The sequence below is a fragment of the Halichoerus grypus genome, chromosome 9 (assembly GCF_964656455.1).
Source record: "Halichoerus grypus chromosome 9, mHalGry1.hap1.1, whole genome shotgun sequence".
NCBI classification, from domain to species: Eukaryota; Metazoa; Chordata; class Mammalia; order Carnivora; family Phocidae; genus Halichoerus; species Halichoerus grypus.
Window position 1 is genome coordinate 104,845,532 of NC_135720.1, and position 135,662 is coordinate 104,981,193.

At 53.4% G+C, this 135,662-nt stretch overlaps 9 protein-coding genes, 2 long non-coding RNA genes and 1 other non-coding gene across 15 annotated transcripts in view; 6 read left to right on the forward strand and 6 right to left on the reverse strand.

Annotated features, from left to right (window-relative positions):
• The first annotated feature begins 9,699 nt into the window (after window positions 1-9,699).
• On the forward strand, window positions 9,700-21,981 carry AARS2 (alanyl-tRNA synthetase 2, mitochondrial). The gene is made up of 22 exons (XM_036082752.2): window positions 9,700-9,970; window positions 10,771-10,962; window positions 11,504-11,649; window positions 11,870-12,037; window positions 12,789-12,933; window positions 15,106-15,251; window positions 15,475-15,583; window positions 15,941-15,979; window positions 16,080-16,191; window positions 16,667-16,800; window positions 17,239-17,383; window positions 17,623-17,795; window positions 17,916-18,029; window positions 18,119-18,259; window positions 18,895-19,032; window positions 19,174-19,283; window positions 19,438-19,546; window positions 19,825-19,947; window positions 20,183-20,293; window positions 20,827-20,910; window positions 21,025-21,135; window positions 21,530-21,981. The coding sequence occupies exons 1-22, from the start codon at window positions 9,728-9,730 to the stop codon at window positions 21,692-21,694; spliced, it is 2,958 nt and encodes a 985-aa protein (XP_035938645.1). The 5' UTR covers window positions 9,700-9,727; the 3' UTR covers window positions 21,695-21,981.
• Window positions 21,982-31,802: 9,821 nt separating this feature from the next.
• On the forward strand, window positions 31,803-39,012 carry DRC5 (dynein regulatory complex subunit 5). Its single transcript, XM_036082755.2, has 4 exons — window positions 31,803-32,156; window positions 33,154-33,722; window positions 35,771-36,220; window positions 38,763-39,012. Exons 1-4 carry the CDS (start codon window positions 31,880-31,882, stop codon window positions 38,970-38,972), a joined length of 1,506 nt encoding a protein of 501 aa, XP_035938648.1. The 5' UTR covers window positions 31,803-31,879; the 3' UTR covers window positions 38,973-39,012.
• Window positions 39,013-39,691: 679 nt separating this feature from the next.
• TMEM151B (transmembrane protein 151B) lies at window positions 39,692-47,862 on the reverse strand. The gene is made up of 3 exons (XM_036082754.2): window positions 47,683-47,862; window positions 45,056-45,496; window positions 39,692-43,851 (listed from the first exon to the last, which is right to left on the reverse strand). The coding sequence occupies exons 1-3, from the start codon at window positions 47,806-47,808 to the stop codon at window positions 42,724-42,726; spliced, it is 1,695 nt and encodes a 564-aa protein (XP_035938647.1). The 5' UTR covers window positions 47,809-47,862; the 3' UTR covers window positions 39,692-42,723.
• A 165-nt stretch (window positions 47,863-48,027) lies between these two features.
• LOC118529808 (uncharacterized) lies at window positions 48,028-51,053 on the reverse strand. The gene is made up of 3 exons (XR_004914314.2): window positions 50,918-51,053; window positions 50,410-50,555; window positions 48,028-48,386 (listed from the first exon to the last, which is right to left on the reverse strand). It is a non-coding gene; the product is annotated as an uncharacterized LOC118529808 (long non-coding RNA).
• A 2,427-nt stretch (window positions 51,054-53,480) lies between these two features.
• Window positions 53,481-60,544, forward strand: NFKBIE (NFKB inhibitor epsilon). The gene is made up of 6 exons (XM_036082759.2): window positions 53,481-54,090; window positions 56,522-56,624; window positions 57,313-57,535; window positions 58,537-58,625; window positions 58,795-59,034; window positions 59,952-60,544. Exons 1-6 carry the CDS (start codon window positions 53,726-53,728, stop codon window positions 60,015-60,017), a joined length of 1,086 nt encoding a protein of 361 aa, XP_035938652.2. The 5' UTR covers window positions 53,481-53,725; the 3' UTR covers window positions 60,018-60,544.
• Window positions 60,545-60,698: 154 nt separating this feature from the next.
• SLC35B2 (solute carrier family 35 member B2) lies at window positions 60,699-65,167 on the forward strand. 3 transcript variants are annotated; one of them, XM_078055281.1, is made up of 4 exons: window positions 60,699-61,407; window positions 62,384-62,577; window positions 62,772-62,922; window positions 63,620-65,167. In XM_078055281.1, exons 1-4 carry the CDS (start codon window positions 61,336-61,338, stop codon window positions 64,556-64,558), a joined length of 1,356 nt encoding a protein of 451 aa, XP_077911407.1. In that variant the 5' UTR covers window positions 60,699-61,335; the 3' UTR covers window positions 64,559-65,167. The 3 variants fall into 3 exon arrangements, with proteins under 3 accessions (XP_077911407.1, XP_035938649.1, XP_035938650.1); XM_036082756.2 differs by lacking the exon at window positions 60,699-61,407 and adding an exon at window positions 61,730-61,860 and having other exon boundaries at window positions 62,768-62,922; XM_036082757.2 differs by lacking the exons at window positions 60,699-61,407; window positions 62,384-62,577 and adding an exon at window positions 61,744-61,860 and having other exon boundaries at window positions 62,768-62,922.
• Window positions 65,168-65,431: 264 nt separating this feature from the next.
• HSP90AB1 (heat shock protein 90 alpha family class B member 1) lies at window positions 65,432-71,823 on the reverse strand. The gene is made up of 12 exons (XM_036082753.2): window positions 71,666-71,823; window positions 70,066-70,212; window positions 69,557-69,763; window positions 69,291-69,450; window positions 69,002-69,135; window positions 68,578-68,886; window positions 67,994-68,159; window positions 67,202-67,392; window positions 66,941-67,088; window positions 66,538-66,806; window positions 65,920-66,253; window positions 65,432-65,804 (listed from the first exon to the last, which is right to left on the reverse strand). Exons 2-12 carry the CDS (start codon window positions 70,210-70,212, stop codon window positions 65,695-65,697), a joined length of 2,175 nt encoding a protein of 724 aa, XP_035938646.1. The 5' UTR covers window positions 71,666-71,823; the 3' UTR covers window positions 65,432-65,694.
• Window positions 71,824-71,911: 88 nt separating this feature from the next.
• Window positions 71,912-75,750, forward strand: LOC118529807 (uncharacterized). Its single transcript, XR_013441252.1, has 2 exons — window positions 71,912-72,205; window positions 72,986-75,750. It is a non-coding gene; the product is annotated as an uncharacterized LOC118529807 (long non-coding RNA).
• A 7,322-nt stretch (window positions 75,751-83,072) lies between these two features.
• Window positions 83,073-93,175, reverse strand: SLC29A1 (solute carrier family 29 member 1 (Augustine blood group)). Of its 2 annotated transcripts, none has more exons than XM_036082761.2 (14): window positions 93,051-93,175; window positions 90,761-90,870; window positions 89,535-89,617; window positions 87,466-87,547; window positions 87,156-87,358; window positions 86,926-87,065; window positions 86,486-86,620; window positions 86,264-86,361; window positions 86,033-86,111; window positions 85,465-85,562; window positions 85,147-85,255; window positions 84,813-84,898; window positions 84,159-84,358; window positions 83,073-83,794 (listed from the first exon to the last, which is right to left on the reverse strand). In XM_036082761.2, the coding sequence occupies exons 3-14, from the start codon at window positions 89,561-89,563 to the stop codon at window positions 83,683-83,685; spliced, it is 1,371 nt and encodes a 456-aa protein (XP_035938654.1). In that variant the 5' UTR covers window positions 89,564-89,617; window positions 90,761-90,870; window positions 93,051-93,175; the 3' UTR covers window positions 83,073-83,682. The 2 variants fall into 2 exon arrangements, with proteins under 2 accessions (XP_035938654.1, XP_035938653.2); XM_036082760.2 differs by lacking the exon at window positions 93,051-93,175 and adding an exon at window positions 92,732-92,881.
• Window positions 93,176-97,821: 4,646 nt separating this feature from the next.
• Window positions 97,822-98,197, reverse strand: MYMX (myomixer, myoblast fusion factor). The gene has a single exon (XM_078054413.1). It carries the CDS (start codon window positions 98,146-98,148, stop codon window positions 97,834-97,836), a length of 315 nt encoding a protein of 104 aa, XP_077910539.1. The 5' UTR covers window positions 98,149-98,197; the 3' UTR covers window positions 97,822-97,833.
• Window positions 98,198-107,144: 8,947 nt separating this feature from the next.
• Window positions 107,145-107,248, forward strand: LOC118529819 (U6 spliceosomal RNA). The gene has a single exon (XR_004914322.2). It is a non-coding gene; the product is annotated as a U6 spliceosomal RNA (small nuclear RNA).
• Window positions 107,249-128,273: 21,025 nt separating this feature from the next.
• The window catches only part of CAPN11 (calpain 11), a 12,982-nt gene continuing 5,593 nt past the window's right edge, over window positions 128,274-135,662 (reverse strand). The window contains exons 6-21 of the mRNA XM_036082766.1: window positions 134,524-134,607; window positions 134,342-134,427; window positions 134,076-134,150; window positions 133,730-133,890; window positions 133,405-133,580; window positions 132,030-132,041; window positions 131,513-131,724; window positions 131,182-131,221; window positions 131,015-131,083; window positions 130,875-130,932; window positions 130,670-130,734; window positions 130,333-130,401; window positions 129,794-129,872; window positions 129,583-129,699; window positions 128,829-128,887; window positions 128,274-128,732 (exon numbers count right to left, since the gene is read on the reverse strand). Of these exons, the coding sequence (XP_035938659.1) occupies window positions 128,706-128,732; window positions 128,829-128,887; window positions 129,583-129,699; window positions 129,794-129,872; window positions 130,333-130,401; window positions 130,670-130,734; window positions 130,875-130,932; window positions 131,015-131,083; window positions 131,182-131,221; window positions 131,513-131,724; window positions 132,030-132,041; window positions 133,405-133,580; window positions 133,730-133,890; window positions 134,076-134,150; window positions 134,342-134,427; window positions 134,524-134,607 (1,389 nt within the window). The 3' untranslated portion in view covers window positions 128,274-128,705. The remainder of the gene's footprint in view (window positions 128,733-128,828; window positions 128,888-129,582; window positions 129,700-129,793; window positions 129,873-130,332; window positions 130,402-130,669; window positions 130,735-130,874; window positions 130,933-131,014; window positions 131,084-131,181; window positions 131,222-131,512; window positions 131,725-132,029; window positions 132,042-133,404; window positions 133,581-133,729; window positions 133,891-134,075; window positions 134,151-134,341; window positions 134,428-134,523; window positions 134,608-135,662) is intronic.

The following is a 135,662-nucleotide window of genomic DNA, read 5'->3' on the forward strand; positions in this document are numbered from 1 at the left end:
TAAATAAAATCTTTAAAAAAAAGAAGAAGAAGAAGAATGCGGCCTTATAAACGTACCTTGTTGGAAAAAGGAGGACCTTGCAGCCCTCCTGAATGAGTTTCCGGGATCCCCCAAAGTCTTTGTATCACACTTAAAGAACTGTGGCTCTAAGGATTTTAATATATATCCTTAACTATCCAGAGTCCACCTAGGGTGAATATTATTCTGCTCCTTATAAAATGTAAGAACTTTGCAACTGTATCGTTCCACTGCCACGCGCATCCTTTATGTTATAACCATATGTATGACATATGTATTACATAACATAATGGACAGGAGCAATAAATGGAATGATACAATTACAAAATTATTTTGCTTTAAATGGCTAAATGTTTTTTTAAATAAATTGAAGAAAAAAGATAGGCTTTTTATCCATAGTTATCAATCCCGGTGTTCTTCCTTTACCTAAAGACTCAACTTCCCATCAGGGAGTATTCCCCTTCAGCCAGAAGAATTTCCTTGTGGTGCTGTCTAATGATGATAAGCTCTCCTCCTTTTTATCTGAAATTGTATTTTGTCTTCATTCTTCAAATATACTATCTCTTTAACATGACTTTTAAATGTTACAGGCTAAGAGTCTCTTGTCCCTTTTCTCCACCTTAAAAAAAACAAAGCTTCCCGGGACGACTGGGTGGCTCATTCAGTTAGGCATCTGCCTTTGGCTGGGGTCATGATCTCAGGGTCCTGGGATCAGGCTCAGGCCAGCGTGGGGCTCCCTGCTCAGCGGGAAGCCTACTTCTTCCTCTCCCTCTGCCTCTCCCCCTGCATGTGCACATGCTCTCTCTCTCTCTCTCTCTCTTCTCAAATAAATAGGATCTTTAAAAAATAACAACAACAACAACAAGCTTCCAAAGGAAGAAGAGAGGAAGGAGTCACATATATATATCATGTTTTTGTTTAAGGTTTGTGTTTCAAGATTGGGCAAATAATGCCAACTAAAGCTATTGGTTGAGATGAGCACCTGTACAGATAGGGTTTGGAACTCGAATACTGAACAAAGTATAGGCCTTCATCCAGTTCCCCGCAAACACCTTACTCGTGTCTGCCCCCCTCCCTCCATCACACTCAGATAGCAGAACCCCAGCCCTAATTATGCCCAATGATCCATCTGCTCTGGCCTTGCACCTGAGCAGCTAAGCATAGATGGAGAAAATCCCACTGTGTTGACCAGTCTCAGTTTAAATCCATGACCTCAAATCTTTCTCTTTTTTTTTTAAGATTTGTTTATTTATTTGTGAGAGAGAGTGCGCACTCCCAAGCATGCTTGAGGGGAGGGGAAGAGGGAGAAAGAATCCTCAAGCAGACTCCCCTGCTGAGCGTGGAACCCCATGCGAGGCTCAACTGCAGGACCCTGAAATCATGACCTGATCCGAAACCAAGAGCCGGACGCTCAACTAACTGAGCCACCCAGACGCCCCCAAATCTTTCTGTTTTTATTAAGGTATAATTGACATGTGACATTGTGTTAGCTTCAGGTGTACAACATAATGATTCCAGTATTTGTATACATTGAGATATTTATATACATGATCACCACAATAAATCTAGTCACCATCGGGGCACCTGGGTGGCTCAGTCGTTAAGCGTCTGCCTTCGGCTCAGGTCATGATCCCAGGGTCCTGGGATCGAGCCCCGCATCGGGCTCCCTGCTCCGCGGGAAGCCTGCTTCTCCCTCTCCCACTCCCCCTGCTTGTGTTCCCTCTCTCGCCGTGTCTCTCTCTGTCAAATAAATAAATAAAATATTAAAAAAAAAAAAAAAAATCTAGTCACCATCTGTGACCCTACAGGGTCACAAAAAAGTTATTTTTACCTTAAATCTTATATATGGGCAGCCATTACTGTCAGCTAATCTACTACACTTTCCTAAATCTCCTTCAAGGAGATTTTCAAGGCAGGGGCACCTGGGTGGCTCAGTGGGTTAAGCGTCTGCCTTTGGCTCAGGTCATGATCTCGGGGTCCTGGGATGGAGCCCCGCATCGAGCCCTTCATCGAGCCCCACGTCTGACCCTCCCTGCCCCCACCCCTGCTGGTGTGTACTCTCTCTCTCCCTCTCTCAAATAAATGAAATCTTTTTTTTAAAAAAAGAATCAAATGCATGTTTGTTTTTTTAAAGGAGCTTTTTTTCAAGGCAGCAATTTCATCTCTTCACTCACTACATGTTCACTAAGGAAGGAGACGCAGGAAGATGAGTCTTCCCTCGCTTTCCCAGCCCTACCTCCACCGACCTACTGGCATTGGTACCCAGACCTCTGTTCCTGAGTATAATAGAAGGAGTGTCACAGCTCCTGGCTGTGGCCTATCTCTCCCCTTTGTACTGAAGTTTTCAATCTCTTCAAATACTTAAAAACTTTGCTGCTGCAATAATCCTCTCATTCTTTGGCTTTATCAGTTTCTTCTCTCTACTGGGTCATACCCATCTGCACACAAACAAGCCTTAATGTGGCTGTTCTTACAAAGAAAGAAACGTGGTCTCTTGAGCCCACAGCCACTTCCAGCCTCTACTTTTTTTTCCTGCTTCTCCTCCCTGCCAATTTCCTCCAGAATTGCCTGTATTTCCTGGGTCCGCCTTCTCACCCCGCCCCTCTCACCGCCTTGGCCTTTCCTTCCCACCAGCCCACTGAACCTTCTCCAGTCTCGCTCAGTCTGCTGGTCAGGTCTCCATTGCCCAACCCTCAGCAGCACTCGGTACAACTGGCCACTCCCTCCTTCTCGAACATCATCTCCTCTGTTTGAGGCTTTGGTGTGGCCACCCTCTTTCTCGTTTTCCTCCTGACCCCCAGTGTCTTCCCAAGCTTCCCTGCAGGACTCTCCTCTTCCAGCTCCCCAGGATGCAGCTGAGGACGGACGCTCTCTGCTTCTCCTTCATCTTGCTCTTCCATCAGGTGATCTTATCTCATCCAGGACCACCGATGTACTAGTGACTCCCAAATCTATAGCTGCAGCTCTGACTTGCCTCTGCACTCCAGACTTTTATACCCATCGGGTGACATCTCCACTAAGATGTCTGAACTTAAACTTAATATGTCCAAAGCAAACTCTTGTTTTCCCTTCCACAGACTGGCTCCTTCTGCAAGCTTCCCCATGCCAGTGAATGGCACCCACCACGCGCCCAGTTCCTCAGGTCATAAACTTAGAACTGAGTCTCTTCCCCCCTTCCGTGCATCCCCTCCATTAGCATATATAGCTGTCTCCACATATAGCCTGAATCCAAGCACTTCTTGTCTCTGCTGCTTCAGTCTTGTCCAGCACCTCTCTCCTGAAAAACAACATCCTAATAGGCATTCCTGCCTCCCCCTCCTGCTCTCATAGTCCATCCTCTCACAATGGAATGCTCTTTCAAAACCTTAAATCAGGTCATGTCTCTCCTGTGCTTAAAACCTTCTAATGGAGGGGCGCCTGGGTGGCTCAGTTGGTTAAGTGTCTGACTCTTGATTTCACCTCAGGTCATGATCTCAGGGTGAGATGGAGTCCTGCATCAGACTCCGCGCTGGGTGTGGAGCCTGCTTCAGATTCTCTCTCTCCCTCTCCCTCTCCCCCTCCCTCCTCCCCTCCCCTGCTCACTCTCTCTTAAAAAAAACAAAACAAAACAAAAAACCCTCTAATGGAACATTTTATCTGTAAATAGATATTCTTCCCATTTCTGTCCTCCATAAAAACCTAGAAACAATTACCAACCCAGTAGCAATGAGCATCCCTAGCAGCCAGTTTATAGTTTGGAAATATTATTTCCCACTAAAAGTAACCAGGACTTTTGGAAACAACAGTTTCAAGTCTAAGGCAAGAAATGTACAATGGGAGCCAGAAATATCTTGTCATAACAGAAAGCAAGAAACCTATCAATGACTACCAGGGTCATGACAAAAGGACTTGGAAGTCAAATCAAAGGGGTTCCCACCGAGGAAAGATGGAACAATCTGAGTTTTAACAGAGATAATAATTGCAAAGGAACGAAACCATCAAATATGCTGCAGTTCATGAGTTCATTATTATACTGAAAAATATAATAACAGGTCACCTTTGAAGGGTGATGGGAAATAAATTCATTATCTTAAACACTGATAACTCAATGGGGAAAAATCAAGCACCTATCCTGCCTTTTCTACATTAACTGTACCACTGGTGAAAAAAAAGATTAGAGGAAGCATCTCTTTTTAGAAAGATTCCAACTAATAAATGAAAAAGAGATGATAGAACGTGAATATCACCATGTTGCTCCGTTCAGTGAATTAACAGATATAGACATCCTGTATATGTCACTCTGAAGATCATAGACAGATAACCAGACATCAATGTGCCTTCTGGTGAAAGAGTGTACCACGTAGAGTCTCGCCAAAGGGATCCAAACCTGTGTCTGATTACCATTCTGGATCCATGTGCTAATTTGATTAAAATAAGAGAGGGCAGAAGAACATGTTAAACAAGTTGAACATTGAATATGCAGTCCGCAAAAACAGACTGTGAAAAATTCTACGCACTGGAAGAAAAAGGAGATTAGGAGGGAATCCACAGATAAAAAAGACTGAAAATGCATTTCAAGTAAGCTTTTTAAAATACATCTAAGGATGTGATACATCTAAGGGGTGATAAAACTATAAAGACACCCCAAATCGTGATTACTGTGAAAGTCGGGGTAGTGGTCACCTTTGGAAGGAGGAAGGTGGTTGGGGAGGGGGGGAGTCTAGAGAGGGCTCCTGGGGTTGCTGCAAAGTTCTATTTTGAGATCTGGATTGTGGATACAAAGATGTATGCCTTCTAATAATTAAGCTATGCATTTGGTTTGATTGACTTTTCTACATCTGTGTTTTATTATGTGATTTAGGGGAAAAAAATATTAAAAAGAAAAACCACCTCTAACACAGGGGTTGGCCTTTTTTTTTTTTCCCAAAGGGCCAGATAGAAAATATTTTATTTAGATCTTCCTGGCCTAGAGGCAATTCGAAAATAGGTAGGTACTTATATATAACCATTTAAAATGTAATCATTTTAAAAATGCATAAGGACAAACGCGGGCATTGAGACCCTGAGGGTCCACTAATTGCTGAATTCCCGATCCCGGGAGGCTTCCATCCGTGGAGTCCCGCCACCCGTGCCCCCATGCCCTCGCTCGGTTCCGCTCGGCTCCCATCCCCCGCCGCAGCGCCCCTCAATCTCCACGTCTCTTAGCAACAGGAGGACGCAGACGCCACCCTCGCGTGGACCCGAGCTGGAGCGGGTGAGAGCGAGCACGCATGCGCACGAGGGGCTCCTGCTCCACCCGCTCGCTGAGAGAGATAGGGGGAGAGCCCAGGAGCACCCAAACCCTACGACCTCGCCCCAAGCAAAAGTCTGTGTCCCGATTCTTCCCACGAGTCCTCTACCACAGTCTTGTCACTCAAGGTATGGTCTAGTAGGCTAGGAGCAGCAACAGCTTCACCTGGGAGCCTGCTAGGTATACAGAATTTCGAGCTGACCCAGACCTACTGAATCAGTGTCTGCATTTTTAACAAGATCCCAGGAAGTCCCTGTGCATACTGAAGTTTGACAAATGTTGCTTTCACGGGGCGCCTGGGTGGCTCAGTCGTTAAGCATCTGCCTTCGGCTCAGGTCATGATCCCAGGGTCCTGGGATCGAGCCCCGCATCGGGCTCCCAGCTCAGCGGGAAGCCTGCTTCTCCCTCTCCTACTCCCCCTGCTTGTGTTCCCTCTCTCGCTGTGTCTCTCTCTGTCAAATAAATAAATAAAATCTTAAAAAAAAAAATGTTGCTTTCACAATCCAGATAAGGCAAAGCTATAAATAAATAAATAAAACTAGGAATACCTCTTATAGGTTGAACTTTTAACCTCGACACTAAAATACAGCTTTTATGATAAGGAAGTTCCCAAAGCTGAGTTCCCTATGCTCAGTAAGGGTAAAAATTCCCTTGTGTCTTCTCTGACCATCAGTCCCGGACAGAATGCATCACTGACCTCAGGTTCCTGCTCTCAAAGCCAATGGGGAAATCAGGAAGGACCATTTCCATTCCCAGAGTAAGGGCATTGCTTCTCATGAATAAGGTGAAAAGAGAAGGCACAAAGAATGGGTGCCTTGGACCTGCCAAGAGAAGTAAGTCAAACAACACAAGGGCAATCCCAGACCCAGGGAAGGCAGTGTCCAAACCCAGCTGAACAACTCCCAGGAAACAGACTCAATTTGTATCTTAAACCCCAAAATGAAATTCTTTTTAAGATTTTTTTTTTAAGATTTTATTTATTTATTTACTTGAAAGAGAGACATAACGAGAGAAGGAACATGAGCAGGGGGAGTGGGAGAGGGAGAAGCAGGCCTCCCGCCAAGCAGGGAGCCCAATGCAGGGCTCGATCCCAGGACCCCAAGATCATGACCCGAGCCGAAGGCAGACACCCAATGACTGAGCCACCCAGGCGCCCCTCTTTTTAAGATTTTTATTTATTTTTTTGAGAGAGAGAACACAAACGGGGAGGGGCAGAGGGAGAGGGAGAAGCAGACTCCCCACTGAGCAGGGAGCCCGATGAGGGGCTCGATCCCAGGGCCCCAAGATCACGACCTGAGCCAAAGGCAGATGCTTAACGACTGAGCCACCCAGGTGCCCCCCAAAATGAAATTCTTACAAGTACAAAGGCATAAGTACTTCGGAGAGCATTTCCCAGGTCAGTAACTTCCCAGTGTGGTAAGTTCTCTCCACACATATCTATCTTGAGAAACTGCAGACCTTAAGCTTCACTTCCTCATCCGAGGACAGTGGCAAATCAGAACAAATACATCACAATCCTAAAAGAACCACTTGGCTTCCCTGGGGGAAAAAAGAGACTGACTTACCAGAGAATACCACATTTAAAGAAAAGAAAATGATCATCTTTTAATGGCAGGGACAAATAGTAAGATGGAGGAAAAACCCTTCTTCAAACAGAGAACTCAAGAAATGAATTTCTAAAAGTCCACAACACAAGCTATAACATGGATGAACCTTGAAAACATTATGCTAACTAAGCCAGGTACAAAGGACCATATATTGTGTGATTCCATTTATATGAAATGTTCAGAATAGGCAAATCTACAAAGACAGAAAGTAGATTAGTAGTTGTCTAGGGATGAGAGGGCTGGGGGTAGTTAACGGCTTAAAGGGTATGAGGTTTCTTTTGGGGTGATGAAAGTGTTGTGAAAGTGATTATGGTAACAGATAAGGACTCTGTGAATGTACTGAAAGTCACTAAATTGTACATGTAAAATGGTGAATTGTAGGATATGTGAATTATATTTCAATAAAGCTGTTTGGAAAAAAAATCCATGGCTCCACACTATTTCCATGTTAGTCTAAAAATAAAAAGTTCCTGGGGTGCCTAGGTGGCTGTTGGTTAAGTGTCCGACTTGGTTTTGGCTCCAGGCGTGATCTCAGGGTCATGAGATCAAGCTCTGAGTCAGGCTCTGCGCTCAGCACGGAGTCAGCTTGAGATTCTTTCCCTCTCCCTCCCACTCTCCCTCTGCTCCTCCCCCTGCCTTGCTCATGCTCTCTTTAAAATAAATAAACAAAATCTTTAAAAACACGGAGTTCCTACTATAATATAAAAAGTTTCTGGAAAAAAATATGAAAAAGAAAGTTGACATCAGTATTGGTTAGAGGCCCCAGCTAGGTTTCTCTAGCAAAACACTCCCATCTCAGTTTGGGGAAGAATTTCACAGTCTTGTCTCAAGATCATCAATCTCACAGAAATCCCCATCTGGCTTTGGGTTCCTGTTCCAAAAACATTGGAAAAACCATAACAGGCAAAACACACTTTCAAAACAACTCTTTTAATTTCCATGGGCAAGGGAAGAAACAGAGGATCACGGGATAGATGCTATGTGCTCTGTCAGAATACAAAGTTGACAATTCACTATTGCTATAGAAACTCAAGTCCAAAAAAGAACACACATTTCCCAAGGAAAACATGTTTCAAAAGTCCCTAAATAACATAACTCATCAAGAGTGACCAAAAGAGCCCACGTGGATGGGTGAGGCCTTGTAGGTGAACACACTGATTCCAGATCTGCTGCCCCTTTTGGGCTTTAACCTTGGCAATGTCTCTCCTTAACCTGCTTAAGTTTCCCAACCCAAGAGCAGAGGTTATCACGAGAAGCCCCATGAGGACCTTGGCTGTACCCACAAGGGCCTGTGTTGGCATCACGGTCACAGCTGTTACCATGGAGAAAAAGACAGAAGCAGGACGTGGAGCAGGTATCTGTCTTACCCTAATGTAAAGCACACAAAAGCCTAGGGCACCGGGAAGCTGAGAGAGAAATCTCTGCAGCTGTTGGTCAGGAGCTTCATCTTGCCTTGACAACCTGGATTCTCTCTAATCCCCAGGCAAATTAAAAGACCAAATGTTATTAAGCAATTAATAATGGAGCAGATGCTCTTTGGCTTCAGTCTCCACTAGACTCCTAAAGGGCCTGCTTCGGTCCCTAAGAAAAAAACAGTCATTCCCAATGCCAAGGGCAAAGGGCATTGGCAAGTGTCTAGAACAGTGCCTGGCACATGGTTGATAATCGATCCATATTTTTTTAAAAAGATTTTATTTATTTAAGAGAGAGAGGGAGAGAGAAGGAGCAGGGGGAGGGGGAGGGAGAAGCAGACTCCCCACTGAGCAGGGACCCCCCCCCACACACACACACACAGGACTCCATCGCAGGACCGCGGGGATCACGACCTGAGCGGAAGGCAGATGCTTAATCAACTGAGCCACCCAGGTGCCCCTCAATATATATTTATTGAATGCTTCTTGAATGAATGCTGATATTACCTCTCTTGGCACTCTGTGTTCTTCCCTCAGCCTGGAAACACACACACACACACACACACGCACACACCCATGAAGTTGAATCCATGCCTGCTTACTGCAACTCCAATTGTAACCCTGCAAAAGTAATAAACATAACAATTACTACTACAATATAGATTTCTGGAGAGTAAGGATTTTTGTTAAAGTTGTGACTAATGCATACCTTAAGGGCCTAAAACAATGCCTGGCACTAGTAGGCTCTACATGAATATTTGTGTGTTTTGGTGTTTTTTTAAAGATTTTATTTATTTGGGCGCCTGGGTGGCTCAGTCGTTAAGCGTCTGCCTTCGGCTCAGGTCATGATCCGGCGGTCGTGGGATCGAGGCCCGCATCGGGCTCCCTGCTGCGAGGGAAGCCTGCTTCTCTCTCTCCCGCCCCCCTGCTTGTGTTCCGTCTCTATCAAATAAATAAAATCTTTTTGTTTTGTTTAAATCCTTTTGTTTTGTTTTTAAAGATTTATTTGACAGAGAGAGACACAGCGAGAGAGGGAATGCAAGCAGGGGGGTGGGAGAGAGAGAAGCAGGCTTCCCTCGCAGCAGGGAGCCCGATGCGGGCCTCGATCCCACGACCGCCGGATCATGACCTGAGCCGAAGGCAGACGCTTAACGACTGAGCCACCCAGGCGCCCCCTAAGTGAATATTTGTTTAACGATGAAAGAATTAAGGGCCTACTACGTGCCAGGCAGCTGTGCTAGGCCAGCAGGCCTACTGCTGCTGAAGTCCCCTCTTCCCGCTCACTCTACCGGGACGATAAAGGCTGTCTTCAGTCCTCCTACCGCCAGGGTCCGCTGTAGGAAGCGCGCGGCTGCCTTTCCACGTCACCTTCAATCCCCGCGGTGCCCTTTGACCCCGTGAAGTCACTGCCCCGAGTTAAGATGGCGGTATCGATGGCAGCTGCCGCCGGGCGACTGAGGCGGGCCATTCGAAGGTCGCCCCCCTGGGGGAGCCCCAGCCGTCGGCCTCTCTCATCGGAGCCCCCTCCAGCCCAGGCCACGGCCGTGCGCGACGCCTTCCTGAACTTCTTTCGGGACCGCCATGGCCACCGGCTAGTGCCGTCCGCTTCCGTGCGGCCCCGCGGCGACCCCAGTTTGCTTTTCGTCAATGCGGGCATGAACCAGGTGGGGGCTGAACCCCCCAGATCGGGGGCGGAGTTTATGATTTTTTGCCGAGAGAAAGGCGCCGCGGGATTGGGCAAAAGAAGCGAGGGGCGGGGCTCATGGCCTCTGGGGGAAAGGGCAGTTCGTGGGTAGGCCAAGTGTTTGCGGGCACAAGTTCAGGCTTGGGGAAGGCTGCACTTGGGAACTTAAGGGTTTGGATTGAGTTTTAGGTCCAGGAATGGAGGGTGTGGAGTTTTATGGGGGCAGAGTGGTGGAGGAAGTCTTACTTCATTTATTCATGCTTTAAATAACTAATTGATTAAATAAATGTTTATTGACCACTTAGTATGTGCTACACTGTGTTCTCTAAGCTTTTGACTTTGAGCACCACTTACCCTCTAGATTTGTCTTCATCTGTAAAATGGACGAGGAGGGGGGAGTAGATTAACTTTAGAGGCTGTTAAATGCTGACTTTGTGAGACATGCCCTGTGGTCTCGGATTTATACCAGAGGTTATTGAGTGTGGTTTGAAGAAGCTGAAATGGAGGATGAAGTCATTCAGTGCCCTGTTTCCAGTCACCAACACATTCCTCCTCCTTTTACCTTGCCTAATTTACTAGCAGAGGGTCTCTGTTTCATGATTTATTTACCCCTTGTCTGCTCCACACACACCAGAGATAGGTGCCCCCACGCTCCCAGATTGCCCCGTTGGCCATGCACAGCACTCTCAGGGGCACAGTCAGCCTTCAGTCTGAACACCCCACTCCCCACCTCTCCCTTCTACTGAGGGAATGAGAACTGGGACCTTCATGTGTTTCCAGTTCAAGCCAATCTTCCTGGGCACTGTGAATCCACGAAGCGAGATGGCAGGCTTCCGACGGGTGGCCAACAGCCAGAAATGTGTGAGGGCTGGAGGACGCCACAGCGACCTGGAGGATGTGGGCCGAGACCTTTCCCATCATACCTTCTTCGAGATGCTCGGCAACTGGGCTTTTGGGGGTGAATATTTTAAGGTGAGTCTCCAGGAAGCCCTGGAGTTAGGAAAGGGTCAGTGGTCCACCAAGAAGGGGCTCAAGATTAGTCCTGTCTCCATTCCTAGTGTCTGCATAGACAGGACTCATACTGGACACAGAGGCGAAGTGCTAGGTGAACAGGTATGGCAGGAATGTGTTTTACTTCCCTAATTGCATTGTAAGCTCCTTGAGGGCCAGGACTGTGCTTCTTGCCTAATGGCTAATCAGTAATTGTATGAATAAATGGGCAGGCAGAAACACTAAAATGCAGGAGTTAGAAATCAGCCCAGGTTAGGGTGGAAAGACAATTTCATGGAGAGGATGGGACTTGAAAGAAAGGATTTAGAAGAGGGGGAGGAGCTTCCTGGGCAGGAGAAAAAAACTGAAGCAGAAATGGTAATGGTTTGTTCTGGAAACGACGTGGGCAGTGGAATTTTGTCTTAAGTTGAGGGCTGAAACTCGTGTGGTTTGATTGGTGCTTCAGTGGGGCCCTCTTCTCACCCATTTTCCTCCTCCCACCCCATGTGGGTTTCCCCTGCAGGAGGAGGCTTGCAGCATGGCCTGGGAACTGCTGACTCAGGTCTATGGGATCCCTCAGGACAGGCTCTGGGTCTCCTACTTTGGTGGTGACCCCAAGGCAGGATTGGACCCAGACCTGGAGAGCAGGGACATCTGGCTCCGCTTAGGGTAAGTCTGCCTCAGCCCATTATGTCCATTTCTGGAGGGCAAGAGGACTGGCAAATAGAGAGTACCAGCATCAGTCCTCAGAATCTCGGCGTATCCTAGGAGACTGGGGTCAGCCCTGTTTCCGCTCTGGCTGAGCTTGATGGAGAGGCTCTCATGGCCGAGAGGGTTCTGGCTCCCAGGCTTGTCTGTCTCCCTACCACTCGCCTGGCTTTCTCCTCAGGGTGCCTGCCAGCCATGTGCTTTCCTTTGGACCCCAAGAGAACTTCTGGGAGATGGGGGACGCTGGCCCTTGTGGGCCCTGTACCGAGATCCACTATGACCTCGCTGGTAGGGTGGGAGCCCCCCAGCTGGTGGAGCTTTGGAATCTGGTCTTCATTCAACACAACAGGTAATAGGGTGCTAAAGCAGGAGGAAAATCCCTGGCCAGAAGTGGAGAAGGTAGCAGTCAGGAGACTTTGATCCATTTCTTATAAAAAACAAACACTTAAATGGTGTTTACTGTGTGCCAGGCACATTTCTAAATACTTTTCACATAATAACTGATTTAACCCTAGTCTATGCTCTTAACAGTTTGTATTTATTTACTTATTTAGAGAGTGTGAGGGCACACAGGAGGGGGGGGGGACAGTACAGAGGGAGAGAGAGAGAATCCCAAGCAGGCCCCATGCTCAGCACGGAACCCAGTGCACGGCCTGATAACACGACCCCGACATCATGCCCGGAGCCGAAACCGAGAGTCAGATGTCCAACCGACTATGCTCATAACAGTTTAAACTAGTCACTGCTGCTCTCAGGCCTTTGCTCTTTTATCACATGATGAAGCTGAGCTTCATGATCTCTAAGATTTTCTTCCAGCCTTGACCTGTCTTTTTCTCAGGGCAAAGAATTCTGTCCCAGAAAGGGGATGTGTGGGTCCAGACAAGGGCCCAAGCAGGGGTGAGGGTGGAGCTCACCCTTTATGAGAGAGTACATACAGGAACCAAGGCCATCACTGTCTGCCTTTGGTGGGGAGGGGTGGATACTGCCTTCTGGTTCCTCCCACTGTCAGCCCCCTCCTCATTCCTCCACTTGCACTTGGGCATCTGCCTCACCCCTGTAATCCTGTGTGGGGCCTCACCTTGCACACCTTCCCTGGCCAGAGAGGCAGATGGAAGCCTGCAGCCCCTGCCCCAGCAGCACGTGGACACAGGAATGGGCCTGGAAAGGCTGGTGGCTGTGCTGCAGGGCGCACGCTCCACCTACGACACTGACCTCTTCTCCCCGCTGCTCAATGCCATACACCAGGTGAGCCTGCCTCTTCCCTTCCAGAAGCTATTGCTTTCCATTTCTGTTGAGAATTCCGCATGTTCCTGCATGTGGAAACAGTGACCAACCGAGGATACCAGGGTCAAACATGAGGCTAGGGTTCATGTTTATTACCTGATATTGCCCCTAACTCCTTCCTTCCTATTGTAGTCTAAGAGATAAATAATAAGTAAACGTATTAAAGAACAAGATGGCAGATTTGAACAAGACTGCAGATTGTGACCAGGCAGTAAACATGGGTGATAGTAACTAGGAGAGGGGGTGGGTACAGAGGAATCTTAGACCAAGTGTTTGGGGAAGGCTTACCAAGCAGATGATCTCTGAGCTGGAACCTGAAAGAGGAGGAGCCAGGCACAGGAAGCTCATTCCAGGTAGAGGGGACAGCAGATACCAAGGCCCTGAGGCAGGAAAGGAACACAAAGGTAAAGAAGAATCACATGGGATGTAGCTGGAGAAGGTGTCCCGGAGATTTTGCTGTGTAACAAACCACCAAACACTTTGTAGTTTAAATAACAACGAGTTATTTAGCGTATGAGTCTGTGGGCTAGCAATGTTGGCTGGGCTTTGTTGGGTCATTCTTTTGGTTTTCTTGAGTTCATTCATACATCTGTAGTCAGCTGCTAGGCAGTTCTACTTCTGAGGATCGGCTGGCTGGCTGGCTGGCTGGGTCCCTGGGAGTGACCGGGCTGTGTCAAGCGGCAGGCTAGCGGGGGCTTGTTCACATCACATCATAGCTCAGCAAGGTTCTAAGAAGGAGAGAAGCACACGAGGCCTCTCGAGGCCTAGGCTCAGAGCAGTGTCATCTCCGCCTCATTCTGTTGGCCAAAGCAAGTCACAAGGCTAGCCCACATTCAGGGGGTGGAGAAATAGATTCTGTCCCTGGATGGGAAGGAGCTGTGGTCACGTTGTAAAGTGGCATGCACACAGAAAAGGAAAGGATTGTGGCCATTTTTGCAAACAGTCTACCATACAAAGGAAGGCAGAAGTCAACCTTGTGGGGCCTTGAAGTCCAAAGTGGGGCTTTTCTAAGTGTGGTGAGAAGTGTTCTGAGATGGGGAGGGCCATGATCTGATTGACACTTTTAAATTTTTTTTTTTTTTTAAAGATTTTATTTATTTGCGAGAGAGAGAATGAGAGACAGGGAGCATGAGAGGGAGGAGGGTCAGAGGGAGAAGCAGACTCCCTGCTGAGCAGGGAGCCTGATGTGGGACTCGATCCTGGGACTCCAGGATCATGACCTGAGCCGAAGGCAGTCGCTTAACCAACTGAGCCACCCAGGCGCCCTGATTGACACTTTTAAAGGCCACTCTTGTTACTGTGTGGAGGATGGGCTGGAGGGAGACCTGAGAAGAAGCTAAGAAACCAGCTGGGAGGCTATTTCATCCAGGGAAGAGACAACAGGGCCTGGCTTAGACTGGTAGCTGTGGAGGTGGAGAAGAGTAATTGATCTGAAAGATCTCACAGACAGAGGAACAGAAGGCCCCATTGATGGATAGGATGGGGAAGGGAAATAAAAGTCAAGGCCTGCTCCCTAGTTTTTGACTCGAGCAGTATGGTGAGTGGCAGGACTGTTCATAGGGAGGGGGAAGCTGGGGGAAGAGACAGGTGTGGAGCTCTAGGTGTGGAGCTGGATGAACCGGGCTCTGCTTTAGAGCACTTACATGTAGGCACAGCTTACACCCTCCCCCCCCCCGCCCCCCATAGAGGCTGGAGGAGTGGGTGTGGGCAGCGGAGAGCGCCTGGGGTCAGATGGGCCAGCCTCAGATCTCAGATCTGCTCCGATGTGTTGCGTGGCCTTGTGGCACTCAGCTAGCTCCTCTGGGCCTCCATTTCCTTTTAAAAGCGAGGCTAGTAATACCTCCCAGAGCAGGCTGTTTTGGATATTAGACAACGCATCCTTCAAGCACCCTCCCCATTCTGATAGCAGAAATTCAGTGCGTGATCACAGCCGCGATCATGGTTAATGCTGAATGTGGCCCCAGGAGGGCAGGGCCTGGCTCCCTTTCATGTTGGAAGCTTCTCCAGCTAGGACGGTCCAGATGTGGTCGGCTTTAGGGGTGGGCCAGATGCTCTAGGGCTGATGAAGAGCACCCCACCTGGGCCATGTCAGGCAGGGCCAGCAGCCATGTCTCCTTGTCTCCCACTTGCCAGGGTTGCGGGGCACCCCCTTACTTGGGCCGGGTAGGAGCGGCAGACGAGGGGCGCACAGACATGGCATACCGTGTGGTGGCCGATCACATCCGCACGCTCAGTGTCTGCATCGCTGATGGCGTCTACCCTGGAATGTCGGGCGCCCCGTGAGTCTGGAAGGGCTACAGAGGGAGGCAGGGGCTGCTGGGGGGTTGCAGGGGAGAGGAAGGAAGGGGATGGAGAGGTGGGTTGGGTTGAGATGGCAGGAGGAATGGGAAAAGGGCAAGGGCTCCGGGATGAGAGCACACACCCTGGACCTTGCCCTCACCACTCTCCATACTGCTGACCAAGGGTGGCTGGGGGTTCATAGCTGGCCTCTGAACCCCCTAGGCTGGTTCTTCGTCGGATCCTCCGTCGAGCTGTGCGGTTCTCTACAGAGGTGTTGCGGGCACCGCCTGGCTTCCTAGGCAGCCTGGTGCCTATAGTGGTGGAGACCCTGGTGAGGGCAGAGCTAACTCTTCTGGGCATCCCTGGGTGCTCGGGAAGCTTGCAGCTGAGCCCAGATAGTGCCCCCAGCCTAGGTTCCCCACCCTAAATGTCCAGCCCAGGTCCTGTGGGGCTGAGAAAGCTGGGATTGCATACAAGAAGCGGGGAGCCCTCAGGAGGTCTCCTTGCCTGGGCGGCTGAGCCTTTGAGTTTGGGACCCCCTTCTGCCTGTATTCCCTGTTTGGGTCCATTCCCCATCCATTGGCCTGAGCTGAGCTCCCAAGGCAGGTGTCCTCAGGGAGGCCCAGGGTGGGGAGGTGCAGAGTGGGTAGGTTGCCTTTCACACTTCTCAGCCCTCTACCTCCCTCAGGGGGACGCTTATCCGGAACTACAGAAGAACTCAGCCCAGGTACTGGCTTCAGATGGGGAGGGAGGAGCCGACGAGGCAGGTGGAGAGCGGCTGTCCTTTGGAGGAGGCCTAGCTCCAGTCCTGCCCTGCCCCTGTTCAGATAACCAACCTGGTGGCAGAGGATGAGGCAGCCTTCCTGGCCTCCCTGCAGCGGGGTCGGCGGATCATCGATCGGACCCTGAGGCGCCTGGGGCCTTCTGAACTGTTCCCTGGTGAGTGAGGTGCCTAGCCGAGGTGTGAGGGCCTCACTTAGCTGAGCCAGGCAGGCCTGTGCCTAGCGTCCACACCCTCCTCCCCCCATGTCCCTCTCCCTGCACTGTCTCCAGCACCCAGACCTCTCTGTAGCTGGACACCACCCTGCTTCTCCCCACTTCCCCACTGCCCAGCTGGCCCTGCCTCCAGTCCCTGCTTTCCAAGGCTGGCTTCATGCCTAGAATGAGCTTCCCTTCGCCTCTGAAATGACAGATGACAAGGGAGTACCCTGGGCTATCCCCAGCTCTGGCCTTAGAGCCTGAAGCCTGACCCCTCTCCTGGACGCACCCGATGTAGGGAGGGGACACGTGTGCTTGGCACCCGGTGGCTTCTGTGTGCTTAGAAAAGCCCTGGCCCTTATTTCTCCCTCATTCCTTCCCCTTCGGTCTATCCTGCCCCTCCCCCCTGAACACCCTTTGTCTTCCTTCCTCAAAGCTGAAGTGGCCTGGTCCTTATCACTGTCTGGGAACCTGGGGCTCCCCCTGGACCTGCTAGAGTTGATGCTGGAGGAGAAAGGGGTGCAGCTGGACTCGGCTGGGCTGGCGCGGCTGGCCCAGGAGGAGGCCCAGGTACAGGCTGGGGCACCCCGGCCCAGGGTTGTGTTGGGACAACCCTCTCCCCAGCCCTGAGTTCCTGGGGGAGGAGCTGCAGCTATTAAGGGCAACAGGAGGCTGAGGTAGGGTCTGTGCCCTCGGCCTGGAGAGAACACTAGTGCAGTGGGCTAAGCCAGAGCAGAAGGGGAGAGGCCAGCGCAGCGTCCTAGAGAGGGGACCTCCAAGGGCAGCAGTGGGTGAGGGGTGGGAGGGAGGCCTGATCCCGAGACCCTGCCTGTTGGGTGGTTCACCGGCCAGCCCAGGGTCTCTAGCAGCCAGCCAAGCCCTGACGGCTTATTCCCGAGGGGAGTGCAGGGTCCACACAGCTGTGTGGCAGGGACAGGGCTCTGGGGAGGCTCAGGTCCCATTGCACCGTCCGCGTGCCCCTTCCATGCGCATGCGCCCATCCCGCAGCACAGGTCACGGCAGGCCGAGCCCGTTCAGGAGCAGGGACTGCAGCTGAACGTCCACGCACTGGGGGAGCTGCAGCGCCGAGGGGTGCCCCCAACTGACGACAGTCCCAAGTACAGCTACTCCCTGCGACCCAGCGGGGGTTATGGTGAGAGGCTGGACCGAGGCTGGTGGCCACAGGTGTACGTGGGGGTGATAGGGAGGGATGTCTGCGATGGGCACTCCCAGCCCTGGGCATTCCCTGGGGTAGCCCCCAGGGGTCGCTGTGGCGCCTGAAAGGGCCCCGTCCTCCCCAGCCCCGTGCCTGCTGGCTTCAAGGAAGGCACAGACCCACACCCCGGGCCCACGGCCCTGCCCAGCACTGATAACCATGCTTCTCCCCGGCAGAGTTCGGCACCTGTGAGGCCCACGTGCTCCAGCTGTATGCGGAGGACGGGACGGCCGTGGCCTCCGTGGGGAAGGGCCAGCGCTGTGGCCTCCTCTTGGACAAAACCAACTTCTATGCTGAACAGGGGGGTCAGGCTTCAGACCGGGGCTACCTGGTGCGGGTGGGCCAGGAGGTGAGCCCCCCACACACACACAATTTCTGCCCATGGCAGGCCTGAGCTGGGAAGGGAGCCGAGGGGAGGGAAAAGCTACAACCGTCACTCCAGTGCCTTGGCCCCCCCGCCCTTCCCCAGGATGTGCTGTTCCCAGTGGCCCGGGCCCAGGTCTGTGGAGGTTTCATCCTACACGAGGCCGTGGCCCCTGAGGGCCTGAAGGTGGGGGACCGGGTGCAGCTACACGTGGATGAGGTAAGGACCGCACCCCTGATACTCGGGATGTCCTGCAGCCTCTGAGCTCTCCCCACGCCCCAGGCTCCTGGGTGACAACAGTGTTTCAGGCCTGGCGTCTAGGCTGTATGGAGAAGCACACGGCCACCCATCTGCTCAGTTGGGCGCTGCGGCAGGCCCTGGGCCCTGGCACGGAGCAGCGAGGTTCCCATCTCAATCCTGAGCGCCTGCGCTTTGACGTGGCCACCCAGGTGAGCGGGGCACAGAGAGGCTTCAAGTGAGGTGGCAGGCTTACAGAGAGGTTGTCAGGTGGCAGGGGGCTTTGGCCAGTCTGAGGACCCGGGCCCCCTGTCACTCAGTCACTGTGAGGCCGTGGGGGGCGTCTTGCCCTCAGGCTCCTTGCACACGGCGGGGTGGGGGGCGGCCAGCCAGCCAGTGTCCAGAGCCCTCCTTCCACCTCCAGCCACCCAGCTTCCTTGTTGCTGCTGTCACCCAAGCCCTTCTTGCTCCAACTGAGCTGCCCTCCCTTCCCTGCCACCCTGGCTCCCTTTCCTCCTCACACATTGGACTCCGTCCTTGCTCCCGCATCCCCCTGTCCCGGGTTTCTCTTCCGGTGGGCCACCCCTTGTTGTGAGCTCCCTTGGTACAGAAGAGCATGTTCGTTTCTTCTAACTTTTCGTGCGTAATGAAAGGCCTGCAGTTGCCAGCAGGCCCCACTAAGGAAAAGAATTGTCTGCTCCACCAAGGTTGAGTGAGCACCGCTATGTGCTAGCCACTGTTTTAGCACCTGAGGGTAGTCCGTGAACACGGACTGCTTCTTACTGCATCAGTTACAGGCATGGGGCTGACCTGTCAGTCTGTCCATCTTCCCCCCCCACCCCACCAGGCTCCACTGACCCCCGAGCAGCTCCGGGCAGTGGAGGGCGCTGTGCAAGACGCCGTGGGGCAGGACGAGCCAGTGTATGTGGAGGACGTGGCCCTGGCACGCACTGCCCGTGTCCCTGGCCTGCGCTCTCTGGATGAGGTGAGTTGGGGAGCCCCCCCCTTGGTGAAGATCACCTGCCCCCTGCCACACACCCACACACACACACCCACACGCACCCACACACACACACACACACACACACACATGCTGGTTAACAGACTTGTCCCCGTACACCCTCAGGTATACCCAGACCCTGTGCGAGTGGTGTCAGTGGGGGTGCCTGTGGCCCGTGCGCTGGACCCAGCCTCCCGGGCTGCACTGCAGACCTCTGTGGAGCTGTGCTGTGGGACGTGAGTCGCTCCTGCCTGCCTGTCCTGACCCGGGGCCCCCGGATCCTCACCCTCCTTTGGTCTCTGGAGCCCCCAGCCCCTGGTTCGGAGCTTCGGCTGCTCTTTCCTACCCCAGCATTCCCACTGACTTCCTTGTCCCTCCCTCTGCCCGCAGGCACCTGCTGCGCACAGGGGCTATAGGGGACCTGGTCATCGTTGGGGAGCGCCAGCTCACCAAGGGCACCACCCGCCTGCTGGCCATCACTGGGGAGCAGGCCCAGCAGGTTGGCGTGCCAGCAGGGTCCGGGAGGCCGCTGGATGGGGGGGCACACAGCTGACACTCTCAGGCTGGGCGACACTAGCAGCAGAAGCAGTGTTCGCACGGGTGTGCGGATGGGGCCGTGCGGCTGCTGGCCCCCAGCGTGATTATCTGCTGCCTTGATTGATCCCGATGGTTCGGTATTTCTAATTTGGCCCCGACTAGCAATAGGCTGAGAGCCCCTGTGCTGGGGAGGCGAAAGTAAGCCGAGCAGCCCCGAGCATCCTGTTCCATCCCCCGCAGGCCCGAGAGGTGGGCCAGAGCCTGGCCCAGGAGGTCGAAGCTGCCACAGAGCGGCTGAGTCGGGGCAGCCAGGATGTGGTGGCGGCTCAGAGACTCTCCAAGGACATGGGACGACTTATTGATGTGAGGGTCACCCCTACCGCGGAGCTGCTCCCCACCCTCTCCTGGTCCTCTTCCCTTCCCTGTGCCTCCCCAGACCCTTCCTGTCACTCCCCAGGCTTCCTGCTGGACTCCAGCTGGCCTCGATGTTTGTCTGCCGGGGGGGGGGGGGGGGGGGGGGGTGATGTCTTCCCCCCCTCCCCCGGCCTCAGAGTCTGTGGCCCAGGGAAGGGCCCGGCTCATAGGCCTCTGGCGGTAGGCGGTGGACACGGCCGTGATGCCCCAGTGGCAGCGGCGGGAACTTCAGGCTGCACTGAAGGCGCTGCAGCGGCGTGCCAACACGGCCGTCCGGAAGCTGGAGCTGGGGCAGGTAAGAGGCGGCTCAGCAGGGGTCAGAGACGCTGCCGCACGCACGCTGAGAAGCCTCCGGGCCTCATAATGGGGGGGGGGGGGCAGCTCCTCCCTCTCCCGCCAGCTGGGCACCGTCACCAGGCCATCCCCCCACTTCCCTCTCTGCCAAACTGTGCCTCTCCTTCACCTCCCAAGTCTGGCTCAGACTCTCCTTCCAGGAAGCCGACCGACTTGATTCGGCCCTTCAGCCCGCATCGCTCCTTGACTGCCGATCTGCCTTCCTCCCACCCCGTTTCGTCCATCTGGGCTCCAGCCTTAGGCCCTCACCTTCAGTGGCCTATTTGTGGGGGCCTGGAGCTGTGGCGAAAGGGAAGAGGTGGTGGGGGGAGAGGACGGACACAGGCCATTCGAGGCAGAACCACTGGCACCTCTGCTCAAAGCCGAAGATCTTGGCTGGGGGCGGGGATTTCTGGACTGGGGCTCAGTGTGGAAGTGGGGGCCAGTTGCCTTTCCGCCTGATGCCCCTGCCGTCCTTCCTGCCCCCCCCCCCAGGCTGCACAGAAAACCCAGGAGCTGCTGCAGCGGCACTCACAGGGGCCCCTGATTGTGGACACAGTTGCTGCCGAGTCCCTCTCAGTGAGCGCTGGGGCTGGGGGGTGGCCCCAGGGTCCGGGAGGAGGAGAGTCCTGAGCGGGAGGCAGCTGGGAATCCAGAGAGTGGCGGGGTCACCATCTGCCCTCCCTTGCGCAGGTGCTGGTGAAGGTGGTGCGGCAGCTGTGTGAGCGGGCGCCTGGCACCTCTGTGCTCCTCCTCAGCCCCCAGCCGCTGGGGCACGTACTGTGTGCCTGTCAGGTGACCCAGGTGAGGGACGGAGGAGAGCCGCCCATCCCGGTCTAGCGCTCTGGTTCCACGCCTTTGATTCCTCCGAGGCAGGGTAGAGGGTATCTATGGGGACACCCCAGAACGGGGATAGGGCCATCTCTTAGCCCTAACCACACCCCCCAACCAGAGAAGGCACCATGAGCTCCCCTAATTACCACCACCCCCCCCCCCAGGCCACACATCCCTTGCAAACAAGTAGCAGACATTCATTAACCTCCATCCACGTTCCCAGCCCAGTGCTCTCCCATCTCCTTACTGATTCCCCTACCATGTGCCCAGCTAATCACCATGATGCCACTCTCGAGGGTAGGTGGAGTGGATGGTGGTGGGCAGGGCTGCCCTGCATTCCTGCCGCTTCTATTTCTGTCCCCAGAGTGCCACGCCAGCCTTCACAGCGGAGGCCTGGGCATTGGCGGTATGCAGCCACATGGGGGGCAAGGCCTGGGGCTCTCAGGTGGTGGCCCAGGGCACCGGAACCACTGCTGACCTGGAAGCTGCCCTCAGTACAGCACGAGCCTATGCCCTCAACCAACTCTGACCCGGCTCACCCAGGGACTTGCATAGACTAAACAGACAGCAGACGGACCCATGACAGGAGCCCTGAAGGAGCCAGCAGAACTTCCCCGGAGGCTGAAGCAAAGCACTGAAGTCTGGAGGCCAAGCAGCTAAGCCCAGGAGGGCTACCTTGGGCCAGGCCCCGTGCGGACATGAGATGGGGCTGCAGGAGGCGGAAGTGGACCCAGAGACATACTCCCCTGTCACTGGATGAATGTGGAGCCACGGACTGTCTTGGCTGTGATTGCTCATTAAAAAGTATTTCACCGAGGGATGGCTGGGAGGCTCAGTCAGTTAAACATCTGCCTTCAGCTCAGGTCATGATCCCAGGGTCCTGGGATGGAGCCCCGCATCAGGCTCCCTGCTCAGCAGAGAGCCTGCTTCTCCCTCTGCCTCTCCTTCTGCCTCTCCCCCTGCTTGTGCTCTCTCTCTCAGTCTGTGTCAAAGAAATAAATAATTTTTTTTTTCTTTAAAAAGAAAAAAAAAGTATTTCACCGAGGCTAGAAAGCTCCAGGAGGTCTTTTGCTTAAAAACGAGCAGCTTTACCCACCCAGCATCCACATCAGAACCATCCTCCTCGCCCCTGGTGCTCAATGGGCTTTCCAAAGCCAGCCTGTTCTCGGTACCCATCAGGGCCTCCCTGGCCACCAAGACCCAGAGCTGCCCTATGAAAGTCATGACAACAGGGCAGATCCTCTCTGGGGCCACTTGTTTCAGTAACTGCAGCTTTTCATAAAGGCCCCGTCGATAAAATGAGCAACAGGTACTGGTCAGTTGCTGAGAATGCGGCAAGAACCAAAGGCCTACAACTTGCTGCACTTGTGGAGCTTGCTGCTAGTGGGGAAATGCGCAATAAAGAGAAGGAAGCGGGTGTAAGGCAGGGATGAGGTCTGCAGAGAAACTGGGACAGGGACCCGGAGGGTGGGTGACTTTGTTGTTTCACGGGGAGGTGGCACCTGAGGGGAGGGTGTGAGCCACGAGGTTATCTGAGGGAGGAATGCCCCAGGCCAGGGCACAGCCAGGGCAGGGGCCCTGCGGGGGAGGTGAGCAGGCACAGGGAGCTAGGAGACTGGCAGGTGATGGGGTCTGGAGAGTGCAGGGGGCCAGAGGCTTAAAGTTGCACAGCACCTGCCCCAAACCTGAGCTGGAGCTAAAGCTGAGAAATGGCAGCTCAGAGTGGGAGGAAGCCGAGAGCCCAAGGGCAGCCCTCCTTCTCTACCAGAATGAATGTGCTCAGCACCCAGCCAGGCTCAGGAGCTCCACCTCTGTTCCCAGATCTCCGTTGCTAGAGGAGGGAAAGGACCTCAGGGAACCCATCTCCAAGTCAAAGGCTCCCTGGTGACCAAGTTCTGGGGCTGTTTAGTTAAAATTATAAGCCCAGAGCGTGGCTTCTGGCATGATTTCTCATTCTAATTGCACCGGTGAAAGGGCTTGCAAGGGAACTAGTCCCTGCCTGCATGGGATGCCGGGAATTCTGCAGGGCCGGACTGCTTGCTCAGCCCTGTGGGCTTACAAAGCTGTACTTCCGGAGCTCGGCAACTGCCACAGTAGCCACATCTCAGCGGTGCTCACTGGAAGCCCAGCTCTTTACCGTGAACACCAGGGGGAAGAGTTGTGGCGGCGCCCCTGTTTTATGATGAGTTAAGCGAGCTTCTAAGATGTTAACTTAGACTTAACATACTAGTAATCGGGAGAGCTGAAAGTAAAGCTAAACTACCTCCATGTGAAACGTCCCACCACCCTGGTCGCCTCTCCCCTCCTGAAGGACAATTGTTCTTCCTAGCCAATCTCCCCAACCCCCCCCCCGCCGCCGAAGTTGGTTGTTCCGGCCCATCAGGAGCATCACCCCCTGTCAGGGCTGAGGCGGGGAGGGGTGACATAACGCTTAGGGCTGTGTGAAGGAGCGCTGTGAAAACCTGGAACCTTCCTGCCTGGTGCCTGACATCAGCCTTGTTTACATCCTGGAGAAAGGTGGAAGGTGCCACTCTGCACGGATGCTGCACCCCACAGCTCTCCTGCAAGGCCCCGGGTCAACAGCAGACCTCAGAGGAGTTCCAGTAACCCCTGCAGGTGCCCGTCCATCTCCTCATCTTCCAGAAGAAACTGCCGATGCTTTTCCTGGACCGTCTTTCCACTCGTCACCCTACACCCCCCGTTTCCACACAAAGGTACCAAGAAGGAACAGCACTCCAGTCCAGGAGCCCTGCCCTGGCTCCCACTCCTCACCTTCCCCCCGGAAAAGCCCATCTATTCCTAAACATGTCCCTCAGAACCAGAGAGCACGCCCCCGCCCCCCCACCACCGCAGAGTTCCTGATCCCCCACACCGCCGCACGCCGCGGAGCTCCGGTGCACACGCGGGTGTACTCGCGCACATGCGCACCGGCCCTCGGCCCCGCCCCCTGGCGACGCGGGGCGTCCATAACGACCGGCGAGGCCGCGCGGGGGCCTGCAGGAAGGTGAGCGCTCCGGCACCTAGAGTGGGTGAGGTGAGCCCCGGAAGAGAGGACGCTCCACCCCGGGTCTCCCTAACTCCCCCTGCCCCCCACTCCCGCCCGGCTGAGTCTGGCTTGGCTCCTTGGCTCCGGGCCGGCCTGTCCCCACAGGAGGCCCCCCACGCCCACCCATTTGAGGCGGGACTCTTGCCTTCTCCCCTAGCTACGGTCACTGTCTGCATACTGGCCCAGAGGCTTAGGGTCTGCGAGTAAAGGGGTGCTGGGGTGGGGGTGGGGGGGCACCGTGAGAAGGAGAAAGGGGAAAGTGGGGCATGGGTAGGTCAGAGCTGTCCTGAGACCCGGAGCCTCAGGCTTCTCAGAAAGGCTGACTCCCATGCCCAGCTCCTGCGGGCTGCAGTCCTTCCTGCAGGTCCAGAAGCTTCGGGACCTCCCTTCCACCCTCCCTCCCACAGTACGGCTGGTTTCCCTTGGTTACCAAGGCACAGCAAGGGCCTCTGCACCCCAGGCAGGTTGGGGGAGAGACTCGCTGGCCTTTGGAGCTGAGCTTCCCTGCTGGGTGTCTGAGCCCAAGGCTGGAGTGAGGGGTGGGGAGCGAATACTCTGGAGTCCTTTTAAAGACAACAGAGCAAAGTGGTCAGGAGTTGGGAGGAGGGCCAGGCCCAGGGGTGTGATTAAGTTTGCTGCTGTCTCACTGGGGCCAATCACCAAGCAAGCTGGGCCGGGCTCTGTCGGAGAACTTTGTTGTCCCTCTTGTGTGATTTCACAAACTGGGAAGTTCCCGAATGGGAATTTGGGAGTGATATGAGCCGAGCTAGGGTCTGATAGGGGCATGAAAGAGATCAGGGGAAGTCAGACAAATGCCCGGGGCCCCTGAGGACATGCGCAGGGAGAGTTCTCCTTGGGGATCCTAAGGTGAAGGAGAAGCTGGCTGAGAAGGTAGGGGAAGCACAGTGGGAGAAGTGGGTGGAGGGTGGAACCCATCTAGCTGAGCCAGCCCCGAGGGTGGTGCCCAGGGGCACAGAGGTGCTTTGGCTCCTCAGCTCAGAGGAAGGCGGGGGGGGGGGGGGGGGGGGGGGGGGGGGAGGGGATGAGGGCCAGAGATGTGATGAGCAGGAAGGGGAGAGTGTGCTCCCCCAGCCTCTTCAACTTTCCCATTCAGGCAGAGGGAGAAGCCTCTGCCCACAGTGGTTAGATTTAACTGGGGACTTGAGAAGTCTGAGACGTCCAAGAGGAGGGAATGTGCTAGATTCAGGCACTGAATCCCAGGTCTGTGAGGAACATCAAGGGCCCAATGCGAGCCATGGGCCAGGAGAGCGCAGCTCTGCAGGATGTTCTCGGGTCCCCAGGAGGCCTCGGGCTGAAGGATACAGGTGATGGCCCAATTCTGTGGAAGGACCCCGTGCTGGGCAGTGATTTAGGGACTGAGGGAGCCTGAGCTGTTTAGGCCAGCATCAAAAGGGTTACCTGGAGATGGCGAGAGCTCATGAGCTGGAGAAAGTGGGAGGCCCACTGGAAAAGTGCTGTGAACAACCAAGTCTGGACAATTTAGGAAGCAACCCCAACAGCTCATTATTTGCCTATGCTTTTGTGCACGGAAGTAATGGACGGATATCAGCTCAAACCTTAGCTTTCCCACTTACTAGCTATGTGATGCTTACTTAGCAAGTTAGTTAGGCTTTCTAAGCCTGTTTCCTCGTTTGTGCAATGGGGATAATAGTGTCATAATAGCAGTGATAGCCCTCAATAATAAATTTGCAGATTTAATAAACGTATGTAGGTGAGGCCTGTAACATCTCATCATAATATCTATCACATATTTTGAATGCTGGCTCTGGGCCCAGCACTACATGAAACGTCTCACACACATCAGCACGGATAATCTTTGGAAGTAGGTACTATTCATTTCCATCCCCATTTTACAGATAAATAAATGGAGGCTTAGTGGGGTGAAATGACTTGCCCAAGGTCTCACAGATGCTCTGGGGCAGAGTGTAGATTGGCCCTCAGGCAGTGTATTTCCTGAGTCCTTAGCCAGCTGCAAAGGCTTTGACAGCCTAACCCTCAATAAATCATAGCTGTTATATAAGCAAGGATCTGGTTCCCAGAACACTTGTCCAGCAGACACAAGCCATCAAAAATGAAGACAAGCTGGCCGAACTAGGGCATGTTGTCCCTTTATATTACCTGTGCTCGGGCACATAGAGAGCGGACTTTAACACCTAACCCTTTGAGTTAGGGCCTGAACGTGATTTCAGGACCCTGGACCCCGGTCCTACGGACACAGAGTGGGGACCTGGTTGGGGGGGAGGACTGGCCTTTCTACAGGGACTGTGGTCCTGTGTTGGGTTAGGGTTGATGGTGGAGACACAGCATGTGAAGCCCAACAGGCCCATGAAACAGGTGCCAGGAGGCAAAAGGTCACAGGACATGTCCCCACTTTCCCCATCCTAGGGTAACTTGTGCCCTTAGGGACACCAGGTGGGGGCACAAAAGGCAGTCACTCCCCATGGCCCTGACCTTCTCTCTGGAATGTCAGAAAAGATTCCTGCCCCAGAGAAGGATCAGGGTCTTCAACATGCTTCCAGTCTTCAAACTCTGGGATTCTCTGTCTGCCCCATAGGTTCCCTAGGGAGACAAAGCTCCAAAAAAGGAAGGTGGCTGCCATTTCTGGGGCTGTCCTCCTTGGGCCCTTGGGAGCTGTCGGGGTGCCCCTGGGCCCCTGGCTAATGGATTCCTATCCATGCCTCAGGCTTCCGGGGAAGATAGTGCCCTCAGCTGCAGACTGGTGATGCTTGGGCCAGACTGAGGCCACCCCGGGAAGTTGGGGGAGTTATCACAGGGCCCCTGACTTGTGGGCCCTCCACATTCAGTGGTGTGTTTTCCTTGCCCCCTTCCTAACTTGGCTTGTTGAATCTGAAATTCATTCACACTCAGCTGTGGATGACCGATAAGAAGGGAGATATATATATGTTAGGGGCCTGAAATTTCCATAGCGGGGAGCCAATGTCTGATTGCTCTCTCGGCCTGGAGAGGCCTTCCCTGACAGGTTCTCGTTGCATAAAGATAGGCCCCCCAGCTTCCCAGGGAGCAGGGATGTGCCTTCTTTCCTGGCGGAGGGTGGAAAATTGTGGGCAGTGCCTGGGGAAGAGCAGTGTACTGTGGGGAGGGGGAGGTGACTGCCCTCAGGCCCTGGGCCCAGCCCTCCTAGCTGTCCGAGGACCAGTCATTTCTCCATCCCTAGAATGGGGCTGAGAAGCCTGCCCTGCCTCCCCTGCAGAGTGGCTGTAAGACCCGAAGGACCCCAAAGCTCTGAAAGGAGCTTGTTAACTGCTACATGCTGAGTAGGTCAGGTTGCTGATCTGTCCTCCAGCGGGAGAGATGAGAGGGGAAGCTGGAGGCCCAGGGCGGCCTGGAGAGGAAGAGGCCCCCGAGTGAGATGCCAGGCCTCTGGCCCTTCTCAGCCACCCCATTGAACTATTTCATCTACTGATTTAGGATTTTTTCCATAATTCCATTCACCAAACTGTGAGCCTGCCCAAATGGTCAGGGCCCTTTGGTCACAAAGGGGCAGAAACCCAACTCAGTTTCCGCAAAAGGGACCTATTAGAAGGCTGCCAAGCAGCTCTCAGAACCAGAGGAACTGCCGAGGAGCCAGGCAGTTCTCGGGGGCCTCGGGGCGTCAGACTGGGGACCAAAGGTACCGGGTGCTCTCTGTCCACCTCTCATTTCTGTTGGTCTCCCCCAGGCTTCATTCCCTCCTGCGGCAGACAGGGCTCCATGTGAAGGGAAACAGCCTCCCGCAGCAGGAGATGAGCATCCTTCAAGGACATCCGTCCTTGTGTCTACCTCCAGCTCTGCGGCTGCTCCAACAAAGCCCAAGAAAGGCCCTGATTGGCTCGCATCAGCCCTGAGCCGGTCACCCTGACCAGTATGGGACACTCCTATTGGCCAGAGTCCGTTCTCGGAAGGGGGCGGGGCAGCTCCGAACACCAGCTACTTCCTGTAAAGGAGAGCTGGCATGGGCCCGGGATTAGGGAGAAAAAGGAGTCAGAAACAGCCCCTGCACCTCAAGTTGCTCACAGTCTAGGGTGGGTGTGGGTGGAGGGTGATCAATCAGATCACCGAAGGGACAGCGGTACAGGGGTCTGATAAAGGGCCGGGGTCAGGTGAACCGCCTGGGCAGGGAGGGACCATGCTTTATAGCATCTTTTTTTTTTTTTTTTAATTCCAGTTAGTTAACAAACGATAGTTATCAGAGGGGAAGTGGGTGGGGTTGGGTTATATAGGTGATGGCGAAAGTGAAAACTGTCAACTCTGACCTTATTATGAGGTTAATGGTTTCACGCTTTAACCTTACAAATGGCATCAGACCCCGTGGTATGGAGGTTTCTGTAAGCCCTGAAGGACGATAGGGACTCTTTTTGATACCCGCCATGTACCTGGAGCGCATCTGCCTCCTCTTTCTGAGGAGGGGGCTCAGGACCCCGGAGCCCACCCTGGGGTGGGTCCTGCAGGGTCATGCCCAGAGGGGGCCACAGCTCTAACCAGCAGCAAGAAAGATGAAGAGCAGACCTCAGGAAGAGTTGTCGGGTCCTAAGACAATGAAGCGCTAGACAGTAGAACCAGCAACGGCCGCCCGGTTCCAGGGGGCGGCCTGCCTGCCCCCAGGTGGGGTGTCCCCAACACGAGGCCTCCCAGGACGAAGGAGAGGGAAGGGCCTACCTGGATGGTGAGGCTGGGCAGCATTGTGAGAAATATCTGGAGAGTCACTCGGCTCCAGGGTAACACCAGCCAGAAACCTGGGGCTCCCCCCGCCAAGCTGGGTCCTGCTCCCTTGGGTGTGGCCCACAGTGTGTCTTGGGATACATCTGGGCCCAAAGGGAATGCCGGAATGTTTTCAGCCAGAACTCTGGAGGGAACTTTTGGTGGGAGCCCCAAGACCCCAGAGACAGAGCTGGGAGGAACAGGGCCGGCCTGTTGTCTCTTTCCTCCTGGTGCCCAGACTGCCAGGCCCCTCCATCCTAATCCAGCCCCAAACACCACCAAAGCCACCTTGCCCTCCGCCTCTCCCCTGGAGATAGGGAAGCGCCTCACTCAAGGATACCATCTCAGGTCAGCACTCAGAGGTAGGGCTCCGAGGTATTCTCTCCCCAGCCCAAGACCCCTGTCCCCCATCCTCCACACCCCCCCACCCCCAGTACTCATTTCAGACATTATCTCAGAGGAATTTCCATAGCCGCCTGCAGAAGGAAGATATCGAAACTGAAACTCAGATAGGTTAAGTAAATTGGCCAAGGTCACATAGAAAATCACTGGCAGGGGCGCCTGGGTGGCTCAGTCGTTAAGCGTCTGCCTTCGGCTCAGGTCATGATCCCAGGGTCCTGGGATCGAGCCCCGCATCGGGCTCCCTGCTCCGCGGGAAGCCTGCTTCTCCCTCTCCCACTCCCCCTGCTTGTATTCCCTCTCTCGCTGTGTCTCTCTCTGTCAAATAAATAAATAAAATCTTTAAAAAAAAAAAAAAAAAAAAAAAAAAAAAAAGAAAATCACTGGCAAAGCCAGAAATGCAAAGTCATCTGGCACCTCTAAGAAGCATCCCCTCCCAGCCACACCCTCTGAGGGGCTATTAGTCAAATGCACCAGCTGGTTCTTCCACAAATCTGGACACAATCGGTTTGTGAATTTGCATTTGATTTGCATAAGGGTGTCACAAATACATAGATGTCTTCCCTACACTGCCTCATGCCCCCCCACCCTGTCTCTTTCTCTCTGCCCCCCACCTCCCCACACACACAGCCAGGCTCTTCCTCCTTGAGATGCCTGGTGGACTGGGGAGTACCATCTGGTCCCCTCCATCTGCCAAGGACACCTTCGCTGGTTCAGAGTGTTCCTTCCCACCGGGCACTACACAGTGCACGAGTCAGGGAGCAAATCCGAGGGGAAACTGCCGGCAGGAGGAGCTGCACGCGGAGCGGCCCCGTTTCAGCCTGCAGCCTCAGGGCGGGGGCACCTGCAGCAGGGAGGCACGAATGGACAAACGCGGAGGAGGGTCCCCAGCCCCAGATACATCCTCTGTCTCCTGTCTCCAGCCCCAGATTTAGCTGCCTTTTCACCTCCCACGCCTTCCCGCTGCCGTCTGGAATGTCGGGAGGCTGGGAGAACTAGGAAGACTGGATAGGGAGATGGGGGGGGGCGGGGAGGAGCGGAGCCAGAGCTCTCAGAGGGCAAGAGGGAAGGTGCCGGCACCCTGGACAGAGCATGGGTCTGGTCCCCTCCCCCCATCTTCATCTCAGCCTACACTATCCAAAACAGAGGCCGTTAGATACACGTGACTATTGAGCCATCCGATTTCGAAGGCTTAGTATGAAAAAGTGTATATAAAATATCTCATTAATTTTTATATTGATTACATATTTCAATGATAATATTGTGGACATACTGGGTTAAACATAAAATTAATTTCACCCATTTCTCTTTATTTTGTTTTAATGTGGATGCTAGAAAATTTTAAACAGTATATGTGGCTTGCATTTTGACAGGTATTGCATTTCTATTTGGCAGTGCTGTTCTCAACTCCATCCTCCTGGTTAGGCAGTTGCTGTTCTGTAAAATACTTAACCCCGGGAGCTGTTTTGAACTAAATGGTTCTTTATTATACCTCCGTCTTTTGGCAATACACACCCCCACACCTCACCCTCAGAGAGGCAGTACAATGTAGGGTTAAGAGTATGAACTTGAGGGGCGCCTGGCTGGCTCAGTGGGTAGAGCATGCAACTCTTGATCTGGGGGTTGTGAGTTCGAGGCCCATGTTGGGTGTAGAGATTATTTAAAATCTAAAAAAAAAAAAAAAAAAGGTATGAACTTGATAGACTGAATTTAAATCCATCCTTGTTATTTATAAGCCGTGTGATGTGGGGCAAGTCAATTAACCTGTGTTTCAGGCTCACATCAGAAAAATGGGGAAAATATGAGTGCCTATCTCAAAAAGGCTTTTGTGAGGATTAAATGAGTTAATATGCATAAAGAACTTTTTAAAAAAATGTGTCCAGGGGTGCCTGGGTGGCACAGTCGGTTGAGCATCCTACTCTTGGTTCCAGCTCAGGTCATGATTTCAGGGTCATGGGATTGAGCCCCACGGCAAGCTCCATGCTCAGTGGGGGGTCTGCTTGAAATTCTCTCTCCCCCCCTGCCCCTCCCCTGCTCATGCTTGCACGCTCTCCCTGTCTCTCTCAAATAAATAAATAAACCTTTTCTTTTAAAGTAAGTAAATAAATAAGTGTCCAACATATATCAATTACTTATCATTGCTGTGTAGCTATTATTATCCAAAATGTGGGCCTGCTTCTTGCTATAGTTGCATGTGTCACAGTATACTGTGCCTCTTTGGATGCATTATTTTATTCACGTCTCCCGTTCCTCTTATAGGTGACTGCCATCCTCATTTCACAGAGGAGGCATATGAAACTATAAGAGATTCAATAACTTGCCCAAGGCCACACAGCTAGCCAATGGGATCTATACCTGGATCAGCTCTACTCCAGAGATGGACCCTTAAGAACCACTCTGTGCTACCTCTCTTGCTAAATGCCCACTCCAAAGTTAAGACCTCCACCCCTCGTCTCCCTCCAGGGCATCAAGGACCTGCCAGTGTGAGAGACTCATCGTCACAAGGCCATCACCAAGGGGCTCCCTGCCCCTAGGCTGCCAGTCCACAGCATGCAGGAAACCCTAGCAACATCGACACTGTCGGCACCGAGCCGATCCTCAATCTCCACGCAGGAAAGGTTCTTCACTGCAGGCCAAACTTCGAGCACAGGCCCCCAGCCCTCAAGGCCCTCAATCATCCCACCCCCCAGCAAGTCCAAGGGCTGGAATTCTGGGACCAAAGTACGTCGGATGCGCAGGATCATAGCTGAGGATCCGGAGTGGTCACTGGCCATCGTGCCCCTCCTCACAGAGCTCTGCATTCAGCACATCGTCAAGAACTTCCAGAGTGAGTCTGTCCCTGCCCTGGGCAGGAGGGAAAGGCCAGGAATGGGGCAGGATGGGTGGGATTTGCCCAGAGGCGAGCCTCAGCGAGGCCTCAGAGGCTGGGTCCTGGCACAGCCCCGGCGCTTCCGCACTGTGTCCTCATCCCTGCTCAACACTGCCCTTCCCCCTTGGGGCCAGAATGGTTTCTCCCACTGCCCCCACTTCCAGGCCCCACCAGGTTCCCACCCACACTGTGCCCTGCGTGCCTATGGCCTCTCCTCACCTTTCCCACTCTCTCCAGCCAAACCCAGCCCAAACCGTGTTTACTGAACACCTCCTCCAGTAAGCCCTCCCTGGTGGACCATCCTCCACTCTCTTGGAGCCTTCCACAGTGTGTATAGGCTCTTGGTTTGTTCTGTACTCTGTGCTCTGTAAATGGTCATCCTTTTCAAAGATGAGTTACCAACCTCTCCTACCAGGCAGGGTGCTCTGAAGACAGGATCGTCATTTTATGTACAGTACCTACTGCCACCCGACCTACAATATTCTCACCTGACTGATTTGTTGTCTGCCTCCTCTCTAAGAGGGAGTGGCTTCCTCTGTCTTGCTCACTCTTATATCCATGGCACTTAGAACAGTGCCTGGTGCACAGGAGGTGCTCAAACATTTTCTTGTTTTGAGATGAATGAATCAAATCATTTGGGAATCTCTGAACTCAGGATTATGTCCTGCATCAGACCAAGTGATAATCGAAGGCTAGACCTGAGATTCTTGCTCAGACTGGGAGCTCCCGGAAACCAGATACTAAGCTGTCCACCTTCAGGCAGGGAACACCCCAAAGCCTGTCTCAGCCTGAGCATCCCTGGGAGTAAAGGCTGTCCCCCCTCTCGGACTGGGGCTCCCTGAGGGCCGGGGAGGGTCTTCCATTTCGTCAGTGCCCCTAGGCAGGCCCGGCACGGGGCACCACCCCATGGGGCCCCCCCACACTGTGACTCCTGCTTTCCTTCCTGTTCCCAAAGACAACCCTATCCTGAAGCAGCTGCTTCCAGAGCACCAGCAGAAGGTGCTGAGCCACTTGTCACCCGAGCTGCCGCTGGCTGTGACCGCCAACCTGATCAACGACGAGAGCTACTGGCGCCGCTGCTGCATGCAGCGCTGGCCCGTGTGCCACGTGGCCAGGCATGGCGGCAGCTGGAAGCGCCTGTTCTTCGAGCGGCACCTGGAGACCCTGATAAAGCACTTCATCCCAGGCACCACGGACCCCGCCGTGCTCCTCGACCTGCTGCCGCTGTGCCGGAGCTACGTGCGCAGGCTGTGCGTGGATCAGCTCCTCCCGCCCGTGCAGCTGCCCGCCCCACCCCGCCCCGGGGAGCTGTCCGACTCGGGCAGCGAGGGGGAGACGGAGGAGCCCGCCACTGACCACTACCAACTGCGCGACCTGGTGGCTGGCCTGAGCCACCTGGAGGAGCTAGACCTGGTGTACGGGGTCAAGGACTGCGGCATGAACTTCGAGGGGAACCTCTTCCTCTTCACCTACCGGGACTGCCACTCCCTGGCGGCCACCATCAAGGCATGCCACACCCTCAAGGTACCCGAGGGCCCAGCCTTCCCCCACCTCCCATCCTCAGCGCCTCTCGGATTCCCTCTCCCCTCCTCTTCCTCCTCCTCCATCCCCATCTTCTCCCTCCCGTTTCCTTCTCACTCACTGACCAAGTGTCCCTTAATGCACCTTGCGCCAAGCTGGATTCTGGGGGTGCAGAGATGAACAAGGCACTGCCTTCCCAGTTCACGAGCCATTTATTCGTCCGAGGATCATCTGCGCTCCAGGCCCTATCCTAGGTGCTGAAGATTCAATAAGGAGCAAAATTAAACCATTTGTGCCCTCTGGAGCGAACAGTCTGGTGGGATAAAAGGCACTCATCAGCAATCATGTAAATGTGAAATTACAACTAGGATAGGCTTGCTAGATTCAGCAAATAAAAATACAAGACATCCAGTTAAATTTGAAACTCAAATACACAATGAGTAATTTTTTGGGTGAAGTATGTCCCAAATATTCTGGTTGGGAGAGGGAAAGCCTGCCAAAAAGTCAGAGAAAGAGGAAAAGGGGGACATGGCCCTGAGTCACAGGGCCAAGGGAGGGGTGCGTTTCAAGAAAAGGGGCAGGCAGCAATGGGGGGTGGTGATGCTGAGGACGAATTTAGCAAACTCGGAGGTCACAGAGCTGGAACTGTCAGTGGAGTGCCAGAAACAGGGACCAGATTCAAGTGGTTTATGGAAAGAGTGGGAAGTGAGGAAACAGGATGGCTGTGATCAGCTTTTTCAAGAACTTGGCTGTGAAGGGGGCGAAGGGGAGATCAGTAATAGATGAAGGGTTTGGGTTTTCTTAAAAAGATATTTGCATGTGTTTAAAACCAATGTAAAGCTCCATCCAATAGCAAGAAAGCGGCCGAGTCCAGGAGAAAGGCACAGGTTCATTGACCAGGGAAGGTTCCTGAGAAGGCAGGAGAGGTAGAATTGAGGACTGAGGTGGGACAGTTGGCTCTGGGCAGAGGAGAGAGTGGGTGTGGTGGGTAGCATGGGTTGCTGTTTGGTATTAGGAAAGTGAAGGGTTCTCATTCAATGGCCGGGAGGCAGGGGGAGACTTGACTGCTGAAAGGAGGCTGTAGGGTGGCCCCCTGAAGTTTGAGGAGGCTGAAGAAGGTTGAAGTCATTGTTTCAGAGGAGGAGGGAGTATGTTGTCCAGAGAAACAGGGCTGAATTGGCACACAGCATTGAGGGTCTATTGGTGGTTCCAGCGATACCAACCAGTCCTGTCATGTGACATTTTTCCATCATGTCAGTTGCTTGGGCACAGATATGCAGAAAACAGAGAGTGGGCTTGATCCAGGATTGGAGCTTTGCTAGATAGGTGCAATGAAATGACAAGAGGGACAAGAGGCTCTAAGTTGGCCAAGAGGGACGTAAAGAAAGCAGGGGACTGAAGGATGGGAAGAGGATGGAGAGGCCTCAAGGAAGAGGGAGGAGTGGAAGGAGCTGGTGAGAAGGGGGAGGGTTAGGGCTCCCATCTCCAGTATTCCCCCACGCTAGTCCTACCCCATTCTTTCATCTTTTCTCTCCATCCTTCCATTTCCCATCTCTCACCCTGGTTCTTACCCTGGCATCTCCTTCCAAGAGTTCCTCTCCTCGCCATGTGGATCTTGGCCAGCTGAAGAGGGCACAGCGAGGGGCTGGGGCATCAAACAGACCTGCATTCAAACCTGCCTCTGGGGTTTGATCACTGTGTGACCCTGGACAAATGACCCATCCACCCTAAGCCTTCCTTTTCTATCTGTAAAGTGCCTGGGATGCTGAGGGTTAGAGATAATGGTTATGATACCCTCTAGCAGCATGCCCAGCATGCAGTAATTTCTCGATAAATGCTAGGCTTTCCTTCTACTGCCTGCCACCAGTTCGGCACCGATCTACCATGTGGGGCAGTTCTGCTCTGCCCAAGGGCCAGTCAGGTGGCCAACAGCAGGTGAGCAGAACCTCAGGCCTCCCTGCAGCCGCCTCCTCTCCCTGCAGAAGGTAGGTAGGCAGGCAGGCAGATTCTCCCTGGCTGCGGGCTGCTGCATACCCTCTACCTGCCCACAGATCTTCAGGCTGACCCGAAGCAAGGTGGACGACGACAAGGCACGCATCCTAATTCGCAGCCTCCTGGATCACCCAGCCCTTGAGGAGCTGGACCTGTCACACAACCTCATCGCGGACCGGGGCGCACGTGCCGCAGCCAAGCTGCTGAGCCACAGCCACTTGCGTGTGCTCAACCTGGCCAACAACCAGGTGCGGGCACCTGGTGCCCAGTCTCTGGCTCACGCCCTAGCACACAACACCAACCTCATTTCCCTCAACCTGCGCCTCAACTGCATTGAGGATGAGGGCGGCCAGGCACTTGCCCACGCCTTGCAGACCAACAAGTGCCTCACAACACTGCACCTCGGTGGCAACGAGCTGTCTGAGCCCACCGCCACGCTCCTCTCCCAGGTGCTCTCCGTCAACACCACGCTCACCAGCATCAACCTGTCCTGCAACCACATCGGGCTGGTAAGCTCTACCTTCTGGGGCCTTGGGGAGGTGGGCATGGAATCCAGCTGCCTTCGGGTGCTTCCAGGGTAATTGTTAAGAGCACAGACTTTACCTGGTTCCAATCCCAGCTCTGCCATTTTGCACTTGGTTAAATTACTTAACCTTTTTGGGTCTCCATGTCCTCATCTGTAGAATGGGGATCATAATAGTATCCACTTCTAAGTAGATACTAGTTGTTACTGGGAGGATGAAATGAGTTGTACTTGTAAAGAAGTTAACATTACATGCACTGGCTAGGACCTCAGTATCGCTAGCTGTTACTGTTATTCAGGGTTATATCCTATGCTATGCACTGATATCCTTCAGTGTTCCTTTATTCCTCACAGTTATCTAGTAGAATGTGTATTCCTTTTTTTTTTTTTTTTTGAAGATTTTATTTTTAAGTAATCTCTACACCAAACATGGGGCTCGAACTCACAACCCTAAGATAAAATGTTGCATGCTCTACCAACTGAGCCAACCAGGTGCCCCTAGTAGAACGTGAATTCTTTCTTTCCTTTTCTTAAGATTTATTTATTTACTTGAGAGAGAGAGAGAGAGAAAGAGAGAGAGATGGGGGAGGGGCAGAGGGAGAGGGAGAAAGAGAGACTCTCAAGCAGACTCCCGGCTGAGCCAAGAACCTGACACAGGGCTCAAACTCATGACCCTGAGATCGTGACCTGAGCTGAAATCAAGAATTGGACACAACCGACTAAGTCACCCAGGCACCCCTAGAGTGTGTATTCTTAACCCCACTTTACAGATGGAAAATTGAGTCTCAGAGAGGCTAGTGAATTGCCCAAGAGCATCCAGTCAGTAGAGAGTGGCAGAGCTGTGATTCAAACTCAGGACTGGTTGAAAACCAGATTTATTTATTTGGGGCGCCTGGATGGCTCAGTCAGTTAAGTGTCTGCCTTCAGCTCAGGTCATGATCCCAGGGTCCTGGGATCAAGCTCCATATCGGGCTCCCTTCTCAGCGGGGAGCCTGCTTCTCCCTCTGTCTCTGCCCCTCCCCCCTGCTCGTGCACACGCCTTGCTCTCTCTCAAATAAATAAAATCTTTTTTATTTATTTGAGAGAGAGAGTGTGTGCGCAAGGGTCAGAAGGCGAGGGAGAGAGAGAATCTCAAGCAGACTCCCCGCTGAGCACGCGGAGCCTGATGCAGGGCTGGATCTCTGGAGCCTGACATCATGACCTGAGCAGAAAACAAGAGTCAGACGCTTAACCCACTGAGCCACCCAGGCGCACCACCTGGGTCCTTTCTGATAGATGATGTCTCTCATTTTCTTGACCAAGTCTCAGAATAAGAAATGCAATTTACATGAACACCTAGTAAACATATACATCAATATAGTATCATTGAAATATACTTTTACTGCTTGTGATACATGCTGATATTTTCCTTTATATTCTATTCTACTTCATTTTTTTAAAAATGCATCTGCAGGGGCGCCTGGGTGGCTCAGTCATTAAGCGTCTGCCTTCGGCTCAGGTCATAATCCCAGGGTCCTGGGATCGAGCCCCGCGTCGGGCTCCCTGCTTGGCGGGAAGCCTGCTTCTCCCTCTCCCACTCCACCTGCTTGTGTTCCTGCTCTCACTCTCTCTCTCTGTCAAATAAATAAATAAAATCTTTAAAAAAAAATGCATCTGCAACCCATTGAACTGGCTTTGCGACACACTCTTGGGTCACAGCCATAGAACACGACCATTCTGTCTCTCACATAAGAGTGTTTCACATCAAGCGTGGCCCACCCAGCCCAGAAGGGGTTGGAGCCGTGAGGACTAGTGAGGAGGACCCTCCATGTCCTCCAGGCGGGGCCTTGCACCCTCTCCCAAGAGAACAGTCTTGCTCAGACACACATACACTGTCTCCACTCGGGGTGCTTTTGGCTATAAGTAACGGAAACCTGAACCAGGAAACAGCTTAAACAAGAGGAATGTTCATTATGTCCCATAATCAGAAGCCCCAGGGTAGGGGGCCTCTGGAGTCGGTAAATTCGCTGGCTCGGTGCTGCCATCTGCTCTGCCCACCCAGCCACATGGCCAGATCCTCTCAGGAGCTTCTCTCACGGTCCCAAGATGGCTGCTACACCTCACACAGGGCCAAGCTCAGAAGCAGAAAAAGGGAGAGCACCCCCTCTCTTGTTCTCTTTTCAGAGTGAGGAGACTCTTCTCAGAATGTCAGAATGTCCTCAGATGTCATTAGCCAGATCTGTCTCACACGCCCATGGCTGAATCGGAGGAGGGGAGTTACCATCACTGTCACAGAACCATGTTTTTCAAACCATGAGCATTGAAAATCCCTTTAGTAAGTCTTGAGCACCATTTTTCTTATAGAATAGAATGGAATAGGATAGGATAGCATAGAACACATTAGTGTGCCTCACGAAGAGGCTAACCGTTGTTTTGCCCGTTCTAGTCACATCTTTGTATAAACGTGTGTATGTGTGTGCACACGCACACGTGTGTGCAATCCCGGGTAGTGATATGAAATGGCCCCTTCCCTTGTACTCCTCTTCCAGGACGGCGGGAAGCAGCTCCTGGAAGGCATGTTGGACAACAAGACCCTCCTGGAGTTTGACTTGCGCCTGTCAGATGTGGCCCAGGAGAGCGAGTACCTCATTGGCCAGGCCCTCTGTGCCAACCGGGAAGCTGCCCGCCAGCGGACCTTGAATCCCGGCCACTTCATGTCACCAATCGTCGCCAAGGGCCCTGAGAACCCTGCACGATAAGGTGGGGGACAGGGCTGGGGCAGTGACGGGACCTGGGTCACTGCCCTAGCCCCATCCCTCATTTCATGCTCGCTCATGCCTGCTGTAGAGTGCCACGCTGGTCTAGAGGGAGGAGAGTGGGAGAGACCACGGATATCCTCGGGGTCAGTGATCAAGGGTGATGCGGATAAAGACGGGGAGGGGACTGGGATGGGGGAGAAAAGGGGTATGAGGTGGGACCCGTCCCCTGTACTCCGGAAGAGGATATTACCATACCCCCTGAAATGACCGACTTCTTCCAGGATTAGGGAAGGCAGAGAAGATTCTGAAAGCCTCCCCAGACTACCCCATGAAGGCCATCCATCTCCCTGACCCCTGCCTCCCAACCATTGTCCTCTCTACTGAACAGGTCCTGGACTTTTTGACCTTCAAACATGTGCGTGCCTGCAGGGCACACACACACCCTCAGTCTCTCTCTCCTCTGGCTACTGCAGAGCTTTGCCCGGCTCTTTCACCCTCACCCCTGCTGATGCTACCTCGCTATTACTTGACTCTGCTAAAGTGATCCCATTCTACAGGCCATTCCGTCCCCTAATTCTCATCCCCCCCCCCCCCACACACACACAACCTGGGAAGGGGGAAACAGAGGTGACAGAAGGGACTCAGACCCACTGCCCCCACCGGGGAGCTTCTGCTGGGAGGAGGAGAGCATGGGGGAGGTGCCACACAGGGGAGGGAAGTCAGTGAGTCATCCGCAACTTTATTATCCACATTTGATTTGTACAATCTTTGCGCTTGGAAATCCACGACAGAAAGGCCACAGTGTGATGCACCCAATTGACAGAGACCTGTCTTCTCCCCAGCCAGGCCCAGCCCACCCCCACAAGCCCTTGTCCTCAGCACACAGGGAGCCTTCCAGGTGCCCTCCGAGAGTCCCCATCACTCTGTGGCTGCCCGCAGGGGTCACATCAACGCCCAGGGCCACAAGAGGACCTAATAGGTCCAGGCTGAGCCCCATCTCCCATCCTCCCCCACCCCGCTGAGGAGTCCAGAGCCTCCAGACCCGTGGTCTTTCCAAAGGATGGGTCATGGGCTGCAGCCACCTCCTAGGGGTGCCTGCTCTCCAGGGACTCCTTCCAACAAGCAGGCGCCACGCCGAGCACCAAAGGGGGCTTGGGAGTGACTGCACTTGTGTGCCTGTCTGGGCAAGCTAGAGTCTGTCTGTGCCTGACACCCTCTGACAGTTCGGGAGTGCAAACATGTAGATGTGAGGGTGTGTGTGAGTGAGTGTGTGTGTGTGTACGTAGTCACAGCTGCTAGCAGAAGTTCTAATTAGAGAAACAAGAACATTCAGTGTAAAGTTTAATTTTAGAGATTAATTTTCTGGTTTTCATTTTCCCTGGCAATCAATAAAGCTACCAAGAAAATAGACCAAAGAATCGCTTTCTCTCTAAGTCTGCGCGTGTGTGGAAGGTGAGGCTGTCTGTGTAAGAAGACCTAGGCAGAAATGGTCAATACAGGCAAAAATAATAGTAGGGGGTCCCCTGTCCCCTCCTCCTAGCTCAGGCTCGGTCTCAGGAATGGGCCTGAGGGAGAAGGAGCTGAGTCCCTCCCTCCTTGGAGCTGGGAAGTAGCCAGGCTGCCTCCATACAAGGGCAGGACATCCCGGTGCCAGCTGGCCAAGAACTGGGGCCTGCGGCCACGGCTCACCACCTGGACCTCACAGATGTCCCCTCCGAGGAAAGAGGGGTGCTCCAACCACCAGGGCCCCTAGGAGCACAGACTCGGGGTCCAGGCAGGCTCAGTGCTGACAGGCAGGTGGCCATGGCTGCCCAGGCCCACGGAAACCTAGTGGGCAGCTATTCCCTCCTGCCCAAGCCTCCCCTTCTCCCGCCTCCTCTGCCTTCCCACTCAGCCATCTCCACAGGAAAGCTCAACCCTGACGGACCATGGGCCGTGGTGTCCCCACAATCTGTACCTCCCAAGTCCCCCACGGAAGGGGGACGGGGCGCCAGAGATGTTGCATAGGTGACCGTCATGCCCTTGGCAGGTGTAGGCCTGGCGAGGCTGGAGGAAGGTGGGAGAGGAGGCTGGAGGGAGATGGGAGAGGAGGCTGGAGGGAGATGGGAGAGGAGGCTGGAGGGAGATGGGAGAGGAGGCTGGAGGAAGATGGGAAAGGAGGCTGGAGGAGGGGAAGGAGGAGCTCATATGGCTCAGGCAGTGAGGAGCATCAGGGGTGAGCGATGTTGGCGGCCCAAGGGTTATCCTCTCCAGCTTGAAATATGAGCTCACTCCCTGGGCACTGAGTCTGCTGGGAAAACTTTAGCCAGGGGAGCTGGGAGGGCAGGGGGTTGTACATAGACATGCACACTGAAGCACATCAGGGTGGGAGTGGGGGGGGAGAAAAGGCCGTGTCAGAGCTTTAGAACAGGACGTGGGACCAGCGCCCTTGGGTGGTGGCAAGGCGCCCTTTTGAAGACCCCGGGGCACGCTGCAGGGCTTCAGCTCATGGGATAGAGGAGGACAGATGGGGTCAGGCAAGATTTAGAGAATTTCTGCCTCTGACCCTGCCAGTGGAATTGAGTATTTCTCCAGTCGGGGCTCGTGAGGACATCCTCAGCCCTGCAGAAGTAATGTGTGGGGACAACAGCTCTTCACACCACCCCCCACGAGTCTGGGGAAGGCAAGGATTGCCCCAGACACCCCCACCTTTGGAGGTCCTTTCCATCTCCCTCCACTGCCCACTCCCACCTGCTAGGAGAGTTCCCCTTTGTCACCCGGGTCTGTCTCCCACTCTTCCCACCCAGGCATTCACCTTGACCAGCTTTAATGAACACGCGGCGGGGGGGTATGGGGGGGCGGTTATCTCACCCCCTCTGAAGGGAGAGCCCTCCCAGAACCCAGGTCAGGAGGCTGCAGAGTTTAGAGACAGGACTGAGGTACATACCCTCCACATTTTGCCTCCCTCCTCCCTGGGCAACTGCTCTTCAGGGCCAGAGGGCAAGAGGGAAGGGAGGAGAGTGACGCGAGCGGTGTGAGCACAGTCCCTCCAGGACCCATACTCCAGGGACCCAGCAAAATAAACAGCAGTGAACGGAGCGGCAAAAAGGAAACCCCGATGTTTTGGGGCCAGCGCCAAGAAGAGGAGAGCAACATTTGCACGGTTTTGAGATGGAGCATCGGGGCTGACATCCGGCCTCAGACCCACTGAATCCACTAGCAGGTTGGAAGTCAGCCCTGCTGTTCACCAAACCACCGCCCCCTCCGTAGAGAGAGGCCCTGGTGGGGCCAGGCAGCGAAGGAAGGAAAGCCCCCTCCGGCCTCTAGACCTCCCCAGCTGCACAGCGAAGGCCTCGCCCTTGCGACGGGCCCCACGCGGTGCCACAGCACAGTCGCCGCTAACAGTCAGAAGATTCATTGAAAGGCTGAACGGGAAATCTCGAGTGTGCGAGTGTGCGTGGAGGAAGGGGCGGTGTCCCCCTAGGAACCGAGGGGCGGGGCTGGAAGAGCCGACCGTGTCCGGGCGGGGTTCCCCGGAGCCGCCCATCCCCTCCCACCCGTCGGTCTCTTTATGTACAGGAAAGGCGGGGGGATCCGAACCCCATCGGGGTCCGTCCCGCGCACCCTCGCCTCCCTGCTCCCCGCGCCGTGCCCAGCACAGCCTCAGTCACCATCACGACTCCCCCCACTACACGCCAGGGGCACGGTCCGACGAGGGGCAGGAGGGAGGACGGTGGGCCTGCCGGGGGGGCAGCGGGGGGGGGGCCGGAGGTCACAGTGAGGTCTCTACGCAGGAGCCGTGGCGGTGCAGCGGCCGGTGGCTGTGGCCCAGACACCCCTCTTGCCGGTGCACGATGAGGACCGGGAAGTAGAGGGCGTCGTGGTAGGGCGGCGGCGGCCCGGCCTCCTCCTCGTCGTCGTCCTCGTCGTCCCCCATGCTGGCCTGGCTCGACAGGCGCGTCTGCTCGGTGGGGCAGCTCGCCTCGTTGACGCTCCCGCTCCGGCTGCGCCACAGGCAGCTGCGTCGGGAGCCGTAGAGGCGGCCGAGCGAGAAGCGGCTGCCCCCGCAGCCCGGGCCGCCGCCGGGCCCCGGGCCGGCCCGCGGGCTGGCGCAGATGCTGAGCGCGCTGCGCGAGAAGATGGACGAGCTGCTGACGGCGCGCTGGCAGTGCTCGCAGCTGCGCCGGTACGGGGCCACGCCCGCCGCGCCCGGGCCGCCCACCCCGCCGTAGCGGCACGCGGGCGCGTAGCCGCCGCCCGCCGCCCCCGCGCAGCGCGCCCCCAGCCCCGCCAGGTCCATGAGCACCGCCTCCGAGTAGCTGGGCACCAGCTGCTGGTTGGAGCGGATGTGCCACTCGAGCTCCGTGCTGTCCACCGTGTTGACCCGCGGCAGGCGGTGCGTCAGCGGGGGCAGCAGCTCGTCGCTGGGGCTCAGGCCGCCGCCCGCGCTGCTCGCCGAGCCCGGGCCCTCCAGGCCGAAGAGCTTCTCCACGTGGTAGTGCGCGTAGGCCGTGCGGTACTCGGCCAGCACGCGCAGCGGCCACGACAGCGTGAGCAGCGCCGCGGCCCAGAAGGCCGACGAGCAGGCGTACCACGGCGGCCGGGCCGGGTCCGGGAAGGCCACCATGAACTCGCGGAAGTCCACGTTCTTGAGGTGCATGCCCTCGCGCGCCTCCATGTAGTCGTCCAGGCCCTCGTTCTCGGCGAAGAAGCGCGCGCGCTGGCACAGGTAGGCGTTCTCGGCCTCCACGCTGGCGAAGCTGAAGCACTTGGTGAAGCGCAGGCGCGTGGCCGGCGCCCCCTCCAGCCCCACCAGCGCCTTGGACACGTCGCGGACGCCGCAGCGCGCGTAGTCGAACTCGGCCTCCGCCACGTGCGTGTTGACGCGCTCATGGTAGACCTGCGGCGCCGGGGAGGGCGGCGGGAGTCGCTTCTGTCGGCTCACCCTCGTCCGCCCCATCGCCGCTCTTGCTGCCCGCTCAAACCCTAAGCCTGCCCCGCTTTAGGGCCCGCTTGGAGCCGGGTAGGATCTTAACATCTGCTTTACAGAGCAACGCAGGCCCTCAGAGGCATCCATTAGAGAGGAGGATGGGCTGGAAGTCGGACCTACCCGGGTGCACGCTAATTTTAATTAAGCCCTGCTTCATCAGGGGGTCAGGCGCTGGCCCTGAACTGCCCGTCGGGCTTGCCCGACCTTTTTGCCCCGTCTCCCAAGTCCCACGCTGCCCCTTCTTCCCTTTTACAAGTGTGTTCCCAGATGGGCCACGGAGGGCCCTGTCGACCGGTCTCTGTCTCTGGTCTCCCTGTTCCCACCTTAGCTCTCACCCAGCCCCCTCCATGATTGTCACAGGCCCCAGGCTTCTGTTTACCCATCCCAGCACTGAGACAGAGATCACTCTCCACTGAGAAAATCTCCTCTTCTTCCAGGGCTCTAATAATGCCTTCTCCTGGCGGGTCCAGGAAACGCTAATTAGCCCCCGCCCCCACCCCCACCTCTGCATGGGGCCTCCCGTGCCTACCTCCACCTCTTTGCCAGCAGACTCCCACCTCTGGGAGCCTTGGACTTGGGATCCAGGGCCCTGGGTTTGAGTCTAGCACTACCACTTAGAAGCTGCAGACCTTGGGCAAGTCATTGAGCTTAGGATTCCTTACCTGTGGAAAAGGACCTGGGAGCAGCCACCTCACTGAACGGGTGAGAGCGTGCTGTGAGAGAGTGCGTGTGAAGCCATCTCCGACCATTAAGCACTAAGCTGAGATCCTGACAGACCCTGGGGCCAGACTGCCTGGGTTCAAATCCCAGCTCCACCACGTACTAGCTGTTTGACTTTGGGCAGGGTACTTAACCTCTCCAGGCCTCAGTTTCCTCATCTGTAAAATGTGGATAGTAGTTACCTAACTCATAGGGTTGTTATGAGGATTAAAGAAATGATTTGGTATTTATGATGTATGTCGGGCAGGGCCTGGCTGCTACGTGTTTGCTGTCATTACTATGGTTGGTACTGCCCTCCTGTTTCAGGGTCCACAAGAGCTCACTGCTGCCTGAGTTCCTCCCCCTGGGGGCAATCAGTCAGGGTCCCAGTGCCCCCCCCCCTCCAGCCCCTCACCTGGGTGGTGGTGTAGGCGTCTCCATTGCGGTATCGGGTGACCTGGCGGGTGCGGCGGACATAGTGGTAGCTGATGGCCTTCCACCAGATACAGGGCGTGGCCTGCTGCATGCGGCCCACGCGCTCCCGCACGCTGCTCACATCAACACGGTGCTGCAGCTCATGGCGGGCTTGGCAGTGCCAACACTCCACCAGGTAGACGGCGTACAGCATGAGCAGGAAGGCCAGGGGGATGTAGACATAGCCGTTGGAGCAGGGGCTGTCGTGGTACATGAGGCTGTTGCCCTGGTAGGCGCTGCTGAAGGTGAGGCGGGTCACCGTGGTTACGTGGCACCAGGCCACGGCCCCCAGACAGCCGTACATGAGCAGCGAGAGTAGCAGGCACTTCCAGTGGGACTCACGGCAGAGGGACTTGGTGAAAGAGGGCTGGATGGGACGCTGCTGCTCACATGGGCGGGGGAAGGTCCGAGATGATTGGGAGTGAGACAGAGTGGCAGAACCCGGCACAGAGATGGATGGAGGGGTGGAAGCCAGCATCAGAGATGACAGGCAGACAGGGTCATGGAGAGAAGAGGTTAAGACCGAGATGGGAGCCGAGGACCAAAGATAAATGCAGAAATGACCCAGAGTGAGGCATGGGGACAGGAGAAGAAAACAGAACACCAATACAGGGAAGTGTGGAGAGAGACAGACACCCCAAAAGGCAGAGAGGGATCAGAGCCAGAGACGGAGGGAGGAGGCCCCGGGTGGCAGAGAAGACACAGATGGATAGGATGGCACCCAGAGAAACAGAGTCCAAAGACAGACATAAAGATGGCCATGAAACAGGAGGTGTGGATGGGGAAGACAAGGGAGGACAGATAGGCATCAGCGAAGGCAGGTCCCCAGCCAGGACTCCTTCCAGGTGTTCCAGGAAAGTGGGGAGGGACCCACTGACATCACCTTCCCACTTAACAGGTGGGACCCTCACATCTTCCTGATTCTTTGAGTCCTGGGTTCTAGAGGAGCCAGTCCTCTTTGACCCATCCACCTCCCTCACAGACAATTAGTCTCATACCTCCTTTGGAGGGGTGGGGGGGTGCCCAGGAAACCCCAAGCTCTGACTCTCCCCACAGTCTGACCCCCAGGCCCCCTGTAAGTCTCCTTCCTGGACCCTAACATCCTTCCCCTGTTCTAAGATGAGAAGAAGAGGACTGACATCTCTGAGTAGAAGGCAGTCCAGGAGGAGACATCCAGAAGGGCAGAGACAAGTGGTTGGGGAGCGGGGCTGTGGGACCACGTTAGTGGGGTAGGGAGGAAGACGTTTGCAGTCCAGTCATTTGTCAAAATGATTCTTGGGGCTCTCTGGGGGCCTGTTAAAGCACTTGGCCCACTCCATCCCACGGTCACCCCAGTAAGTTGTTTACACGTCTAGAGTGGGTGCTCCTGAGGGCAGGGTCTCATTCTCTGCATCCTGGGTGCCCACCATGGTGCTGGCGCCCAGCAGCCACTTAATAGATGAGAATTGAGTTAGATTTCTGGTGGTGGGCTGTGCTTTCCCACTCCTCCTCCCCGCTGTCTAGCTTTAGGAACCCCCCCCAACACACACCTCCCCCCACTGAGATCCTGATTTCCTCCAGTTCCCCAGGCCTGACCTGGAGTCTAGCCACGGGAAGGGAGAAAAGGGTAGAAAGGAAGGGCACAGTCACAGACAGTAGGCCCTGGACCTGGTGTGAAATGCGAGGAAAGATCTGGAAGTGTGGTTGGGTAGGTGGGCTAGGCAATAGCACACAGCATATACAAACAAGATGAGGGTACATGTGCCTTCCCGGGAGCCTTGTCCTTGGGGGGTGTGTAGATGTGCACCTCCGTGGGCCCACCTGAGTGTGCACGTGTCCCATTGACAGCAGATCTGAAAGGGTCTCTACCTGCAGGTCTGTCCCTGCCCATGTGCTTCTGCCCTAGTGCAGTGTGTATGTGTGTGCACGAGTGTGCTTGGGAGATGGGGGGAGGGGAGCAGTGCTACTGGTACCTTCCTCAGTCTCTTTGTTTCCAGGTTCAGAGGACTGAAGAGTAGGGCCCCCAATTAGGGATATGCTTATTTCCAACACTCTGAAGGATTCCTGGGCTCAGGGCCCCCCTGGGAGTGGGGGAGCTTCATGGACATTGGGGGAGAGAGGTGCACTCACACACTCCCAGTGACCCCAGGGGGAATCGCCTCTGTACACATTTGACCTTCTTAGGACCACAGCTCAGGTACCACCCCCATTTCCCCATGGTACTCTCCTGCCTCTGTAGCCCCTACAAGTCGCCCTTCCTGGCCTTCAAGATAGCATCCCCTCCGCCAAACAGGATTCCTGCCACTGTCCCCACCCCATCCGCCCGGGGTCCGCGAGGCTCCGCCCCTAGGCCCCTCCCCCTGCCCAGGACCCCCCCCCGAGCCCCGCCCCCGGCGCAGCCCCTTCCCCGCCACCGCGGACAGCTCCGGCCGCCGGCGGGGGCATCGGCGCGGGACTGCGGCTGCGGCGGCCGACTCGGGGTGCGGGGCGCCGGCCGCGCTGCGGCGGAACCGGCGGGGGCCGCGCGCGGCGGGGGATGGGGGGCCAGGCTGCGGCCGCGCCCGGGGAAGGGGCGCCGCCTGTTCTCACCTCCTCTCGGGCGGGGCCCTCGTCCGCCGCTGCCGCCGCCGCCGTGGGCTCCTCCGGGACCCCGGGGCCGCCACCTCCGCCGCCGCCGCCGGCGCTCTCTCCCGCGGCCGAGCCAGGGGGGGACATGGCGTAGAGGGGGTGCGTCGAGCTCAGGGCTTCCCGGGGGGCTGCCGGGGGCCGAGGGCATCCTGCGCGGGCCCTGGGGAGGGGGCGGGAGGGGGCGGGGCCCTCGCTGCTCCCCACCCCCCGCCGGGGGGAGGGGGCCTGGAAAGGGCACCGGGGGTAGGGGGCTAGGGGCTGGGGGGTGGGGAGGCGGGCTGGGGGGCCGGGCCGGGGGGGCCGGGGCCGGGGGCGGGTGTCACCTTGAGGCCCTCGCGGCGCCGCTCCGCCTCCCGCCCGCTCCCGCCGCCGCCTTTTGTCTGAGCCGAGCTGGAGCCAGCGCGCCCCCCCCTTCCTCCCAGCGCAGGAGCCCCGCCCCCGGCCCCCCAAACTCCGCCTTCCTCAAGCCTACCTAATAGCCACCCCCCAAAGAGGAGAAGCAACAGGGGCTCCCCGCACCCCTTCCCCACTCCCAGCCTTGCTCACCGCACCACCACCCCCCATCCCGGGAAGATCTGTGCAGCAACTCCTTCCGTCCCTTCTCGGTGGAGGGGGCACCAGCGGTTCAACCAACATCCCTCCCCGTCGTTGGTTCCCGCAAGTTCCTGGGGCCGAGGGTGGGGAAAGGAAATTGAGCCTTGGAACCCTAGGGAAGATCCTTATTCCCAGTTGGGTGGTAACGGTTAAGGCGGGAGCCAGCCTTCAGAGGCCAGACCCAAGTGAACAGAGATGGAATCGGGTGAAAGGGAAAGGATTGGAGCTAGATGTGAGAAAGGACTAACAGAGGGCAGAGGGGAGGACATTGGAATGGGGCTTCACAGAGCCATTTTCCTTCCCTAAAGAAACAGTCCCAAAGAAGCAATGAAGCGTGTGCATTGCCCTAGGCTGGAGATCAGGAAACCTAAGTTCCAATTCTTAATCCTGGCTCTGCCATTAAGGGGTTGTGTGACCTTGGGCAAGTGCCTCCCCCTCTTTAAGCCTTAGTTTCCTCATCTGTGCCTTGAAGAAGTTGCCTGGACAGTCTCTAAGCCTCTGCCCTTCTTCTGTGGGTGTAGGAGGCAAAATCATAGACCCCAGGCCAGGCTGAGTGACTGCAAGTAGCCCACCCCTTCCTGCCATCCACCCACACTGCTTCTCCCTGTACTGCCTGGGACCGGCAGAAAGAAAACTGACATGCATTCATTCATTCCTGGATGCATCCATTCAATAAACAGGCATTGGCTACCTTCTGTGTACCCTGTTCAGAAATGAAACATACAATATTCTAAGAGCACAAAGTCTAATGGGGAGGGGGCAATCATTATGATAAAATAGTATAAAGGCTATGCATATTCAATCTGTGTGTACACACTGTGGAATCCTACTGTGTGCCCTGTGCTACATTAGAGTCTTTGACATATAGTAACTGGTCCCCCATTTACCCACAAGGAACCAAGGTATAGGGAGTGTGAATGATTTACTAAAGGTCACCTGCTAGTATTCACAAAGCTAGTCCTAGAATCCAGATCTTTCCCATTCCAAAGGCCATGGGGATATTTGTGGGTAGGAAGTTAGCTTAAGGCAAAGTTTTGGAGAATCTAGTCTTTGGGACGGAGGACGAGCGCACCAATCTGCTGGGATTCTCACCTGAGGCAGAGTAGCCACAGCCTCTGGCCCACCCCGCCCCCCCCACACACCCACTCCTGGTCCTGCCTCCATTTTCCTATTCTCCTCTTTCCAGGCAAAGTGAAGGTGGCCGACTGGCTGCCTCCTGCTTCAGAACCATCCAGCCCGCATGATCCTCCACGGGTCAGTCATTCTGTCCTCCAGACCCGAACAGAGGAGGGGTGTGGTCCTGAAGAGGCAGGCCTCGCCCCCTTTCTCATGGCAGAGGAGGAATCTCACTTGGTGGCTAACTCCAGTGTCTCCCACCCATATTTTGTGGGAAGCCCTGCCTCACATCTAACTCCAACCCCTCTTCTGGTCTCAGCCGGTTCCACCTAGTTCAGTCCTCACTGCAGACAGAGTGCAGAGTTCCTAGCCCTGCCGTTTCCTAACCCAGATAGGAGGATCACACTCCCCATTTAGTTGTTGTAATCTTGCTCCTGTTCCCCACGCTTACTGCCTGCCTGTCTCCACCTCAGGGGGGCTTTGGAGGAGAGCTGGCCCAACTCCTTTTGGCCAATCCCAGAGCTCCCAAGAGATAAAGGACCCCTGACAACCCCCCCCCCCTTCTCCATTCACACACATCACCCTTCCTTGGAAGCTCAGGGGAAAGAGGGGTGAAGGGAGGGGGCGAGGAAGGAGCCAGCTGACCAGCTGGTCACCATGGCAACAGGGCCTGTTTCCTGAAGAAGAGCCTGGCTGGGGTGGGTGGAAGCTGGGAGTGGGGGTACTACAAAGGGAACCAGAAGAAAACAGCGGAGAGAGAAGAGGACTGGAGGGGCCGAGGAAGCAAAGTCAGGGCCCTGACCATGCTGAGGCCCGAGTCAGAGTCCCCAGGTCACCCTTCCAAATGGCACTGTATGGTCCCTCTCCCCGTTCTGAAGTATCCCCAGAAGGGCTTCCTGTCAGAGTGCAGGCAGGGTCTGGAAGCAGCGAGTGACTCAATGCTGACCTCATGTGGCCAGAAAAGGGGCTGCTACACACCTGTTGGGGTTCCGAGCGAGACGCAGGATTGAGTTGGGATAGGTTTTTCCTTAAATTCAGCCTCTGTCTGAAGGAAAGGGTGGTCACTGCATACTCCTGAGTTCTTGTGTCCTTGCGGTGGGTTCAGACGCCCCAACTCCTTAGACCTTCATAAAGGAAACAAAGTTTCATTGAAAATGTTTTTCAGGGGCGCCTGGGTGGCTCAGTCGTTAAGCGTCTGCCTTCGGCTCAGGTCATGATCCCAGGGTCCTGGGATCGAGCCCCACATCAGGCTCCCTGCTCCCCGGGAAGCCTGCTTCTCCCTCTCCCACTCCCCCTGCCTTTGTTCCCTCTCTGGTTGTCTTTCTCTCTGTCAAATAAAACCTTTAAAAATAAATAAATAAATAAATAAACAAATAAATAAATATAAATAAATAAAAAGAAAATGTTTTTCAAAGTTTTGGATTAGGGACAGGAGAACCTGGCCCTGTCCTTCCTGACTGGTTTGATCTTGGGCAGTTCAACTCACGTCTCTGGGTTGCAGCTTCCCAACTTTAAGATGGGGATGTGATAGTGCCAGATCTGAGCCCATGTAGTGTGGGTCTGGAGTTCCTGACTGTATTTTTGCTCTAGCCTTTGAAGATGAGAGAGGAACATGTCAGGGGAGGAAGTTGCGAACATCTGAAATCACACTGACCTCAAGGGAAGGAGATGCCTCAATTTCCTTGGGCTTTCCCCTCGTGGCTTCTCACTGCCTCATGCTCAACACATCCTCTCCACTCTGGTTCTCCACAGGGATGAAGAGCAGTGGGGCATCTCCTCCCATCTGCCCACCACTCTTCTCTCTTGACTCACCCCTCCAAGCACACACACTAGGTACCTCTCTTCTCCCCAGCCCTCTTCCCTTCCCCTCACTCCACTGGGTAGTCCACCCCGCTGTGTGCCCCCACCGCACCCTGTTCTCACTCCTGTCTTAGCACAAGCACTCTATTATCATTGCCAGGGAGATTTTTGAAGGGACCATGGGACATTTTTGAATGGGGGTAGGATTAGTGGTTGTTGGTTATTACCGTTACTATGATACTTGGTTTTGCTTCCAGCAGAAAGACCAATGTCAGGCATATAGGAAAAGCCCCATACATGTTTGTCAAACAGAGGAATAGATGGATGAATAAAATGAGGTTACATGGAGGAGGGCAGTAGAAAAGCTGGTTCGTAGCTGTCTACACTCACTTCAGCTTCCTTCCCCCAATGCCAGAGCTGGAAAAGGGAAATGTTCCCTTGGGGATGATCTTCTAAGGTCATTGATGCCCCTGGGTTGATGGCACTTGGGGTAGAGGATGAATCATGGGGCACAGGTTGGGGATCACTATGTGGGTGGAGTTTGCCTACAACCTCCCTGGGCCCTTTAGGCCCAGGGAAAGCAGGGACAGGGAAGGAGGAAAGATGTGCTGGCACTGGGGCTGTGGCTGTGGTGGGGACCTCAGCAGAGCATGGCCCAGCATGTCTGGGGCCTCCCCATTCTGGCCCCACCATGAGGAACTAAACTTCCCTGACCGCTAGGGGTAACCAGATGTTGTAATTGCCCAGAGCCAGTGTTTCATCCCTGTGAAGAATGACCAGTCTGCTTTTTTAGACAACAAAAAAACATGACCACTCTGCATTTTTTTTTAAGACAACAGCTTGCCTGAGAAAACTCACTTTCAAAACAAAAACAAAAACAAAAAGACCATCCTTGGGGCGCCTGGATGGCTCAGTTGTTAAGCGTCTGCTTTCGGCTCAGGTCGTGATCTCGGGGTCCTGGGATCGAGCCCCACATCGGGCTCCCTGCTCAGCAGGAAGCCTGCTTCTCCCTCTTCCACTCCCCCTGCTTGTGTTCCCTCTCTCCCGTGTCTCTCTGTCTGTTGAATAAATAAATAAAATCTTAAAAAACAAAAAACATCCTTGTGCCCAATTCTATGTGATCTGGGAAGTTGTTGCAGGAGACCCTCTATCCAGGACACAAAGGGAGAACTGGTCCTTTAAAGACAGTAAGTATCCCCTTTCTTTCCCTACCCAAACTCCTGGGCACCGATAGATGAGAAAACCACAGAAATTGAGAGAAATGGGTAGGAGATAGGAAGCAGTGCTCTCCCTGCAAGATGCCCAGCCTGTGCAGACGATTAATAAATATTCCTTTAAAAACAAACGAAAAGGGGCGCCTGGGCGGTTCAGTCGCCTAAGCGGCTGCCTTCGGCTCAAGTCATGATCCCGGGGTCCTGGAATCAAGCCCCCATTTGGGCTCCCTGCTGGATGGGGAGTCTGCTTCTCCCTCTCCCTCTCCCCCTGCTTATGCGTGCTCTCTCTCTCTCTGTGTCAAATAAATAAATAAAAATATTTTAAAAAATAGGGGCGCCTGGGTGGCTCAGTCGTTAAGCGTCTGCCTTCGGCTCAGGTCATGATCCCAGGGTCCTGGGATCGAGCCCCACATCAGGCTCCCTGCTCCGCGGGAAGCCTGCTTCTCCCTCTCCCACTCCCACTGCTTGTGTTCCCTCTCTCGCTGTGTATCTCTCTGTCAAATAAATAAATAAAATCTTTTAAAAAAATATTTAAAAAAATAAAAAATAGGGCGCCTGGGTGGCTCAGATGGTTAAGCATCTGCCTTCGGCTCAGGTCGTGATCCCAGGGTCTTGGAATCGAGTCCCGCATCGGACTCCCTGTTCAGCGGGGAGCCTGCTTCTCCCTCTGCCTCTCTCTCTCTCTCTCTCTCATGAATAAATAAATAAAATCTTAAAAATAAAATAAAAATAAAAACGAATGAATGAATGGACAAAATGAAGAAATGGAAGAAAGGAAGGAAGGAAGGAAAGAAAATGCATGAAATTAATGAATGCAAAGAAGGAACAGAAAAATATGAATGCATGGATGGATGAATGAATGAATGAATGAATGGGTGAATGAATGAATGAATGAGTGGGTGAATTAACGCATGAGTGACTCAGGACCGGGTAACCCCTGACTCGAAGCCAACCCAGAGGGCGGGGTAAGGGGGATTCCGGAGGGCGGGGCCTCGGTCCGGAAGCGCCTGTCGGGGGCGGGGCCTGAGGGGCGGGGCGAGCGAGCGAGTCCGACTGGGCAGTCCAGCTGCCCGGAGTAGCCGCTGCCGTGGAAGCCTCCCCCGCTCCGAGGCTCGCCTGCGCTTCTCGCCGACCCCTGGGGCTCCCGCAGCCCGGGAAGGAGGCCACTCCCGGCCGGGCGCCAGCTCTGCAGGGCGGACCTGCAACCCGGAAAGGCGGCGCGGCGGAGCCCGGAGCCGGATCCTACTCGGACCTGGCCCCCGCGGGCCGGCACCGCTGGCATGTCGGAGGCGCGGAAGGGGCCGGACGAGACAGATGAGAGCCAGTATGACTCGGGCATCGAGTCTCTGCGCTCTCTGCGCTCCCTGCCCGAGCCCACCCCGACCCCAGCCTCTGGGCTCTCGGATGGCGGCGGCCCCCAGCCCTGGACTCATCCTCCGGGAACAGCCGAGGAGCCACAGAAGGAAGACACAGATGGGGAGCGAGCTGACTCCACCTATGGTTCCTCGTCGCTCACCGAGCCCCTGCCCTTGTTGGGGGGCACGGAGACCGAGAACCCAGCCCCACGCTCGCCGCTCGCCGCCGCGGGGGCGCTGAGCCCTCAGCAGCTGGAAGCGCTCACTTACATCTCTGAAGATGGAGACACGTGAGTATGGGGTCTAGGGTGAGACAGGGACCCCTTCCAATTGATGCTAACTCCCGGCCCGCCAGGATCTTCAACAGGCCGGGAACCCACTCTGTGAGGATCCCTCAAGACACCCGCGCTGGAAGGGGCAGTCCCCACTCTCTCTTCCAAACTCCAGACTTCACTCTCAGCCCACTTTTGAGCTCTGGCCAGACCCGGACCAGAGGCCCTGGCATCATCTCTCTGCCCTCCCTTAGGGAGGTGGGCAGAGCTGACAGGGCCCTTACCAGACACCTGGAACCCCAGCTAGCAGCTTGGAAAGCTACCAATGACCCACCCTTGGAAGGGAAAATTCCCCTGACCAGTCCAGGGTTTTTTTGTGTTTTTTTTTTTTTTTTCTCGCTGGGGGAGAGGGCATCCTTGTTTGCTCACTATCTGGGATTCCCAGCCCCTGACCTCAGAATACCCTGTCTCAAGGAACAAAAGGTGCCAATTACAGATTGCCAGTGGGGGTCAGGAAGCAAAGGATGTGGGTACTGCCAGGGTGCAGAGCTGAGGCTAGCCCTAAGAAAGAGGGGGTGAGCCAGGCTGGGGCACTCTTGCCCCAGCAGACAGACAGGCGGCTGGCTGCCCAGCTTACTTCCTTCTCTGCTGCAAAAGGGGAAGTGAGGGCTGGAGTCAGCTTTACCGACACCCTCCACCTCCTGAGCCCCCCAAGTCCCCCTCACTGTCCTGTCTGATCCCTTTACTTTACTCTTCCTCCCCCAGGCCCAGGTGAAGTTTGGTGGGGACTGGGCTGGGGGGCAGGCAGTTGAAGTAAGAAGCAGTTTGTGTGGGAGGGACTGGCCAGCTGAAGATTTGCCCCTTAGGAAGAAGAAACACTGTCAGGTGAGGATTTGGAGGCGAGAAACAGAGTGGAGTGGGCTGGGGTCCCAGATCGGGGATGCTGGAATGAGTGGGGGTGGGGAAGGTAGAGGAGGCCGGAGGTGTCTGTCCTGACCTGCTTTTTGTAGATGGGAGGGTCCTAATCCTGGGTTGCCTTTGACAAAGATAGCCTGTGGACCCGGTGGGTGGGAGAGGAATGACCCCAGGCCTTTTTGTGACCTGCCCAGATCAGCAGCCCTCAGGCCCAGAATCAAGATTTGGGGGGCTCCATGTGGAATACCTATGACTGGCCTTTGACCTAGGGATTGAAGTCTTCTGACACTGCTGTCCTTTGTTAGCCTCTCTCTCTGTGTGCAGCCGTTACCTAGTTAGAGACAGGTGTTGTGTCTAGACTGTGGAGTTGGGGTGGGTGGGTGGAGAAGAGGTGTCAAGACTCCCCAGGAGGTCCCTAGAGGGGAGGGGGCACTCTCTTCCCTCAAGGGTGTCTGGCCTATAGGACTTATGGAAGTGGGAAGAGGAAGTGGGAGGAGGGGAGACAGGGAGAAAGGGAGGTGGCTGCAGGAATGTGACCTAGAGAACAGGCTCTGGCCGAGGGGATTTCCAGAGCGGTTCCTCCCGCCCTCCCTCCGTCACTCTCTCCTGCTGCCCGCCACCAAGCCTGCCCCCCTCCTGCCTGAGCAGCCCCCTCCCCAGCCCAGATATGCCTTTACCCAAACTACCCCTCAGGGCAGTTAATGCCCCAAGGCAGCTGTCCCGGCCTAGACCCTCCAGCTCTGGCTTTCGTTTTCCCCACCTGATGTGGGGAAACCCCAGGACTGGAACTTCCCTTCCCAGCTGCCCCCTCCCACCTTAGCAAGAGGCTAAGGCTCTTTGGCCCCCAAGAGCCGCACGTTTTCTGCACTGCACAGACCTCCCCTTGGAAGTGGAGGCTGAGTGGAGGGCCTCTGGTCAGGCCCCACCCCGTCTGCGCTGTCTGAAGACTGACCCCCTCGATTCCCCTGTGAAGGGCAGCAGAACAGGATGCCTCGCTGGCTCCTGGCTCCTCTTCCAAGAGCTTCTGTTTTCTCTGCCCTGGAATGTGTAACATTGAGTCGCTGCGAGTGGGGGTAACCCCACTCCTGCCCTCTGAGTCCTCCCTGTTGGGGTTGGTGGAGGTGGGGAGCTCGGGCCCGGAAACCACCTCTGTGCTACCCCGGCAGCTTTCAGTTTGGCTTTGAGCTCTAGCCGGCCTGCCAGGGCCCCGGGGCCAGAGGGGAGTGGGGTGTGGGCAGGCCGAACAGGAAGGACCTTGTCCCATCAGCACCCTGCCCACGCTCCCACTCTGCCAAGGCCCTCCTGAAGGCCAGAGATGGGAACTTGGAGCTCGCAGCCCCAGGATCCTGGCTTCCCTCACCAACCCTCACTTCCTGGCCCGAACTCTCACTTCCTACACCTACCTACCCTGTGAATGGCTTCTTAGAGATTGATGTGTTCTTCCTTCTAACCCCAGGACCCCAGGACCCTAGCTCACCGTCTAGGGCCCGAGCCCTGACACTAAATCCCTGTTCCTGCTGCCTCCCCCTCCCAGGCTTGTCCACCTGGCGGTGATTCACGAGGCCCCAGCTGTGCTGCTGTGCTGTCTGGCTTTGCTGCCCCAGGAGGTCCTGGACATTCAGAACAACCTCTACCAGGTGGGTGGGGGGAGAGGGTGGGCTCTGCCCAGGTCCCTACACCTGCCCCATTCCTAGCAGCCACAGTGGGCTGCAAACTCCGGAAACTGGACGCCAGGCACCGGGATAGAAGCTGGTGATACAGACAGGAGTAAGACACAGCCTCTGCCCCCTCATGTCAACACCTAGTTACACAGCACGGTGACAAGAACTGTGATAGAGACACATACCAGCTACTGTGGGACCCAGTGTCTGTGGGGGCAGCCAGGGAAAGCTGAATTCAGGAGGAGGCATCTGCGTGGAGCCTTTTAAAAGAGGAGTACGCCAGGTGGAGGCTGCCTGGTACCTCTGTCTTTCCTCCCTCCAACCTTTCCTTGTCACCTGGCCCCTGGGGATAGCAGAGGTCTCCCCAGAGGGGGAGGGGGTAGACCCCGCCGCCATCTGTCCTTTCTCCAGGGGCTGTGGGGACCTGCAAGAAGAGAGGGGCCCACTTCCCCTCACCCTGCCTCCAGAAATGGGGGTCCCAAGAGCTTCGTGGGCAGTGACAGAGGGAAGGGTTTAGCAGCATTTCCTTGGAAGACCAGGGCCACAGCCTTTCTAAGCTGCCCTCAAAGAAGGTTCTGGCAGCTCGTAATTCCTGGGTCCACCCTAGCACGTTCCCAGAGGGAAGAGCACGCTGGAGTAGCCCCGGGCCCCTTTGTGCCTACAGACAGCACTCCATCTGGCTGTACATCTGGACCAGCCCAGTGCCGTGCGGGCCCTGGTGCTGAAGGGGGCCAGTCGGGTGCTACAGGATCGACACGGGGATACGGCCTTGCATGTGGCCTGTCAGCGCCAGCACCTGGCCTGTGCCCGCTGCCTGCTGGAGGGGCGGCCAGAGCCAGGCCGAGGACCACCCCACTCCCTGGACCTCCAGCTGCAAAACTGGCAAGGTATGGGCGGCCTCAGGGCCCGTGGGATGAGAAGGGGCCGGAGAGGGACCAGTTCCAAGCGCGTAGGTACTCGGTACATCTTTGCTGACTGAATGGATGCATGAATGAATGAATGAATGAATTTGAGAATTTACTGAGAGCCTGCTGTGTGCAAAAGAGAGAGCCAAACCTTGCCCTCGAGGTATTTAGTTTAACAGAGATTAGATGAACTCATTAATTCACGTAACAAAAACGTACTGAGGGCCTCCTATGTGCCAGACATTATTCTGGGAGCCGGACTTGCATCTGTGAACAAAACAGAGAATGATGGAGGCCAGCAGTAAGGCTAAGCAGGGAGTTCTCTAGCAGGTTAGCAAGCAGGAAGTCCTGTGGGAAAAGTAGAGCAGAGCGAGAACTAGAACGGCAGAGTTGCGGGTGGGTGTGATTTTGAAAGAGAATGGCCAGGGAAACCCTCAGGGAGCAGGGACATTTGAGCAGAGACTTGAAGGAGGTGAGGGAGGTCACTTTGAATCTAGGTCTGGAGGCAGAGGGGGTTCCACGCCAGAAAGGAGTCAGCAGAAAGGTTAGGGGAGCCCAGGGCAGGAGGTGGCCCCTGGGGAGGGGCTGGGGCCTGGGGATCCTGGAGAGCTGTGAAGAAGGTGGTTTTGCCACAGGGCGTGAAGGCGGGTAGAGTTTGAGAGAGGTGGGGGGCGGAGGGAGAGAGAGAATGGGGGAGGGGTATGGGGGGGAGGGTGCGCTTGTATGTGGGGTGTCACTCAGCCACCTAACCCCTGAAGCATGAAAGTTTCAATAACATGACTCTGAAAAGGTGGAAACTTTGAGTTCCTTTTCCCTCAGACTTTTGAGGGGGTTTTTTGGGTTTGTGTTATAACAGTCCTGTGATCAGAGGCACTGAGTGGGCAGTAAGTCCCTTGGGGCTGAGGGGCAGGGAGGTCCCTGAAAGCGGGGGAGAGAGAGTTGCTGGATGCAGATGAGCAGCCCCCACCCTCACCCCATCCCAGGTCTGGCCTGTCTCCACATCGCCACCCTGCAGAGGAACCGGCCGCTCATGCAGCTGCTGCTTCAGAACGGAGCTGACATTGACACGCAGGTGAGGGGGCCAGTCGGGACCCAGCCCGGGGCCTGCCCCACCGCCTGATCCAGCCCCGGCTCCCCTGCCCAGCAGTCAGAAGTGGTGGCACTCACCTCCTTATCCAGGGCCCCGGGCCCAGCAGGATGCGGCTTGAGGCCCCTTGGCTGACCTCCTTATTCCCCTCCAGGAGGGCACGAGTGGAAAGACCGCGCTGCACCTGGCTGTGGAGACCCAGGAGCGGGGTCTGGTGCAGTTCCTGCTCCAGGCTGGTGCCCGGGTAGACGCCCGCATGCTCAACGGGTGCACACCCCTGCACCTCGCGGCGGGTCGGGGCCTCAGCAGCATCTCATCCACTCTGTGCGAGGCAGGCGCTGACTCCCTGCTGCGGAACGTGGAGGACGAGACTCCCCAGGACCTGGCTGAGGATGTAAGGGGCACAGGCTCGGCTCTGCTCTGCAGGACCTCCCACACCCATAGCAGAGGCAGGCGCTGTAACAGCTGAAAGGGCCAAGGAGTCGGGATTCCGGGGTGTCATCCACAATCCACGACTCTGCCACTCCCCAACTGTGGGACCTGGGGCAAGCCTCTGCCCCTCCCTCAGCCTGTCTTCTTAGTTGGTCAAGACCAGGGAGCTCAAACTTGGACTCTAACAGGATCAGTGAGGCCAACTAGGTATAAGACAGAGTGGTGGGGCCTGTGGGAGATCAGAGTCTATGCCCAAGGGTCACTCTACTTGGCTTCAGCAGATAGTCGCAGAGGAGGAATGTGGGCCCAGCACTTCCAAGTCTTAGAGTTTTTTAAGAGAAAGGTTAGGGGAGCCCAGGGCAGGAGGTGGCCCCTGGGGAGGGGTGGCCCCTTAAAACCTAGATTTCCTGTACAGTCTTTCCATTTTAAAATGTTCAGTGTAAAAAAGTATTCGGGGGTGCCCAGCTGGCTCAGTCAGTCGAGCATGTGACTCTTGATCTCAGGGTCATGAGTTCAAGCCTCACGTTGGGCCTAGAGCTTACTTAAAAGAATATTCAAAATGTTTCATAAGTACTCCACCCCATTGCCAAAAATCCCTCCAGACCTACGGGCTAGATCATGTCTGGGGTCCTGGTTAGCTCTGCTATCCTGACATTATCTTAGAGAGTGAGGGCTTGTTTAAGGCTTCAGGGCTCTGCCTAGCCCAGAGGGGCCTCTATTTGGGGAATTAGTAGGAAGTAGGAAGATTTGTTCCCCGATGTCCTTCAGCTGTCATTTGGTGGAGGGGAAAAGACCCAATCTGTCTCCCCAGCTCCCTTCCTCCACTGCTGCCTTTTCCCCATGGGCCCTGATCTTGCTTCTCTCCATTCTCTTTCTCAGCCCTTTGCTCTTTTGCCCTTTGATGACCTGAAGATCTCTGGGAAGCCACTGCTGTGTGCCGACTGAAGCCAGGGCAGAGTCTGGGGCCCCGGAGACTCCATCTCTTCCCATATGGAAGCTGGAGCCATAGCTGCTGCAGTTTGGGCCCAGACAATGTGCCCTCCTGGTGTCCTGGGGACTGCTGAGGCCACAGCCTGGGGCCAGCACAGTCCTGAGCTGAGAGGAGGGATCACAAGTGAGAGAAGGCCAGTCTGGAAGGAAGACCTTCCTAGGTGGACGGAGATTCTTGAAGACTCCCAAAGCCCCGGGTATCCTGGGCGAAGCCTGTTTGACTCTAGAAGATGGCGGGGGCTCTTGTTTCTACCCATGTCCAGTCAGCCTGAAACTGCCAACCAGTAGGAAAACATGGACTCTCCCGAGTGAGGAGAGAAACTGAAATCAGCAAGCAGGACCCTGAGGGGTTTCATCTCACTGCTGTTGAGGACTCTTAAACACTGTTGTTTAAAGACTTCACACAGAAGGCCCTGAACTGAGCCTTTGGGGAAGGGGAAGTTTCAATAACATGACACTAAAACAGCAGAGACCTTTAAAAAGTTTCCCCCCAGCGTTGTTTTGTGCATGTGCATGTCCATGTACATTGGGGATTTTTAGGTAGGCCTGCCTTGTGGCTTTATGGTAGAGACAGAGAGAAGGAAATTGCCACCTGAGCAGGGTAGGACCTTGCTAGGGGCGGGGGGGGGGGGGGGTAGGGAGGGGAGTTGGGGGGGTCGCTAACAGTCCTCAGGCCTCTCTGTCCATTACAAACCCTTGCCCTTCTGTGGAAACAGAGGGATAAAGAGGAGGTGAAATGAGAAGATCCCCGCCCCCTGCTGCGGGAGGGGGGTGCTCATCGCTGCCCTGGAGGAGCCCAGAGAGAAGAGTGAGCCTATGGAGGGTAACAAAAGGGAGCTATGGCTTTGTATGTTTTTCCTTTCATTCCACAAGTTTGAAGTCCCTGTTAGGTGAATATGGTCAATATGGGTATGGGGGAATAAACCAACACAGTCTCCGGCCACTTGGATCTTATAGTCTAGTGAATGAGACAGCCATTAAAATCATAAACATCCAAATAAATATGTAATTACAAGTTGCAGTGGATGCTGTGAAGGAAAAGTAAAGTGAGGAGAACCCAAGCTGGTGGAGGGCCTTACTTCGGCTAGTCAGGGGAGGTCTCTGAGGCGTGTGCTCGCAGCCTGGACAGAAGGATGAGTAAGGGATGTGGGGAGAGCGTTCAGGGGCAGGCCTTTGGTGAACTAGAGGACCCGAGGGCAGGCCAGTGGGACTCCGCAGAGGGTGGGTGAGTGGGCGAGGTGGAAGGGCCAGGTCGTGCAGAGCCTCGAAGGTCATGGGTTGTTGGGGGACAGAACTGCAGCTCAGCGGAGAAAGGAAGATCTTCCTGTCAGAAATCGGCAAAGGGGTAACGTAAGAGGAAGTGCTTGGGACGCAGAACCTCAATGTCCCCGTCCCAAGATGGCAGGGGGCACCACTACCTCCCGGGTTGGTTGTGAGGGCTAAGGGCGATGGCGAAGCGGGGTGGGGGTGCGCGGCCTGGGGGCTTCCCGCCTCCCCATCCCCCGCCCCTCGCCCCTCGCCCCTCCCGGGGCAGCACTGCTCCCGGCTCCCGAGCCGCGTCTCCCTCCGGGCCACGCGGGGGCGCTGTGGCCCGCCGGCGGCCCGGGGCGCTGCGTGGTCGCGGCTGGGGGCGGAGGGGCGGCCGCGGGGAGGGGGCGGGAAGAGCGGGGCACTTCCGCTAGCCGGTCGCTCACTGGCCGCTGCTGGAGGCGGCGGCGGAAGCGGAGGGAGCGCGCGGCCCGGGGACCGCATTCCCCGGCCCCCCTCCGCCCCACGCGGCCCGGACCATGGACGCCAGGTGGGGGGCTAGGGGAGCGGCGGGCCCACGTGACCGAGCCCCCGGGCCACGTGACTGCCGCTGCTGGGCACGGAGGGGCCGGGGTGGGGTCCCAGCTGCTGGGCGGCCGACCGCTGGGGCCGGGAGCCGGCAGGGAGAGGGGGGCGCGGCGTGGATTTGTGCTCCTGGCCAGGGTCCGGGAGTGTCGGGCGGAGGAGTTGGGAACCCTGGCGCTCCCGGATCCTGGAGGGCGGGGTGGGAGGAGGGGGCGCCGCCTGTGGCCCGAGCGGCCGGCGAGCGCTGGAGGGAACAGAGGGAACCTGTGTGGTCAGAGGGGCGGGTCCGCCCCGGGGGAGGGAGGGAGCCCTGCCTGGCCCGCGCCGCCCCCGCCCCCCCCTCCCAGGAGAGAGAGAGGCTCTTTGTCCGGGCTGGGCTGCAGCTGAGGGGGGCGGGGAGACTCCGGGCCCTTCTCCAGTGTAGTCCCCTCTGGAGGGCCGAGTGCACTAGGCTCTGCACCCTAATCCTTACGTCCGCTGTCCCGCAGGTGGTGGGCAGTGGTGGTGCTGGCTGCGCTCCCCTCCCTGGGGGCAGGTGGGGAGACCCCCGAAGCCCCTCCAGAGTCATGGACGCAGCTATGGTTCTTCCGTTTTTTGGTGAATGCTGCTGGCTATGCCAGCTTTATGGTACCCGGCTACCTGATGGTGCAGTACTTCAGGCGGAAGAACTACCTGGAGACAGGTGTGTGCGGAAAGGGTGGGTTAGTGTGCTCGGTCCGTTTTATGAGTGCTGAGCAGCAGTCCAGATAGGGATGTGGCTTGGAAAGGGAGGGAGGGAGACCTGCCGGCCTGACAGCAGGGTAGCTGGCTGCTCTGGGGAAGACGAGGTGCTGGAGAGAAGATGAGATCTTGACCTCGTGTGTCTTTTTTAGGCAGGGGTCTCTGCTTCCCCCTGGTGAAAACTTGTGTGTTTGGCAATGAGCCCAAGGCCTCTGACGAGGTTCCTCTGGCTTCCCGGACGGAGCCGGCAGAGACCACTCCCACTTGGCAAGCCCTGAAGCTGCTCTTCTGTGCTGCGGGGCTCCAGGTAGGTAGGCCCACGGGCTCTGCTTCTGTTCCTGGGTTGGGTCCCGGTGGACAGGGACTGCACGGTCCCAACAGTTTCCTGGCCTAGTGTGTTACGTGGCCCCCTCCTCCCAGGGGCACGCTGTACCGTCATCATCTTAGAAGTGGTTGGAGGACGTGCTGTCTTTTCTCTCCTCTTGTCTGTGATGTCTTCTGGGCTGTTACTACACTTTCCCCTGCAATGATGTGTCTTGTGTATGTTAACCCACTGATCGAAGTTTGGGGAAGCCGTTCAGCCTTCCCCCACTCCATGTGAGAAGGAGCTAGGATGCTGAGCTCTTGATACTTTGGAGTGGGCACTGCTAGTTCTGTGCATGCTGAACAGGTGTCCCATCTTTTTACTCCCTGAATTGAGAGTAGATAGGAAGATACCTGGGATGGAGTGAGCTCTAACATAACCTTGTGTGGGGCACACAGGGTCTGGACAGTCCTAAAGCACTTGTCGTTGTGTTTCACACACACTTGATTCTCTCCGAGGTGAATGCAGGCTTGGGAGGGGAGAGGAAACTTCTAGTTACTACAGAGGGACCAAAATATGTACGCCGTCCTTTAAATCATTGAGCCGTCTGAGGAAGAGGGAGGTTGTCTAGATGCTTTTTTGCTCATCTTTCCCTTCCCTTGCTTGTCTTCTCCCTGGGCCTCGCGCCCCACCCCCCCAGGTGTCTTATCTGACTTGGGGAGTGCTGCAGGAAAGAGTGATGACCCGCAGCTACGGGGCTACTGCCACGTCGCCAGGTGAGCGCTTCACAGACTCACAGTTCCTGGTGCTCATGAACCGAGTGCTGGCACTGATCGTCGCCGGCCTCTACTGCGTCCTCTGCAAGCAGCCCCGCCACGGGGCACCCATGTACCGGTACTCCTTTGCCAGCCTGTCAAATGTGCTTAGCAGCTGGTGTCAGTATGAAGCGCTCAAGTTCGTCAGCTTCCCCACCCAGGTGCTGGCCAAGGCCTCGAAGGTGATCCCGGTCATGCTGATGGGCAAGTTGGTGTCTCGGCGCAGCTACGAACACTGGGAATACCTGACAGCCGGCCTCATCTCCATCGGGGTGAGCATGTTTCTGCTGTCCAGCGGCCCCGAGCCCCGCAGCTCCCCCGCCACCACGCTGGCAGGCCTCATCCTGCTGGCAGGCTACATTGCCTTTGACAGCTTCACCTCAAACTGGCAGGACGCCCTGTTTGCCTATAAGATGTCTTCTGTGCAGATGATGTTCGGGGTCAACCTCTTCTCCTGCCTCTTCACCGTGGGCTCCCTGCTAGAGCAGGGGGCCCTCCTGGAGGGAACGCGCTTCATGGGGCGACACAGTGAATTTGCTGCACATGCCCTGCTGCTCTCGGTCTGCTCCGCATGCGGTCAGCTCTTCATCTTCTACACCATCGGGCAGTTTGGGGCTGCCATCTTCACCATCATCATGACCCTCCGCCAGGCCTTCGCCATCCTCCTCTCCTGCCTGCTCTACGGCCACACGGTCACTGTGGTGGGGGGCCTGGGGGTGGCTGTGGTCTTTGCCGCCCTCCTGCTCAGAGTCTATGCCCGGGGCCGTCTAAAGCAACGGGTTAAGAAGGCTGTGCCTGTCGAGTCTCCTGTGCAGAAAGTTTGAGGGGCCCAGGGGGTGAAGTGGAACAAGACCCTCAACATCCCAACTTTCCTCTCCTACTGTAACTTCGGAGGCGGTTGGCTCGAGGGCAGAAGGCAGGGTTTTTCCTCAGTATCTCCAACCAGCTCTGCAAGTTGGGGTTGAGTCCAAGAGGCAGCCTTCCCCTTTGCCTTAAGTCCCCTGTTCTCCAGTAGGGATTCTTCTGAGGACCGTCCTCGGCTTGCAGGGGCGCAGAGAAGGCAGAAGCACCTTCCAAAGCCCCCACCCCCTCACGTTCCCCGAAGTCTTGCCCTGTGGACTCCCCCAACACCTCACCTGTGCTCGTCCCCTACCCTGAGTAGCCCACCCTTGCAGACTCCCTCCCAGAGACCTACAGTTCTTACTCTGGGGAGAAAAGCACAAGTGTTGTAGGCTCCAAGTGCTGCTTTCCCAGGAGTCCGTGAAAGATGGTGCTGTGCTGGAGGAGGGGGATGGGAGAGCCCTGCCCAGTGACACCACCCTCTCTGCTCCTGGATCCCTAGGCTCTGCTCCAAGAGCCAGTTGCAGGTTTTGGTACTTTGGAATTGTAATTTTGCTCTTATAATTTTATTTTATTAAATTAAATTGCTGCAATGGGCTGAAGTCATGTGTTTTGGCTCACTGAGGCGTATGCTTTAGGAAGGCCACTGAAAGGGCATTATACCTGCTAGTTTGAAGCTACCCTTTACTGTCAATGCTGGGTACCCAGATTTTCAAAAGTGCAAAGTGGCTACCGGTGACCCTTTCAGTGTACCAGGAATACCTATCCTCAGAACAACAGCACGTTCAACTTGGGATAGAGAAGCTAAGGAAACTCCAAAGGCAGCATGAGATCCACTTTACAAGGGAGAGCATAACTGTATAAAACTGTAACTTCTTTATTTTGCATACTTTAATCTCAGAACAAAATAAACAAAAAAAACCCCACAATACACATCCAAACCCCGTCAAATATCGGAAGGGATAGGGCTTGAGGGCCTTCTTTCCTGCCTCAAAGACAGGACAAAAAAAGAAAAAAACCACTAGACATCAGCAGAGGGAACCAGGTGAACCGGGGCCACTCAGGGCTGCTGGGGAGCCATGGGGACACTATACAGAGGGCACAAGGTCTGCAGGTAGAACTAATCTACTTCTTCCATGCGAGAGGCATCCTCATCACCCTCGAGGGGGGGGATCTCATCAGGAACAGCAGCACTGGGTTCCTCTGCAGTCACTTCATCTTCATCAATGCCTAGAAGTAGAAAAAATGGCATGTCAACTTTGATCCAAATACCACGAAGTCCAATTTGTCCCTGTGAGACCAGCTCCCCGGTTCCTTGCCTGGCCCTGGTAACAAAGGTACTCACCCAGGCCTAGCTTGATCATGCGGTAGATGCGGTTGGAGTGAGTCTGGGGATCCTCGAGTGAGAAGCCGGAAGAGAGCAGAGCTGTTTCAAACAGCAGCACCACCAGGTCCTTGACTGCCTTGTCGTTCTTGTCCGCCTCGGCCTTCTGCCGCAGCGTTTCCACGATGGGGTGGTCAGGGTTGATCTCCAGGTGCTTCTTGGCCATCATATAGCCCATCGTAGAGTTGTCCCGAAGGGCCTGGGCTTTCATGATCCGCTCCATGTTGGCCGTCCAGCCATAGGTGCTAGTCACAATGCAGCAGGGTGAAGACACTAGCCTGTTGGAGATTGTCACCTGTGGACAGTCACAAAAACTTTCCGTTGATGGTAAGTCAGATTACCATTTCCAGGCTAAAATGACCGTATGTTAAGTTCTCTTCTCTGAAGAAAGAGAGCAGGAATCTTTGTCCACCATTACAGAAATACCAACCTTAAACTGTCTGGTAAAGACAAGGCAAGGAAGCTCTGAACCAATTAGGCTCCTTAAAACTACTCACTGTGTAGCACCTCAAGATTCTGAAGGAAGCAGGCCTCAAAGCACTTGTTTATAAAATACATCCTAGTCCCAGAATTGTTTACCTTCTCAACCTTCTTATCCAAGATTTCTTTCATGAGTTTGCAGAGGTTCTCGAACTTGGCCTTGCTCTCCTCCATTTTCTTCTTCTCCTCTTCATCCTCAGGCAGCTCCAGGCCCTCCTTGGTAACCGAGACCAGACTCTTCCCGTCAAACTCCTTGAGCTGCTGCACGCAGTACTCGTCGATAGGCTCCGTCATATACACTACCTCGAAGCCCCGCTTCCGCACTCGCTCCACAAAAGCGGAGTTGGCAACCTGCTCTTTGCTCTCACCTGTAGGGTTATTGAGTGTGACTCAGGGGTCAGAATGCCCCCCCCTCCTGCCAGTTCCCAGGGATTCCCAAACGCCCTCCCTTCCCTCCTCACACCCCATGAGAGGCTTTGATCAGACCCAGGGTCCAACGCACCAGTGATGTAATAGATGGACTTCTGGGTCTCCTTCATGCGGGACACATATTCTGAAAGAGAAGTCATCTCATCCCCAGACTGGGAAGTGTGGTAACGCAGCAGCTCAGAAAGGCGGCGCCGGTTAGTAGAGTCCTCATGGATTCCAAGCTTCAGGGGTGGAAAGAAAACAATTTTACTTGTAAATAATCTGCTACCCTCTTATGTAAATGAAAAATAACCCTCCGCCATAATTATTAAATAACTGTTTTTTGCGTCTATACCTTTAGGTTTTTAGAGAACGCCTCATAGAATTTCTTATAGTTCTCCTTGTCTTCTGCCAGTTCAGAGAAGAGCTCAAGGCACTTCTTCACAATATTTTTGCGAATGACCTTCAAGATTTTGCTCTGCTGGAGCATTTCTCGGGAGATATTCAAGGGCAGGTCCTCGGAGTCAACCACACCACGGATGAAGTCTGCAATCAACCAGGCAGAAAGCAGAGGTAAACACAGACAGGGCAGGGATGCCTGGGTGGCTCAGCTGCGAAGTGTCTGCCTTCGGCTCAGATCATGATCGGGATTCCCGGGACTGAGTCCCACATCTCTCCCTCTGCCTGCCGCTTCCCTTGCTTGTGTTCACACTCTGACAAAATCTTTTAAAAAATTAAAAAATAGGGGCGCCTGGGTGGCTCAGTTGGTTAAGCGACTGCCTTCGGCTCAGGTCATGATCCTGGAGTCCCTGGATCGAGTCCCGCATCGGGCTCCCTGCTCGGCAGGGAGCCTGCTTCTCCCTCTGACCCTCCCCCCCCATGTGCTCTCTCTCTCCCATTCTGTCTCAAATAAATAAATAAAATCTTTAAAAAAATAAAAAATAAATAAAAAATTAAAAAAAAATAATAATAATAATAAAGTAAGGTTATCTAAATTCAACAGGACCCATTTTCTCACGGAACCTTCACTTGCCATGTTATCTACAATGAAGACTTTTTTCAAAACAAGACCTCACTGTGAGAATGCTGAGTGGGCTTCACAGGAGACTGCACCCAACTAACTACATGAGACCAAGACAACACTCACTGAGATACTCTGGTATCAGTTCATCACAGCTGTCCATGATGAACACACGGCGAACATACAGTTTGATGTTGTTCTTTTTCTTCTTGTTCTCGAAGAGGTCAAAAGGAGCCCGACGGGGGATAAACAGCAATGCCCTGAATTCCAGCTGACCTTCTACAGAGAAATGCTGAAAGAAATCCAAGGTAAACCAGTAGTGTATTTCGAGATAGAAGTGTTTACTCTCAACATCATTTCATTGAATTGCTTAGGACAAGATCTTCCCCAAGGACAGAAGAGATGCCATAGGACAGCTGTTGAGCAAATTAAGCTCTTATACCCTGAATTAAGCTACAATGGGACACCTATGTATAACCCTTAGATCAATGAGAAAACAGTCCCATCCAGAACCTGCCATGGAAACAAAGTGAGGTCACTGGGAAGGATGTCCTTTCTTCACCCTGGAAGGGTCATCAGAAAGTGAATGGATGTGGCTCCGTGGCATTCAGTTCCCACCTACTAGCCAGGTGGGCAAGTTCCACTTATCTACTACCACCACCACCCTTCTGCCTGCTTTTCCTGTTGAGTCAACAAGCAAGGCTTCTCACCTTGACTGCCAAGTGGTCTTCCCAATCATTAGTAAGACTCTTGTAAAACTCTCCATACTCCTCCTGGGTAATGTCATCAGGGTTTCTGGTCCAAATGGGCTTGGTCTTGTTCAGTTCTTCCTGGTCTATGTATTTCTCCTTAATCTTCTTTGTTTTCTTTTTCTTGTCCTTCCCACTATCATCCTCCTCATCTGAGCCCACATCTTCAATCTTGGGCTTCTCCTCATCATCTTTCTCTTCTTCTTCTTTCTCCCCTTTCTCCTCCTCTGCCTCATCATCACTGATTTCTTTCTCTCGTTCCTTCTCCAACTGAGAACACAAAAAAACAATAGTTTCAGAATACGTAACACCAAAAAACTGGGGACCATCCCGTTCTCCTGAGCAGCAGACATCATACATGTCAGGATTACCAGTGCACACTCACATAAAGGGTGATGGGATAACCTATGAACTGCGAATGCTTCTTCACCACTTCTTTGACACGTCTCTCCTCTAAATATTCTGTCTGGTCTTCTTTAAGATGGAGAATCACTTTAGTACCCCGGCCAATGGGCTCACCTAGGAAAAGTCAATCACAATACAGCATAAGGACACAAAACTAAACACAGAACTGTAATGAAAAATAATTACTTGATAAAGAACATGCTTAAGATCTCTATTACAAATTTCCCCAGAATTCTAACCCAGACAACCTAACAAGAAAGTCAACTTACCATGGTCTGCACGTACAGTGAAGGAGCCCCCAGCAGAGGACTCCCAGGCATACTGCTCATCATCATTGTGCTTTGTGATAACCACCACCTTCTCTGCCACCAGGTAGGCAGAATAAAAGCCAACGCCAAACTGTCCAATCATGGAGATGTCTGCACCAGCCTGCCAGAAAGTTTTAAAGTCAAACACAAGTTTAAAAAAACACCACAGCAAACCAAAGAATATCCACAAAAATGAGTGGTGCATGTCTAGCTAAAATACCACATACCTGAAGAGCCTCCATGAATGCTTTAGTTCCGGACTTGGCAATGGTTCCCAAATTATTTATGAGATCGGCTTTGGTCATGCCAATGCCTGTGTCCACTAGAGTCAGGGTGCGTTCCTGGGGGTTGGGGATGATGTCAATTTTCAGCTCTTTACCGCTGTCCAACTTGGAAGGGTCTGTCAGGCTCTCATAGCGAATCTTGTCCAAGGCCTAAAAATACAGATTTCGATTTTACCTTTGTGCTTCCTAAAGCTCATCTCTTCATCCAAAAGAAAACTTTGTTTTTCACTTCCAAGTAGCCTCAAGTTCTGATTACCACCCCAACTGGAGATTTAAGAACCGCATAATTACAGTTACAATATCCCATCTATCCCCATAGAATAAAACGAACTTTTTTAAGAACAGCAGCAGTTTTATCCCCTCCAACAGCAGCCCCACAAAATGCCAAACCACCCTTCTCCTTCTGAGTGCTGAAAACAAATACCACAAATGAAGGTGCCCAAAGCACTCACATCAGAAGCATTACTGATTAACTCCCGAAGGAAAATTTCCTTGTTAGAATAGAAGGTATTGATGATGAGGGACATGAGTTGGGCAATTTCTGCCTGAAAGGCAAAAGTCTCCACCTCCTCCTCTCCATGGTGCACTTCCTCAGGCATCTAAAATAAGAACAGTCAAGACTTACAAAAGAACACCATGGCCCCATATTTAACACTGGTTCACCCCGTCTCAATGAAGACTCAAAGAGATTTAGTTCAAACTGCTTTAAGCTGTGTACTAAACATATTCCTGAAAAACTGTAAAACCTCTTCTTCGAATATTTCAGCCTGTACCCTTAGTAGGAACCCAACTTGGAAAGAAAAACTTAAAAAGCTTCTTTAACACAATATGCAATGTCAAATGTTTTGGAAAGGTATCTTGGAGCCTAACTACTCTAAGTGGTCCATGGGACCCAACAGCCTCAGCATCACTGGGTAGCTTGTTGCAAATGCAGATCCTGGCTCCAACACGAAAAGGGTTCCAGGCATTTGAAGGAGAAAACCACTGACTACAGTTCTATTACCTCTTTTGGTAGGAAAAATAGCCCAAGGAGACCGGTGTCATGTTTAAAGAGAAATTATTTGGAATTGTCTCTCCCACTGGGTTATCTCCCACACCAAGCACATGTGGGATTGCTGCCTCGGGACGTAGGAGAAGGTTACCTCTGAGACCGGTGGATACCCGCCCAAGAAGGTACTAAGACAAAGAACCGATAAAGCAAAAGCTCCATCGTGACCCCCCTCAACATACACGACTACAATATAGTACCAAACCAAACACAACTAAGATGGTGGCCGTAATCCGCTGGGCAGACCCTCGTCACTGCCGGACATGCGTCGGCCAGGGCCACGCGAGGAGGGGGCGCCACCGCGCAGCCTCCCTTCGCCCCAGCATCCGGGCACCAGGGCGGGGCGCCGGGCTCCAGAAGCTTCCAGAACAATCTCAGCTCTTTGGGAGGGGCGGAGGAGAAGAGGGCCCACGAATCTTCCAGAGCCTGCCCCCTCCTTTTCCCTCCCCCCCGACCCGCGACTGCAAGAAAGATCTAGAAGGAGGAAAGAAGCACCGTGGGCCAGAGCCGGCCGTAAACGTTCCTCGCCTTAGAACCTCACAGAAAAAAACCGAGAACACTTGAAAAACGCTTCCCACAGGGCAGATGGCAAAGCCAAGCCAACACCAGGCTGTGCTGAGTCACGTCCAGCGCGCACACCCACCACCCTTGGGGACTCTCCGGCGCCCCGTAGCCGCGTCCGGAAGTGGAGGGGCAAACATGGCAGCGTCCCGGGCCGGCGCGGACACCACGTGCAGCTGCCCACTACCCCAAACCCACTCCGCGGCCCACCTCCCCCACGGTTAGCCGCCGCCCGGGGAAAGCCCCGCCACCCAGACACCGATGAAAAAACAAACCTAACTCGCAAAACCCCTCCCGCCCACCCCCAAACGAAATTTGGAGTCGTCCTATCCCAGGGGCCGCTCCAACACAACAAAATCTAGCCTTTGGGAAGGAAACGAGGAACGAAAGCAACTCAAAAGAGCATTCCAGACAGAAAAATCTGAAGGGAGCTCCGACCTTACCTTAAAGGAGAAGAGCTGCAAGCACTACAGACCACGGTGGGTAGGGACTGCGTCCAGCTACGTCTCCGCAACAAGGCTGCGCGGGGGTGACTCAAGAGAGCGGCTGTGCGCCCCCAGTCGCTCTATATACGGCGAAGCACAGACTAGCTGCCCGCCCCCGAATCCCTCCGCCTTAAAGGAAGATGCCTGTCAGCCCTGCACCTGCCGCTGCCCGCCCACCTTGACGTCATGGTCCAAAATAGGGGAGGGGGCGGGGAAGGGCGGGAGCAGCAGGTCTCAGTCTCCGCCTTAAGAGCACACGCAAGTATTCCTTTTCGTGGCTCCGTCTCCGCACTTCAAGGCATGAGCCCTCTCCAAGAACTAAAGATTGAGAATACTCATATGACAGAAACGGGGGATCTAGGGGCGCGGATGCCACTGACCTTCCTATAAACCTGTGAGGCAAGCGCCTCCAGACCCAAGAGTCGTGCCTTGGAGGAACATCTAAAAAGGCGGAGGGCGGGGATAGAAGCGGCCAACCGCTCCGACCTCGGCTCCCAGGTTCGACTTCTTTGCTACAATCTGCCCTACACACTCCTATAGCCCAATAAGGGGAAGGGGTATTTTTTAGGGAGCGTGCGGAATTCGAGGTCTAACTTCAGGCAGCCCCCGGATCTCGGCCCTCCCTGGGGCAGGGGGAAGAGCTAGGGCTTTGCAGCGGGGCGTGGCTCCGGCTCGGGGGGAAGGGCGCCAGCCTGGGCTGGCAGGGGGACTCTTTGCCTGCGCCCAGCGGAAGGAGCGACGACGGCGGTACTGCGATTACTTCCAGCAGTTTCCAGACCCGCCTTGGCGGCCCCGCCCCTGCTCCGCCCCTTTCCTCCAGGCCCCGCCCCGCCTCCTGCGGCCTGAGCCGTCTCTGCAGCTGCTGTGTTACCCATCCGTCTCTGCCGGGGTCCCCAGGGAGAAGGAGGTGGGCTGTCCCAGTCCTATTTATCCTAGGAAGCCGCGGGCGGGACCCTGTTTTCCACCTGCCAGAGCCAGCTAGCTTGGAACTCCCTCGGGAGTGGGATGGAGCATAAAGGGAATGACTGACTGACCCCCCCCCCCCACCTCTCCCCTATCAACCACACGGCACAGGGCTGTAGGAGCGGTTGTGCCGGCGCCGCCTTCAGAGAGCAGAGACTGGGGACGCGTTCGCCACCGCGGGGGAGGGGGGTACCGTCCCCAACTCCTGCAGTCGCCCACGTGTGTAGATCACTGAGACATGCGTCTCCCCTGCGTGAGCACATCGAGCCATTTCTCAGTCTGGTTTCATTTTTTCCGCCCTTTTCGTTCCTGCAGCTGCCAGACCGGAGGAGGAGAGGGTCTCCTGGGACCCCTGCAGAGTAGCAGGGACTCTTGGAGGTCGCTTGAAGACGCTGGCCAGAGGGTAGCCTGCTGCAGGCTGCCAGAATTTGTTCCTCTTCAGCTGTGGCGCCGGAGGTCCCAAGCCCCCAAACCGTTAGCCTGCCCAAAGGGCTGTGGGACGCCATACTTCGCTTGGCTCTGCCCCTTTTGCGTGCTAACCCTAACCCTAACCCTTGTCTATCCAAGGCCTCATTTAGGAATCCTGTCGGACCCCCAGCTCCTCCGGAAGAGAATGGCCACTTCCTGCTCTGTGACCTTGGAGACGTCCATCAGCTGCCTTCCTGGCCCACAGTGTCCTCCACTGGAATGCTGGGGAGGGGTTCCCCCACCGCCACCGCTACTCCTTCCTTCAACAGCCCTGGTGCCCGGTCTTCCTTCCTTTGTATTTTCTTTATCCATATGTTAAATTCCAGAAAACAAAGGACCCTCCCTTTCTTTATCTTTGCCCCACACTCCAGACCTCATCATCCGGCTGCCACCACCCCAATTTTATTTCTCCTTACTCTTCTATTCCCCTTTCTTATGGTGTGTGAAAAACCTTTGACTGGAAGTTAATGGGCTTGGGAAGGGTGCTGTTTACCAGGAATCTCCCAGGATTCTTTGTTCCTGATCAAAATCTCAAAGGAAGTGTGTCATCCCTCAACATACCCTCTCTCCCTCTGGGCAGAAGGGGTCTAGCAAATTAAAAATCTCCCTAGTTCACAAAGACCACTGACACCATTTCATGGTCCTGTTAAGTGGTGAAAGTGAGTCTCCCCATTCTAGGAACCGGGCAGGAAAGCAAGGCTTCAGTGAGATCAGTCAGCTCAAAGCCTTTGGTGCACCAACCCTTGCTCCTTGCTCCAGAAATGGAGTGGAGATGCTGTCTCTCCCCTCCCAGGACCCAAGTCCAGGGCAGAGCAGAAATCACTCCTTTATTTATTTATTAGATTTTTTTATTTATTCATTCGAGACACAGACAGAGAGAGAGAACATGAGCAGGGGGAGAAGCAGGCCCCCCGCCGAGCAGGGAGCCCAATGTGGGACTTGCCATGTCCCAGGCCCCCGGGCATGACCTGAGCTGAAGGCAGACACTTAACTGACTGAACCACCCAGGCATCCCAGACATCACTCCTGTTGATCAGTATTAGGACCAGAGACCTTTCAGGGGTCTTCTAATGGGAAGATCTCAAATCTTGCACTAGCACAGAAATTCTGCCTTCTCTTCTGGAAGCCTTCTCCCACTCACTGACACTCACTTAAGCCCCCACAGTGAGTGCTTGGGGATGCAAAAATGCATAAACAAGGTGGAGGTTTCAGCCCACAAGGGGCTGCTGCAGGACAAGTGTGAATCATAGCATGTGGGAGAACTATCAGAGACTCCCAGCCCAGCCTGAGCAATGGGGCAGGCTTAGGGCTAAGGCTAGCCAGCCCACGGCACAGGTCTATTCCCAGAAGAGGGAAAAACATGGAGAGGCACAGCCCTGACAGAAGGACCACAGCCTAGGGGCCCCTGAGGGAGGCAGAAGCGCTGAAAGTGACCCTGCAGGCAGGGTTCGGGTCACAGAGGGCCACAAATGCCATGCTAAGACGTCCTGACCTTAACTCAGAGTGAGGGAAGCCACTGAAGGCTATTAAAAACAGCTTAAACCCCCTAGATCTCCAGAAAACTATTTCCGGCAGCACGTGAAATGCTCACTGTTCCCAAGATACCCTTTGTTCCTGACCAGGCCTCAAAGACCCAGCCCAACCTTCTGTTGTTGGAGGGTAGCCAGATGAAGCAAGAACTGACCAACTGTGGCCTGCAGCTGGTGGGCCTGTTGCTTGTTTTTACATGGCTTATGGGGAAGAATGTTTTTTACATTTTTTAAATTGTTGAAAAAAGTCAAGGGAAAGATAATATTTTGCCATGTGGAAAGTACATGAAATTTGAATTTGTGCTCATAGAGCTTTACTGGAACATAGCCCTTCTCATTTGTTTACATGTTGTTTTTGGCTAATTTTATGCTGCAATGGCAGAGTTGATAGTACAGCAGAGACCAGGTAGCTTGCAGAGTCTAAAATATGTGGTCTCTTACCTTTTACAGAGAAGACTTACAGACCCCTGATCTAGCTAAAGCAGAGTGAGGTCTTGGAGCAGAGACTCAGCTGCTGCTCCGACTGGGAATTCTCCTAATGAGGATGCACCACTGGGCTTTCAAGGGGCTCAGGGAAGCTGCCAAGATAAGAGGCAATGGATGAATAAGGCAACCCACAGTAGCAGGACCTCAGGGATTGTATAAGCACGGGGAGTAGCTCTGGATCCTTAACTCCTGGAACAGGCACCTTTCCCAAGCTCAGCGGCTGCCAGAATGGGTCCTGTCTGTTCCGGTTCTACCCGGTTCCATGAGGCTTATTATCGCTGAACTCCATGGGGGATACCCTGCAATGACATCCTCACAGGCCAATGGACTTAATGTTCAGAGATGTTGGACAGTTGAGCCAGTCTGCCTGGCAGCCTGGGCTCCCGCTCTGCCTGAGTTTCCACATGCGGTTGGGACATGAGAAGTTTCTTTCACAACTTTCACTCCCTTCATTGTTAGTACTGTGTTTCTTGTTTTTGTTTTTGATGCAATGGCAATGGCAATTTTCCTTCATTTTAGGTTTCCCGAAGAGTTTGGAAAGCTTCGACTTTTGTTTATTGGTCCCACAGCTTGGTAAACTACCTTATTAATTCTTAATTTGTTTTTTATTTTTATTTTTTTATTTTTTAAAGATTTTATTTATTTGACAGAGAGAGACACAGCGAGAGAGGGAACACAAGCAGGGGGAGTGGTGGAGGGAGAAGCAGGCTTCCCGCGGAGCAGGGAGCCCGATGCAGGGCTCGATCCCAGGACCCTGGGATCATGACCTGAGCCGAAAGGCAGACACTTAACGACTGAGCCACTCAGGCGCCCCTGTTTTTTATTTTTTTTAAGTACAACCCTACCTATCATCTGAGAACAATGACAGTCTGGTTTCTCACTTTCTAATCCTTGTATCTCTTATTTCTTGGTACACTGCACCAGCTAGGACCTGCAAGACAATGATGAGTGGAAACAGTGATTCTGGGGAATCCCTATCTCATTTCTGATCAGAAAAGGAATGCTTTTAATATTTCATCATTGAGCACAATATTTCCTCTTTTTATCCCTAACTTGTTATAAATTTTAATCTGTACGAGTATCAAAATTACTTTTCTGCATCTACGGCGAGACTATTGTTTTTAAAAATTCCTTTATATGCTTAATTAACAGACTTAGTAATATTAAGCAGAATCCATCTATTAATTAATTTGTAAAAGATTTTATTTATTTATTTGAGAGAGAGAGGGGTGCCTGGGTGGCTCAGTCATTAAGCGTCTGCCTTTGGCTCCCATCATTGTCCCAGGGTCCTGGGATCGAGGCCCACATGGAGCTCCCTGCTCAGCGGGAGGCCTGCTTCTCCCTCCCCCACTCCCCCTGCTTGCGTTCCCTCTCTCACTGTGTCTCTCTCTGTCAAATAAATAAATAATAATAAATTATTATTTTTTTTTAAGATTTTATTTTTAAGTAATCTCTACACTGATATGGGGCTTGAACTCACAACCCCAAGATCAAGAGTTGCATGCTCCACCACTGAGCCAGCCAGGTGCCCCTCTTTTTTTTTTTTTTTAATGATATAGGACTATTCAGGTTTTCTACCTCTCCTTGTCAATTTTGTTTAATAATTTTTCTGGGCGTTTCTTGAAAGCTTTATTATGGCATAGTCTTCTCTTTGACTCTTTTCAATCTCTATTCCATCTAAAGTATATCTTCTTTTTCATCCCTAAAATTGTTTTTCATGTCTTATTACTTTTTTCATGAAAAGTTTCACTAGAGATTTGTCTATTTTATTTATATCGATGTTCATTTAAATTTCTGCTAAAATTTTTATTATTTCTACTTTGGGTCAATTCTGTTGTTCTTTTTTTTTTTTTAAGATTTTATTTCTTTGACAGCGAGAGAGGGAACACAAGCAGGGGGCGTGGGAGAGGGAGAAGCAGGCTTCCCATTGAGCAGGGAGCCTGAAGCAGGGCTGGATCCCAGGACCCTGGGATCATGACCTGAGCCGAAGGCAGACGCTTAATGACTGAGCCACCCAGGTGCCCCAGTTCTGCTGTTCTTTTTCTATTTTCTTAGCTTTAAAACCTAGCACATTAAATTTCAGCCTTTCCCCTTTTCTGACATTATGATTTAAGGCTACAAATTTCTCTTCAAGTACTATTTTAGCTATATCCCCATGTTTTAATATATAATATTTTTTGGAAAGATTTTATTTATTTATTTGAAAAAGAGCACAAGCAGGGGGAGCAGCAGGCAGAGGGAGAGGGAGAAGCAGGCAGGCTCCCCACTGAGCAGGGAGCCCAACGTGATGTGGGACTCTATCCCAGGGTCCCAGGATCACAACCTCAGTCAAAGGCAGACGCTTAGCCAACTGAGCCATCCAGGTGCCCCTATAGTATTTTTATTATAATTTAGTTTTAAGGGTTTTCTGATTCTTCTTATGGCATCTTCGTTGATCAGTTTAAAAGTGTTCAAAAGGGGCACCTGGGTGGCTCAGTTGTTTAAGTGTCTGCCTTTGGCTCAGGTCATGATCCCGGAGTCTAGGGATTGAGCACTGTATCAGGCTCCCTGCTCAGTGGGGAGTCTGCTTCTCCCTCTGCCCCTCACCCCACTTGTGCTCTCTCTCGAGCGCGGGCTCTCTCTCTCTCTCAAATAAAGAAAATCTTTTTTAAAAAAGTGTTCAAGGGGCGCCTGGGTGGCTCAGTCGTTAAGCGCCTGCCTTCGGCTCAGGTCATGATCCCAGGGTCCTGGGATCGAGCCCCACATCGGGCTCCCTGCTCAGCGGGAAGCCTGCTTCTCCCTCTCCCACTCCCCCTGCTTCTGTTCCCTCTCTCGCTGTGTCTGTCTGTCAAATAAATAAAATCTTAAAAAAAAAAAAGTGTTCAACATTTCCAATTATTTTTATATTATCTCTTAATTATGTTATAGACATACAATGCAGTGTGTATAATACTGGCTCTTTTGTATTTGAGACTTCTTTTGTAATCTAGGACGTGGTTAATATGTGTAAAGGTTCCATGCATGCTTGAGAAAAATATGTATTAGTTATTGGATAAAAGTCTAAATATATTAAATCTATTAAGTCAAGCCAGTTAATTGTGTTGCTCAAAACAGACAAAAAAACACTTGGAGACTCCACAGGACATAGCTTGGAGAAGGCAGAAGCCGAAAGTGGGGAGATCACACAGGGGTAGGGAAGAGGCTCAGTGTTCACCTTTTCTGTGGTAGAATGATTGAATATGAGGGCTGAAGGCTGGGGAGGAGGACCGCTCTGCATTGGAGGGGGTCAAGAATCCGTTTTAGGCATGTTACGGGGCACCAGAGAATGTCCAGGAGACAGAGACTGATGGCTGAAGGCATGGGCAAGAACACCATTTCTCAGGGGAGGGTAGTGAAAAGACCAGAGTTATGATCTAAGCCATTTGAACTTGTAAATAGGGTATCTTTGGTACCTACTCTATTAATACACATATGAGTGCGTCTTGACTCTCTGAGGCCATAGTATCAGTGACCTAAGGGGGTGTGTGTGTGACTGAGTCCTGTCTGTCATTGTCAACTGAGCTCTAAATTGTCTGTTGTCCTCGGGCCATGATGCCCACCAGGTGTCCCTTTTTGTCTTGGGTGTTGTTCAGTGTTCCTGGGTCCCTTTGACTAAGGTAAAACTTAACTCCAAATCAGTTCAGCCCAGAGTAAATTACAGGCAGGGGAAGGTGCAGGAGGGGTGGGTTCTACCACAAACAACCCTGACCTACTTAACTACTCTGCCTGCCACCTGACCCGCCCCAGGCACAAGTCACTGCCCAAAGTACAGTTCCCACCTGACTGGATTTCTGGGCCCAGTGCCTGCCCGGCCCACCTGCGCCCAGATAAGGGACTGGTAAGGCTGTGGTAGTGCTAAGTGCTGAGGAACTCACAAACAGGAGAGACTAGGGTTAGACATCAGGAAGGACTTCGCTGCTTTCACCTAGAGAGGATTACGTGGGAGTTCCAGCTCCTGGGAGGCTTGGGATCCTTGGGTATGTGAAAGAACTCTCCGGAATGTTTTGAAGGCTAGGGAGGAAGGTATCCCGGGCTTGCGTTATGGTGCCACACTATCACAAGAGGCCTTGTATCTCCATCTCCTTCACTGTCTGGGAATTCTCCCCATCTCTCCGAGTCTGTGTGTCTCTCTGCTTATCTGATAGGTAGAGAGAGACAGGCAGAGACTTGTATTTACCCGGTGCTTTGCGGTTTACAAAATATTTTTCCATCCTTTAACCATTCCAGCTTCAGTTTCCTGGAGTACAATGGGCATAGCAATGGTCAGCACCGCAGAGGGTTACAGGGAGACGGGAGGCCACCAGATACGGAAGACGGGAGCAGGGTGGTAGGTGAAAGCAAGAGTTGTTGTTCCCTGCCTTGGTCCGAGTTTCACAGCCCAGAGAAAGGCAGCGCGCCCGTGCCTACCCTTGCTTTACAGATGAGCGGCTCCGAGATGGAAAATGCCTCGTTCAAGGTCACCCAGGCTTAAGGGGCAGCGGAGCCGGCCTCAAGACGCCCAATCCGCTCTCCCACTCGCCAGGGGTCAGGTGTGAACGGCCGCGCCGCCGCGCAGCACGCGGGACGGCGACGTCATCCCCCCCCCCCGCCGCCGTGGGGCGGGGCTCAGCAGGCTCCCCCCTCGTTCCGCCCCCCGCGCCCAGCCCCCGTCCGGTTCGGCGGTTCCCCGCTGTCAATGGCTCATCTGGGACCCGCGGGGCGGTTGGCACTGGAAATGGCTGGTGTGGGGGAAAATGAGGTCTGGCTCTGGAAGGCTCTGGGGACTGAAGCTGGGGAGAGGGGCAGCGAGCCGCTTAGAGCGGGAGCGCACCAGGCTGCGGCTCATCCTCATTGATTCTTGGTGCCACGTGTCTAGGGTAATCACTTCTTGCATCCAGGCTCTCCCGCAGACTCCCTAAATCACCTTAGCAAGTCCATACATATAGATCACCCCTCCTGAAGAACAAGGATCTGGGCTCAGAGGATGTGACTTGCCTGGGGTCACACAGCTGGTATTTGGCAGGCCCAAGATGGAATCCTAGGCTCTGAATCGGAACCAACCCCGTAGACGGGCCTAGGAGAGGCCCCCCACTTTGTGGGGTCCTGCTGACTCCTTTAGCAGTTGCCCTGTAGTCTGGGGCCAGAATGCCAACTGGCTCATTCACAGGGAGCACCAGGACTGCCAAGGATCTAGAGGGCTCTCAGTGAGCACCTCCTCTTGGAGGGGATGTGTGCAGGAGCTAGGAGCCCAGCTAGGGCACTGCCATTGATGGGTTGGGGAGGAGGGGGGACATGGGTTGTGCTCATGTGAGGTGCCCATCTCCACACTCACTGCCAACTTGCCCTAGAAACCTGGGGCCTCACTGCCAGTTCTACTGGCTGGCTGACGTCCCTCAGCCTGCCACCCTTCGGGTGTGTCAACACTCGGGTTTCAGGCAGAGCTTGCTAGCCAGAAAGCACAGCCATCTCTTTAAAGTGATTTTGCATTTCTCACTCATATGGATTTTGAATCCTTATCATAGTTTAACATTCTGAGTATTTGTTTGCCCCTAACTGGAGTTTTCCCTTCAAGCCCCCCACCCATTATACTGCCCTCACTATGCTCCTTCCATATTCACCTCAGAGAATAGATACAGGTATGTTCCAGTTCCTCGGTTATACTGGAGTCTTGACTTCTATTTTTAAGGACGACTGATTTTACTGGGGCTCTTAGCTTTTCGAAAGTTTTGAGCCCCAACAATTCGCCATATAAGATCAAACACAAGGGAAATGTCTGTGTTGCAGTGGCCACCACCCCAGGGAGGCCAGCAGCTAAATACACAGACTGATGCTTCAGGCAGAAATGTCACATGGAAGGAAGGTGATGACCAGCACAGGTCTCGGCAGAGTCCGTGATACCCGTGATTCCCGCCTGATTCTCATGCTCAGCCCTTCCCCACCTTACAGGAAGCAAGTGCTAGGGGCAAAGTGGAGGCCTGCCTCCTACCGTGTGGTGTTGCCTTCAGAGCACCTGCTGTGGTCAGGAGCCATCACTGTGCTTGGGTCCAGGGCAGGAGACCTGGGAGCTACGTTTTCTCGCCCCCACCTCTCCTGTCTTCAGGTCAAGACTTGAGGTCAGGAGAATAGAAACTGAGTGTGAGACTGCACACTCTTGGCATTTGCATTAGAAAACATTTTTGGAAAAAATATTCTAGTAATTTTCCTCCACGTCTATGAGTACAGAAAGAAGGAAAGTGATGTGATTATCTGTTTTTCCATCCTTCGAATCATTGCTGGCGTCCAGAGAAACCTACTTAACACCCATCTCCATCCCTTGAGCACAGGGAATGGAAATGAGTGGCACCGCACAGCTGGAGTCAGGCATGTGGAGTGCTTGGGGAGGGACAATTATGTGAGTACCTCTGGGAGCCAGGTAAAGCACCTGTAGCTGAAAGAGTGAAAACATGAATAGAATGTAGACCCTATCTCGAAAAACAAGAGTTCTGTCTGGTAGCTGAAGTATGGTGGTCAAGGGCATGATAAAAGTTAGGTCACTAAGTTACAAAAGCTCTGAGGCACAGAAGGGGAAGGAATTGCATAAACTAGCTGTCATTGCTGGGAAATCAGGAAATGCTCAGCATACTCTGGAGAGAGACCAGCATATCAGTTAGTTTTTTTGGATTATGCTGTGGCCATGTGTGGGATGGAATGAAGGACACCTGGGCTGGAGTCCTGAAAGAGCAGGCAGAAGGCAGTGGAAGGAACCCAGGGAAGAAGCACAGCGTCCCTGAGGGGCTGCTGGTGCCAAGGAAGGAGCCCAATAGGACTCTCAGGTTGGGGTACCATGGGAAGGTCAAGAGGGGCTGAGGGAGAGAAGACGAAAAGCACAGGTTTATTTCAGCCTCAGGGCCAGAGGGCACTGCAAAGGCTGAGTTATACTCAGGGAACCCTGCTTTTGAATCTGATAGGAAAGGAGTACCTTATTTTCCACCAACCTCGGATATAAACCTTGGTTTGACGTGTACCCCTAGAGTCTAGGGACTCCAGTTCTCCATATAATGATATGCTTAACTACCCCCTGAGAACTTCAGAGCTCATCAAACAGCCTTAAAAATGTGCTAAGAGCCCTTAATGAGGCCTGAAGCCTTCAATTAAATTAAACTGATAAACGAAAGCCCTGACAGAGGTGCCAATTTGTAGCTATCTGCAGGTCAGGGATTAGTGAGCCTTCGTGTGAGCATGTGTGCGTGTGCGTGTGTCCCCGTTCGTCCCCGCCCCGCCCCAGTGGCCAGAACTCCCACTTCCGGCCAGGAAGAGTCATTTCTATGAAGGGGATCCAGTGATACAGCTCCCTCCACGGAGCCACTCTTACAGTCCCACAGACCCCTCCCTAAGAGAGTTGGGAGAAGAAAAGGGGAGGGGGCCCCATTTCCATGCAAGGACACAGAGGCCCCGTGTTCCCCAGGTGTCAGGGCAGAGTGCCAGGTAGGGGACATGGTGGGGCTGCAGCCTCTTCTTGCCTGGAGGTGTGGGAGTGCAGGGGAGGGGATGTTCGTGGCGGGGAGGAGCGGACCATGGTCGCAGGTTTATTCCTGGGGCTGAGGGGTGAGGACAGGTGAGGGTGGTAGTGAAGACAAAAGAAAGACGGAGCACTGTCCCTACCCCCAGTCCTGTGAAAGAAGGAATTGAGCAGCAAAGAAAAAAATGGCCTTTTTCAGTCTCAGCCAGCAGGCTTGGCTCCAGGCCTGTCCCTCCTCTGTGGCCCCGGCAGGGGGCACTGCAGCCCCACTGAGGCTAAGAGGACTAACCGCCACCCCCCCACCACTGGACACGGGCACGGTACTGGCCAGGGTTCAGCTGGGTCATGCTCATCCCCCAGATACAGGCTGCCATCCTGCTGCCCTCTCTAGGAGCTGCGGCTGGAGGACACAGGGAGCCGTGGAGAAAAAAAAAAAAATTTATTTCATCAGAGAGCCTCTGAAGGCACCTGGTTTCTGTTGAATATAAAAAAAAGCAGTTAAATGGCAACTGTACAAGGTGCATAATTGGTAGGAACAAGGCAGGGGGAACAGGGGAGGGACATGGAAATGTGGGGGGAGGAGGCACACGGGGAGAATATGGAAATATTATCATACAGGACCTTAGACAGACAGTCCCGGCCCCAAGCCACTGCTGGTATAATATGCTGAACAGAGACACACACACACACACATAGACCCACACACCCTCTCTCTCTGAGCCTAGCAGCCCCTGCTGCCCTGCTCAAGCAGCGATCAGTCAGAGCCAAGTGTGGGGGGACGGTGGCTGCAGGGGACTTGAGCAGATGCACAGCCGGCATGCCCTCCCTGGATTCTGACCCTCAGGCTCACAATGTCCCCACTGTCCATCCGCAGACGCTCCCTCCTCAGGGCCTGGACACCCAGGCCCAGAACAGGCTGTGAGAAAGCAGAAGCTGGCGAAAAGAGAAAACCTCCAGACCACCCCTGCCCATCCCTGAAGGAGAAGAGAGGGCGCAGGAGCAGGTGGTCAGTGCAGTCCTTCTATCCATCACGGTCACACAATAGACCGGCACAGGAAGGAGAAGACAGCCCCCAGTGCCAGGCCCAGAGACAGAAAGAAGGCCATGATGGCTCCAGCTGTCTCTGCCTCAGCCGGCTTCACTTTCCTAAAGGCGGGAGGGCAAGGCTTCCTTAGAATGGCCCCTACCCCAGCACCCCCCCAGCTCTCCCCCCACAGAGCATCTGTGATGGCGAGACTTGCCTGAGCACAGAATTCTGCTGCTCCCCAGGCCCATCCTACTTTCCCACCTCCAATCTGGCTTTTGCCTCTTGGGGGAATGCGTAAGGGGGCTGTCTCCCACCTTCCCGCATCTCCACCTGGGTACCCTGGGTGCCCCACCCTCCACCACGACCCCTTCACCTACATGCCCCTCCAGGATCAGGGAGTCTCCTGTTGCCCTCTCCCCCTCCACGGGCTGTCCGCCACTGGAGCTCTAGACCCTGCCTAATGCCACCAGGGGCCCCACTCACTTGGGCCCGAAGCACATGCAGAGACTGGCGAGGTAGCCGTTGGAGAAGGCGAAGGCAGCCATGAAGATGATGAACCAGGCGTCGTGCTCAAAGACCACAGCCAGGTGGCGGCGGGGCTGGACGTTACATAGCAACAGCAGGGGCACAAACAACATCCGGGCCAGCACCAGGCTTGGCAGCCAGTGGCTGTCCTTCCCGGGCTACGGAGGGACAGGTGGTGCCTCAGCCTGGGCTGGCCCCCAGCGCTCCGCTTGGGGCCCCTCAGGATCTGAATTGGATCTGGTTACCCTTCGGGCATACGGATTGTGAGGGAGCATGGCTGAGCCATCTCGAGAGCTGGAAACGTTCTGTATCTTGACCTGGCTGGTGATTATACAGCGGCGCGTGCGTGCGTGCGTGCGTGTGCATGTGTGTGCGTGCGTGTGTGCGCGTGTGCATGTGTGTGTGCGCGTGTGTGCACGTGCGTGCGTGTGGTCATTAAGCTGTACGCTTAAGATCTGTACGACTTAGTACACATAGATTATGTCTTGTTTTTTTTTTTTTAAAAAAAGCATGGTCCCATTATCACCATACTTTCCTGGTTCCCTTTCTGGGTCTCAGGCTGAACTCTGCCCTCCCTCGCGCAGGGGCTGGGCGCCTCCTTCTTCCACTTACCCATGTAAATACAGCTGTGAGGCTCCGGCCCAGCCAGTCAAAGACATTGAAAGTCAAGAAACAAGACACAGGAATGAAGTAGTCTCCTGGAAAAAGAAGAGTAGAGTCAGGGGTGGTCATTAGGTCCAGAGAGACAGATTCAGCAACCCTAACCCTCACGGGGGCTCAGTTTCCCCAGCTGTAAAATGGAGAAGATGCTTCCAGGTCAGGGAAGGGCAAATGGGCCAGGAGAGTTTAGCTGGGGAGACGGAAGCCCAGGCTCCCCCTGCCCCCCACTCCCAAACCTGCTCTAGCCCCGGTGTGCCCCCATCCTGGGAACCCACGGTGTCCTCACCCCAGGCACTGGTGCCCGCGATGCTGGACTGGACCTCAGCAGTCACGGCGGGAAACACCCCAATGGTGACCGTGAAGATGAAGCAGACAGAGAGAGCCGGGACTAAGATCTGGAGGAAAGGGACCCAGGCCCGCGTCTTCAAGGTGGCTGTGCAACAAAAAGCCCAGAATCCGCCCCCCCACACACACACAGAATCCAGGGGAGTGGCCAGTCTCGGGTAGGAAAGGGAGTGGATTGATAGCGCATGGGTTGGGAGGGGCAAAAGTAAGAGAAAAAGAGGGTAAGGGGCAGAGGGCAGAACACCCATGTCCCACATACATTTCTGAGGATGGCTCGGATTGAGGGGCCTTTGTTGGTGGGCTGAGAGCTGGGGGCTGGAACTCTGGACTCCTCTTTGTTTGCTCCTGTCTCCTCTCCTGGGGTGGGGTGGGGGTGACAGGTTGTGGGAGCATCACGTTGTAGGGAAGATAGAACAGTAAGAGATGACAGAAACATTCCCCCAAAGGGCTGGGGTTAGTTGGGGTTGGAGACCCCTTCCCCAGGACACAACCACACCCTAACACCGAGCCCAGACCTCCCAGACCTGTAAGTCCCACATCACAAGTCCCAGGGGTCCTGACCTCTCCCAGGAGCCTCAGGTTCTATTACAAGAATCTGAAATTGCTTCCCACTGCCCTCAGATGTTCAAGGGCATCCAGCATTTCCCCCCATTTCACCTCTCCCGGCCTTTGTTTCCTATTGCTCCCCCTCATCCCAGCCCCAGTCCCTCTGGCTGCTGGCTTATCCCTGCCAGCCAATACAGCACACTCCTTCTTGCCCTCTGAACCCAGGCTGCCCCCTGCTGGGCAGGCCGCCCTCCACCCCAGCTTCTGCAGGCTATTCTGACCTTTACTAATGAGGTCCAACTTGGTCTCCTGCTCCCCAGGCCCTTCAAGCTTGAACTGCTGGTAGTAGCGGTAGAATTCCTACCAAGTGAGGGACACCAGGGAGGTGGATTCAGAGGTGGAAGCTCCAGAATTCCCCCCTCCAACGCCAGGTTTGGGTCCCAGAACACCACTGGTCTGGAGCCCTGGACTCCCCACCCCCACCCCAAATCCGGCTTTCTCCATCTGCTTACCAGTCGGGGCAGGGCCAGGTAACAGATGATGGCTAAAACAATAACCCCACAGGCGATAATAAAGTAGCCGAAGGCACTTTCTGACAGCTCTGAGCCACCTGAGTGGAGCATGTGAGTGATCAGAGACTGTCCCGACCCCTGCCCCTCCCCTGCCCCTCCCCTGCCCCTCCCCTCCCCCACCTCACCAACCAGGCCGGCAGGCAGACAGGTGGCCATACTTACTGGCAATGGCACAGATCATGGCCACCGAGGCGAAGATGCCTGCCAGGCCCTGGCCACTCATGATGGGGGCGGTGTAGCTGGTGGGCAGGAGGCCGGCCAGACCAAACAGGCTGCCTTGCAGGATGGCACCGAACGCTGGGGGCACGAGGTGGGCATCAGCAGGGGAGAGGGAGCAGAGTGGGACTTGCTTCCGCTGCGGGTGGCTGGAGGCCCGTGGGAAAACGGGTCCCGGTGGAGTCGTGACACCAAAACACAGCCCTCTCTGCCCTGCCTCCCAGCCCTGGTTCGTGCGTGCTCAGGCCTCTGGAGCCCGGACCGCCCATGGCATCCATTTCTTTCCTCCGGGGGGGAGGAAGGGGCTCCGTTCCTGGCTGACTGTGGGTCTGAAGGAAGGGTGGGGAGATATGGGAAGATCTCTGCCCCCTCCCAGCCCCACTTACAGTTGATGAGAACGATCTTGACCATGGTGATGACGAAGAAGGGTATGGCGTCCAGCTGCACCTTCACCAGGACAGCAGTGATCAGGAACACCAACAGGATGGCTACCAGGCTGCCCAGGATCCGAACAGACTGGGGGATCCTGCCCAGAGGCCGGGGCGGTGAGGCCGGGGGCTCAGCCCAGGGAGAGAGAGAGGCATCGAGGGGTCAGGCCAGGGGCCCAGGCGCTCACCTCTGATGCAGGAAAGAGTTAAGGCAGGTGAAGAACAGCAGGGGCAGCATGGCACATAACGTCATGACATTGTTGAAGACAGCACTGAGCAAGTTCCGCTCTGGGGAGGGCACTGTGGGGGTGGCTGAGGGCTGGATGTCCTTGCTCAGCTCGGCAGTGACCAAGGACATATTCTGGGACTCGTCCAGGCGGTTTGTGAAATACTGTGGGGGTTGCAAGACAGAAGCCTTGAGACTTCTCTCCCAGCACTCCCGAGGACACGGCAGCCAGGCCCTACATGCCCCCTGGAGCCCAGGTCCCCGAGTCTCACCCTAGTGGCTGTCATGAAAAAATTCCATGGGAGTAGCGTCCCCAGACCCAGCATGAAGAAGATAAGCCAGACGGCTTTGTACCTGAGGATGGGAGAGAAAAAGGGGCCAAATGATCCACCATCCCACCCTCCTTCCCAGATCAAACCTAAAAGCTCCTGCCTCCCCAACCTTCCAGCTCTCCAGCCATCGCAGGACACAGGCATCCGTGTTTATGTCCATGTGCCTGAGTCTTCCTATGGGTTTACGTGGAAAGGGAAAGCGTCCTGGGATAGGAAAAAGGGCAGACAAGTCCATAGGGGGAGGAGGGCCAGGGAGGGACACAGGACTGAAAGGCATGGCCAACAGGACCTTGATTCTCAGCCCCGAAGACTCGGGGGACCCTGCAGGCTTGGGAACCAGTGTGACCCACACATCCGGAGGTGGTTTTGGAAATCCTGCTAGGGGCTGGGGGTGGGCGGGTGAACGAGAAAGCAAACAGAAAGTGTCTTCCACCCCCACTGGGCAGGCTGGAAGTGATTATGCCGTCTGGGCACGCACTGTGTGGCTCCCCAAAGAGGAGTCTGAGGTCAAGAAACTCCCAGACCACTCTGGACCTAGTGAGACAGGAGGGCGGGTGACTTGGGGTGGCTGGAAAGTGAGGGAGCTGTTTTTTTCCCCGGCCCAGACAAAACTAGCTTTGTAGGTCACACCACATAGGGGAGGCCAGGTGGTAACAGGCCACTGGACGTCATGTGGGCCGCAGAGAGCAAATGAGTGCCGCCCCATTCGGCTGGCCCGGGGCCCGGGGCATTGCCCCCAAGCCGTACACCTCAGGGCCTGTGTGCGACGGGCCAGCCTCCCCCAGGCAGCCCTGGGCCCTTCCAGCGTGGTCTCCGGATGTGTCTGCCATACCCACCCACAGCCCACGCCGGCTTTCTTCACTGAGTGGCAGGGACAAAGTCCAAGGCAGGGAAGAAACAGGTCTGGCCAGAGCGCAGGGCCTGGCCTCACACAGGAAAGGCCCGGGTGAGTGCTCTGAGTGGGGAGGCCCGAGCCATTCAACTACAGAGCCCCCCACCGCCCCCACACCTCATATCCTCATGACCTTGAAGAACACAGCTAAGGGCTTGATTCAGAGGCCCAGAATGAAGGGAGAAGCCCCTGGCCGAGGCTGCCCAGAACAGATGGTCAGAGCAGGGCTGGGTGAGGGGACCAAGGTGCATGGAGATGGGAGAGGGGTTCCCAGACTGCTACCAACGGGTGAGGCTCTGACAGGACAGGCGGCCTGGGAACGGAGGAGACAGGGAGCGACCCAACCTGGGGCCTGCACTTACTAGGTCTCCTTAAATTCCCTCCCATCCCAAATAAACCCCACCCCGATTTTACAGGTGGGAAACAGTCACAGAGAGAGAGGTCCCACAGCCAGAAGTGGCCTAGTTTGGCGGCCTTTTGGCACAAGAGGAAGACAGGATGCGCAGGGGCGAGGGGATGCAGTTGGGGGCCTGGGCTGAAGGGAGTTTGGGACCGCAGGCATGGCTTCATCAACTGTCTTGGGACCCAGACTCCTTGAAGAGCTTCAACCAAGCTACAGCCTCTTCCCCCACAAAACACATACGCGTGATCGTGGTGGCAGGTCTAACTTAAAGGAGCTTATAGGCTCCAGGGGTGGGGAAGCGAGAGCGAGGTCAGCTCAAGGACCAGGGTGGGCCAGGGTCATCTGAGGCAGAGGCTCAAGGCCAGGCCTGAGGAAGAGGGCAGTTCTGCCAGATGTGTTCTGGAACGAGGGGTGCCGCCAAATATTTCCCCAGAGTGATGGGAGGAGAAGCTGGAAACTGCTAGCTGGCTGGAGAGCAACAGTGGAAACACTGAGAGGCCAGGGAGGGGCTGCCGCCGCCCACCCACCCTGGCCCTTCCAACAGGCACCCCAGCTAAGGCGCACCCGGCCCCCACCCCTCGGGCAGACCTGACTCACAGCTACTTTGCCGGAAGGCCAGTCAGCAGTGGAAACCCCAAATTCCAAAGGACATGGCACCCAGCCCCTTGGAGACCCATGTCCGCCCCCCTGGATGCCCAGCCCAGGTCCCCGTACCTGTCCTGAGGCTGGTGAGTGGTTGTCATGGTGACGACGGTGTCGGGTTTGCCTGGCTGAGAGCTCCCTCCTTCTGGCGCTTGCTGGGGGCAGAAGCAGCGTGAGGCCACGTCTTGGCCCTGCTTCCTCATAGGCCTCTTTAGACTCTTGTGGGGTAGGCGGCGGTGGGGAGGGCACACAGAGCGGGCAAACTGAAGAGTCCAGAAGGTACCCCCCCGGCCCTGGCCCTCGGGACTGCTCAATCTGACCCCTGCGGCCAGTGCTGTCGGGCCCCCTGCCTGCTCAGGAGCTACCTGGCTCCCAGCCTGGCCACCGCTATTTTTATCCGGCAGCCGAAGCAGTTTGTAAGCTGGGAAACAGGAGAGTGGCGAGCAGGAGAGGAGGAGGAGGAAGTATGAGCGAGAGGGAGGGAAGGACTGGCAAAGAAGGAAGGGAAGAGGATGAGAGGGGTCAGGGACTGCAGCGATAATGGGGGGAAGGAGGGACAGGAGGAGGGAAACAGGAGTCAGAGCAAAGAGGGCGCGGGAGGGGAGGAGGGAGGGCAGACAACAAACATTCGCAGCTGCAGCGATAAAGGACTAAAGCCAGAGATGCCTCCCCGCACCCCACCCCACGCCCAGGTCCCTCTCTGCGACTCTGACCTTCACACCCTCTGGGGGGGGGGGCCCTGCACTCATGGCAAGAGTGGACTTTGGAGAGCGTGCCCCCTCCTGGAGGCCCCCCAGCCCCCAGCCTCTCTGTGCCGGGGGCGCTTTAACCTTCCTTTGCAGTCACTGCCCAAGGGTTTCCTAGTCCTGGCCAGTTTTCTAGGAAAACGCTTCACCACGATGTGGGGACATAGCCCTTCCCCTAAGCTTGCCCCTCCCCTGTCCTGGCACCAGGGTCACCCCATCCCCCCTCGGTTCCTCTCTGACTCACTCCCAGGCCCCTGTCCTCTTCCCCTTTCTGAGACCAAACTTGAAGGGAAGACTGGAGGAGTAGGGGCACAGGCCTGACCTAAAGCTCCTAGCCTCCCCCCTCAGTATCCCCCTCCTGCTTCCCACTCGTGTAGGGGAAGCACCCTGGCACCAGATGAGACAGCTTTCCCTTTGGATAGCATGGAAAGCCAGGCAGGCGTGTGCTGGCGCATCCCCCACGTGCGGGCCTAGCTCTGGAACCGGGTCTGCTGTTTGGGGTGAGGACTGGCTTCCCCACCGGCCTGGGCCTGGGCCTGGGCCCGCACTCACCGGATGCCCAGACTTGCCAGCAGAAGGGTCAGAGCAGAGGGGGCCTGGGCAGTCCTTGGGAGGTGGTCCTAGCTCAGGTTCTGGCAGCAGGCCTTGTCCATGGGCTCCCCCTGGGTAAGGGTCCAGAATTAATAAAGTGGCAGAGGCTGGATGGGGAGAGAACCCTGCACCTGCAGGCCTTGCTGTGGGAGGGATCGGCCCCATTCTGAGAAGCCTCTTACACACACAAAAAAAAAAAAAAAACAAAAAAAAACTGCTCCTGTAGATGGCCTGGGAGATAAGCCACCCAGCAGTCTCGGTAGGGGAGCTGAGGGGGTGGGGCAACTCCAGGTCCCAGCCTGAGACCGGCAGACACATACCGCCAGGGACCCCCAACGCCCTCAATGGGCTTCTCTACCCTTCCCCATAATTCCTCTCAACCCCTCCCTGGATGAGCTCCAGACTCTCCAAAGGCGTTCCTCAGCCCCCCAGCCCACATGTGGGTTGTAGGGGGCTGTAGGGCGGGGACAGGAGGAACACACCCACACACCTCCAGATGGAGGCAGAGGACTTCTTCCATTCATCTTTTCAACAAATATTGACTGAGGACCTCTGCATGCTAGCCAGGCACTGTTCTAGGCACTGGGGAATGGACAGAGTGGTGAACAACAGTTTTTATGTTTTCAAGAAGGATGGGGGCAAGAAGGCTCTACCCTGGGGGGCAGGCAGAGAAGGCTCAGGACTCAGATTTTCTATTAGGTATTAGGGAGGGGATCTCCCAGCTTCACACCTCAGCACACCCCGTGCTCCACCCCCCCCCCGCCCCCACAGGCAAGATTCCTGGCAGTGAAAGAACTGGTATAGCTTCAACCCAGATGGGAGCTGGGGTGGAGAGAATAGAGTATCTCCCCTTCCTTAGTAAAATCTGCCTTAGGCTTGGGAAAGTATTCATTTCTGCCCTCTCCCCCAGCTACCCGCCCACGTTCTGTTCTCAGCCATCCCCACCTCAGTCCTGGGCACAATTCAACTCCAGGGGAGCCTCTCCCCTCTGCCCACATCCTGACATTCAGCTGGCCAGCCCAGGTATTTTGTTCCTGCCTGCCTTTGCCCAGCAGCAACCAGGGATTTGATACCAGCTCAGAGCACCTGGTGTCCCTCCAGCCATGCCCTGGCCTGCCAGGATGGAGCCCTGAAAGTAACCACCACACAGACTGAGCACCTCCCTACCCCCAGGCCCCCAGCACCTCTCATGCACCCCAGATTCTAGACACACCTTTGTGGTACCATCAAATTCTCTACTCCCTGGGGTTGCGTGTGGGGCCAGTCACTACGTGCAGACAGCTCCTCTTGCCCTCACAACCACCCATAAGCTAGTGTTAAATTGTCTCCATGGAACAGATGGGGGAGGCTGAGGTTCAGAGAGGTTGAGTCACTTGTCTAAGGTCACAGAGCTAGTGAATGGGGTGCGCTGGAATTCCAACTCAATGTGCAACTTATTCTAGCCTTCTTCTGCGGTGGGGAGGTAGGTATAAAGGCTGCTTCTCAGCTAGCCCCGTATATTGGGAGATGAGGGGGAAAATAGGGTGGGGGCTGAGGTCATCTCAAGCCTGACAAGAGCTTCAGGTGTAAGGCAACCCCCTCCCCCCTCCAATAACACACACATCCTGGCACGGAGAGCTCAACAGGCAGAAGGACAAGTGGGAGGTTACCGAGAGGAATGGGCAAAGGGGCCGCCCCAAGAAGGGTGAAGGGCAGGGCTGAGACCAGCCCTCACCCACCACTGCTCTCCACCCCACCCCCCGAAGGAAACCAGGCGTTCTGAGTTAAGGAAGGGTCCTCTCTGGGAGTAAATGAGGATGCGCCCAGGAAGGGGAGGCCAGGAACAGACAGCTCATTCACCTCCAAGCCGCGTGCCCGCATGCCCATTCCCCCCACCCAGCGCAGTTACCGGCGCGGCCCCTCTCCTGTACCGACAAGATCCATCGAGATTACCCATCTACTCGCCCGCCCCTTGCGGAGGTCAGCTCAGCGACAGCCGGTTTCAGGCCCAGGAGCCAGGCCGCCCACGCCCCGCTCGGGTCCTGATCTCCGCAGAGTCTCCACGCGCCCTGACCCTGGCGCGCCACGTGCAGCGCGGCTCCGCACGCTCGGCGCGGGGGAAGCGGGGGCCCCACGCGGCGTTGCCTCTGCGCGCCGCGTAGCTGCCAGGCCCGGCCTCCCTGCCCTCGGGGCGGCGGGGAGAGGCGCCTTACGCGCCGTTGGTTCCCGGTCCCCCCTCCCCGACCCCCCGGCACCCCGGCCCGGGCAGCACCTGCTAGGAAGGAGTCCTACGGCGCCGAGATCCGCGCGCCCTCTCGGCAGCTTCCCGCGCCCGCCGGAGCACATTCAAACCCGCCCTCCGCTGGGCCCGCCCGGGCCCGCCCCGGCCCGCGTCCGCAGCCCGCTCCCCCCTACCCGGCGCGCGTACGCTTCCCCACCCCGCCCCGCCCGCGCCGCCGCGGCCCCGCCCCAGCTACTCCCCCCCCAGCAGCTCCGGATGCGAGCCTACCCCCCTTCCCGAGCCGCCGCGCCCATGCCCCCTTCCCCCGGGGCTGCCGGGCCCACCCCTCGCGTTATTTCTTAAGACAGGACCTCTGGGCCGTGCCACACCAAACCCGGCCGCGTTATAACGAGCACCCGGGGCTGGAGGGGTATCATCCCTAGTCTGTTCCGCGCTGGGGGTCCAGAAACTCCTACTGTTCCTGCAGCCAACCCTCTGCCCAGAGCGGTGCGGAGTCCCCTCCCAGATATTCCGATATCACTCCCCCCAACCCCCTCCCACGCCACTTTCTCCAGTGCACCTTTTCCCTTTCCAGCGCCCGCTCCCTTTTCAGGGCCACCTTCTGCCATTCGCACTTATCCTCTGCTCCCCCAACCCCCATGCCCAGGGACCCCTCCGCATCGTCAGTATAATCAGTGATCTGATTTTCCCACCTCTAACACACACAGACCCGCACACCCGCACGCAAACACCACACCAACCTCAACTGGGACTTGGAGGGGGATGCGTGTCTGGGGGGAGGGGAGTGGATGGGGTAGAGGCAGCACAGGTCTGTAGGCCCCTCAAGATTCACTCTTTCTAAATCCAGAACTTTGGAAAAGCTGAGAAACAGTTGGAGATGGTAAGAAAAAAAAGCCCCAAACAGCCTTACATCCTGAGTGAATCCTATTGTCGTCAGAGGCAAATGCCAAGCCTTGCTGAGTCCCACATCCGCCACTGGCTGAGGAGGAAGGGGGTGGGCATGCTGAGGAGTGGTCTGCCCTTCCTGCACCTCCACAGGAGGGGGAATGATTCCCCTGCTTTTGGTTGGCCAGTAAATTGGGGGGAGGGGAGAATCAGGGCCCCTGTAGCAGCCCTCAGTGCTGGAGGATAATCCGTCTGCTGGTGAGGTTTGAAGACACAAAGTCCAATCCAACGCCCACACCCCCCACACCCCAACTACCCAAGAAACCTGGCCCCTGGAGAAGCTATGGACACTAATTAACAATTAGCAGGGGGCGCCTTGGTGGCTCAATCGGTAAGCGCCTGCCTTCAGCTCAGGTCATAATCCAGAGGTCCGAGTCCCACATCGGGCTCGCTGCTCAGCGGGGAGTCTGCTTCTCCCTCTCCCTCTCAAATAAATAAATATATATTTAAAAAAACCCAAACCAATTAGCATTACTACCATCAAGGATGAGGCAGGGTATACCCTCTTGCCAGGAAACAGACTGGGCACTGAAGGGAGGTGTCGTTTTTCTACTCAGGGTCAGTGGACTGTCCCCAAGCTACTCCAGAAGGGGTGTTCTCAGCCTTCCGGCGCTTCCCACGGAGACATGACACACCATCACCCCCCAGCCTTAAGCAAACAGAGGGCAGGAAGAGGGGTAGGGTGGTATTTTTTTAGGCAATGCCCCACGACTTGAGGGCCGCTTCATGTCTGGGTCTACCCACCCCCATTCCCATCCTGTGTTTGTCCAGTCTCTCGCTCTTCCTCTCCCAGCCCTCCTCTCCCCTCTTCCTTGGCCCGGGTCTCTCTCCCCACCTTCATTTCCCATCTTTGGGCCCGTGGGGGTGGCAGGACTTAGTGGTCAGACAGATGTGCCCGGCATGGCCAGGCTGGTGGCCAGTGGGTGAGGTTGTGTGCAGAGTGGGCTGGAAGGGGAAAGCAACTGGAGGGAAGTGGTGAGGGTCCCAGGCCAGACAGGGGAAAGGCTGGCTCCTCTCCCCACCCCCGCTGAGGCCTGGCCTGCTCACTAGATGGCAACAGCCAGGACTGTTATTGCTGGAGAGAAGCCCATCTGGCGGTCACCCTGCCTGGGCCCCCAGCCAGCATCCACGCCCCTTCAGAGCCCTTCCCTGACCAGAGTTGGTTGCTGGGCGCCAGGGCCCTCTGCTGGACAGCCTCAGGGCCTCAACTCACACCAGCCTGTGCCGGGAGGTTTTCTGGGTAGGCCCAGCCAGTCCTGTCACCCTCTGCCCTGTCTTACGTCTTTCTCCCTCAGGTCCCTGGCATAGGAGTAGGGTGCAAAGGGCTGATCCCACCCCATCTCCCACTCTGAGACTGTCGCTTGCCCCAGACTCCCTCCTTCGTGTTCTAGGCCCCAAGCCTGCCCCACCACCTCACACACCGGTCCACTCTCCCCAGCCTGTGTCCATCTGTGTTTGCTGGAAGTGTGTTTGCTTGGCTTGGCTGTTTGTCACCAGCACCTATCTCATGACTGTGCGCTCTCATTTTGTTCCCAACTCTGTGTCCATGGCCCTGTCTGTGGCCGGGCTGGGACTAGGGAGAGGCCAATGAGGCACTTACTTGCCTGAGGTGCAAATTTTATGGGGGCGCCCAAAAATTTAGAAATCAAGATCAATAATATTTTACTGAGATATTTTTTAAAAAATCAAAGTTAATGCACAAAATGATATAATGAACAAAACATCCACATTTAAAATAAAGACAGGATCCAGCCCTCTCCGGGACAGACTCATCTCACTTCCCTCACTTTCCTAGTGCGTGTGTACTTAAGGGTGAGAATGAGGGTCAGAGTTCAAGACTTGAGGTTCACTACGTCTGGGCTTGGTCGTCCCAGACTAATTTCCCAGAACTCTGCCCCTACCCTTTACCCTGGGCAGGTCTCTGACCTTGAGGGAATCTGGATATGGTTGGGGTGGCGCAGCGGGGGTGGAGGAGTGGGGCGGGGTGACCTTCAAAGTCCGAGAAAAGCAACCCCTCCGCCGGAAATCGCAGAGCCCGACCCCACGTATAGCCCCCCACCCCAGCCCCACTAGGGCCCCCACCCCAGCTCTCTCCGCCCGGCCCCGCGAGGCGCGTGGGAACCGCGCAGCCCCCGCCCCACCGCCCAGCGGCCCGCCTCAGCTTCCCGAGCACCCGCCGGATTTGGAGGAGGAGGACGAAAATCCCCCTCTGGTTCCCCGTCCTGGCCTCCTCACCTCGGGGCTGGGGCCATGGCCGGAGCTCGCAGCCCGCGCCGGGTCTGACCGGTCTCCGCTGCCGGCGGGAGAGGGGTTGCAACCGGCCACGCCGGCGCCCGGCCCGCGCTCGGCGACCTGCCCTGTCCCGCCCCGCGCCGCTCGGGAGCGAGGAGCGCTTTGGGAGGCCGGCGGCATGGGAGGCCGGGGTCAGACGGAAGAAAAGGTGCCCGTGACCCCGGAGGGGAACGGGGTTAGGGGACCACGAGCTGGAACTCCCTTCACTCCGCCCCTTCCCTCAGGTCGCCTTCCCGAGAGGGGTGAGCACGTGCACTGGCTTTGGAGGACGCCAGGAGGAAGCAGATGGTGCCGAGGGGTGGCCAGGCCGGGGTCTGGCGGAAAGCCCCGCGGGGCTGGGGTGGGGGCGCACAGCTCGGGCCTCACTTCTTCCCCCGGGGCCGAGCTTCGGAACGAAGGTGTGGGGACCAGATGGGGGTCCGGAAAGGGGCCCGCATCCCTCATTTCCCCCCTCTGAACCCACAGCCCAAGACTCCTGGAGGGAGGGAGGACTATTATTTGGGAACCATAAGCAAATTACCCGGAGGCTGAATGCAAATGAATCTGACAGCTCTTATTTGACCTCTTAGGAGCTGCTCTTTGGGGAGGCGGAAATAATGAGGTGAGTGCCTCTGGTCACTCCCCCACCCGCACCCCGTCTAGATCTCTTCAGGGACACGGGGCCCCTCAGGGGAAGCATTTCTACACTGCTCCCCTGGGTGGCTGCCCGAGGGGTCCCTTGGCAAACAAATCTCCCTCTTCCCACACCACTAGGTGAGAAGAGTCTCCAACCTGGCTCAAGGACGTGACGTTTTCCTCCTTACCTTGAGCTGGCCAGCCAGACCTCCAAATCGGACCCAAGACTGCTGGGTCACAGTGTGACATACTGACTGAAGTTACACAAGGGAAACAACCTCCAGGAGATGAGGACTGCGGGACAATGGGATAGGAAGCAAAAGGAACCCTTGAGTGGTTTCCCCACCCCCGCCCCCACCCCACCCGCACCCCCACCCCCTGGCCATCTTAGGCTCTCTCCCTGCGTGGGAGCGTAGGAGCTGCGTGGGTGACACGACTTTAAATGGCGTCCCAAGAACTCAAATCAACAAATGTTTATTGAGCACCTGCAGCATGCTGGGCTTTGGGGCAAGACTGACTCCCTAGGGAACCAAGGTCCTATTCTTTTAAGGTAAATCCTGAGTCTGGAAGACAGACCGTCTGGGTTAAAATCTCGCCTCTCAGGTAAATTGTCAGTTGTCCCTGGGTAAGCAATGTCCCTCACTGGACCTCATGTCACCGTTTGGGGGTAGGGGAGGAGAGTCACTTCCTCCCTTCCCTGGAGCCAGATGTGATTAGGAAAAAGGGGTCTTGGGAGGAGGAATTCAGGAGGGGTAATGATCAGTTTTCTGCTCGATGCTGGGCATCCTTCCAGTCATTCCTGTTGGGAGAGGGGAGGCGTTCCTGGTCAGACCCTTCTTGTGTTCAGTCCCCCACCGTGTCTTCCGCACACTGGGTAGGCTGCGCTCAGTGATGGTGCCAGGACTGTCATAGTCCAGAAGAAAGGCTTTCGATGACACAGCCAATATCAGGGACCGCGGCCTCATTTGGGGGGAGCTAGCCTGTCCCTCCTCTCCTGGCCGGCCGCTCTGGAGGCCTCCTCAGCGTCGGGCGGGCGTCTCTGGCTGAGGACGAACAACACACAGCCCAGCAAAGCGTCTCGAACATCCTGCGAGCCTAGGCGGCGGGCCAGTCGGCGCAGCAGGGGCAGGAGGTGCCGGCGGGCCAGGCGGGCGGCGGGCAGAAGCAGGCGGCCCGCCAGCGTTCGCAGCAGTAACGGGAGCAGTGGGACGGGCATGGCTGGGTCCGGGACTGTGGAGGCAATCCAGGCTCTAGGCTTGCCCCTTTCCTGCTCCATCCTCACCGGGCAAAAACTCGGGGTGGGCAGGCTTCCCCCCTCCGCCTCAGGTTCTACCCTTATGCTCCCCCCCACACCTCAATTTATGGGTCATTTTTGCTTTCCAGAAGCCCTTTCTCTTGGCAAGGCAGCTGGGGCAGGAGGGTTCTTACCATAGCGCAGATGAAGACACCAAGGCAAAAGTAAAGCTGGGGCTAGGACTTACGGTTTGCCCTTCCCAGCCTCCAGGGGCTCCTACTGTTCCCTAGATCTCCCCCCCCCCCCCCCCCGCACCTCACCCCATTCACACCCTCAGGCTCCCTGGCATTCCCCAACTCCTCTCAATCCAGCAGGAGTTCTTCCCCAGGCAATTCTAAGTTTTCCTCTGAGGCCCCTTGATCCACCCTGACCTGACACTTCCGACCCTCCCAATCCCCCACACCCACCGGTCAGCAGCCGCTCTCACCAGTCAGAACTGTTGCTCAGAATGAACCTCTGGCTGGATTTGCGTGCAGGGGCACAGCCTCACTGGCCCCTACCCGGCTGCCCCACCAAGCTCAGCCCCACCCTAGGACAGCTTGCCTGGGTGGGGGGAGCCACGAAGAGACAGCTGTGTTCTGGCACCTGGTATATTGAGGGGAGGAGGCTGCTGGGCTAGAAGAAGTGGAAGGAACAGATGCAGGAATTCTTCCTGCTGGTTGTAGAACCCAGGCTGCACTTTCTAATGGTGTGACTCAGGCACATTGACTCCTCTGGTCTCCAGTCCCATCCTCTGTTCACTCAGTACCTGGGAGTTAACTGGCAGGGGTAACGGGAATGGAACAATGTGAGGGACCCACTTGCCCAAATCTCAGAAGCAGGAAGACTGCGGCCTAGACACACCAGCAGAGAGTGACCCACACAGGGAGAATAGGACGTGGGCAAGCGCTTGTGGGCTGTCTCCGGCGGGTAGAGGAGTGGGGTCACAGTCCGTCAGGTAGCTGGGCCGAGTTGGACACAGTGGGGTGGCACTCCCACTCAGGACAGGAAGAGGGAGACCCACTTTAGGACACTCGTTGCCCACTTTTCCCCCAAGATTAAGTGAAGCTCCATGAGATAGCCTCATACAGAGACAGCCTGGGTTTGTTTTGTTTTTAAATACCTCATCCTCCTACTTCCTAAAATGGGTCTACTTTTTGCCTTTCTGGAGTCAGAAGAGATGATGGCCATGAAAGTATTTTGTAAGCTTCCCAGCCTCGGGAGTATCAATGATCCTCATTCCACCACCAGCCTCCATCAGTACCATCCCCGTCTCTAAAACTGTCAAAGACCTTGAAGAAAGAAAACGTAAATATCAAAAATGCCCGGCCCACTTGTGCCTGGAGGAAGCAGGGGAGAGGAGCTAGAGCACAGATTTACTGACATAGTGCTCCTCTCCTTCGGGGTGCTTCCCCAGCAGACGTGTTGGCCGCGGGCCATCCCCAGGCCATGGGCGGGACATATACTGAGTCCACATATGGGCCAATCCTGTGAATTCATGATCTCACTCAGCTCTTACCTCCGCTCTGCGGGATTGCCATTATTATAACCATTGTAAAGATGAGGAAACTGAGGTTCAGAGTGTTTAAGCAACTTACCCAAAGTCATACGGCAGATAAATGGCCTGATCTCCCCCCAGACCTGCCCCTCCCTCAGGCCTTCCCACCTCTGTAAGTGGCAACTGCCACTTTCTAGTTCCTCTGGCCAAAATCTTGGACGTTATCTTGACTTCTCTCTTCCCATCACAGTTCACTACCCGTATTAGTAAATCCTGGTAGCTCTACTATCAAAATATTCAGAATCTCACCACCTCACTGATGTCGTCATGACTACCTTTTGTCTCAGCATTCATCATTTCTCACCTGAATTATTGTAGTAGCCTGCTAACTGGTGTTCCTGTTTCTCTTTTCCATACAGAGACCAGAATGATCTTTATAAAACATGAATCAGATCCTGTCTTCTTTCTGCACAAACTGTCCAGGGGCTCCCACCTCACTCAGAGTTAAAGCCAAAGGCTTTCATTGTGACCTACAAGGCCTTGGGTGGTCTGACCTCCCCTAGCTTTCTGACTCAACTTCTATCCTTGTCTCTGTCATTCTGCTCCAGCCACACTGGCTTCCTTGCTTTTCCTTAACTGTGCCAGATGTATTTTCTACCTCAGGGCCTTTGCACCTATTGTTGCTCCTTTGCACAAGGCTCTTTCTCCAGGTATCTATCTCGCTCTATCTCTCACCTCCAAGTCTTTGCCCATATGCTACCTATCCATTCTATTTATTTATTTATTTATTTTTAAAAATTTTATTTGTCAGAGAGAGAGAGAGAGCACAAGCAGGGGGAGTGGGAGAGGGAGAAGCAGGCTCCCCGCTGAGCAAGGAGCCCGATGCGGGACTCGATCCCAGGACCCTGGGATCATGACCTGAGCCGAAGGCAGACGGTTAACCAGCTGAGCCACCCAGGCGTCCCTATCCATTCTATTTAAAAGTACGCTCCTCCACCCCATCCCCTCTGTCTCCTCTCTATCCAAACCTCTGTTTTACTTATCTCCACAGCGAATCATTATCCGTAATGCTATATATTTTATTTTACTTCCTTATCTTGTTGATTCTCTGCCTCCCCCACAAGAATGTAGGGATTTACCTCTCTTTTATCTGCTGCTGTGTCCTCAGTGCTTGGCAATAAACAATGTAAGAATAAATCAGTAGAGGGGACACCTGGGTGGCTAAGTGGGTTCAGCGTCTGCCTTTGGCTCAGGTCATGATCCCAGGGTCCTGGCATCCAGCCCCGCATCGGGCTCCCTGCTCAGCGGGGAGCCTGCTTCTCCTTCTGCCTGCCGCTCCCCCTGCTTGTGCGCTCCCTCTCTCTGACAAATAAATAAATAAATAAAATCTTAAAAAAAAAAAAAAGACGAAATCACTAGAGGTTCTGTGATGGGACCCAACCTCAGGCCTGCTCGTCCAGAGCCTGTGCTGCAGAACCCCAGAGCTCCATTGATCTGGATACACTCCTAGGATGTGAGAATCCCACTTGCTGAGAGAGCCTTTTGGAGAGGGGGAACCGACCTCATGAACCCAAGGGAGAAGAAGTCAGACTCGATGGTTCCCTCTGGGCCCCTCTGAAGTGTGTAATTTTGAGGGAACCATGGGGTCCCAACCCAGCACTGGCCCACATAAGCCACTGCTGTGACCTCAAGTCACCCCCCCAACCTCAGTTTCCCCAGCTGTGAGGTCCTTGGACCCTGGACTTGGAGCCAGCCCCATCCCCCATCCCCTCACCCCCACCCCAGCAGAGTGAGGGGATCCAGGGCCTGGGCCAGTGAGGCAAGTAAGAGAAACAGGATGTTGTCTCTGGTAACAATGGGGAACCCCGGGCAGGGGGGGGCGGGTAGAGGTGCGGGGTGTGGGGGGGAATAGCTGCCACCACCTGGGGCAGGTCATAGCTTACTCTCTACCCCGCAACTCCCCCAGGATTAACGCCCCTGTCCACCTCCTCCCCACCCTCACCTGGATTAATCCTTCCCCACACCCATCAGCCTGCCCCAGACATTTCTCCAAGGTAGAAAACCAAGGGCTCTGCTAAGGATTTCCTCAGCCTTTCCTGGAAAGATAATCATCCTCTCTGGCAAGAGAGCTACCACAGAGCAATTCCTTCTAGTTCCTGATTTAGCCTGTGTAATGGATCCTGCCTGCACCACCCTGACCTCTACCCCCCACCCCCTGCTGCTGGGGAGAGGCCAACAGCTTTGAGGAAATCCGCCAAACCTCCTGTTCCTTAAAGTCAATTAAAAAAAAAAAAAAAAGGGATCTCAGTGCCAACTTGTGAAGTTGAGGCCTGTGAACTGGACAGTAAGTCACTCCTGCAATCCTCCTCCCTGGTCCTCTTCCCAGACCCTCAGGGCCGTCCAGGAGCATTCTGGAGAGCCCCCCGCCCCCCTAATTAGGCTTCCATTAATTGGGCCATTCATGTCAACAACAAGCCCTGGAGCGCAAACAAGCGTGTGCCAGGCCTGTGCAAGGCACGGAGGAACAGATAAACTGAGAGTCAGCAGATAGGGTGCCAGAAAGGCAGCTGGGAGACCAGGCCTGGGGGTGAGAGTTGCAATATAGCTAATGGTTTTGTTGTGGGCTTTTTTTTTTTTTTCCCCAAGCAATCTCTACACCCAATGTGGGACTTGAACTCACAGTCCCAAGATTACGTCGTGCTCCACCCACTGAACCAGCCAGGCGCTCCATATAGCCAATGGGTTCTTGCGGGACCCTGGAGCACTGGGCCTCCTGTTTCTCCCACCCCTTTCTGCTTGTCCCCATCCAGGGGTCCACAACACTCAACTGCATGTCCTCCCCGGCCACGAGGTAAAGAATGGGTTCACAGGCTGGCTTTGGGACCCTCTGTCAGGGCTCTAGGGATGCCTTGAGCAGATTGGGTTTTTTAAAGATTTTATTTATTTAAGAGAGAGAGCATGAGCTGGGGGGAGAGGGGCAGAGGGAGAGGAAGAAGCAGCCCCCCCCCAGCCCCCCCCCGAGCAGGGAACCTGGCAGGACATGATGCAATGCAGGGCTCGATCCCAGGACCCTGGGACCACGACCAGAGCCGAAGGCAGATGCTTAACCGACTGAGGCACCCAGGCGCCCCATGAGCAGACTGTTCACTGCACAAGTGGGGATAGGAATAACACCTTCTAGGGGCACTGGGTGGCTCAGTCATTGAGCATCTGCCTTCAGCTCAGGTCATGATCCCGGGGTCCTGGGATCGAGCCCTGCGTCGGGCTCCCTGCTCAGCGGGAAGCCTGCTTCTCCCTCTCCTACTCCCCCTGCTTGTGTTCCCTCTCTCCCTGTGTGTCTCTCTCTGTCAAATAAATAAATAAATAAAATCTTTAAAAAAAAAAAAGGAATAACACCTTCTAGGAGCTGTGCTGTCTGGTGGCCCTCTTCTCTAACGTGGGAATTACCATAACTCCTGCCTCTAACAGGATCAAGACATGGGAAAATACTAGGTCCAGGGCTAGCTCCTAGAAGGTGTCCAGTAGACAAAGAGTCTCCCTCCTTTCATCGTTTGGGTTTTACCTCTCAGGACACCCTATGTCTGAGGCCAGCCCGATTGGCTCCTCCTCGAAGGCCTGCTGTGAGGCACCCTGATGCTCATGACCAGCCCCTGCGAGTGGATGTGGGGCCTCAGCGAAAGCTGGAAAAATCGATGGAGGCCTGGGTCCCCTTGCAGCTGCTGGCTCTGTCAGGTTTCACTGTCCTGTTGTCCCCTCTCAGGGATCAGCACTGGCCTGGAGCCCTTCCCATTTGTGGGAAGTTGAGGGCAGTGTTGACCCCTGAACAAAGTTCTCAAAAGAAGCCAGGGAGGCCTCATCAAGGGTAGGGGTGCTGGGGCGCCTGGGTGGCTCAGATGGTTAGGCGTCTGCCTTCAGCTCAGGTCATGGTCCCAGGGTCCTGGGATCAAGCCCCGCATCGGGCTCCCTGCTCCGCGGGAAGCCTACTTCTCCCTCTCCCACTCCCCCTGCTTGTGTTCCCTCTCTTGCTGTGTCTCTCTCTGTCAAATAAATAAATAAAATCTTTAAAAAAAAAAAGGGTACGGGTGCTGAAGGCGCGGGTGCTGAGGGTGCGGGTGCTGAGGGGCAGGTGTGGAGGCCAGCCAGGGGTAGGAAGTGTTGGTGGGGAAGGGCAGAACACTAGCCTGGAATCGGGAGTTCAGCCCTGTTCCCTATCACAGCTCCTCTCGGCTCAACTATCTGAGTGGAGCTGTGGTGAGGATCCGAGGCCTGGATGTGGTGACAACTCAGAGAACATTTTGGGAACTTGCAGCTCCTCCGAGGTGAGAGATCATGCCCTTGGGAGGAACAGTCCCATACCCATGACCACCATTCCTCTGCCCACCAATTCCAGGCAATGATAGACCCCTGAACAGGCAACTGGGTAGGAGAACACATACTAGACTTGTCAACCAAGCATGAAGAAATGAGCCAGGGAGTTGGGTGTCGTCTGGAGAGTAATTAGAGCTGACAGGTGGGGCCCTACCCTATCTCCAAGAACAGTTGCTGTGGCCAGGGAGAAGGGGGCCCAGAGGGGAGCCTGTACAGAATGCAGCCCATTGTCCCCACCAAAACAACCGTCACTCTCCTCAGACTCAGCTGGCAGGACCTGAGGTGGGAAGTGTGAGCTCTACTCACACTGGCCTCACAGGAAAGTCAGCTGTTGGGGCAGGGCAGCTGCTTTCTGGACAGCGGGAAGGAGGGGTGTGGACCAAGAGGCAGGAGCAGGAGGTGAGGAAGGACATGCCTGGCATATCTGACGCGGGGAGGGAGAGGGGCAAAACCCGCAAGCCGCAGGAGTAAATCTAACAAGGACTGAGCAAGACCCTAGTGGTGAAAGCAAACACAGTTTTTACCAAGGGACCAAAAAAGAAGACCTAAATATATGGATTAATGTGCCAAGGTAATAATGGTCAGGAAAACATCATGTTATACAAATGTTAGTTCTCCCTCAAATTAATCTGGAAATTCAATGTGACTCCAATTAAGATCCCAACAGTGTTGATTTTTCCCTTTCTGGAATCGAGTAAGCTGATCAAAAAATTTATATGGAAGAAAAAAAGACCAAGAATAGCCAAGTCAATCTTTTTTTTTTTTTAAGATTTTAAGATTTTATTTATTTGGGGCGCCTGGGTGCCTCAGTTGGTTAAACGTCTGCCTTCAGCTCAGGTCATGATCTCGGGGTCCTGGGATCAAGTCCCGCATCGGGCTCCCTGCCCGGTGGGGAAACTGCTTCTCCTTCCCTCTCTCTGTGTCATTTAATAAATAAATATTTATTTGACAGAGAGAGAGAGCGTGCACATACACACAAGCAGGGGGAGGGGCAGAGGGAAAAGCAGGCTCCCTGCTGAGCAGGGAGCCCCATATGGGGCTCAATCTCAGTACCCAAGAAAGCAGACACTTAACCTACTGAGCCACCCAGGTGCCCCAGCCAAGTCAATCTGAGAAGAAAAAGAAGAGATAATACCAAGTGTGGTCAATCTATTAATATGAGAATTACAATGGTGTGGCAAAATGCAAAAATAGACACAGTGACTAAGGAACAAAATAGAGAACTCATTTTTATTTGAAATTTTTTTTCAGAATAGAGAATTTAGAAACAGACCCAAGAATATATAGGGCAGAAGAGGGAGTTTCTGGTCAGAAGAGGAGGGACAGGTTCAGAATACAGGGTTGGAAATGGGGCTGGGACAGTTGGCCATCCATGAGAGGGAAGGTAAATTTTGATCCTCTGGCGTACCAACTATAAATGTATGGGGCGCCTCGCTGGCTCAGTTGGTAGAGCATGTAACTCTTGATCTCAGGATGGTGAGTTCAAGCCCCACACTGGGTGTAGAGATTACTCAAAAATAAAATCTTTAAAAACAAACAAACAAATATATTCCGGTGGCATTAGAGATCTGAAAGCAAAACTATACAATATAGGAGCTGATCTTTATGAATTTGAGATAGTAGAGGATTATCTGTTTTATGGATTTTTATAAACTTTTTGTTATGGTCATTTTCAAAATTACATAAAAGTAGAGATAATAGTGTAACAAACCCCCATGCATCAATCACCTGCCTTCAATCACCCAGCTAATTCAAAAACTTTCAAATTAACAAAAGACACTAAAAACAAAGTGAGAAGGCAGTCCCTCACAGACTGGAGAGGACTTTTGCAATCCACATAACTGAAAAAGATTTAGTATCAATCATAAATAAAGTACTTTTTTTTTTGAAAATTTTTTTAAACCACTTTGGTTTTTTTTTTTTAAGATTTTATTTATTTATTTGACAGAGAGAGACACAGCGAGAGAGGGAACACAAGCAGGGGGAGTGGGAGAGGGAGAAACAGGCTTCCCGCTGAGCAGGGAGGCCGAAGTGGGGCTCGATCCCAGGACTCTGGGATCATGACCCGAGCCGAAGGCAGCCGCTTAACAACTGAGCCACCCAGGCACCCCCTTTTTTAAGGTTTTATTTATTTATTTGAGAGAGCAGAAGCAGGAGGGGCAGAGGGAGAGGGAGAGAGAGAATCCCAAGCAGACTGAGCCAAGTGGGGAACCCGACACGGGGCTCAATCCCACAAACCCGAGATCATGACCTGAGCTGAAACCAAGAGCTAGGTGCCCCACTGACTGAGCTACCCAGGTGCCCCAAGAGATTTTCAGTGTAGACGAAACAGCCTTTTATTGGAAGAAGATGCCATCTAGGACTTTCATAACTAGAGAGGCGAAGTCCATGCCCGGCTTCAAAGCTCCAAAGGACAGGTTGACTCCCTTGTTAGGGGCTAATGCAGCTGGTGACTTCAGGGTGAAGCCAATGCTTATTTACTCTTCCGAAAATTCTAGGACCCTTCAGAATTCTGCTGGCTCTGCTCTATAAATGGAACAAAGCCTGGATGACAGCACATCTGTTTAAACACAGTTTAATATTGTGAATATTTTAAGCCCACTGTTGAGACCTACCGCTCAGGAAAAAAGATTCCTTTTAAAATGGTACTGCTCATTGCCAAGGCACCTGGTCACTCAGGAGCTCTGATAGAGATGGACAAGGTCAATGTCTTCATGCTTGCTAACACAACATCCACTCTGCAGCCCCTGGATCAAAGAGTCACTCTAACTTTCAAGTCTTAGTATTTAAGAAATACATTTCACAAAGCTATAGTTGTCATGGATTGTGATTCCTCTGATGGATCTGGACAGAGCAAGTTGAAAATCTCTGGTAAGCATTCACCTTTCTTTCTTTCTTCCTTCCTTCCTTCCTTCCTTCCTTCCTTCCTTCCTTCCTTCCTTCCTTTCTTTCTTTCTTTCTTTCTTTCAATTCCTTAAGTAATCTCTATACCCAACATGGGGCTTGAACTCACAATCCTGAGATCACATGCTCTACCAACTGAGCCATCCAGGTGCCCCCTGGACTCACCATTCTAGATGCCATTAAGAACATCTGTGATTCATGGGAAGAGGTCAAATAGCAACATAAATAGGTGCTTGTTTCAACAGCACATACACTAAAATTGGAACGATACAGAGATTAGCATGGTCCCTGAGCAAGGAGGACATGCAAATTCATGAAGGAAAAAAAAAATCAGGGGCACCTGGGTGGCTAGTCGGTTAAGCATCTGCCTTCAGCTCAGGTCATGGTCCCAGGGTCCTGGGATCGAGCCCCACATCAGGTTCCCTGCTCAGCCGGGAGTCTGCTTCTCCCTCTCCTTCTGCCCTTCCCCACAACTCGTGCGCGCTCTCTCTCTCCCTCTCTCTCTCTCTCTCTCTCTCGTGTTCTCTCTCTCAAATAAATAAAATCTTTTTTAAAATCAACATTAATAGGAGTTTGGAAGAATTTGATTCCAACCCTCATGGATGACTTTGAGGGGTTCAAGATTTCAAGGGAGGGGCGCCTGGGTGGCTCAGTCGTTAAGCGTCTGCCTTCGGCTCAGGTCATGATCCCGGGGTCCTGGGATCGAGCCCCGCATCGGGCTCCCTGCTCAGCCGGAAGCCTGCTTCTCCCTCTCCCACTCCCCCTGCTTGTGTTCCCTCTCTCACTGTCTCTTTCTGTCAAATAAATAAATTAAAAAAAAAAAAAAAAAAGATTTCAAGGGAGGAAGTAACAGCAGACGGGGTGGAAACAGCAAGAGAACTAGAATCAGAAGTGGAGCCTGAAGATGGGACCGCATTGCTGCCATCTCATGACCAAACTTGAACAAATGAGGAGTTGCTTCTTACGGATGAGCACAGAAAGTGGTTTCTTGAGATGGAAACTGCTCCTGGTAAAGATGTTGTGCAGATTGTGGAAATGACCACAAAGGATTTAGAATATTCCAAAAACATAGTTGAGAAAGCAGCAACAGGATGTGAGAGGAGTGACTCCAGAAAGAAGTTCCGTTGTGGGTAAAATGCTATCACGTGCTGCAGAGTAATCATTCGTGGAAGGAAGACTCACTCGATGTGGCAATCTTTACCGTTGTCTCCTTTTTTTTTTAAGTTTTTTTTTTTTTTAAGATTTTATTTATTTATTTGACAGAGACAGACACAGCGAGAGCAGGAACACAAGCAGGGGGAGTGGGAGAGGGAGAAGCAGGCTTCCCGCAGAGCAGGGAGCCCGATGCGGGGCTCGATCCCAGGACCCTGGGATCATGACCTGAGCCGAAAGCAGACGCTTAACCACTGAGCCACCCAGGCGCCCCTTTACTGTTGTCTTCTTTTTTTTTTTTTAATTTTTTTATTGTGATGTTAATCACCATACATTACATCATTAGTTTAGATGTAGTGTTCCATGATTCATTGTTTGTGCATAACACCCAGTGCTCCATGCAAAACGTGCCCTCTTTAATACCCATCACCATACTGTTGTCTTCTTTTAAGAAACTGCCTCAGGGGCACCTGGGTGGCTCAGTGGGTTAAGTGTCTGATTTCTGGGTCCTGGGATTGAGGGGCTCTGCGCTCAGCGGGGAGCCTGCTTCTCCCTCTGCCTCTGCCCCTCCCCTTGCTCGTGTTCTCTCTCTCTCAAATAAATAAATAAAATCTTGAAGAGAAGAGAAAAGAAAAGAAAAACTGCCACAGCCACCCCCACCCCATCAGTCAGCAGCCCACAACATGGAGGCAGGACCCTCCTCCAGCAAAAGCATTACGACTCACTGAAAGCTCAGATGATGGTTAGCACTTTTTTAGGTTTGTTTGTTTTTTTTTTTTTTTAGAAATTCTTATATATATATTTTTAAAGATTTTATTTATTTATCTGACAGAGAGAGACACAGCGAGAGAGGGAACACAAGCAGGGGGAGCGGGAGAGGGAGAAGCAGGCTTCCCGCTGAGCAGGGAGCCCGATGCGGGGCTCGATCCCAGGACCCTGGGATCATGACCTGAGCGGAAGGCAGACACTTAACGACTGAGCCACCCAGGCGTCCCTGGTTAGCACTTTTTGGCAATAAAGTAGTTTTAGGGGCGCCTGGGTGGCTCAGTCGGTTAAGCGGCTGCCTTTGGCTCAGGTCATGATCCCGGGGTCCTGGGATCAAGCCCCCATGGGGCTTCCTTCCCCCTCTCCCTCTGCCCCCCCACCCACCCATGCTCAGGCTCTCTCTCTCAAATATATAAAATCTTAAAAAAATTAAGTAATTTTTAATGAAGATATGCACATTGGTTTTTTAGACATAATGCTCTTGCACACTCACGAGACTACAGTATAGTGCAAGCATAACTTTTATACGCACTGGGAAGCCAAAAAATTCATCTGACTCACTTTATTGCAATATGTGCTTTGTTCTAGTGGTCTGGAACTGAACCAGCAGTATCTCTAAGATATGCCTGTGTTGGTCTCTCTAACCTCTTACCCTTTTTCTCTGGATCTCCCTAACTCTCTTCACCTTTTTCTTTCTCTTTCCCTCCCTGCCTCCCACAAATTTCTGGATCCTCAGAAGTAAAGGCAGTGTGGGCTGGCAGTTAGGGAACACGGCGCTAGGAGGCAGGCCTCTTGCTTCCAGCTATTCTTCGGTGGGGGGAGGGGAGGCGTCCTCTTTTCTACACTCAGTTTCTCCTTGGGTATCCAGAAATGGTCCCTTTCTGCCCTCCTTCCGTTCTGTGGCCCCCATAGGCAGGAGTTGGGGCTTTGTGCCAGGGATAAGGCTGACATCAGGGGAGTGGCAATAGGACAGGCAAAGGAGGGAGACTAGGGGAAACCTATGTGGAGGTGACCTTGCCACGTCACCCCCATGGCAATCCAGGGGAGCACAGCCTGTGCCCTGAGCCACAGACCCAGAAGGACTATCAGTGGCCACCAAACCTTTATCTCTCTTCTCCTGCCCCTTGTGAATCCAAGTGGAGAGCCCCCACCCAGGCTGGCCTCTTCCTTCCCCTCCCTTGTCCCCATCCCTCTCTTGGTGAGGAAATTCTGAAAATATGAGGGAAGGGACTGGAAACTCAACCTAAAGGTGCTTGGAAGACCTGCAGCGGTGGGTTTGGGGGATATCATCTTCAGTACCACTGAAGGTAACTCCATGTAAGTCATGGCAAAACAGATGCCGGTAAACTCTGCGCAGTTCAGCTGAGGGCTATTTATTCTCTTTGAAGCTCATTACGCAAATGTCGAAGAACAGAAAATATGGGCATGGTTCTTTTCTACATTTTAAACATGTTTCCATTCTTGGGATAGACAAATAGATATGAACAAAAAACTCTACCTACAGAATTACCATTAGAGTGAGAATCATCCCAGGAGAGGGCAGTTGTGTGATTGGATCAGTTTTATTTGAAGAGGGCAGCTCTCCGACCAAATAATACTAATATATTACATATTATTTAATAGAGACGCAACATGGGGTGGTGGTTAAGCAAGTAGGCTCTGCCCGGGGTTCAAATCCCAGCTCTTCTACCTCCAATGTGGAATCTTAGGCAAATGAATCATTAACTGCTCTGTGCCTCAGTTTACCTTTCTTTGAAATGGAGCTGATTTAGGATGAAAAGACATTAATACCAGCGAGATATTAGAACTGTGCCTGGTATAGAAAACATGCTCAGTGAAAGGTAGCACTGTTTTTTTAAATAATGTACCCACATTTCAACTTCATTTATCCCATTGCCATTTACAAAGTATTATGATTCATGTATGTGGTCCTTATAATTTTCCCCTTAGTGTTCTCTTCTCTAGACAGATGAAAAAACTGAGGTTCAGAGAGGACCTCTGTAAGAGTCCGAAAAGAGTGGTAGTTAGACAGCGGAGGGAGAGGAGTTTGCACATCAGACCCAAGAGGGTTTCAATTCCAATGGGCCCAGCTTGGCCCTACAGAGGCACCCTCCCAGGAGTGATCACGTTAGCTGGGAAACCCGTTCTTTCCCTAGTCAACAAACCTAGTTAGTGTTCCAGCGCCTGCACTTGAAATACGTCAGTGAAAGACAGCCCTGCCGCCGGCGTATCTGTAGGGGAGACAGGGGAGTAAACAGGAAATCACAATAGGGAGAGAGGATGGATTGCTCTGCAAGGGAAATTGCCTGGCACCCTGGGGGTCAGCGGCACCAGCCAGCACGGGGCCTGGCAGTGGGGTGTGTGTGGAACTTCTCAGAGGCGGCCTCCGTCAGGACCGACCTGGAGAAGGAGTGGCAGGGGTGGGGTAGGGGGTGTGTGTGTGTGTGTGTGTGTGTGTGTGTGTGTAGGGGGATGGGGGATGGGGCTTCAGAGAGTGATCGATGGCGAGGAAAAGGCTGAGGGGGAGGGTGCTCTGGGGCCAGCAGATGCGCAGAGTGTGACAGACAGTCTCGTGGGAGACCTGCAGGAGAGAGAGGGGGAGCAAAGTCCAGGTGAGGCCAAACAGTGGGGTGACTTCAGGAACCATTTGGTGCTTGCAGGGCGTGGGCTGGAAACAATGCTTGGGCGAGGCTTGGCTGGTCTGACTGGAAAGCGGGATCTTTCCGGGGGATGGGTTGATGAGCCCAAGTTTCCAACAAGGTGAAGGTGCTTCTGAAGACCCATGAGACGTAGAGTCTGATGTCTCTGGCAGGCGTGCGGGCAGCGGTTAGGCTTGGGCAGGGCAGGGAAATGTGGGGCGGGGGGAGTCCAGGAGAGAGAAGGTCGCTGCGGTGGGGATGGGCAGGGGGGGCAGTTCCTACCAGGTGCCTCCAGTTTACCCGCCAGTGGAGACAAAATAAGCACATGAAGAAATCCGAGAGGTGTGTAAGTGTAGTGATAATCAGTTCCCAAAGGGACTGGATAGATTCAAGAAGTTTCTTTCGTAAATAAATACACACACAGAGGCCTTGAGAAGCAGAAGAGGGTTATCCTGGGAGGTGGACCTGCAGGTGAATGTTGGTTTTCCTCTGAATGCTTTTCTCTATTTTCCATGTTCTTTTTTTTTTTTTAAGATTTTATTTATTTATTTGTCAGAGAAAAAGGAGATTGGGAGCACAAGCAGGGGGAGAGGCAGAGGGAGAGGCAGGCTCCCCGCTGAGCAGGGAGCCCCGTGCAGGACTCCATCCCAGGACCCTGGGATCATGGCCTGAGCTGAAGGCAGATGCTTAACCGGCAGAGCCACCCAGGCGTCCCTCTAGCCAGACAAAGGACACAGTAAAAGTTATTTACACACAAGAAAAGTCTTCAGTATAGAGCCAGATGTCACCAAGAGTTAAGAGGTCACCAGGAAGAACGAGGAACTAGGGCTTTGGGCTGGGGCTCTGAAAGGGGACAGGTGGCCTGAGGAAAGCCGTTCTGCCAGAGGGAAGGGGAGGAGTGGGGTCCTTGGGGCAGGCATTAGACAAATGACACGGAAAGGGGAATATTTGCAGCCCTTATGGCAGACAAGGGTAAATCTTCCTAAAATAGAAATAGCTCCTAAAATTTTATAAGGAAAAACGCAAAAGCCCAGTATAAAAATGGACAAAGAATATACAGAGACGGCTCACAGAAAATGAAAGGACACGCAAGCAAAACAATTTGCTCAGTTTCACTTGCAATAAGAGAAATGCAAAGTACAAGAACACCGAGAAGCCATTTTTCTCCTATCACATTAGAAATATGCAAAAGTTTGACCACAGACCGCGTTGACGAGGCTGTGGGGAAATACGTACTCTCTTATATTGCAGTATAAACTCCCCCTATATGGAGGGGAGTTTAATGTATATTCTGAATTACTGATGTATATACTCTTTAACTCAATATTCCAGTTTTAGGGGCGCCTGGGTGGCTCAGTCGGTTAAGTGTCTGCTTTCTGCTCAGATCATGATTCCAGGGTCCTGGGATTAAGAGTGGGGCTCCTTGCTCAGCAGGGAGTCTGTTTCTCCCTCTCCCTCTGCCTCTCCCCCTAGCTTGGGCTCACTCGCTCTCTCTCTCTCAAATAAATAAAAATCTTATAAAAATATATCCCGCTTTTAGATATTTATCCTATAGAAATAGCTGCATTACATAAAATGACATATGTGTAGTGTCATTCATTGTAGCATTGGTTATAATAGTCAAAGATTGGGAACAACCCTCAGTAAAGAGCTGATAAGTCAGTGATGAGACTTCACTACAGTGAAATCCTATGCACCTATAGAAAAAACATAAGGAAGGGGCACCTGGGTGGCTGAGTTAGTTAAGCATCCAACTCTTGGTTTTGGCTCAGGTCATGATCTCAGGGTTGTGGGATGGAGCCCTGCATCTGGCTCCTCACTCAGTGGGGAGTCGACTTGGGATTCTCTCCCTCTCCTGCCCCCCTGCCCCTCCTCATGCACTCTCCCTCTCTCTCAAATAAATAAATAAAATCTTTTAAAAAATCATAAAGAAGCTCTCTGTGCACCAATAGAAAAATATCTCCAAGGTATCTATTTTAAATACTTTAAAAAATAAACTATTTTAGAATAATTTTAGATTGACAGAAAAGTTGTGGAGATAGTACAAAGAATTTCTGTATCCCCCACACCCAATTTCCCCTATAAGTAACATCTTACCTTAATACAGTATGTTTATTACAATCAAGGGCCAATATTGATACATTAGTATTGACTAAAACCCATACTTTGTTCAGGTTTCCTTAGTTTTTACCAAATGTCCCTTTTCTGTGCCAGGATCCCATCCAGGATACCACATTATGCTTAGCTGTCTTTTCTCCTTAGGCTCCCCTTGGCTGTGACCCTTTCTCAGACTTTCCTCATTTTTGATGACCTTGATCATTCTGAGGACTACTGGGCAGGTGTTTTGTAAAATGTCCTGCAAGTGGAATTTGTATGATGTTTTTCTCATAATTAGACTAGAGTTTTTGGGTTTGGGGGAAGGAAACCACAGAGGTAAAATGCCATTCTCATTACATCACATCAAAGGTACATTCTATCAACATGACTTATTACTGTTGATGTTGACCTTGATCAGCTGCCTGAAGTAGTGTTTGTCATGTTTCTTTACCATAAAGTTACTCTTTTCTCCCACTTTTCATACTGTCCTTTTTAAAAAAAGATTTTATTTATTTGAGAGAGAGAGAGATAAAGGGTGGTGGTGGGGGAGGGGCAGAGGGAGAGGGAGGGAGGGAATCCCAAGCAGGCTTCACACCCAGCACGGAACCTGATGTGGGACTCGATCTCATGACCCCCGAGATCATGACCTGTGCCTAAATCAAGAGTCAGATGCTTAACCGACTGAGCCACTCAGGCGCCCCTAAAGATTTTATTTTTAAGTAATCTCTATACCCAACGTGGGGCTCAAACTCATGACCCCAAGATCGAGCATTATATCCTCTACTGAGCCAGCCAGGCACCCCCAAACTGTCCTCTTTGGAAGGAAGTCACTAGGTGCAACCCACTTGAGGTGTGGGGAATTATGCTTCACCTTTGACATACTCTCATCGTTGTGTTTTTTGTTTTTGCTCTTGTTTTGAGCATTTCCTTACTTTCTGGCACAAGATGCTGAGGACTTATCTTGTACCTTTCCTGCAGCAGCCCTAGAATCAGACATTTCTCCAATAAGCCACGGTTCTATTTACTGGAGCATGGTATTAGAAACCAAGTACTGGGGGGCGCCTGGGTGGCTCAGTCAGTTAAGTGTCTGCCTTCAGCTCAGGTCATGATCTCAGGGTCCTGGGATCGAGCCCCGCATTGGGCTCCCTGCTCAGCGGAGAGCCTGCTTCTCCCTCTCCCACTCCTCCTGCTTGTGTTCCCTCTCTCGCTGTGTCTCTCTCTGTCAAATAAATAAATAAAATCTTAAAAAAAAAAGAAAAAAACACATCATTTTAAAAAAATGTACAAAAAAGCGATTGTGTTCATTTTGCCTTACTGTTTTCCCCTCAGCATGTTTTCAGGATCTTAGAGCTGTTGCTGTGTGGCATCCTGTCCACTGCTTCTAACTGCTGCATGATATTCCATGGTGTTTCTAGCACATTTTTTTTAATTAAAAAAAATTGGGGGGCACCTGGATGGCTCAGTCCATTAAGCGTCTGCCTTCAGCTCAGGTCATGATCCCAGGGTCCTGGGATTGAGCCCCACATTGGGCTTCCTGCTCAGCGGGGAGCCTGCTTCTCCCCTTGCTTGTGCTCTCTCACTCTCTCTGTCAAATAAAGAAATAAAATCTTTAAAAAAATAAAAAATAAAAAATTTTTAAAGATTTTATTCATTTATTTGACAGAAAGAGATATAGCGAGAGAGGGAACACAAGTAAGGGGAGTGGGAGAGGGAGAAGCAGGCTTCCCGCTGAGCAGGAGCCTGATGTGGGGCTCGATCCCAGGACCCTGGGATCATGACCTGAACCGAAGACAGACGGTTAGCCACTGAGCCACCCAGGTGCCCCAATAAATAAAAATTTTTAACGATTTTATTTATTTATTTGACAGAGAGAGAGCACGAGTGGGGGAGGGGCAGAGGGCAAGGGAGAAGCAGGATCCCCGATGAGCAGGGAGCCTGATGCAGGGCTCAATCCCAGGGTCCTGGGGTCATGACTCTGAGCTGAAGGCAGACACTTAACGGACTGAGCCACCCAGGCGCCCCACACATTTTATTTTTTTAATTGAGAAATCATTGACATATAACATTATATTAGTTTTAGGTGTACAACATAATGATTTCATGTTTGCATATATTACAAAATGGTCACCACAATAAATCTACTTAACATCCATCACCATACATAGTTAAACAGTTTTCTTCTTGTGTTGAGACCTTTTAAGAACTGGTCTCCTTGCAGGGCACCTGGTGGGCTCAGTCTGTGGAGTGTGCGACTCTTGATCTTGGGGTTGTGAGTTCGAGCCCCACGTTGGGTGTAGAGATTACTTAAAAATAAAATCTTAAACAAACAAAAAAAAGAGCTATTCTCCTAGCAACTTTCAAACTTGTGATACAGTATTATTAACTATAGTCATGATGCCGTATATAACACCCCCATGACGTATTTATTTTATAACTGGAAGTTTATACGTTTTAGACCCCCTTCATCCATTTTGCCCACCCCTCATCCCCACCTCTGATAACCACCAATCTGTTCTTTATATCTTTGAGGTAGGTTTTTTGCTTTTTTGTATTGTGGGGTTTCTTTTTTTTTTTTAGATTCTACATATAAGTGAGATCATACAGTATTTGTCTGTCTTTGTCTGACTTATTTCACTTAGCATAATGCCCTCAAAGTCCATCCATGTTGTTGCACATGGCAAGATTTCTGGTACACTTGAGACCCCACGGTCTCAGAAACCAGAGGACGAAGCTACGACAATATTCTAAGGGACTGGAGAAGTCAGGCTGAGGGTGTTCTTCTGATGTGGCCTCATCTTTGCAGAAAAATGGGAGGCCAGGGAGGGGGTTCCGAAGGAAATGGGGACAGCAGCTGTGGAGAATGGCCGTTAGTCATCAAGATGTGGTCTAGATTGCCACACAGCCTCAATCAAGACCACCCAGCATGAGCTGTGCGGGTTGCAGGCAGCAGGGGCTCAGGCTTCCCCAGCAGGGCCCTACCACCCCGTGCTCTGAACATAGGAAGCTACCCACACTGAAGACCAGAAGAGAAGAGCAGAAAGCGTGGCGACAGATCCACAGGAGACAGTGAGGACAAGGCGGGAATGGCATTCCGGGGTGTTAGGCTGAGGGAGGAGGCAGATGAAGATGGAGTCTAAAGGGGCTGAAGAAAAGGTGAGGGCTGATGCAGATTTGGCAGGCAGGAGGAGGGAGCAGGCAGACCCAGTGTGGCTGGGGGGGCGGGGGGGCACTTCTGTGTAGATTGTGGATGTGGAGGTCTGTGATGTATTCATGCTGGCATACGTGTTGGATGTTTGCGTTCATTAGATATATTTATTAAATGTTTGCGCATTCATCTCACTTCTTGAATACTGTGGGTGTAGAGATTACTCTACAGGTGCCTAGTGGTAGAACTCTGAGTTTGGGGGGGGGGGCTCACGTCACAATCTAGGTGAATGACCCTCCCTTTAGTTGTTCAGCACATAGACTGCAGATGGGGCTCCTTGGAATCTGAGTGGTGATGATGATGAGTTTACTGTGTGCCAAGCACTGAGCACACTTTTGTCTCAGTTGTCCGCACAGCACCCCTGAGAGCCACTGCCACCCCTGTTAAAAAGAAAACCAGAGGTCTAAAATGGAGTTACTTAGGTTAAGGCCCCACATCAGCAAACCCAGACTCAATACCTAACTTAACTGCAGTTTCGACCCCTCCCAGGAATGTGACCTCTAAGCAGTCAACCTAGTATTTCCTGGGCAGCACTAGGAAATTTACAGATAGACCCATTCTGTTTCCCTTGCCTAAAACAATACACCCTGCTAATTATTTCCTTTTCCTGCTTCCTCTCTGCCTTTGCAAACCTTTCATTTTCTATAGCTGGACGGGGCTTTTTTTCTGTTTGCTACGTGGGATGTTGCCCGATTCATGAATTGTTCAATAAAGCCAATTTGATCATTTAAATTGCTGGAGTTGAATTTTTGTTGTTTAACAGATTTGGTGGCAGTTGCAGATTGAAGAAGACCGCTGATAGGCATGGTGCTTGCGAACCCCTTTTTGAGTTCACTGTCTTTCTCACCATTTCTGAGGACTGTGGGTAAGTCTCTCTCAGTTGGGAGCTAGGCTCTCTTTTCGATGAGCTCCGGATCCAACTGGTTTCTAGTCCAGAGCTTAGTGGGTCAGCTTGAGTTGGCAGATGGTTCCATCTGAAACCTGAGGGCCTAGCCCTTGGTTCAGTCCACAGGTCCCCAGTTGTTTGGAACTTCTTGCCCCAGGTCCAATCTGAGGTCCCCAAGTCTGCCTATGGAGTTGCTCGTGGTGCACAGGGCCTTGTTATGGGCTGGGGTGCAGTGACATCTAAACCACAGCCCTCGGTTCTGTCCTCAGATGCCATGCTGGGAGCTGCTTTTGGCAGCTATTGTCCATTTGTTTGGAATCAGTCTGCATTCCCATTGTTTGAGGTCTGCTGGTTCAGTCCTCTTTCCAGTCCCTAGTTCTTTGGGTACTGCTGGTGTCCACAGTCTGTTTCCTCGGTTTCTCTTGGCTTCTGTTAATGTTCTCCTGAGGTAAAGGCTAATTGCTAATGGGGATCTTGGAGGCCAACAAGCCACAGGAATTGGTGGGCGTGGGGCAAACGCTTCAGAGTTGTTAGAGCACGTGCCACCTGACCCAAAGATCCCTGTGTTAGGACAAGTTGGTCACAGAATGGATTAGATCAACACTAAGTCACCTGCCGAACTCAAGAGAGTTTCCGTGCAATGAGGTGACACAGCGTGAAACACCACGGAACCCCAACTCCATGGTGCATCTCTCTCAGGGACTAATCTGCCTTCGAGAAATCCAAAGGCTAAACTGGAAAACAAAACAAACAACACAATAAAAATAAGTAAATAAATAATGAAGGTGGGATCCTTCATTTCTAGAGAGTCAAGTGTACCACCTTCCAGGGCATCTGCTTATTTTATGTCTAAGAACTGCCTTTCCGGAAGCTGTAAATATCTATGAAAATGTCAGACTCTTACTAAGCATGATCTGTGTCCTGAAGAACTTGGCTTTGTAACCATCAGGTGGGAGTCCCCAAAGTAAGGCCAGATGGAAACGTGAGCTGCACCCCATTTACCGCTTGGATATGGCTGGACAGAAATGTGGGCCTTACCAAACTGCTAGCAGCCCTCAAGGGAATTACAACCTAGAATTACAGTGGCCATTGTGAAGAACGTTCCAAGCAGATAAGATCCTATGAGAGGTGCACATAAAAACAAAGGCTTCAAAATTGCAAAAATAGCTTTATTGAAAGTTTGATCGCAAAAAAGCTGATAAAAAATTAAAAAGACCCAGAAGTTATACAAACGACTGGAAGACTGTCATAATTCTTACTGCCTCCCTCTATCCTTTACTCAAATACTCATTCTAGTTACCCTCTGTCTGAATTGTCTTTACATGACTGTAGACAAAAGTCCGCCAAGTTAATGACCTTACAGAGAGCCCCATATCTACCTTCAAAGGAGCCCCCCCCCCCCCCGCCTGCATGCCACCCCTGCCCGTGAGCCCCTCCCAGAGCTGATGGGACTCAGGGATTTTCTGGTGAACTGCTACATTATTCTTTTAGACAGCCAAGGGAAATCTAAAAACCAAAACCAAACCAAACCTTGCCAAATTCTAGTAAATATCAGTTATACTCTTTCCTCTTCAAACCCTGCTCAGACTGGGTGTTACCTGCAACTGAAGAATCACTAAACTCTACCTCTGAAACTAATCATACAGTATATGTTAATTAATTGAATTAAAAAAAAAAAAACAAAAACCCGCTCAGAACCTTCAGGTGGGATCCTGGAAAAACTGATGGAAGCTGTTTTCTCTCAGCTAAATGTACCCAGAAACAAACAAACAAGCATTCCAATGTAGGTGGATGGCTAGGTCAGCCCTCCACACCCAGGCTACAACCTTCTAAAGAAGAGGGAGTAAAGGCAACTGTCCGCATCTTACAAATCTTTATAAAACTAGACATGTAGCCCTAGAGGCAATTCAAAGTTCATTTATTTCTTTACTAATCCCCAAACCTCCCCTATTTATCTCAAGAGGCTTGTAAATTATTGACTTTGCAAAAACCAAAGTCCTTCTTGGAGGGATTTGAATTCTCTCCCTGGGACTTTGAGATAAAAATATTAAAAGTAGGGGCGCCTGGGTGGCTCAGTGGTTAAGCGTCTGCCTTCGGCTCAGGTCATGATCCCAGGGTCCTGGAATCGAGCCCCGCGTCGGGCTCCCTGCTCGGCGGGAAGGCTGCTTCTCCCTCTCCCACTCCCCCTGCTTGTGTTCCCTCTCTCTCGCTGTGTCTCTCTCTATCAAATAAATAAATAAAATCTTTAAAAAAATATATTAAAGTAGAAACCTCAGGGAGGTAATTCTTTTTCTTTCCCCCCCTCTTTTTAAAATGTATAACTGGAAGTCTGTAGTCTTAATTCCCTTTGCCTATTTCACCCGAGGTAATTCTTACCGGAAGTAGAACAAAAGGGAGAAAGGCCATTTGAAATTTAGATGAATGAAAGGTCATGTGTTTTCTCCACAAATATTGGTAGAATAATCTTTAGCCATCTGAGCAGGTGACCTTAACTTATTCCATCTGCCAGAAAAACAGTTTGGATCCAACTGTTCTTTTATAAACTAGGGCTTTGCATTTTCACACCCGTATCATGGCTAAAAAAATTAACTATAAGGTCTCTATGCGGGGCTCAATCCCAGGACCCTGGGATCATGACCTGAGCCGAAGGCAGATGCTTAACCACTGAGCCACCCAGGTGCCCCTGTAAAGACTTCTATTTAACTGGCTTAAAAATAAGCACTTATAAATTAAATATTTCTAAATCTCAGAAATATAATAGAAATTAACCCAAATGCTTTTCAGGTTCATGCAATCTGGGAAGATATTTGGTATTAAAGCCAGGTTAAGGGTGTTAGTTTAATTAAAATAGACATATCTTTAAAGTTATTAGTATTAAATATAATACTTTTATCCTACCCGGGTTTACTAATCAAGTAAGGTCATGTTATCTCTGTTACAAAATCTGTCAACAAGAAGAATAACTTGGGACAATGGTTGATTTTATCTAATGTTTCATGAAGTTTTTGTGGGTAATCTAAACATAATTGTTACGAAAAAACAAATTGGATAGATGTAAATAAGATAAAAATTTTTTAGATAAACTTTTAAAATAGTTTCCTCATGGGGCGCCAGGCTGGCTCAGTGGGAAGAGCATGTGACTCTTGATCTCAGGGTCTTGAGTTCAAGCCCCACACTGGGAGTAGACATTACTTAAATTAAAAAAAAAAAAGAAGTTTCCTCAAATCTTTTAAACATCTTCTTTGTCTTGTTTTTAATTAGGCTCCACACCCAACATGGGGCTAGAACTCATGACCCTGAGAACAAGAGTCGCGTGCCCTACTGACTGAGCCTGCCAGGCAACCCTTCCTCAGGTCTTTTTGGTAACCTGAAATCTTAAAGTTTTGCTAAATTAAGTGATGAGTTAAGTTAAATTCATAGACTATCTAGATCATTTCCAAATACATTAATTATTGAACATAGGCTTATCCTCTTTTTGCTTCCTTTTACAGAGGAACTAAAGATAATTGCATCTATTAGTAAACATCTTTTATGCCATGTTGAGAAATTTTCTATAAAAAAAAACATGTTTCTAGGGGTCCCTGGGTGGCACAGTTGGTCAAGCATCCGACTCTTGGTTTCAGCTCAGGTCGTGATCTTGGGGCTGTGGGATCAAGCCCCCCATGGGCTCCACACTCAGGGCGGAGTCAGCTTGGGACTCTCTCTGCCCTTTCCCTCTGCTCTATCTCTCTCTAAAATAAATGAATACATCTTAAATTTTTTTTTAAAAGCATGTTTCTAGAAATCATAATAAGTATTTATAAGTCTGAAAATTCACAGTACTTTTTAAAAGGATTTTATTTATTTGTCAGAGAGAGAGAGAGTGCACAAGCAGGGGGATCGGCAGGCAGAGAGAGAAAGGCTTCCCACTGAGCAAGGAGCCGACTTGGGACTCAATCCCAGAACCCTAGGATCATGACCCGAGCTAGATGCTTAACCGACTGAGCCACCCAAGCACCCGACAGTTCAGAGTATGTTAATGTAAAAGATAGTTCACAATCATTTACTTCTTAGTTAAGGTTCTTAACTTAGTTAAGAATTCTAATTAATACATGTGATTACAACTACTAGATATAATGAGTATCTCTGTATGCAAGAAAAGCAGGATATGTGCTTTCAGTAAAAGAGGTTACAAGGAATGGAAATGCATTTTTGTAGATGGAAATTATAGCAATTTTGTCCCAAAATGAGGGTATTTAAAGAGGGAAAATATAGGACAAAATCTGAATGTAAAACAGAAAGAAAAAGAAAGTTGTAGAGAATTTGTGGAAAAGGAATTTTTGAAAAGGAATTTTAACGTGTGATCAAGCTGGCTAAGATTAAGATGAACTTATTTAAAATGAGTTTTAGGGGCGCCTGGGAGGCTCAGTCAGTTGAGCATCTGACTCTTGATTTCAGCTCAGGTCATGATCTCAGGGTTTTGAGATCGAACCCCGCCTCCAGCTCCACATTGAGCATGGAGCCTGCTTAAAATTCTCTCTCCCTCTCCCTCTGCCCCCACCCACACACACTCTCTCTCTTTCTCTTAAAAAAATAAAAAAATAAAATAAAAATGAGTTTTAATATCAAAAATACACTGCTGGAAAATTAGAAGTTGGCTTTTCTCTCTGTCAAAAGTTTTCTCAGGGCACCTGGGGGTTCAGTGGAAAGAACATGTGATTCTTGATCTCAGGGCTATGAGTTCAAGATCTCAGGGTGATGGGTTTGAACCCCATGCTGGGTTTAGAGATTACAAAAAAAAAAAAAAACAAACAAACTTAAGAAGGGATACTTTTTTAGATTATTGATCTGCTCTTTCTTTCTTTTTTTTTTTGATTACTGATCTGCTCTTAATAAGACATTGTAAATAAAGGTTTTCTTTACCTTTAATGTAATGTGCCTAGAAACACAAAGGTTCTTTTTGCCTTTACTGGGTTTTTGATTACAAAAAAAGAAAAAAACCTGAATCTTTTTAATGTTAAAAGAACCAAAGTTTTTTTTATAACTTTTTTATTTATTTATTTGACAGAGAGAGATGGAACACAAGCAGGGGGAGTGGGAAAGGGAGAAGCAGGCTTCCCTCTGAGCAGGGAGCCCGATGTGGGGCTCGATCCCACATAACCCGAGCCGAAGGCAGACGCTTAACAACTGAGCCACCCAGGTGCCCCTTTTTATAAGTATTTAACTTTCTGTATTTGCCTGCAAAGTCTTGTCACTTTGATAAAATAGATAACTAAGTATTGCGAAAGTGACCTATGATTCTATTTGATCAAGTGATTTAAAACCTTTTTGATATTTTTTGATGAACTTCCCCCAAATCAAATCCTAAATAGTCTTTTTGGGGGCGCCTGGGTGGCTCAGTCAGTTAAGCGTCTGCCTTCGGCTCAGGTCATGATCCCAGGGTCCTGGGATCGAGCCCCGTGTCGGGCTCCCTGCTCAGCGGGAAGCCTGCTTCTCCCTCTGCCTCTCTCTCTCTCTCTGTCTCTTATGAATAAATAAATAAAATCTTTAAAAAAAATAAATAAAATAAATTGTCTTTTTGGCCTTGACCTAACTTTGGGTTATTTCAAACACACCTTGAGGTGTTTTGTTCTCTCTCCTTTTAAAAAGGGAGATATTGGGGCGCCTGGGTGGCTCAGTCGTTAAGTGTCTGCCTTCGGCTCAGGTCATGATCCCAGGGTCCTGGGATCGAGCCCCGCGTCGGGCTCCCTGGTCCACGGGAAGCCTGCTTCTCCCTCTTCTGCTCCCCCTGCTTGTGTTTCCTCTCTCACTGTCTCTCTCTGTCAAATAAATACATAAAATCTTATAAAAAAAAAAAAGGGGAGATATTAAACTAATTAGGTTTATTATCATATATTAAATTACATGGGGAACATTGCCAAATAAGAAGTAATACTAAGCCTTCTTTATATATGTCTGTATACATGTTCCAGAAATTATGTAAAATTCCTGGAAATCTGATGTGTCCTAGTATAATGGCAGTGCTTGTAATTCTCATCACTATCTTAAAATGTATGTCACAAAAATAACCAAATATCTTTGTCAATATAATGAACTCTCATCAGATCTTTACCCAGGTCATTTTTAAGTCTTTAATCATTTATCAGTAGTTATTGCTGTACTCTGAGACTTCTACAAAAGTTTCCTGCCACTCTGCCTTATCTTCAGAGGAATTCCTGGAAAGGAATCTGACAAGTACTCTCGAATACAGATTATGGATAAATTTCGGATCATACAACTGAACTGGTAAGAACAAAGACTGCCCTTGAACGTCCTTGGAAGGACAACTTCAGGGGCTTAAACCTTGGATGTGCATGTTGGAGCTGGAGAAGGCTCCACCTGACATCTGGTCCTACACAGTGCTGGAGACCTCCCATCCAAGTGACGAGGAAGAAAAGTAGCCCACATCGAGGTAGATTGCTTCCTCCAAGATGCCCAATCGAGAGCTCACACTTTTTTTTTTCCAAGAATGGATTATTTATTTATTTATTTATTTATGTAGTGTTCCATGATTCATTACTTGTGTATAACACCCAGTGCTCATTACAATACGTGCCCTCTTTAATACCCATCACCGGGCTCACCCATCCCCCCCACCCCCCTTCCCCTCTGAAACCCTCAGTTTGTTTCCCGGAGTCCAGAGTCTTTCATTGCTTTGTCTCCCCCTCTGATTTCCCTTCATTTCATCTGTCCATTCATTACCTTCATTTTTCCCTTCCTTCTCCGAACGTCCTCCATGTTATTCCTTGTGTCCCACATATGAGTGAAACCATATGATAATTGTCTTTCTCTGCTTGACTTATTTCACTTAGCATAATCTCCTCCAGTTTCATCCATGTCGATGCAAATGGTGGGTATTCATCTTTTCTGATGGTTGAATAATATTCCATTGTATATATGGACCGCATCTTCTTTATCCATTCGTCTGTTGAACATCATCTCGGCTCTTTCCACAGTTTGGCTATTGTGGACATTGCTGCTATGCACCTTGGGGTGCATGTGCCCCTTCTTTTCACTACATCTGTATCTTTGGGGTAAATACTCAGTAGTGGCAATTGCTGGGTCAGAGGCCTCACACTTTAACTGAATAGGAAACCTTTCTTTTTTTCACTCTGGCACTGGCCTGGAAAGATGACATCATCGGTGTCTCTCAGGCCATTGTGGAGGGAGGTAAACTTGGCCTTTCAGACTGCTGGACTTGTCATCCAAAACTCCTATCTGTCCATTCACTGTGCCACCTTGGTGGAAGAGGTTTGTGCCCTGACCAGGCTTGTCCTTTGTCTTTGTGGTTAGCACTCTCCTTGGGCCTGTGAATGTTTCGATGGCTGGGACATAGCCAGGCAATGCCTCTTAGGCATTGTGCCCCCAACTTTTTATAAGTGAAATCAGACATCTGATTGGTTGACCCCCCTGGATTTACATCTTCGAGTTAGAAAAGACCTACTAGGAGGCATTCACAACTCAGGGTTTGCTTCCTTTGGCAGAGCCATACTTCCCTGGTTAGGAGGAAATATAAATAAGAATATGATTAAGGGCATCTGGGTGGCTCAGTCGGTTAAGCATCTGCCTTCGGCTCAGGTCATGATCTCGGGGTCCTGGGATCGAGCCCCACATGGGCTCCCTGCTCGGGCAGGAAGCCTGCTTCTCCCTCTCCCTCTGCCCCTCCCCCTGCTCATGCTCTCTTACTCTCTCTCTCAAATAAATAAATAAAATCTTAAAAAAAAAAGAATATGATCAGAAACCTTTCCTTAACTCTTAAAGATACCCACAGACTCTGTCACTAAGACAATAGCTGCCCAACAAAGATCCTTTCAGCTCTCCAGCCAAAATTGTTCTTTATAATTGGATAGGCTCTGATTATCTTTTAGCTGAGCAAAGAGGTGTCTGCGCTGTGGCCAACACCACCTGCCGCACATGGATTAACCCTTCTGGGGAGGTTGGCACTCAACCGTACAGGATCACTGAGCAAGCCGCTGGGCTTAAAACGGTGACTCCTTCAGCGGGGTCTAGCTTTGTCTTACTTGATTCTGATTGGTTTGGGTCTTGGAGACAAGGGCTCTGAAGTGCACTCCAGAGGTCAGGGACTATCCTGCTTATAATAGGCACAATAATCTCCCTGGTGCATTTTCCTCCCTCAAAAGCTTTAAATGCATGTTCGCCGCTGCTAACCACCAGGCATGTGATCTCCTGAAGACTGGACTGTCAGAAAAAGAATGAAGAGGACAACTGACTTAAAAATTAGGAACTTTGGGACCCCTGGTTGACTCAGTCGGCAGAGTATGCAACTTTTTTTTTTTTTTTAAGCATGCGACTCTTGATGTCTGGGTTGTGAGTTCAAGCCCCATGTTGGGTGTAGGGATTACTTAAAAACAATTGTGAACCTGAAGTTGTAACCTGTGACTAACCATAGTCGTAGAATGCCTTACATTTTGATCACCTGTCTCAGTTAAGCTTAGAATCTAATCAAAAGGGAGATGTTGCTGAAAAGAAAACCACAGGCCCCACATGGAGTCACTTATGTTAAGGCCCCACATCAGCAAACCAAGACTTAATACCTAACCTAATTGTTGTTTCAATCCCCCCAGAAATGTGACCTCTAATCAGGCAACCTGGAAGTCCCTGGGCAGCACTAGGAAATTTACGGATAGACCCCTCCTGTGCCCCTTAGGAGGGAGACCTTACCTAAAACAACACCCTCTTTGCTGATAATCCCCTCCCCTCCCCCTCCTCTCTGCATTTACAAATCCTTCTTTTTCTTTTTCTACAAACCTTTCTGTTTGCTAGGTGGGATGCTGCCCGATGCAGGAACTGTTCAATAAAGCCAATTTAATTTTTTTTTAAGATTTTATTTATTTAATTGAGAGAGAGAGAGAGAGAGAGCACAAGTGGGGGGGAGGGATAGAGGGAGAAGCAGGCTTCCCACTGAGGAGGGAGCCTGATGCGGGGATCATGACCTGAGCCGAAGGCAGATGCTTAACCAGGCAGATGCTTAACCGACTGAGCCACCCAGGTGCCCGCTAATTTGATTTTTTAAATTACTCAGTAAAATTTTTATTGTTTACCATCGCCAGTCCACAGGTGAGAAAAAGGAGACTGTCAGAGAAGTAAAATAACTTGCCCAAAACGACCCAGACAGAAGTTGGCAGCATCTTGCACTAGGGCAAGGAACAAGAGGTGGGGTCAGCATCTTGCTGGGCTTCCCAGAACCCAGTGGGACTGCCCAGGACCTCTCAAAAGTTCAAAGGACCTGCTAGTTTCTGGGCCTCCCCAGATGATCCCTGCCCTGCCCCCAGGGAACATTTCTTTGCTACTTAGAGAGCAGCTCTGTGGGGAAAAGGTGGCAGAAGGTGGGGCGGAGGAACCACTCTCTAAGAGGCTCCTGAAGAGAGTGTGACCTCTCAGAATTTGTAGAGGGCAGAGGAAGGAAGAGGGAGGTGGCCGGCGGAGATGATTTCTGGGAGGCAGTGGGAGCGGCAGGGGAGGGAGAGGCTGGCTGACTCAGTTTCATCTTTGAGGCCACAAAGGAGGCAGGGGGCAGGGATGGTGCAGAGAATCAGTCACCAGACTGGGTGGGGGGGATTGGAATCCCAGCCCCCAGCTAAGCATAAGAGGGGTGGGTTGGTGTCCTGCAAATGGAAGGAAGCCTCGGAGCAAGGCTGCAGGAGGAACTCGAAGCCAGCCCTGCCTCGCCCCGCCCCGCCCCTCCCTTCCCCTCCCCAGGACAAAAGTGCACACACACGCAGGAAGGATCTAGATGTATTTAAGGTCAACAGGTCCCTAAGCTAAGAGGATTTGGAGGCTGTCTCTGGCCAAGAGGCTAAAAAGCTTGCATGCACAGGATCCATTGTACAGGTCGGAGAGACCAGAGGGGAAGCCATGGAAAGATATGGAAGGATAGGCGATGTGCAGTTGAGGGGGAAGCCATGGAAAGATCTGGAAGGATAGGCGATATGCAGTTGAGGGGCTGCCGTAGGTGGTCTGGGCTTCTCACTGCAGCGAGAGGCTGGGGGAGGGGGATCTGGGGGTAGAGACTCCAAGGTCCAGAACTGGGGGACCGAGGGTCCCTGGATCCTTTCTGGGAGGGCAGTAGTTTGGCAGGCAGCAAGTCTCTAACAATAAAAATGATTTGAACCAGAACGCCTTCCAGGCAGGCAGGAACTCACCTGTTGCCACAGTCCTCAGCCCTCCCGGCCTCACACCCAGGAGGGTCCGTTCATTTCTGTGATCTGCTAGCTGGTGGGGGTGATGGATTTTTGACCTTTGAGACGCCTGCATTGCCACCTTTGGAGATCCCAGGGGAGGAGAGAGGAGGCTAGGGCCCTGTGGGCCCCTAACTTTGCCCAGTGCGGTCTCCTCCCATGCTGCTCCTTGGTACCCTGCTCAGTACAGTCCGCCGGGAGGGACTGCTGTGCCTTTAGCGTCCCTCGTACCGCACATACATGTCAACAGCGCCCTCTAGTCTTTGTGACAGTCACACATTCTTCCCTGGAAGTAGGGTGACACCCTGAGAGCTACTGGGGCCCCTCTTTGGGGCTGGGGAAGTGATTTCCACTCCCGCCAGAATTTTCTTGGCATAGAAACACGGGACACGGAAGCCAGCGGCATGGGCTGTTTATTATAATAACACTCCCAAGTGAGGCAGAGACGAGAGGGGCTGTGCCCGGAGGCCAGTGAGCGGGCGGGTGTGAGCAGGAAAGTGTGGAGAGCCTCCACAGCCACTGCGGAAGTGACACTTAATCTCGGGAAAATATACTCAGAGAGAGAGACACACAGGGGAATCCAGCCACCAGAAGCAGGCTGGGGAAAAAGAGAAACACGTTGGGCTGGGAGGGTGGCGATGGGAGGGTGGCGAGGGAGGGCCTGGCGCTGGAGGAAGCTCAGCATCCGGGGCCCGGGTGCCACCAGCTGGAGCCCATTCCATCAGCAGAGGCTGCAGAGCCGAGCGCAGCAAGGAAGCCCCTGCTCTGGGGCCAGAAGCCCCACACTGGTGGTGGTGATGGTGATGGGAGCCAGGCTCCTGGAGCTCCTCTATCCCCACATGGTTGTCTGCAGCCACTGTGGGGCGAAAAGAAGCAGATCCAAGGATGGGGGGGTGGGCAGGATGGCTGGGGGAGCCGTGAGTGGGAGTGCCAGAAAATCCCTTCCATGTACCTGGTTCAGATTCAGGTGAATATAGCCAGTATTCTTGGGGTCCATGGACAGAAAGTAAGCTGTTTCGGAGAGGAGGCAAGGGGAGCGGTTTGGGAGCTGAGTCTGTGGTCTGCAAGACCCACTCCCAAAGAGGCAGGATGTCAGAAAAGGCGTAAGAAGCTGTCCCTTGCTGCTTCCCAGCTAACCCTCAGCCCTGGAAAGACTTAAGGATAACACCTCATGGTCTTGCTAGGAGCCATGTGCTAAGTGTCGCCATATGCAAACTCCTGGGTTCTGGACCTCCATCCTAGGAGGCCAATACTGTTGTTGCCCACATTTTATTTTTTTATTTTTATTTTTTTAAAAGATTTTATTTATTTATTTGACAGAGAGAGACACAGCGAGAGAGGGAACACAAGCAGGGGGAGTGGGAGAGGGAGAAGCAGGCTTCCCGCAGAGCAGGGAGCCCGATGCGGGGCTCGATCCCAGGACCGTGGGACCATGACCTGAGCCGAAGGCAGACGCTTAACGACTGAGCCACCCAGGCGCTCCTGTTGCCCACATTTTATAGATAAGAACAGAGAACAGAGCCACAGAGAGATAAATGACTTGCTCAAGGCACAGAGCCAACAAGTGGTGGAGCTGGGATTTGAACCCAGATCATCTGTGCTCTTAAGGGGGCGTGGTTTGGGAGCAGAGTGCTCCTCATGTGGGTGTGTGGGAGGCTGCCCTGGTCCTTAGCCCAGGGTGGGGAGTGGGCAGATGACTGACTCACTGAACATGGCCTTCAGCCTCAGGAAGCAGCTGATGAAGCTGTCAAAATCCACGATCATGTCGTCGTTTGCGTACCTGGCCACCAGCACCTGCGATACCTTGTTATTCAGCTTGATGCCTGGGAGAGAGAGGAGTGCGGAGGGGGAGTCCAGCCCTCTGGCCACTGCTTCCTCCCTCCCTGCCCCCAAACCCTCTCCTGACCCCCTGCTAACCTGCTTTCTCGATTGCCAAGCGCATCTCATAGGAGTTCAAGCTGCCTGAGTGGTCCTCGTCACACTCTCGGAAGATGTCCTGAAGGGACAGACAGATGAGGTAGGGCCGTGTGCATAGGGTGGTGGTTGAAATAATGAAATGCTTTCGTACAGTTAACCTACAAGGGCTACCCAAGACCCAGGGCTGCCTACCCTGGGCCACTCCCTGAGTGCCCAGTATTCCTGTCATCTAGTGACTGTAGGGGACATCTAGCAAGAGAGGGGGTTGGAAACTGAGTCAGTAGTCGGAAAGACCCACTCCCAACTGGGCCTTCTGCATGGACCCTTTAAGCGGGCTGATGCCTGGACTGTATTGGTTGTTAACTATTTTGGCTACCTAATACACAAACACTTCCACAGCTCCTGTCCTGTCCTGTGTATGTGTGTGTCTAGTCGGGGGCTCCCGTTCTAGCATCATCCTTACTAATCCCCATCACTCTTGAGGACCGCCCTCTCTGCCCACCATAAACTGTCCTTTCAATTTTTTTTTTTTTTTTTACCGTCCATTTCTTGATTTTTTTCCACAGGATCTGGAACTCGGGAAGCCCCAGCTTGCCAGAGCCATCTTTCTGGGGGGTGGTCAAGGATGTCAGAGGAGGGAGCGTGAAGAGGGTATCTTGGGGTCAGGGAAGCAGAGGGGCTCACTGAGTGGGGGGCTGTGTGAGACCAGGGGTTCCTGTGTGGTCACTATGTTAACAGCCAGAATGGCATCTTTTGCTACCTTAGAGTCTAATCCCCAGCAGGAAGGAGGGCATGGCTGGCCAGAGAGGTGGCCACCTCTGGGGGCCAGGCTTGGGGTGGGGGTCAGGGGTGGGAGAGCGCTGGACAAGAAGATACATCCATGAGGTTGACCATACAGCGGCACACGTCTAGGCCGAAGCCCGTGGTCCTGAAGTTTCTGACTGTGAGGGAGGGAAGGGGCGGGAAGACGGAAGGAGTGAGTGGGGCATTGTGGGGGATGCAGGGAATGGTCGAGGTGGGGCAGAAGCTGTAGGGGAAAGGTTGTGAGTGGCAGGGGGCGGGGGAGGGTTGGAAGACTCACGTTTGGTGACCACCTTGTTGAGCAGCTTCTGTAGCTCATACATGCCGATCTCCTTGCCCTAGGAAGGGGGACCGTCAATCTCTTCCCTGGCACCTTCACCCTGGCCACCTCCTTTGGGCACCCAGCCCTCAGCCTCTCACCTCTCCTCCTGCCACTATCTCAAACAAGTGTATGAAGTCCTGATCTATGTCCTTCTCAGAGAATTTCTCCTGCAGGGAAAGGAGTGAGAAGGGGACCCAGTCCCGAAAGTTCTTTCACACTCCCCAGATGCTTCCTCTGATCCCTCCACCCCACAGCCTCCCCTCACCTCTTGGAGTAGCTCAGCATAGTTGGCTTCATCCAGTTCCCTGAGCAAAAGTGGAGGAAGTCTTGGGAGTTATCCGGGATCAGGGAGACAGGGCTTTTAGTGGGGTGGTTGTGAGATCATGTCATGTATCTGAAGCAACGTGGAACAGGCTGCATGGGATCTGGGTTCTGATTCTGGTTTGCTCCCAACTGGGACTCCCCATCCTTGTGCCTCAGTTTCCCTGACTTAAAATAGAGGTAGATTTGGGGAGGACCCGATGACTGCTCCCTAAGCGTGTCATCCTACAGCTCTTGGGCAGGTGGCCTTGGAGCAGCGAGGCAGGGCTTCTCACCAGGACTCGCTGTGCTTCTCTGTGAAGACCCGAAGCAGGAAGTCAGCATCCCTGTGTGGCTCAAAGGTGGAGGGAATGATGACATATTCCCCCGGAGGCAGCCGGAGATGGCTGCTCACCTCACGTGAGTTAGTAAAGATCTCTGAGAAGCCATGGTCCTGATACTTTATGAAGAAGTCCTTCTTCAAGCGAATATCCTGGATGTTCTGAAACTATATGTGCCTTGGAGGTGGGTACAGGGCTGGCATGGGAGGGTAAGGAGAGAGGGACCCCGAAAGTGAAGCCTGGCTGGGCAAGGGTTGCGGGAGGTGTACCACAAACTGACCAGTCCTGGACACCACCCACCTGGCAGGTGACCCCATATGATCTCCTGCCCCAACTCCCACCTGGGGCCCTAGGGCACTGGAATCCTGACCCAGCGGCCCTGAGAGCCCTTGGCTGAATTCCACCCTTTGCCCATCCACATGCAGCCAGAGGTGGGGTAGCGCCTGCCCAGAATCCCCCACATCTTCTGTACCTCTTTTGGGACCTAGGAAGAGAAGAGAGAGGGAAGTCAGAGCCCCAGGATGGTGAAGGGGCTCAGGCCTGTAGAAGCCAGGTACTGTGTGTGTGTGTGTGTGTGTGTGTGTGTGTGTGAGTGTGTGTGTGTGTGTTGGGGGGTGTTAAGGGCCCTGGGACACTGGTGGCAGGGTGGGGCATGGGCTCGAATAGCTAAAAGTCCTAGCATTAATATTGATAGTCCCTAAGTTTGGGAGAGCAAAGTACAGTTTATACAAAGTTTTGCCAGTGGGGGGAGATTTCTACCACGGCAGGTTAAGGACAAGAAACCAAATCCCAAGAGGTGAGGTAATGTGCTCAACGTCACACTGCTAAAAATCAACTGGGATGAAAATCTAGGAGAGCATTTTCCTGAACGTGAGCATTTTCCATGGAACATTCCTATCCTGCAGGAAGTTAATAGGTGATTACCGAAATGGAGCATTAAACATAGTTCTGTAAAATAGTTCTGTAAAAAGGTGGGTTAGAGGGGCGCCTGGGTGGCTCAGTCGTTAAGCGTCTGCCTTCGGCTCAGGTCATGATCCCAGGGTCCTGGAATCGAGCCCCGCATGGGGCTCCCTGCTCAGCGGGAAGCCTGCTTCTCCCTCTCCCGCTCCCCCTGCTTGTGTTCCCTCTCTCGCTGTGTCTCTGTCAAATAAATAAATAAATTCTTAAAAAAAAAAAAAAAAAGGTGGGTTAGACCAAGTGGGTTAGACCCATTAGTTCTGTAAAAAGGTGGGTTAGACCAAGATAAATATGTTGTTCTCCTATAGAGATAACCAGAGCCTTTAACACGTTGATGCCCTGCAGAGCTCAGGGTGGGAAGTAGAGAATATAACCTTTCCTGAAGGACCACATCTAACCTTGGAAATATCTGAGGCATGTCTGGTGTCTGTTAACCTGGTGGGCTCACAGCCGAGAAGGAGGGCAAGACTTGTGTCTATGTTTGTTCACTACTGACCCAGTGGAGAGTGGACTGGGGCCTGGCACACAGCAGGGCCTCCATAACTATTTGAACAAATGGTCATTTATAAGATTTTGCAAAGCACGATTTTGGAAACATTGCCAGGGATTTCTCTTGGCTGCTGGAGTCAATGCTCTGTGTGGGGGTATCTGGGCGGGGAGACTTGGGGATGGTGTGGAGAAGTCTCAGAGCGTCTGGGAATCAGGACACAGGCTCTGTTTCTGAGCCTTGGGTGTGTGAACTTGGGCAAGTAACCCCACCTCCCTGGTGCTCCATCTCCTTCCTCTTCCTGGAAGGCCTTCCTATTCCTAAGGCCTTCGGAAGGGTGTTGCAGGGGTGAGGCCAGGCAAGGGAGCAAGAGACTGGCTGGGGGACCTGCTGGAGTGCCCACCATGTAGATGACAAAGCCAATGGTCTGCAGCTGGGCTCCTTGGGGCCGCGCCCGTCGCCAGTTCTTCTGCATGAGGGCCACCAGGCAGGTGCAGACGGCTTGGTCGTCCTCTGGGTCATCGTCGTCGTCCTCCTCGGGGAGAGAGATCCTAAACTGGGGGTTGCTCCAGAACGTGTCTGTGGAGGAAGCAGGTCAGCAGGGCTCTGCCCTTCCCCGGGGTGGACGGGCTTCCCAGCCCCGGGGCCTGCCTCCTCCACGGGGCCCGGCGGGATCTGGGGGGGCCCCCCGACGTCCTGCACGGTGGGCCCTGGGTCCCGTCACCCACCAAGGTGGTTCCTGCAGCCCCCCGCAGTGCTGCCGCGCCGCCAGCTGCCCTCATAGAAGGTGGTGTGCCAGTAGCTCTTGTGGTCCCCACCGAGGGCATCGGGCGTCAGGTTGCAGATCTCCAGCAGCGTGAAGTTGTCCAGGAAGTCCTCGTAGGACATCCTGCGGTGCGGGGCCGGGGTGACGGCTGGAGCCTGCGGCATCCCCACACCCATAGCTCCGCCCCCCGCCCCCCCAGGAGCCTCTCCATCAAAGGCACAGGTGCGAGGGTGGCGAGGAAAGGAAGGGACGGGGCATGGGGGCAGAGGAAGCCCCCCGCCCCCCTCCCCGCCCCGAGCTGCACTGACCAGAACTCGCCGTCCTCCTTCCTGAGCAGGAGCTGCTTCTGGACGTCCGGGGCCACGTTTTCCCACTCCCTGGCGCTGGAGCAGAGACAGGCGGGGAGGGAGAGGGGCGGGGCTCAGGGGGCATTTTGGTCCTCCCCGAGGGATTCCCTCACCCCTGCCTGTGGGGGTCCTGAGTTAGATGGAGAATCTGGTGGGTGGACTGCCTCGCTCGTGGGCCTGCTGGGCGCTCTGCCCCTCACCGGACAGTGCTGGTCAGGGGCGCTCACTTGTCACTCCAGGCTCCGTTCCACTCGATCCGGCCCCAGGGATTCCGGACCCGAATCAGGGTCTCTGTCCTGCCTTGGTACGAGACCTGGTGGGAGGGGTGTGGCCAAAGGTCAGGGGGCTCAGGCAGGAGGGATTCCCCGGGGCTCCTTTGCTCAGGGTAGTATGCGGTTGGCAGACTCACGTCCTGGAGGCCGGTCACGGAGTAAGCATGCCCCCTCACCAGCATCTTCTGGGTCAAGGTCTCCAACTCGCTATCGCTGGTGACCTACAGAACAGAGAAGGAGAGGAATTCAGGATCCGGTCGGAGGCACTGGGGCCCCCGAAGAGATGTGAGCACTCTCGGGGTTCACTTTATTTTTATTTTTTTAATTTTTATTTTTTAAAAGATTTTATTTATTCATTTGAGACACAGAGATATATATATAGAGAGAGAGCATGAGCAGTGGGAGAAGCAGAGGGAGAGGGAGAAGCAGACTCCCCGCTGAGCCAGGAGCCCGATGTGGGGCTCAATCCCAGGACCCTGGGATCATGACCTGAGCCGAAGGCAGACGCTTAACCATCTGAGCCACCCAGGCGCCCCTCGGGGTTCACTTTTTAAGATTTTATTTATTTATTTGAGAGAAAGAGAGAGAGAGAGCATGAGCAGGGGGGAGGGGCAGAGGGAGAGGGAGAAGCAGACTCCCCGCTGAGCAGGTAGCACGGTGCAGGGCTGGATCCCAGGACCCCGGGATCATGACCTGAGCCCAAGGCAGATGCTTAACCAACTGAGCCACCCAGGCGCCCTGGGGTTCACTTTTGTTTTTTGTTTTTTAAATTAAACCTGGTATTTGCAAATAATTGTAGATTCCCATGCAGTTATAAGAAATAATCCAGGGAGGGGCGCCTGGCTGGCTCGGCCAGTAGAGTGGGCAACTCTTGGTCTTGGGGTCATGAGTTCAAGCCCTGCATTGGGCATGGAGCCTACGGAAAACAAGAAAAAATCCAGAAAGATCCAATGCATCCCGTATCGTTTCCCCCAGTGGGAACATCTCGCAGAACTGTAGTACAATAGCAATAGCAAGACCGTCATGATGTTGATGCAACCTGTCAGGCTTCTACAAATGTCCCCACTTTTGCCAGGAGTCCTTTGTGTATGTTTTGTGCAATTGTCCCCCGTGTGTGCTCTCTGCACCACCACCACAGAACCGTCCCCAGCACCGCAGGCATCCCCCGGGCTACCCTCTGATAACCAGGCCTGCCTCCTCTTGCTGTCGTCTTCCCTGACCTCTCACAACTGCTAATCAGTTCTCCACCTTCATTTTATTTTTATTTTATTGTTTT

Excerpts from the sequence above, each read along its gene's own strand:
- MYMX (XM_078054413.1), bottom strand. The coding sequence starts at position 98,148 with ATGGAGCAGGAAAGGGGCAAGCCTAGAGCCTGGATTGCCTCCACAGTC.
- AARS2 (XM_036082752.2), top strand. The coding sequence starts at position 9,728 with ATGGCGGTATCGATGGCAGCTGCCGCCGGGCGACTGAGGCGGGCCATT. Across the intron at positions 12,038-12,788 it reads GTCTTCATTCAACACAACAG|AGAGGCAGATGGAAGCCTGC; the intron begins GTAATAGGGTGC and ends TTCCCTGGCCAG. Across the intron at positions 20,294-20,826 it reads GGAAGCTGGAGCTGGGGCAG|GCTGCACAGAAAACCCAGGA; the intron begins GTAAGAGGCGGC and ends CCCCCCCCCCAG.
- TMEM151B (XM_036082754.2), bottom strand. The coding sequence starts at position 47,808 with ATGTCCCCCCCTGGCTCGGCCGCGGGAGAGAGCGCCGGCGGCGGCGGC. Across the intron at positions 45,497-47,682 it reads AGGGCCCCGCCCGAGAGGAG|CAGCGTCCCATCCAGCCCTC; the intron begins GTGAGAACAGGC and ends CCATGTGAGCAG. Across the intron at positions 43,852-45,055 it reads ACGCCTACACCACCACCCAG|GTCTACCATGAGCGCGTCAA; the intron begins GTGAGGGGCTGG and ends CCGGCGCCGCAG.
- HSP90AB1 (XM_036082753.2), bottom strand. The coding sequence starts at position 70,212 with ATGCCTGAGGAAGTGCACCATGGAGAGGAGGAGGTGGAGACTTTTGCC. Across the intron at positions 67,089-67,201 it reads CGTTCTCTAAAAACCTAAAG|CTTGGAATCCATGAGGACTC; the intron begins GTATAGACGCAA and ends CCACCCCTGAAG. Across the intron at positions 65,805-65,919 it reads CATGATCAAGCTAGGCCTGG|GCATTGATGAAGATGAAGTG; the intron begins GTGAGTACCTTT and ends TTCTACTTCTAG.
- DRC5 (XM_036082755.2), top strand. The coding sequence starts at position 31,880 with ATGCAGGAAACCCTAGCAACATCGACACTGTCGGCACCGAGCCGATCC. Across the intron at positions 32,157-33,153 it reads CATCGTCAAGAACTTCCAGA|ACAACCCTATCCTGAAGCAG; the intron begins GTGAGTCTGTCC and ends CTGTTCCCAAAG. Across the intron at positions 36,221-38,762 it reads CCTGCAACCACATCGGGCTG|GACGGCGGGAAGCAGCTCCT; the intron begins GTAAGCTCTACC and ends CTCCTCTTCCAG.
- SLC29A1 (XM_036082760.2), bottom strand. Across the intron at positions 89,618-90,760 it reads CTGGCAAGTCTGGGCATCCG|CAAGCGCCAGAAGGAGGGAG; the intron begins GTGAGTGCGGGC and ends TTCTGCCCCCAG. Across the intron at positions 86,112-86,263 it reads ACCTGGCCCTGCCCCGACTG|GAATTCTACCGCTACTACCA; the intron begins GTAAGCAGATGG and ends CTCACTTGGTAG.
- SLC35B2 (XM_078055281.1), top strand. The coding sequence starts at position 61,336 with ATGGGTTGTTGGGGGACAGAACTGCAGCTCAGCGGAGAAAGGAAGATC. Across the intron at positions 61,408-62,383 it reads TGTCAGAAATCGGCAAAGGG|GTGGTGGGCAGTGGTGGTGC; the intron begins GTAACGTAAGAG and ends GCTGTCCCGCAG. Across the intron at positions 62,923-63,619 it reads TCTGTGCTGCGGGGCTCCAG|GTGTCTTATCTGACTTGGGG; the intron begins GTAGGTAGGCCC and ends CCACCCCCCCAG.
- NFKBIE (XM_036082759.2), top strand. The coding sequence starts at position 53,726 with ATGTCGGAGGCGCGGAAGGGGCCGGACGAGACAGATGAGAGCCAGTAT. Across the intron at positions 58,626-58,794 it reads GAGCTGACATTGACACGCAG|GAGGGCACGAGTGGAAAGAC; the intron begins GTGAGGGGGCCA and ends ATTCCCCTCCAG. Across the intron at positions 59,035-59,951 it reads CCCAGGACCTGGCTGAGGAT|CCCTTTGCTCTTTTGCCCTT; the intron begins GTAAGGGGCACA and ends TCTCTTTCTCAG.